Raw genomic sequence first — 144,179 nt, 5'->3', positions numbered from 1 at the left:
GCAGGGGTTAGTTCACCTGATTATGGAGGTTGAGAAGTCCACAGTGTGCCATCTGAAAGCTGGAGGCCAGTGCTGTGGTTGCAGTCCAAGCCCAAAGACATGAGAATCATGGGAACCCCATGATGTAGTTCTGGTCTGAATCCAAAAGCCCGAGAACCTGAAGCCCTTATGTTCAAGTGCAGAAGTCGGATGTCCCAGCTCAGGCAGGGACAATGAATCCATCCTTTCCTGGACTTTTGGTTCTGTTCAGGCCCTCAAAGGATTGAGCGATGTTCACAGGCATTGGTGAGGGTGATCATCTTTATTCTGACTGCCCATTCAAATGCTGATCTGTTCTAGAAATACCTTCACAGACACATCTGGAAAGAGTATTTGATGAGTTATCTGGGCATCCCTTAGCTCACTCAAGCTGACACATGAAATGGACCATCACCAGTACATGTAACATAAAGTTTACCATTTTAACCATCCAAAAGTGTATAATTCGGTAGCATTAAGTGCATTTCCAGTATTGTCCAAGCATCACCACCATCAAATGGGTTTACAGTGGAGACTAAACTGATTTAAGGCGGTATCAGATAGCCTTTTCTTACAAGTCATTAGGCCACCCACCATGTTGCTGGAGGCCTCCATAAACCCGAAGACTCTCCCTTCCTCTCCTTTCCCTTGCCTTTTATGCCGAACTATTTAGCCCCCACCCCCCCTGTGCAGAACCAGGCCTGTCTTAGCCTATCAGATGACTCACCGATGCTCCGCAGAAATCATAGGTTGTCTATCCCTTGCTTCACTCATCAGTAGCTCAGAGCCCCTAATAGAGGTTGTTTCAGATCCCTGTCTGCCTACCCAGTCTCTCCAAGTGAAAAGAAGGTGAAAAGAGAATGATTTTCTCACGCTATAGAGAGTGCCCGTCCCTCACAAAGCAGAAGCATTCATCTTCGGTTTAGGTGGAAGACAAGTGCTGCTGCTGTTGCTAAACTCGAGAATTAAAACTGCCAGTTCTTTTACCAGCAAAAAAGTGAGTTTATTTGGAAATAGCAGAGAACAGCAAAACTCAAATGCCAAGCTAGCCATCACCAGAGGCAAATCCACAGCACAAATGGAGGGCCGCTCTTTTTAAAGGAAAGGGGGCAGCGGGGGAAGGTTGTTGTAAACAAAAGGGCCATTGGAGTAAACTGGGAGGTTGAAGTATGGTGGCTTTTCACTGGCTGAGTTAGAACACTCTCTCATTGGCTGGGCTGTTGCTGGGGCAGAAGGAAAGCCTTTCTTCCTCCAGCTGGGATAGATAGTAAAGCAGTATCCACCCCCAAGGTCCATCTCTTCTCTTCCTGTTGGGTCTGCCATGAGTGTTAGGTGGGAGAGCTCCCCCTGCAGGCCTCCCGGTCCCATTCTAAATGTGGTTTCCTTTTTCCTTTTATTAATTTTCACATAGTCAATTTCTAAAATACAAAAGCTGGAATACCTACTCTCAACGAAGGAGCTAGAAACCAAGCCAGCTCTCATCATGAGCTCAGACTGACCTAATGGGTCCATCTGTAAAGGTCAATCCAATAACTGGCATGAGGCTGAGCTCACAGGAAGCAAACTACCCCCAAACCCTCCAGACTGGGTCAATGAACTTTTTCTGTGCTCTTCAGACATCCAGTATTTTGTTCTGTCACGGGACATAGGAAATTAAACCAAAAACTAAAATAATGTGGTCTAGCTTCCCTGCTGGATTTTAAGCCTCTTAGGTTTAGGAGTTATGTTAATTCTATCTTAACTGGTGGTTCTTAGCTAGAGGCATTCCCTATACCCAAGGGAAATTTGGCAATGTCTGGAGACATTTTGGTTGTCATAAGTGGGATAGGGGTTGCTACCAGCACTTAGTGTATGGAAGCCAAGGATGTTGCTCAACATCGAACAGAACCCCCACAACACAGAGTTATCCTGTCCAAAATGTCAATGGGGCTGAGGTTGAGAAACCTTATCTTAAAGGACATTTCATTTAACAAATTTTAAGCGCTGTCTATATATCACCCCATGTGCCAAGGGTTAGAATCACCATGTTCCTGCTTCTTTACCATAACTATTTTTGAATTAATAATAGTTAGCCCCCAGTAAGCATTAAAGGGTGTAGGGTCCCTTTCCACATATTCTTTCCACATATAATTCTTTCCACCTATAATATGATCTTCTATAATCGCCACAATAGCTCTGTAATGTCACCATCTCAAATGACAGAATGGAAGCCCAGAGAGTAAAGTTCCTAAGGCAATGCAGCATCTGACTTAGGCTTCCTGATTCATAACAATCTCACACAATGGCTTACCAGATTAAAAAAAAAAACAATTGGGAATCATAGTACATACATCATAGGACTGTTAGGTTATTTCACTCTTTGTATTTTATGACTCCACAAATAGAGCCAGTTTTCAGGCTGGAAACTTAAGGATGGCCTTTGCTATGGTGGGTGGTTTTCAGAGATGCTAGGTTGTCATTTGAGGTAGGAGAGAGGATGAGAAGTCTAAAAAGGGTTATGAATGGAGAGGATCTTGAATGTCAAATTATTCTCCAGGGATGACCTTTGTTGAAGACCCTCTGTAGGAGATTGAGAGTGTGTGTGTGTGTGTGTGTGTGTGTGTGTGTTTGTGTTGGGAGAGGGGAACATAACAGAGGGCAGAAAACAGGGAGAATCCGAGAAGATGATGTGGATAATCATGGACTGGACCAAGGGACAAAAGAAACATCTCTATTTCTTAGAACCTCAAGCCGGCCATTTCAGTAGAAGTCCCTGCTTCCTCACCCAGGTGAAGAATAAATACTCTGTGCCCTCCCATGCAACCAGGATCCTCTGCGAAGAAGAAACTGACGGAATCTTAGGGGTATCCTTGGTGAGAAGAAAGGGGAGGAGCCAGGAAGTCTGGCAAACCCATCAGCCCGCGACGTGGGTCTGACCCCAAGTGAATGCCAGAGGGTGACTGGGTGGAAGCAACTGACATTTCTGTGCTATGTTAGGAAGGTTCTAGAAGCCCGCTGAAGTGACCTCAAGCCAGAGCCAGCAGAGGAGTCCTGTGTTTCCTAGCAGTGTGTGTGTGTCGTTGGGGGGGGTGGGGTGGATCGGTCTGCCTTAGCAGGGGTGCTGCTCTCACTCACTCGTGGGCTAGGAGCAGTCCACAGAAAGCGTGGCCAGGGCACAAATGCAGCCACGGAATTTGGGGCCCAGCAGCTGGGCCCTTGGTCCATTATCCTGCCTCAAGGTGAGTGTGTGTGAGGCATTCCCATGACTGTCATGCTAGGCATTTTCCAATGTTTACTAAAGCAAGCGCAAATCCTCCGCCTTCAGTTCAACTAGACGCTCAGTACTCAGACTCATGCCCTCGGGGCACACCATGCCTGCCCTCGGCATTGCGCTTGAGCACTGCTCTGTGCCGCCCCTGAGCTCATTGGCTTGCAGGACACGTTATAAATGTCCTTCTCTAGATACACTTGATCTTCGCCACTCCACCCTGCCTCCCCACCAGAATGTCCTCATCTTTTGCTTTGTTTCTTAGGAAAACTTGTATCTCAGCTTTGATGGTCTGGCCCTCCTGTCTCTTTCTGCAGCCACCAGACAGACCCAGGATATAATGAGCCATAAACACTCTAATCAGGTGTAAACAATACCTCTCTGAGGTGAGCTCCAAGCAAAGAAGGTGGCCCAATTGTCATTCCTCTCCCAAAGGTCCTGCCAGTCCTCCCCACGGTGGTGCAGATGATGGGATGGGCGAGCCTGAGCAGCTGGGCCCCAGCCAGCCAGCTGGAAGTCCTTTGGGGGGACCTGAAATAGTAATCAAGCAGGGCAGACGGAGGTGAGGGGCTTTCAGGATCCTACCTGAGTGCTCTGTAGGTGGCCGCAGGGCACTTGACTCCGATCCAAGAGAGGCACCTGGCTCCAAGCTGGCGTGGGGCCAGTTTCGGAGGGTAAGCTTGTTCTGAATGACGGTGTCTGGGCTCAGTTCATGCTTTATTGTTGTGTGTCTCTTTATAACTAATTCCTCAGTGAAAGATGTTTGAAACCTAAGCCTCCCTGCCTGCCCTCCCCATTTTCATTTCAGTTGCAGGCACTTGTCCCTGTTGAGAATCATGAGAGTCCTGCTAGTGAGTAAATCCCTGCTGGAAACTGAACCCTTGAACGATGCCAGGCATGGCTGTCCAAACACAGCAGCTTCTTGGAAGGGCTAGAAAATGCCTAAGGAAGAGCAAACCTGTCCGATTCCTGCAGCGTCCGAGGCTGGGCCTAATGCAGTTGATGAAGAAGGCATGATTTCTCAAAAAAGTAAGAATTGTATTCTAAAATGTGTATGGGCCAGTACAATGCTTCTCCAAGTCTGGTCCCCAGGCCAGCAGAAACGGTCTCACCAGAAAATGCAAAGTTCAGACACAGCCATACCTACTGAATCAGAACTGCTTGGGGAGGGAGCCAGGATGCTCAATGAGGTTTCCAGGTGTTTCGATCATCACTAATATTTGCGAATCCCTACTCTAGAGACAGAGATGGTTTTTTCATCAATGATTAGGAAACAAGGTAGTTTAATCATGTAATAATCCTATTCTGCTCCATTACGGTGTACTCAAATACGTACTCAACTGTTAGTATGTTCTAGGCTCTACACTAAGCATAGACATGCATAATGGTAAACGTGGGGACATGGTCCTTGTTCTTGTGAGCTTATCTTCTGGCAAAGAGAACCGATGATATTAATCAAAGAAATACACAGCTAAGCGTATAGGCGCTTATTTAAAGTGTTTTGAATAAAATGTACAGACCTGATCCAGTATGGGAAATTAAGAAAAGCTTCCGCGAGGAAGTAGTACTCGAGCAGGGAAATAAAGGCAACATGGACATTACGGTGGCAAACTTTGGAATGGAGGTGGTTTTTCAGGCCATCGGCAACATGTCAAAGCCTTGCATGTGGCTGAAGCTGGCTCATTTAAGCACCTGATAGAGAATCAGGGTGGCCCAAGTACAGAGATCAAAGGGCAAAGATTAATGATACAGGATGTGTTGAAGAGACTTGGAACCGTGTTAGAATATTGGTCTGTTACCAGATCCATGGTATTCCATGGAAAAGTGAGAAGACAGGGGTAGGGCAACCAGCAGATCGACATTTGGAGAAATCCCACTCTGGCTGATGTGTGGAGAATGGATTGGAAAGGGACCAAGGAAGAGGACCGATTTAGAGGACAGTGCAGTCTTCCGGGCCAGAGATGAGGGAGGGGATCATCAGGGTGGTGGATGTGGAGATCCACGCCAATCTATCACAAGTTCCAAGAGGAGGGACACAAAGGTATCAAGAATGAGTGTGGTTTCCAGTTTGTACAGCTGGAGCGATGGAGAGCCATTCAGTGAAACAGCATCTCTGAAAAGCATCCGGTTTGGGACAGGGGTTGGGGTGGGGGGGGACACAAAGAAGTAAGCTTTCCAAATGTCAAGTCTTAGCTATTCTTTTTTTTTTTTTTAAGATTTTATTTATTTATTTGACAGACAGAGATCACAAGTAGGTAGAGAGGCAGGCAGAGAGAGAGGGGGAAGCCGGCTTCCCACGGAGCCAAGAGCCCAATGTGGGACTCGATCCCAGGACCCCAGGATCACGACCGAAGCCAAAGGCAGAGGCTTTAACCCACTGAGCCACCCAGGCACCCTACATCTTAGCTATTCTTTTTTTTTAAGGTTTTATTTATTTGACACAGAGAGAGAGAGAGACCACAAGTAGGCAGAGAGGCAGGCAGAGAGAGAGGGAAGCAGACTCCCCACTGAGCAGAGGGCCTGATACGGGACACGATCCCAGGATCCTGAGATCATGACCTGAGCTGAAGGCAGACGCTTAACCCACTGAGCCACCTGGGTGCCCCACGTCTTAGCTATTCTTGAGAATTATAGGTAGGGTGTGGGGTTTGGAGGGAGGTGGTCAGCCTGGAGTAGGATCTGAGAGAGAAGATTTAGGCTGGAAGTAACAAAAGTGCGAGACAACACCCACATTGGTGTCTCAGGGTTGAAGCGCGCCAATGGCAGAGCGAGAAGACCGTAGGTCTCAAGATCCATCCTACAGGGACGCTAGTATGTGGGACTCAACAGGGAGCGCTCCATGACTGTTCGTCTAATAACATGAAGAAGAGAGGAGGAAAAAGGTAGAAAAAATAAGAATAGCGTAGAGCGCACTGGAATAAAACTCTGGTGCTGCCATTCAGACAAGTCACTCATTCCTTGCAAGCTGGTTCCAGTGCGAAGAGAAGAGTGTTCCTCCGGCTCTGAAATGGAGGGAACGTGGTCTGTATCTCACCTATGTATTTCCAGGATTCTCTGATGCAACATTTCAAACACCGCAAACCTGAGTGATTGTTGCCCTGCGCAAGGCACAGGAAAGACTCTTCATGTTATTGATGGGATCATTACGTGAATGAATCCTTGGCTGAATAATGTTCTCAATCTCCTTCTTATAGAATTATCTGTTTTTGAGATCCAAGGTGTAGTAATGGAGTGGGGGGTGGGCAGGGAAGGGAGTGTGTTTGAGCTTTGCATTCCATCCAGTAAACCTGCGCAATCACTCTGAGCCTCTATCCTTATTAGAGAAGCTAGAAAAGACTGAGGCATGATTTCATTCTAGCAAAATTAAAAAAAAAAAAAAAAAGAGGGGTGCCTGGGTGGCTCAGTGGTTTAAAGCCTCTGCCTTCAGCTCAGGTCATGATCTCAGGGTCCTGGGATAGAGCCCCGCATCGGGCTCTCTGCTCAGCAGGGAGCCTGCTTCCCACTCTCTCTCTACCTACTTGTGATCTCTCTCTCTGTGTCAAATAAATAAATAAAATCTTAAAAAAAGAAGAAAAAGAAAAAAAGAAAAGAAAGAAAAAGACAGATTAAGCTCTCTTTATCATGTTGCTTTCTCTAAGGAAGTGTCTCCTTGTGTTATGTGTATCAGGATGGATTAGGCCAGTTGCTTTATCTGACCTTTCTCACTCATCCTACACTCATCACTTTGAAAAATGTGTACTATAGGGGCATCTGGGTGGCTCAGTCAGTTAAGCATCTGACTCTCGATTTCAGCTCAGGTCATGGTCTCAGGGTCGAGAGATGGGAGCTGGGCTCCACACTCAGCATGGGTGTCTGCTTGAGCTTGTCTCCATCTCCCTCTGCCCCTGCCCTCTGGCCCCCAGCACACAGGCGCTCACTCTCTCTGTCAGAAAAGAAAAAAAAATGTATTACTTTGGAAGATCTCATCTCTTTCAGAACCATCACCTGCAATGCACTTTTTAAAAAGATTTAATTATCATATGGTTTCACTTATTTGTGGAGCATAATAAATAGCATGGAGGACATGGGGAGTTAGGAGAAGGCAGTTGGGGGAAATTGGAAGGGGGAAAAAAAAAGATTTTATTTATTTATTGGTCAGAGAGAGAGAGCACAAACAGAGGGAGAAGCAGGCTCCCCACTGAGCAGGGAGTCCAACCCAGGACCCTGGGATCATGACCTGAACCAAAGGCAAACGGTTAACAGACTGAACCACCCAGGCATCCTTTTAATGCACTTTTACAATAAGATCAGAGGCAGTTATCAAGAGTTATAAGAGACTCAAAAAAAAAAAAGGGGGGGTGCCTGGGTTAAGTGTCTGCCTTCTGCTCAGGCCATCATCCCAGGGTCCTGGGATTGAGCCCTGTGTCAGGCTCCCTGCTCAAGGGGGAGTCTGCTTCTCCCTCTCTCTCTGCCCCTCCACCCCACTTGTGTGCTCTCTCTCTCTCTCTCTCTCCACCTCTTGCAAATAAATAAAATCTTAGAGAGAGAGAGAGAGAGAGAGATACCAAAATGGCTGGACAAATGGGTACGTTTCTAAGCAGTGATCTGGGATCTGCTTTTTAAAAACAAAAAAAAAAAAAAAACAGGATTGATACAAGAAGGCAAACTTTTAAAAGGGTTAAAGGCATTATTATGTCTTTGGTTAGAAATAAGTTTATTACTGGGATCAACTGAAGCAATTTCACTTTCTCTTTGCTTAGCCCTCAGAGAACATGGGAGCAGTACACCACGAATGCCATGTCCTAAGATGTGGTGGGAGGATGGTTAACTCCAAATGTCTCCAGGCAATGGCCATGAGTGGGAGGAAGTCTCGGAATCAGGGATAGCTCTGGAACTCTCCCCGGTGACAAGGGGCTAATCCTAATGAGTGATGCAACCTGGAAAGGTGTTTGTAAGGACTCCAAAAGCTTCATGGAGGCAATTTCACAGATCATCCTTCTGAAACACACCTCTCTTCACCTTGGAACCATTGTGAAATAAGGTGTTATGGAATTAACAGCATCTTAGAAACATGATAATGACAAGAATACATGATAACTAGAATTTAGCAGATACTTCCTGTGTGCTGAGAACCCTGCTAAGCATTTGTATGCCTTCGCCATTGAATCCTCTCAATAATCCTACAAGGAAGGTACTACTGCTTCCAGCCCCCTCACACACTCCCACCACCCCCATCCCTCTCCACCCCCATATTACAGAGAAAGAAACTGAGGTCCAGAGCCATCAAAGAACTTCCCCAAGGCCACCTGACTAGTGAAACAATGAAGTTGGGCTTAAGATAAAGGCTTATCTGACTCCAGACTAAACTCTCTTAACATAAACCAGGAAGTAGTCTTGTGTGTTTCTCTCTCTCCCACCCTCCAGCCAACAAATAGTAACTTCCTCCTTATTCAAACAAACAAACAAACAAACAAACAACAACAACAACAAAAATTAAAGGAAGATCATATGGTTATATAGACACAAAAGTTGTGTGAATTTGAAGGAAAATAAAGTATTAGGTATCATTATCACCGTTGCTGTTAAGAAATAAGAAAAACGCTATAAACAGAAAAACTAGAGATGGTAGAAATTTTGGAAACTGCCCAATGGTTTCTTTGCCACCTCGTATTTTTTTCCTCTTTCTTATTAGCCAAAACTGTGTGCCACCTAAACTATTTACTTACATATATGTAACCTGATTCACTTTACAAACTTCGCCTTGATTTTATCAAACGAGAATATATTCATTGTTTAAAACATAAAGATGTAAAATAATTTTAAAATTCTGTGTGTCTCCCCTGCCCCCTCCTCCCCACCCAGAGAAGCTTCTGGATTGGCCAGCAGAGGAATGCATGTCCCACATTGGAGACTGGAGACTCTCAGGCTAGAGTCAAGGGGAAGGCAGGAGAGCAGACAAAGAAAGCAAAACAATGGCCTGGAGACATGGTGGCTCCAGACCTCTCATCTCCATCCTCTTTTTTCAACTTCCCAAGGAATCCCCATAGGGCATGACTGACTCGGTTGCCTGGGAAACTCTGGTCTGCAGAACCTGACCACATGTCATCCTGTGACATATGGGAGGCCCTGCTGGCCACACCAAGGACCTGTCACAGACATGTTACCCAAAGTCTGAACATTTCACGTACCATGAGCTCTGAATTTAAACTTCAGAAAGTTACCCGGCAGGAAGAGAAGGGATCGCTGGAGAAAATGCAAAATGTTCTAAATGCAACAGTGGATTTAAGAATCTATAACACTGTGGTCTCATGTATACAGGCAAAAAAACACAGCAAAGTCCAAATATTTAGTTATAAATAAAGGAAACATCCAGTCAGTTCTTCAGTTCTGCTCTAGTGTCTTCTCTGTGGTCCAGTTAATCAACTCAGAATGGATCCAAAACAGGTAGCCACTTGCCAAGCTTGTTTAAAAAAAAAAAAAAAAAAAAAAAGAAAGAAAGTAAAAAGAAAAGAAAAGAAAAAGAAAAGCCTGATTCTGATTATTAAATAAACAACTCCCAAAAAAGGAAGCGTTATGAAGAAAGACAAACATTTTCTTCCCCTGAATTGCAGCGTTTTGAATTCCTCCCACGAGTTGGTGGTAGGAAAAGACAAACTAGTTAGAAACTGAGGTTGTATCACATCATATTTGATTCCAAATAAAAGATATCAAAATATCTAAATTGCCTCTTAAAAATGTAAGTGTAATCGCTTTGTCTTACACTTTAAAGAAAAGAATTATGACACATTCTTGGATGATACAGGTTTGGTTATATATTTCTTTACAGAGTCCTATAAATCAGTTTTCTCTTAAATGTGAAAGCTTCAAGCAAATACTAGTGAATTCGATTTTGATTTCATAATCTTTTTCATGATTCTTTGTGCCAGAAGCCAGAAGTCTGGTTTAAGCCACCTCAAGGCAACCTTTGTTGGGATAAAAGTCAACAGAGTAGAACACTTCCAACTCTAATGGCTACTCACTACCTGTAGAACGTTCCACTCTGCCTCTCTGATCTTTACAGTCACCATATGTAAAGTGGTCACACCTCCCGTGATTGCTGAGGCTGTTGATGAAATAGTGAAGGGGGAACTCTTTATGGTTGGACAGAAATAGAAAATCTGGAACTCTTTATGGTTGGACGGAAAAAGAAAATTAGAAAATAGAACATCAAGTTCTCAAGCAAGCTCTTCTTTAGGGAATGTGTATGTGTGGAGGTGTGGGGCTGGGTGTGATGGAGGACTCCTCGTCTGTATTTCACATACTTCCAAACCATTTGAATGTGTTAAAAATGAACGAGCTTCATGTATACATGTCAATGATAAAAAAGGACATTTAAGAATGAAAATAGCAAGAAGATAAAAGGCGCCCAGAGAAGGGATTCTTGGTCCTTGATTTGTATCCTGAATCAAGTGATACCAAGCAGAATTCAGTATCTGTGTCCTTCCCTAGGACAGCTGGCACCATGTCAGGGGCTGAGTTGGTCCTGAAGAAAGTGTGCAGCGAGTAAAAGGAAAGATAAGCACCTCAGATGTTCTGGCCCATCCAAGCCTCAAGTTGCTACATTGAGCAGTGTGATATCCCCCTCTTGAAGAATTTAAGAATACAAGAGAAAAAGGACCTGTAAGTCACTCTGCTTATCCTCAGGATCATCACAGTGCTGTTAACGTCAATCACTAATATTTATTAAGAGTTCACAGTGATCTAGGAATGGTGCTTAGTATTTTTTCTTAAGTGAATGTCCCATTTTTGGTTTGGACAACTTTTGAAGAAGGCCTTACTATGACCTCCACTTGCAGGGTGGGGAAAGATGATAGTGGAAAGGTAAGGTCTGTGGTCACAGGGCTAGCAAGTTGCAGAGGTGGAAGCTAATGCCCAGCCATGCAGCCATGTGGAATGCAACATGGGATCAAAACACGGGAACTCAAAAGTACTGAAGCACAGAAGCACAGAAATTGATCCTTTCCGAATATATTTGAAGTTCTTGTGGGCTTGACTTAGAGGCTCAGGGTTTTTAGCATTGGAAGGGATCGTGCAGGTCTTTGAGCTCACCCTCTTTCTCAGAAACAGATTAAAGAACTTTTTCCATATATCCAGGATAGATGACCTTCTATCCTTTGCTTCAATGGCGCCAGTAAAAGGAAATTCAAGATTCGCATGGACACATGTTCACACTGTTGGATAATTCTATGCGTTAAAAATTCTTCCTTAAGGGGTTCCTGGGTGGCTCAGTGGGTTAAAGCCTCTGCCTTCGGCTCAGGTCATGATCCCAGGGTCCTGGGATAGAGCCCCGCATCAGGCTCTCTGCTCAGCAGGAAGCCTGCTTCCTCTTCTCTCCCTGCCTCTCTGACTAGTTGTAATCTCTGTCTGAGATTACAGACAGAAATCTTTAAAAAAAAAAATCTTAAAAAAAAAACAAAAAACTTCTTCCTTAAATTGAGCAAAGTTGGTTGCTCTAAGAAACTATACCAAATGCCTTAGTTCTTGTATGTGGAAACCCATATAATTATTTCTGTTTCCTCTTCTCTATACTAATGCTTGAAATGTACAAAAACAATGCTTGTGTTCTCAATAAATCTGGATGTTTTTCCTGGAGGAGAAAGTAGTTTAGGTTTAGGCAACTTATAGTCTTGGACTCAAATTTCAGTTTGGCCCTTCGCTGGTTATTAGTCTTTGGGCAACTTCCTTGTATTCTGGGCCCTCATCTCATCTATAAATTGATGAACACAGCGTCCATGCCATAGGACTTTTGGGGAATAAAATACAGAGTTCCCAGCACAGAACTGTGCCAGGCAGAGAACAAGAATCTAGTACCTCTTGGCTTTTTTCCCCCTTTCATTCTTCCGTTGACCTTCCTCTGATTTCTCTATTTTTTTTTAAATTTTATTTTTTATAAACATATATTTTTTTCCCCAGGGGTACAGGTCTGTGAATCGCCAGGTTTACACACGTCACAGCACTCACCATTGATTTCTCTATTTTTAAATGAACCTCTTCAATTGTGGGGCTCCCATCTAGACATAATACTGTAGATGTACCTGACTCAAAGGAAGGTAGAATTGTCAGACCCCAGAGCATAAACACTGACTTTTTATTTAAATGTCCTTATCATTCCAAAGACCCTTGTTTGCCTTAGAAATGGATAAAACAAACAAACAAAAAAAAAACACACACCTCTCTTCTTTGATCTCCAACCAAGACTCATGTCTCCTATGGTAAACTTGCTAATTGTACTATTAGTCCAAAGAGTAAGACTTCCTTTTCTCCCTGTCACATTCCACTGGTGAACCCTGTTCCCCTGTTGATTTCATTGTGTACTTGGTTCTGTCGTCTACACAATTAACCATTCCTCCCCACATTGTGGCAGCTGAAGATGTGATAAGCATACTTTCAACCCAAGTGGCTGATAAAAAATAGACGAACAGGACAGACCTGGGGAGTGATCTCCGTGTCGCTCTGCTGCAGACCTCCCACCAAGTTGACAAGAAATCATTAATCAACCTCCTCGGTCATGTAGGATTGTGTTCAGAAGCCTTACAATCTAGTTCCCATGTCATAATCCTTGCACATACTACTATCAGAGAAATGTCATCAAACACTTCTCTGAAACCAGGATGCAAGTCTTCCCTGCTCCTCCAGCCTCAAGGTAAAGGCATCAACAGAGTATGTGTAGTTATTTTGGCACAAAAATAAAAACCATGTTAATTTCAACACACATTTGTAAATGCTCATCAATTTCACAATTGGAACCGGGCTCTTTAGACAAAATTACATCTCTTTAAAAAGATTCAGTCACTTCTTGAGTTTTCAGTGACTTAAATAATCTCTGTTTTAGAACATTTCGGTATTTCTAGTTTAATGGCATTCTTCCCATTCCCTAATAAAATGCAAAATTTATAGAAAATGACGCTAATGAGTCTTCAGACCCTAGAATTGTTTTCACAAGCCTGAAGGAAGTATCTGCTTTTATGCGTGTGATTACTATCTTCTTTCCTATCTAGGGAAGTTTCCGCTTTTCAAAAATTTATTTGATCTTTGCTTTGTTGTTAGAAGACAAAGCGATAGAGCTTCATTTCAGACCAGCAAGGGAGGAATGGACGTAAATATAAAATAAGTACCTTATTTAAAATAAATATCTTACAAAAGTAAATACCTTTTTTTTTTAAAAATCAAACCAATCTTAGTTCTTCTTCCTTATGTCAATTCTAGTTTATTTATCTAGCTATCTACGAAGCTTTAGGAAAAAAACCTTTACACTTCCACAAGCTTCTTGAGTCAGTTACTTCAGCCCAGTAACTACAAGAAATCAGGTTTTGTCTACGTGCATACATATTTTACGTATCTGCAATCACTGATACGTTTTTACATTCCCATTTTAAAACTAGTATCAAAGCATATCCTAGTCTGTGCTGTTATCCATTCTAGCAGCAACATTTAAGCAAAGTGTCACATACTGGCTGCCTAGACGCTAAGGTAGATCTTAAAACACTCAAAGTCTAACAACCATGTAATTTTTAAATTTAATTTCTGGGTAAATAGGAAAAAGATCTTGTCTATACAGATGGTCCCTGACTTATAATGACGCAGCTTGGGATCTTTGGACTTTACGATGATGTGAATGGCATAGGCACTCAGCAGGAATGGTACTTTGAATTTTGGACAGGATCTGTCCCCGGGCTAGTGACCTGTGGTCTGACACTGCTCCTGATGCTCATTCAAAGTGAATGAGTGTTTTCACGATGCTCTTGGTGCCGAGCGGTGGCCGCTGCAGATCCCGATCAGCCGCACAGCCGCGAGCGGGAACAACCGGTACGTGGACAGCCATCTGTACCCAGACAGCCTGTCTGTTTCTCACTTTCACTACAGTATTCAATAAACTCCAGGAGCCAGTCAACACTTTATAATAAAATAGGCTCTGTGTGAGATGATCTTGCCTAACCATTGGCTAACGGAAGGGTTCTGAGCCCATTTAAGGTCAGTGAGGCTGAGCTGTGACATTCAGTAGGTTACGTTTGCTAGACGCATTTTTGACTTAACGGTACTTTCAACTTATGATGGCTTTAGCAGGATATCACCCCGTCATATGTTGAGGACGATCTGTACTAGTAAAGAATTGCTTTTTATCAATTGGGATTGTTTCCTTGATATCAATTCCTATGAGACAGAGAATTGAGTTCAAGTGAATGAGTATTTTCATTCCTTTTAATGGATATTACTGTTTAGCTTAAAATAATTAGGGGCACTTGAGTGGCTGAGTTGGTTGGGTATTTGCCTTTGGCTCACGTAGTGATCTCAGTGTCCTGGGATCGAGCCCCGTGTTGGGCTCCCTGTTTGGCGGGGAGTCTGCTTCTCCCTTCCCCTGCTCTCGTGTTCTCACTCATGCTCTCTCTCTCTCTCTCTTCCCCCTCTCAAATAAATAAAATCTTAAAAAATAATAATAATAATAAAATAATTTACAGTGCTCCCACTCGTGTACCAGATACATTGTTGAAAACTACAACTGCATTATAGGTACTGTTAACTTTACGAGTGTTCTGTTCTTCTAGGGAGTCTTTTCTTTTTAAGATTTTATTTATTTACTTGACAGACAGAGATCACAAGTAGGCAGAGAGGCAGGCAGAGAGAGAGGGAGGAAGCAGGCTCCCCGCTGAGCAGAGAGCCCAACGTGGGGCTCGATCCCAGGACCCTGAGATCATGACCTGAGCTGAAGGCAGAGGCTTTAACCCACTGAGCACCCAAGCACCCCAGGAGTCTTTTCTTTTATATTGTCCCATCAAGCCTTACATTTGTGGCTGTAGTATCTGGACAGTCTACAAATTGTGACCCTTGTTATATTAACTAACCCACGGTCAACTAAAAAAGGAACTTGTTCTGTTTAGTTTTATTGCTTTCCTTTTGAAATACTGCAATTAGATTTTGTGACATGGTCACCTTATGTCATTTTTTCTCCAATATCCATCTGGTACATTTATCAGAGTTGGCTTTCATGCTAGCCTTATTACAGTGCTGCATAAGCCAACAAGGGCAGCTCTCGACTTTGTAAAAATACCTGCAAAATAGGAAACAGTTTTCAAAACTAACATGATCTTCCTAAAAAGAAAAAAGTATTCAGAATATATTTATTCCAAGCATGGTAGGTGCTGTGCTACTACAGGCAGAGATGAGTAAAACCTGAAGCTTATGTTCAGAAACATGTAACTGAGAAAAGGTAATAAAGAAAGCATGGACACTAGGGGCAGAATACGGAAAATGCCCGAGTGTATGAGATGCTATGGACAGAGACTGGAGAAATGAATTGGGGATTTCAAGTTCCTTGTGTGGGGGCAGGAAGGGGAGGTGGGCCTCCTGGTGATAAAGAGTTATTAGAACCCAAAAGAGTTGTTTTCCCTGCTGCTCAACTTAGAAAAGAGTGCCAAATAAGGCCAAGTCCTAGGGACTCAGAAATAGACTCTTCTCCCTAGAGAAGGGTCTTCTCCTATGGTGTTTTTTAAAGGCTGAGATTGTGCTGAGCAAAGCAACTCTTGGAGAGCTGTGCTGTGGGAGAATGCAGTGTGTCTGGGGCATGTTTGCACTTGGGTGGGGCTTTCCCAAGGAGGAGAGCTTGGTCTGGGGTCCAGAAGGACCTCGAGAACTGGGCTGGGTTTGTTGCAAGCCTAGAAGAGTGGAATGTGCCTTGTACTCTGACCCACCACCGTGTTTTGTCATCCCACTCTAGGGACTGTGAAAGACAATTTGTCATTTCGATGTTCATCAGGCAAGTCCACCCAAAACCAAGCATCTGTAACTTCTCGTTCTCCTTGGCAGCTCAGAGATCCCACTGTGGCCAGCCATGGGTCTGGAGAATGGAATGTATGCATCGCATTCCTTTCCAGGATAGTGTGACCGGGGTGCCTGCCACCGTACCCAGCAAGAAATGTTGTTTATTAATCTTACATAATTCTGGGGACCGACATTCCAGGGCAGCTTGTCAAAATACTGGTCAAATTAATATGTCATTTGATTACCCTCCTCACGGTTGCAAAAAAATCCATACATCTGATAAATCAATCAGTTACGTCCCCCCCTTTTATTTACCCTTTACCTTTTCTCTCACTAGTGACAAGATATTGATTGAGTCACTCTATTTGGCTTATTAATCTTGAAATGCATAATATAGTTTGTTTCAGAAGTTAGTTGAGAGATCTGGATGCAAATCTTGGCTGTGCCACTGTGAGCAAAGGTACTGACTTCAAGTGTGTGGTATCCTGGGTGATGAAACCGAATTATCTCCCAGATCTTTAAAAAACTGGTCCAGGTGCCAAGGAAATAGCAAGTCCTCAGAGAGGACTTCTTGGATCACTGAAGTACAGTCTCTCTGCCCAACTCACTCTCTATTCTCTTCTGGCATTTCATTTTTTAAATTTTATGTGATTTGGGGGGGCTTGGGTGGCTCAGATGGTTAAACGTCTGCTTTTGGCTCAGGGCATGATCCCAGGGTCCTGAGATCAAGGCCTGCATCAGGCTCTTTGCTCATTGGGGAGCCTGCATCTCCCTCTTTCTCGGTCCCTCCCCCTCATTCATGCTCACTTATGCTCTCTCTCCCAAATAAATCAATAAAATTTTTAAAAAGAAGAAGAGGAAATTGGGACACATGAAGAGACACAAGGGAGGAGAAAAGACCGTATATAGAGATGATAAGATGAAGTCATTTGCCAACCAAAGAATGAGGCCTCAGAGGAAATCAAAGGTATTCTTGACATGGGGAAAATTAAAAAACCAGAGTGTTTTGTGATGGGAACACTCTCAAGCTAGTACAGACTCCGAAAGTACCTACAATGACCCAAGAAATAGATAAACTGGACTTCAGCAAACTTGAAAATTTTGTGCATCAAGGGACATTAGTGAAAATGAAAAAAAAAAAACCCAACTGAAAAAATAGGGAGAAACATTTACAAGTCATGTGACAAAGGTTTAATATTCAGAATACATATATATGTGTGTGTGTATATATATATATATATATAAAATACACACACACACACACACACACACACACACACACACACACACATATACCTCCTAAAACTTGGCACCAAAAAAGACTAACAGCCCAATTTTAAAAATGGGCAAAATACTTAGATGTCTCTCTGAAAACAGATGGCCAAGAAGCATATAAGACGATGATTAACATAGTCGTCAGGAAAATACGAATGACAAGCACAACAAGATAGCACCTCATACCCATTATGATGGCTATAATCAAAAACCAGAAAATGTTAAGTGTTGGTGAGGGTGTTGGGAAACCTGAAGCTGCATACACTGGGGATAGGAACGTAAAATGACGCAGGTGCCATGGGAAATGGTGCCGACATTCCTCAAAAAGTTAAATATAGAACTGAGGTCCAGCAATTCCACCACTAGGTATCTACTCAAAAGAACGGAAAAGAGATTCAGATCCTTGTTCACTGCAGCATTATTTACAATAGCCAAAGCTGAAATCAACCCAAGATCTACAAACAGAATCAGCGATAGTGGAAGGCGGTCTATCCACATGGTAGAATATCACGCAGCCATCAACAGGAGTGGGGTTCTGACATGTACTACAATGTGGATAAGCCTGGAAATGTCACACCAAGGGAAATCAGGCAGACACAAAAAGGACAGATATTGTATTATCCACGTGCATGAAATATCCAGGATAGGCCCATTTTCGAAGAGATAGAAAGCAGACCTAAAGGTCTCCAGTAGACAGGGGGAAGGAAAAGGGGGAGTTATCACTGAAGGGTTACAGAGTTCCTGCTTGGGGTGATGACAAAGCCTTAGAAATAGATCATGGTCATGGTAGGTCAGCACTGTGACTGTAGTAATGCCACTGAATTGTACATTTAAAAATGGTTAAATGGCAAGGGTTACTTACATTTGCCATGAAAAGGAAAAAAATGAATAAATGATTTCTAACACCACTATTTATATTCTTCCAGACTGGATGTCTACTACCAATAATTGATGTAACTGATACTATATTTAAGAAGTTTTGGAGGGGAGGGGCACCTGGATGGCTCAGCTGGTAGAGCACGTGATTCTTGATCTCAGGGTTGTGAGTGCAAGCCCCATGTTAGGTGTCAGGATTACTTTAAAAATTTGAGTTGGGGGAAATTAGAGGGGGAGACAAACCATGAGAGACTGTGGACTCTGAGAAACAAACTGAGGGTTTTGAGGGGGTGAGGGGTGGGGTGAGCCTGGTGATGGGTATTATGGAGGGCATGTATTGCATGGAGCACTGGGTGTGGTGCATAAAGAATGAATTTTGGAACACTGAAAATAAAACAAAATAAAAATTTTTTAAAAATCTTAAAAAAAAGAAGCCTTTTTTTTTTTCTACTTGGATTTTATTTTTAATATGACTTTCGAGGTATGTCATTATGATTTTGTAAACTGGGGACTTCTGACCCTGCATATATTCTTCCTTTGAAGCAAGCTTCAAAATTGTCCTTGAGGAACCTTCTCTAAAGCCACAGACAAGGTTCAGCTCCTGTGTAAGGCTCCATTACGGCCTGCTTTTTCTTCATAATGCCCATTCTCGCTGGTACCCCATCACAGTGAGTGGCAGGTAGTAGGTGCTCAATAAAAACCCCTTAATGGGGAGCCAGAGTATCCTAACTCTTCTAGAGCATGATGATAAGTTAGAGCAATTTAACTTCATACAGAACATCAAACCTCCATGTTAAATTGTCAACTTAGAGTAAGCTTTTTTTCAATCTTCGGTAGGCATTCTCCATCAAAGATATATTTTAAGCTCCAAATCCTCAAAATAGCATGTATTTCTTCTACTATGGGTAGGAAAATGCCCAGTATTATTTATTCAAAGTTCCTTTAAGGAACCCTAGTAAACCCTGCCCCCCTACCATTCATGTCTAGTCTCGGGATTATGCATGTGTGTTTAAGGAGGATATAAATGTCTTGGAAACATTGCCTTTCTGTGTTGAAAATGCTCTAGTTGGAGCTTCCCTGGGGCAGGAGCACATGGGGCAGGGATGAGGGTCTTTCGGAGGGATGGGGAAGCAGACTCACCCCAAGAGCAAATTGGTGCTGAAGATTTCTGGGAACACAATGGCACAAGCCTGATTTGGAAGATTGAGCTCCCTCCAAACTGACTCCAAAGCTGTAGACATCTTGACTTCTTTGCACCTGAGTCTTTATTGTAAAATGGAATCATTAGATCCAGACCACTTGATCATGGCAGGGGTTAAAGGAGAAGATGAGTAAAATAGCTCCTGGTTCAGGCAGTTCATTAAATTACACTCACCACTACCACCACTGCCTCCCTGATCAAGTCAAGAGAACACAGAAGACTATTGGCTCTGTAACCAAGACCCTTGTGCCTCAGCATGGAACCTAAGCTCTTCCACCTGCTGGATGGCCCCTGATCTGGGAGAAACCACTGTCCTAAAGATCCAGGTTCCTGAGTCACTCTTTATAAGAAGTTCATTAACCATCAAGAGTGTTTCAGGGCACGTGGGTGACTCAGTCGTCAAGTGTCCACCTTCTGCTCTCGTTGGGATCCCAGGGTCCTAGAATAGAGCCCCACACTGGGCTCCCTGCTCAGTGGGCAGTCTGCCCTGCCCCTCCCCTCTGCTTCTGATCTCTCTCAAATAAATAAATAAAATATTAAAAAAAAGAGTGTTTCCTGCGTAGCAACACAGTGAACACTATCATCTTTCTCAAGTGCCCACCAACATACTCTGATATTAAAATGTACTGTTCATGAGGAGAACACAGGCAGCAACCTCTTCGACCTCAGCTGTAGCAACATCTTCCTAGGAACATCGCCAAAGGCAAGGGAAGCAAGGGCAAAAATGAACTATGGGGATTTTATCAAGATCAAAAGCTTTTGCACAGCAAAGGAAACAGTTAACAAAACCAAAAGACAACTGACAGAATGGGAGAAGATATTTGCAAATGACATATCAGATAAAGGGCTAGTGTCCAGAATCTATAAAGAACTTAGCAAACTCAACAGCCAAAGAACAAATAATCCAATCAAGAAATGGGCAGAAGACATGAACAGACATTTCTGCAAAGAAAACATCCAGATGGCCAACAGACACATGAAAAAGTGCTCCATATCACTCGGCATCAGGGACATACGAATCAAAACCACAATGAGATATCACCTCACACCAGTCAGAATGGCTAAAATTAACAAGTCAGGAAATGACAGATGCTGGCGAGGATGCGGAGAAAGGGGAACCCTCCTACACTGTTGGTGGGAATGCAAGCTGGTGCAACCACTCTGGAAAACAGCATGGAGGTTCCTCAAAATGTTGAAAATAGAACTACCCTATGACCCAGCGATTGCACTACTGGGTATTTACCCTAAAGATACAAACGTAGTGATCTGAAGGTGCACATGCACCCGATTGTTTATAGCAGCAATGTCTACAATAGCCAAACTATGGAAAGAACCTAGATGTCCATCAACAGACGAATGGATAAAGAAGATGTGGTATATATACACAATGGAATACTATGCAGCCATCAAAAGAAATGAAATCTTGCCATTTGCGATGACGTGGATGGAACTAGAGGGTATCATGCTTAGTGAAATAAGTCAATCAGAGAAAGAAAACTATCATATGATCTCGCTGATATGAGGGAGTGGAGATGCAACATGGGGGGGTTAAGGGGGTAGGAGAAGAGTAAATGAAACAAGATGGGATTGGGAGGGGACAAACCATAAGTGACTCTTAATCTCACAAAACAAACTGAGGGTTGCTGGGGGGAGGGGGGTTGGGAGAGGGAAGGTGGGGTTATGGACATTGGGGAGGGTATGTGCTATGGTGAGTGCTGTGAAGTGTGTAAACCTGGTGATTCACAGACCTGTACCCCTGGGGATAAAAATATATTACATGTTTATAAAAAAAAAATGTACTGTTCATTTTATTTATTTATTTATTTATTTAGAAAGTAGGAGCAGAGTGTGAGAGATTTTGAGAGAGAAAGAGAGAGAGAGACTCTTAAGCAGGCTCCAAGCTTGGTGCAGAGACTGATGTGAGGCTCAATTCCATGACCCTGAGATTATCACTTGAGTTGAGTAGTCAGACACTTAACCAACAGGGCCACCCAGGCATCCCTAAAATTTACTGTTTATAAAAGAAAACAACAGAAGATTACTCAGCCATCAGAAAGGATGAATACCCACCATTTGCCATGACATGGATGGAACTAGAGGGGATTATGCTAAGTGGAGTAAGTCAAGCAGAGAAAGACAACTATTATATGGTTTCACTCATATGTGGAACATAAGGAATAGCATGGAGGACCATAGGGGAAGGGAGGGAAAGCTGAAGGGGGAGAAATCACAGGGGGAGATGAACCATGAGAGACTATGGACCCCGAGAAACAATCTGGGGGTTTCAGAGGGGAGTGGGTGGGGGAATGGGTTGGCTGGGTGATGGGTATTGAGTAGGGCATGTGTGGTGACAAGCACTGGATGTTATATGCAACTAATGAATCACTGAACACTATATCCAAAACTAATTATGTAACATACAGTAGTCAACTGAACATAATTAAAAAAAAAAAAAAAAAGAAAAGCAGGGACTTTTTCTACCAAACCTATCCGCCTTACATTTTATGGCTGTGCTAAGTATTTTGACCCACGCGGACTTGCTCATGGACATTCTGTGTGGACAGGCACAGCCTGACTTCCACAGCCATGTCTGAGTATAAACTTCCCAAGAAGCTTGACTTTTCAAAGCGGGTAGAGGGGCGGCCGGTACAATGCCTGGTCCTAGATGCTGAGGCTTCTGTTCTTCCTCTAGGAAGGACTGGACAGGGCCAGTGTTGTTTGAAAATAGTTTATTTTTCGGAAGACCTGTATAAAGCTTGCACCAAAGCACACAGTGATAAAGGCACAGGGTTCTGCCCTTTGCAAGGAAATCTCTTTAAATCGCTGCAACTGATTTCAGCCTACCCAGGATTAGACTATTTAATTGGACTCCTGGTTAGGCATGAGAGAGCCTACATTCCGTATTCCCGGGTGCAGAAAATGCAAACCAGGTAGTTTTGGAGACGGTTTTCGGAAGCACATGAACAAAACGACAATGAAATCTCAGGGGCTGAACATTACTCAAAAGGGACTCACTTTCTCACTTGCTGATTACATCAAGAGGAAGTGTTTTGGCTCAGAATAAGTAGGTCTTTAATACTTCTCTATTAAAAAGAGAGATTAGCAAGCATTAAAGAAAGAACAAGCCTGGGGGCTAGAACCCTTGGCAGGCAACAGTATCTAATTAGAAGGTAATTGGAAAAAAATACAATGAAAATAATACAATGTTTTAAAATTCTTATTATGGCAAGTGATATAAAGATTCCTTTTTAAGTATTTCTATTTGGGAAAAAAATGGGAGTTGGCTTCAAGACAAATATTAAGGAAATATTAGTACACAGGGTCCCCTGAATTTGTGCTGAGGGATTCTGACGTTTCTCTAGAATCTACTTTTTTGCCCCTTTACTTGCAACCTGATGGTAGAGAATAAGAAAGAGGAATTTGGAATCTCCTGAAAATTCTACATGCAATGGAACAATGGTCTCTTCGATATTCTCTTCATTTTTAGAACCATAGCTTGTTTTAATTAGATAATCTCTAAGGCTTCTTCAGGCTTAGATGAGACTAAGGGGGTGCAGAGAGGTAACGGAATTTGCCCAAATTCACAGGGCTACTAAGCAGCAGAGCCAATGCAGGGACTCATGGCTCCCTGTTTGGCATCTGCTGAGTGAAGCTGCCCAAGAAGTTTTGGGGCAAGAGTCCCCTCTTCACGGTTCCAAATGTACTTTCTTCCTACAAACTCTAGCCTGTAGGTATTGGCCAACTGGGACAGGAGGCGCCTCAGCTTGCCAACTCCAAGGCAGAGACCATCTGGTGTGTGAGAAAGACATGTGTGATGATGACCTCAGGGATGGGATGACACCAGCCCCAAAGCCACTGGAGACCCCGCAGTTCCGTTCTTCCAAAGACCTTAATGATGGTCTCTTCCTTCCTATGACATGGGAGTCTCCCCTGTGTTTATTGTTCCCACAGCCCAGACCCAGGGTGGGCCTTCTGTGATTGCTTCCCAGCCCCACCCTGTCTAAACATGCAGCCCCTACCGAGAGCTCTCTTCTGTCTGCCCAGCAAAACTTCCCCAAACTCTACTGCTGATAAAAGCCAAAAGCCATTCCAGAAAATGCCGAGGTGTCTGTGTCATTCTCTTTAGTAGACTGGGTCTCACTGATAGTTGAAAACCTACTTACTTTTTAACAAAAAGAATTTCAAAGGAAAAATCGCCATAAGGCAAATCACTTCCTGGCCTTGCTTGTCCAAACAGGCATCTGTCCACTTACAGTGACATCCGTACTCTTGAATCACAGATGGATTCTGTATTCAGAGACTGAAAATTGCAAGGTCTGCGCTGGCCCCCATTTGTTCCCCTTGGGCTTTTCTTTTCTCGTTTATTTTGTAATCAGGGCCACTGGGAATTCTCTAAAATCAAGCGCTTTGGTGTCATTGAAGGAAAAACACACTGATTTAGTGGCTCAGCCAGAACTGTATCTGAATTTCTGCTAGAATGACACCTGAGATGGGATAGTGACTGTTTCCGGAAACTTAGGTTAAGTATAGTCCCTTGTGCACCAGGATTCACGCTCCGCTATCTTGACCAGCACTCTCTGAAATGCAGCAAACTTCAAATGAGGAATCATTGGGATAAAGTGTGAGAAGACAGCTTTACAAGTGGGGAGCAACCCTGTTCCCCTCTTCCTCCGCTCCAAAATGTGGCCACCACCAGCTCTTTCATCCTTCAGGGAGAAATCTGGATGCAACTGCCTTATGCAAAATGGAAATTCAGACGATACTGTCTGAGACCAGTCAAAGATCATTTCCTGACATCACCTGGTACTCAGGAAGAAGGTTGTTAATGCACCAGTGCAAGGGCAAGACAGCACAGCGGTCACGTATATGGCTGAAAAGTCAGGCTGCCTGCAACACTAGCCAGTTCTGGACTCGAGGTGCTGACATTCTTCAAGCCGCCATTCCCTCACCTTCCAAAGCGAGACTATAATAAGATCTTCCTCCCTGGTTGTGGAAGGATCACATAAAAGCCTTAGAATGTGCCCAGAACTAAGTTTTTATGGCTTCAATGGGTACCAATGACAAGAAAAACTGTTCGTAGTGATTGTGCATGGCGCAGGCTTTGCAGGTCAAGGTGAAGAACGGGGTCCTAAATTTTCTCTCCTGCCCGATATGTTTGGTATAGAATGAGTAGAAGTCTCATCCCTGCCTCCATACAATTCTGGACCTTGTATTGGGTACATTACTTCCTTTCTGTATTTACTGGGACTCTTCTGGTTGCAAGTGACAGAAATCCAACTCAAATCAATTTAATATAAAATAGGATTTACTGGGTTGTGCATCTGGGAAGTCCAAGCACTGGTTTCAGATCCAGTGAGATCTGCAGATTATGAATGACTAAACCCTGATAATCTCCTTTTTTCTGACGTATCACCACCCTGCCCCAAAACCAGCCCCACCGTACTCCAATTCTTGCCTGTGTTTGCCTTATGTGTTGTCTTATTCTCTCCTACCGCACACAAGGTCTTTGTAGGGTTTGGTAGATGGCTCCCAGATAGCTCTGACTCATGCCTTCCTATTCTGCAGCCCAAAAGACAAAACTCCTTTTCTTTTGGCCCCAGATAATAAAGTCTTAGGGAAGAACTGGGAGTGACCCGGCTTGGGGCATGGAGCTAAAGGTTGGCCCAGTTGTCAAGGTGGGAGACACGTGGTTCTGATGATTGGCTGGGTCTGCGGTCTGAGCCACACTGAATGCAGTGGTGCCTATCCACAGAAGAAAGGGGGTGTTGAGAGAGAGCAATAATTGGACACTGTCACTCAGATCACCAAATTCTCTGTGTCGAAGAACTTTCTCTCCCCAGTTCTCACTGGGGGCATAAGCCAGAACCTCAGGAAAGAAACTAAGTATATGAACTTTTCATCTTTATTTTCTCCCATTTGTTGTTGTTAATAACCCAAGGTGGTGTATATTCTCCCCAACCTTGAGTACATGTGTTTGTTTGTTTTCCACATTGAGACCCGCAGACCTAGAGGCTCCTTTGCTATGAGACAGAAGTGTGGTGACCGATACTGGTGTGGCTCCTGGGTCTGAACCACACGTTCCGATTTCTACCTCAACTTACCTCACACCCTAAAGGAGTCAGGAAGTGGTCTGCAGTGCTCCAATGGTGTTCTAGCATCCTATTTTCAAGCCTTCTCCTCCCACTCTCCCCTCCCACCCGAGAGCATTTCCAGTGAAAGGAATGCAGAGCACAGAAAAGAGTATAAACAACTGTTTTCAAGACACAAGCTTGGGATGGCATCTGGGGTCTACCACTCACAAGCGGTGTGAGCATGCACGAGTTATGTACCTGCTGGAGCACCCCCTTCCTCCCCTGGGAATGAGGATAGGTCAGCTATTTCAAAGCCTCATTGATAAGGTTAAGTAAGATATTGGGAAGCATATCTTCTGCTTGCAGCCAAGACAAATGAACAAGATTTACCCTCCCACCTGAAACATACCAACAAATGAAGAGAGGGAAAAACTATTTTCAACTATTTTCAACTTTTTCTTTTCTAATAGTGTTTCTCTACTTTTTTAAACTATTGACTGTACATCAAGCCACAAAGGACTATGATCCCTGAGAGATGGAGAAACATGAGGTGGCACTATGATTCCCCCGATCGCTTCCTTGAAAAGGCTTGCAGTCTGTGGCATGATGAAGGGACCCCAGGGGAAACCTGGGAGACTCTGTGCATTGAATCATTGAGCTGAGTATCCAGGGAGACTGACAGGACTAGTGTGCAGACTGCTGTGACTCGAGTATGCAGGGCAGGATTTTAGAGAGGAAAGAGCTACCGGTGGAGCAAACCCCAAGGATCAGCAAGACAGTTGTCCCTGAATAGTCAGCAGGGTCGTGATCAGCACATGCATGGGAGGAAACTGCTCAAAAGGAGGGGAAAAAGTCATCTGAAAGGATTAAAGGGAACGTTGTCTGGGACTCCCACCGGACCAGGGATAATGCCATTTACCCCAGCGAGACCTCTCATTTCATGGGCACTGGGGAGACTACTCAGGGAGGTCTTGCTTCAGTAGCAGGGAATGATTAGCTCTAGACTGAGCAGTGCTTCAAACCCGCCTAGCAAATCATCATGCCAAGATCCAAAATGATAGAGCTGTTGCCAAGAAAGTTTGCTGCATCTCAGGAAAACCTCAAAAACATTTATCAAGGTGAAATGCACCACAGCTAGCATCCCAATATCACCAGGCCTGCAGTGAAACCAGAAAACACAACCCAAATGGCAAATAACAAATGAGTGAAAACTGACCCAGAACTGACACAGATGTTAAAATTAGCAGACAAGGACATTAGAACAATTATAACTGTATTCCAGATGTTCAAAACTTGAGCTCTCATTGAAGATGGCTTTGACTTAAAAAGACATAAAAGATATTTCTTTCTTTAAAAAAGATGCACATTGAGCTTCTAGAGATGAAATGTGTGGTGTGTTAACATGAAAAATACTGCACGAGGCTGATTCCAGATTAGACGTTGCGGAAGAAAAGATTAATGAACTTGGAGCTATTGCAATAAGAACTATTGAAATAAAACTCAGAGAGGAAAAAAAGAAAAAAGAAAGGAAAAGAGAAGAGAACCAGTGAACAAAAGAACAACTGTGAACAGGCTAATATATGTGTAATTACATTCCATGAAAAAGAGAGTAGGTGTGGGCAGGAAGACTATTTGCAGAAATAGTGGCCAATCCCCCCTCAATTTTAATAAAGGCTATACACCTATAGGTCCAAGAAAATCAATGTCTTCCTAGCACAAGAGACATGAAGAACCTATGTCACAAAACCTGCTCAAAATAATCAAAATCATAATTGAAATATGCTTAAAACCAGTGATAAACAGCAACTCTTAAAACCAGCCAGAGAACAAGACACATGTTATGTACAGAAAAGCTAAGATAAAAATGAAAGCAGCTTCTTATTGGGAACAAGGCAAGGAAGGAGACAGAAGGGCAGTCCAGAGCAAGATGTCGGCCATGCCTTCTGCCTTCTTCTGTACCATCTGCAAAGGGCTGACCTGTTCACACAGGGGTGATGCTGGTTTCTCAGTCCATGGGAGAGCAGAAAAGGAAAGAGAGCTTGTTCTAAGGAAGGAACCTACCTGACTTGGAAAACGCACATCCCACCAGCCACACACTTAATGCCCCTAGGGCCACACCTGGCTGTGAGGATGCTGTAAGCATAGTCTCCAACCTCCAGCAGCAGGAAAACAGAAGAACATGCATGCATATTGCGAGGTGATGGCCAGTGTCGGCCACACTGCCCTATTCTCATTTAACCTTTATCCAAAGGCTTCTTTATTTGGCCAATTAGCAAATCTGTCGCTATCTCACAAAACATCAGGCTCCATGAGGCTAGAAACCAAGTCAATTTGGTATATTCTTGCTCAAGACCTGTTTTCATTGTTGTGATCACCTTGGTTTTGTTGCTTTTTCTTTTCTAATAGTGTTTCTCTACTTTTTTAAAAAATATTTTACTTATTTATATGTCAGAGAGAGAGAGAGAGCACAAGCAGGCAGAGCGGCGGGCAGAGGCAGAGAGAGAAGCAGGCTCCCCATTGAGCAGGCAGCCTGATGCGGGACTCGATCCCAGGACTCTGGGATCATGACCTGAGCCGAAAGCAGCAGCCCAACCAACTGAGCCACCCAGGCGCCCATCTCTCCATTTTTTAAAAAGCAGGCTTATGGAGCTATAATTCACATACCATACAATTCACCCACTTAAATGGGCAAGTCAATGTATTTAGTTGTATTTTCAGGACTTTGCAACCATTACCATGACCTAATTTTAGAGTTTTGGACCACCCAAAAGAAACCTCATATCCATTAGCGGTCATTCACTTTTCTCTTCCCCTGCTTCAACCCTAAACAACAAGCAATCTACTTCCTATGTTTCAAATCACGAAATAGCAACAGATCTCCACTTCTAGTGCCTCACATGTAGTGGGCACTCTAAAAACATACACTGGACCTAGGTAAAGTCTTCCTGCTGTCAGCATACATTCTCAGGTTGAAGGTTCCCTGTCAAGGGTTTTTCCAACTACATATTGCTACTTTGGTGAACTTTATCACTTCCTCTGGGTGCTCAGGATAAACAAATAAAATCACACTATCTGGCAGCTGGCAATGAACTCATTTTCCCTCCACCACACCTCTGGGACCGGAATGCTCGCAGCTCCCATTTGACAGATGAGAACACCAGAGTCCATCTCTGCTTCACCCGCTGGCGGATTTTGAGAACTGTTGACCCATTTGCTCAACACAGATGTGAGACCTCAGCTTTAGCCAAGCCAAAAGACGCAAAATCCCCAAGTCTGAGAAAATGTTGTGTTAGCCGGCCTTATTTCGGCCTGCGTGTACGGCCCATTACATAAACAATATTTGTTTTTCAGCTGAACCCTTACAACCTGCTCTGTGATCTGCCCGCCAACCACCCTCCTATCAGGCATCCTGCCTGTGCCATCATTTTCCCCAAAGTGACATAAATATCCACACCAACACTCAGGAAAACTGGACATCTTCACAGACAAGAATCTTTCTGTTCCTTAAACTGTTTCCCAGCTTGCTCTCAAGCTGGCAAGATGCCTCTGTTCGATCACTTGATATTCTGACTTTTCTTAGAGTAAACTCTGCAATCAAGCCAGGAGTGCAGGCACCCTCTCGGACTGTGTGGCTTCTGGGTACGTGGAAACAGGAGGGCATTCGGGGCCCTGGTTTCTCGCAGAAGGACCTCACAGTTTGGATCTGTTGGCTTTATTTTAATTCAGATACCAAAATGAAAATAAAAATTGTTTGAGGTATCTATTTCATAGCTCCTGGTCCTTGCCCCCAGCCACCAAGTTGCCAGATGGTGCTGTCTGCACCATCTCTCCTTTCCAACTGATCCCTTTTCAAGGAAACAGTGGTCTTTCTTTCCAGACACCTTGTGGAAAGGATGGAGGAAACAAAGCGAGGCTGGTGAGGGCGGGCACTGCCTCGGGCTGGGGCTGAGTGGCAGGCTGGTGCGAGAGTCTGGGAGGAGGGCCCTGCAGCTCCAAGCCTGTAGACTTTGATGTTGAGAAGGCCTGTGGACCAGAGTCAGGGAAACTGAGATACACTGACCCAGTAACTGATTATTCAGCTGCATCTCAGAAAGACTGAGGTTGGCGGGGATTGACAGCTATGGCTTCCTTTTGCTGCCTTCGGGGGTAGAAGCCAAGGAAGTGTGGGGCAAAGATGCAGCCTTCAGGGGCAGGAACAGAGATAGGAAGTCACCCAGCCCGGAAGCCCCATTGTTCAGGTATGGGGGGGGGTGCTTTTTTTCTAATCCAGGCTGAGATGGGCAGCGGCCTGAGGTAGAACCTGATAAGGCAAAGACAGGGACATGGATGCATGGGTGGGGAAGAAGGAAAATGAGTGCAGGCACTATGGACACATGGAATTTCTGTGGGCTTAATGATTTTTCAGTTCTGTGTGGGATGGATAATATGCATGTACCAGAGTCCAGGGTGTGCAAGAGTGTTTTTTTTAAAGATATTAATCCTTATCCACCATGTTTTTGTTCCACAACATGCTGACTTTCACTTATTTTAAAATATACTACTGAAAGAGCTCATGAAATTTCATACCACTGTTCCCCTCTATGCAATTTTCTTGTTACTTTTTGACAGATGAACAAATGTCTATGATAATTTTGAGTAATAACTTCCATCGGTTGTTTTTCATGAGCATAATACGCAAACATTTGTAGGCTGGATGGGAACAGTTAGAGGCTGTCTAGGGCAGGGATTTTAACTTGATGTGGATGAGTCTTATGCGGAGGGGAGAAAAATGGCAAAGTACACATCAGATTTTCCCAGGAGAAAATTCATGCACACACTTAAAAATATTTTAAAATCATCTTGCTGCTTAGATTGAATGTTGTTCAAACAGTTTAACCCATTTTGGAATTTCAAGGGATTGAACTGTTGCTTACTGAAAAGGGAGCTATGCTGACTTAGTAACAACCTCTCATTTAGAGACTGGGAAACGGGGGGTGCCTGGGTGGCTCAGTGGGTTAAAGCCTCTGCTTTCGGCTCAGGTCATGATCCCAGGGTCCTGGGATCGAGCCCCACATCGGGCTCTCTGCTCCGCAGGGAGCCTGCTTCCTCCTCTCTCTCTGCCTGCCTCTCTGCCTAGTTTCTCTCTATCAAATAAATAAAATATTAAAAAAAAATAGAGACTGGGAAACTGATCCCAGAGTGACTTGCAAAAAGCAATCCAGCCAGTGGAGCGGGCAGAACGGAGACTCAGAATCCCTTACTGTGATTCCAAACTCGACCCCTTTCTTGTGATGTTCTTGGATTTGGTGGCCAGAAGTATTCTGTTTTGGTATTTGTCCCAATTAGCTCTCTGCTAAAGAGAAGAAAAAGGGGATCCTCTGAGTGACAGTTGATATGCTACTAGATAGAGTAAGTATTCACAGGTGTCAATAGAGCTAATCATTGTGCTAAGCATTTTATATGATCATCTCCCTCAAAACTCATTAACAATACTGTAAGTTGGGTACTGCAAATACCCCCATTTTGCAGGTGAGAGAGAGAGGCTCAGTATTTTGCACAAAGTCACACAGTTAACAAATGGCTAACTCTGCCTGATACTCATGACAACTGAATGTGGAAGCCATACTCCTAATTGCTGGAACACAGGAATATTTAAGATCATAGTTGTTGGGTTCTGAATGTGGGCTCCAGCTTGAGTAGAGTTTGGGTAGAATTTGACCTTTATTCCTTCTCAGTGTCTGATGCCAGCATGGCTGCCTCATCATGCAGTGAGCTGCACGTCACAGAAGGGAATCAAGTAGGTATAGAATGCCCCTGAGAGGAGCACCTGGGGGGCTTAGTCAGTTAAGCAGCTGACCCTTGGTTTCAGCTCAGGTCATGATCTCAGAGTCCCGGGTCAATCCCGACTTTGGGCTCTACACTCAGTGGAGAGTCTGCTTGAGGATTCTCTCTCTCCTTCTCCCTCTGCCCCTGCCCTGCTCTCTCTCTCCCTCTCTAATAAATAAACAAATCTTAAATTAAAAAAAAAATGTCCACTGAGAAAAGATGTCTCTGATCCAGGTTGAAACCACTGACCTGTGTTTTCCAGTACTGGGTGTCTATGATGCTCATGACTTGCTTCTTAGCTTCTAACCCATCAGTCTTGGCTCTCCCACTCACACCTCTCTGATCATGGTGCCTGTCTGGCATCTTTCCACAAGCATTTCTGTTGCGTAACTAATTGGCTATAAGGCACTTTTACCATAAAAGATAAAAATCATGAAAAGTAAAAGAAGGACATTGATTTAAAAGGGCATCATTAAACATGAAAAATGAAGAACAAAATGAAAGACTATTGCAAAATGCAAAATACCTGAATACATTCCAAATGTATTCCAAATGAATACATGTATAGTGTATATTCATGGCCACGCTGCAAGTAACTGATTTTATTTTGGGGACCGTACCTAAGCATTTGTCTTCAAAGTCTTTCATTCATGGTCTACATTTGGTGGGGGGCTGCTTGTGGATTCACCTTCTCCGTCGGCATTCAGTCTTTTTTTTTTCCCCCAGAGGGAGAGCACAAGTAGGGGGAGCAGCAGGCTCCCTGCAGAGCAAGGAGCCCGATGTGGAACTCCATCCCATGACTCCGGGATCATGACCTGAGTCGAAGGCAGACGTCCTACCGACTGAGCCACCCAGTCAGTGGCTAGGTGGTAGGATACCACTTTTTCTTTTTTTGCTAAAATTTCTTCCTTCATTAAGCGAGGTATCAGTTCCCAGATACTATGCTGTACATTTGTAACTGAGCTTTGTGTTGTGCTGTGGAAACCTCTACACTGTCATCTGTTCTTGGCATCCCGTCCACCAAGAGATCTTTGGAAGTTCTACAAGAGATGTGGATTCAACACTGCACCACTGTGTGGACCATTATGAGGGCTGAGATTTATAATAATATAAAATGAAAAAATACTGCCAAAGGAGAAATGAAACTAAACTGTCAACCAGTTTTTTAAAAAAATTTTATAGCAAAATTGCCTTATGGCCAAGTTGTTATGGGGCAAAAGTACTATGGCAAAGATGGTTATGGCAAAGCTCTCCAGAACCATTTTGGTGTCACCGAGGTGTTTATGTCTTAACCATATTGCTAAGTTGCCTTCATAGGGTATGTGAATTCTGGAGAGGAAGATTTCTGAGAGGGCAGCGATGCCTTTTCTCAGCCCAGTGAATCAGGCAATAAACAGCATTGAAAGTGTAAGACTTTTGCCTGGGTCCTAGCTGGTATGACAATATGATGCAAGTTTGCTGTAGAATGCTAAAACCATACAAAAGTGATGACTCTTGGCGTGGAAGCTGCTGGCCACACAAACACCTAACAGCATGTTGGGCACACAGATTATTTGAACAGGAAAGGACTCAGCTATCAAATAAAAGTCACCTTCCTTTGACCTATAAGAAAAAACCAGAGAGCAAGTAAATTGCTTCCATGTCTCACAGCATGTTGGTGGTAAACTCAGCACCGAAATTTCAACTGGGATGTTTCTGAGATCTTCCTGAAGGCTCCTTCTATCCATCTAACCAACCATCCGGCAAACTTATATTAAAGGTCTTCTTTGCTGTTGTCTACACAAGATGGAGGAGTTTGAAAGATGAGGACTCCCCATTCCCTGTGTTGGGAGCTCACGGCGCATCAGGGAAGGAAATGTGTATCCAACAGTTACATAATTTGAAAAGAACTGCAGTAAGACGTATAGATTCTATAGAAACAGAAGAAGATGAACGTTCTAGGGAAAGCCATCCCAGGAGTTCTGTCTGAAGTCAACTTTGTGGGATGAGTAACAGTGCATTAGACAAGATGGCACAGATATGTGAGAGGCTATGTGGAGATGAGACCTAGAGCCCTTACCTCCCATGGGTGCTAAAAACAGAAGTGGAAACAGCTTTAAAAAGTAGAAACAATGGCTACCTCAAAAAATATTTGGGATGTGGGAAACCTCCTACCAGAGGGATCCATGGAAAGGGGGTCGGCCTGGAATAACTGTCTTTAAAACAACCTCAAATATCTAAGGACCCATCTATTGAACTTTCCCTAACTCACTTCACATTAATGTGATCTTCAAAGATGGCTGTTGGCATCGAGAAGAAAGAAGGGCCCCTCCCTCTTGATCGTGCTCACTCTCCCTCCCGCCACCTCTCGAAATAAATAATATCTTGAAAAAAAGAAGAAAGTGGGGGAAGACCAGGGAAGCAGAGCATTTTTTTTTCAACCATATTCTTCTGTGGAGGCAGCTCATGGTTATGGTTAAAGCCATATATAATTTAGTGACACCAAGAGACACCATAATCTGAGAGAGACAGTGGGGAAGCCAAGACTTGCCTCAAAAGCCAAGAGGCAAGCAAGCTATGGAAAGCAAATCTCATGAACCGTTGTTGTTGCTTCCATAGGTGGGCAATATTAGTAACTTCCCCTGACCATCTAAGCGTTCTTTTGGCTGGGCCCACCCTTCTATATGCAAAGGGCTCATTTCAAGGGGGTCCAAGGATTGCCATGAGTGAAAAATATGTTCCATGTGGTTAGGGTGGTAACAGGATGGATATCTCACTGCCCACTCCGAGAAGGCCCATATCCCTCAAGGAACTGACAAAGCTAAATGGTTTCACCATCAAAGCTGTGGCATGGTGCCAAGGAAGCCAAAATGAGGAGTTTACAGTTCCAAAAGGGGTCACATGTCTCTCTGAGGAGAGAGTGACTGGATTTTCTTTCTCTTTAGCATGTCTCTGCCTAGACATGCTTCATTTTTTTTTTTCCAAAAGATTTGCTTCAGGTCAGCCAGAGAGAGGAGTTTTGCTTAACTCAAGATTTGGCACAGACAGCTGGAGTGGAATAAATTTTGAAAGATCCAAAATGTGGGGTCTGGAATGACTAGCCAAAGTTATTCAACCTTTTTTTTTCCACATAAAGTCAGTGACTACTGAAAAGGTATTAGTAAGTCTACACTGCCTATAATTATTCGACACATATGAGGAGCCACACAGCTCCCATTTTGTATACATATACACTGTGATGGTTAACTTCGTGTGTCAAAGTCGACCAGGCCATGGTGACTAGATATTTGGTCCAACATTATTCTGGATGTTTCTGTGAAGGAGTCTGTTGGATAAATTGGCAGTTTATGTTGGTAGACTTTGAGTAAGGCAGATTACTGCCATGATGCCGGTGGGCCTCATCCAATCAGGTAAAAGCTTCAATAGTACAGAGACTAACCTCCCCCACACAAGAAGGAATCCCACCAGCTGGCTGCCTTTGAATTGGAAGTGCAGCTCTTTCTGGGTCTTCAGCTGGCCAGCCTACTCTAGATTTTGGATGCACCAAGCATCTACAATTGCATGAGCCAATTCCTTCAAATAAATTTCCCTTTGAACAATCAATCGATCAATAGATGATAGATAGATAGACAGACAGACACACATCCTGTTGGTTCTGTCCTCTGGAGAACTCACACACACACACACACACACACACACACACACACAAGCATACTCACACCAAGGACCTACTGTATACATCAGGCTGTATGCCAGTTTATTTATATTCATTTAATCCTCCTAAGTACTTTATGTCGTAGCTATTATTACCTCCACTTTGCAGATGAGAGAACTGAGGCTCAGAAAGATCAGATAACTTGATCAAAGTCCGCAACTCATACGAGACAGAGCTGGAACTTGAACTCAAATCTATCTGACCGCGAGACTGTGCTCAGTTCCCAAAGTGATGACAAGTAACCGGGCAAAACACAACAAATTAAGTGGCAGAACATGTGAAGGGAGAAGACCCACAAGTGTGGAATCACCTCCCAATAACCATCACCAGTGAAATCATCCGCAATTGGAAGAGACAGGCTGCTGGAAGAGGCAGGGCCGCCCTGGCAATGGGAAGCACACTCCAGATCCCTCTCGCTCTGTGTCTCTGCCCGTTCCCCACACCACTGTGATGTGATGGGTTTTTGCTGATTCTGGACGTGCCCTGGACATTCGTGGTGGCCCAAAAGAATGACAATTAGGTTTCACATTAGCTTCCCTCACGACTTCATCACTATTTTTCTCCGTTGAAGTATTTTAGAAAATTGCCCCAGACAGATTTCTGGAATACATAGGACCTGGACATATTTTTAAATGAAGGACATTCCACTGAGAGCAAGCCTAAATATTGCTCTCATCCGAGGAAGTATGTTCTTGGGGTAATACGGATGGGTACTGGAAGCTGAAGCCCAGCTCTGTGATTATAATCTGGGTGGACATGGATAGAGGGCAGGTCCCCAAGTTTCTCCCTGGATTCCCAATGTCTGGCTTAGTTAATCATCCTGGAAGAGGATGATTAGACAGTCCCACTTCCTCTCCTCTTTCTCTCCCTGGCCACATGCTTAACTTTCCCTCGACACACAGTGCTACCAGCATGTCTGGGAAGCCTTTACCCATCTTCAACTGGAAGTGAAGCTTGACCATTCCTCGGCTTAGAAATAACCAACTCAGAGTGCCCAAGGATGAAGCCCCTGGGGACACCTTTGTACCTAGAGACAAAAATTTGATTATTTCGGCATTCACATGACCCCTCCCCTGTTCTCCATGAGTTTAGATAATCCTGTGTTGACCAAATGACCGTCCCTCTTGCTCCTCAGAGTGTGAACATTTATTTCCAGCATCCCCCAGATTTCCCACTGATGTGTTTGCATCCTATACGTGTCTCAGTGCTCTCCAGCTTTGATTCTGTTTTGTTTTTATTTCTCCCTTTGTATAGTCTTTAAGTAGTCCCTGATGGTGTGTATGTGTGATTTCATATCACGAGAATGGTGTGGCCATGGCAATGAGGCATTAGGGTGTTTCATAAATCAACCACAGTTTAGGGAAACGATGACAAGGCTGATTTATAGGCTATTTCAGCTCTGATTTCCATATAGCTTTTCTCTGATTCACGATTATTCCTTGGAGGAGTAGAAAGTAAAAGAAAGTACAGTGTGGGTGGTAGGTTCCCTCCCCAGAAATTCACGATAGTCATCATCTCCATATAGGAAAGCAGATATTTATTCTTTCCAATGGATGAATGTTGTCCATGGCAACTGGGAAACTCTCAGAGCTGGAAGAAGTGAGCCAACGAAAATTCATTTTCTCTTAACCTGGGTAAAGCAAGACTAATTTTACATATTGGTCAAGAGAATTAGAAAATTACCAATAATTTATGACATAACAAACCCCAAGAATGTAACTTAAGTATCAATATATAACTTGAATACATAAATGTCAATGATCAACTTTTGTTTAAGTGTAAGCAGAAAATGTGATTGATTTTACCAAAATGCACTTTTTTTTTTTTTACACACATATGACTTTTGTCCTAAGCTAGAGTGAACTATTGAACTTATTTTTCAAATTAGGGCTTTTTTCAAGTGAAGAGGGGGTGTTTCTACTTATTCTAGTCAACAGAGGCCGTCTCTGCCAAACTGGAGCCTGCGGTGAGCCTTATCACAGATCATGGTCATCATTGTGTCCTCTGCCTCGTCCCTACGCCCTTAAAGAGCATGGATCAAGATGTCTGGGTTGTCTTGATTGACAGCATGTTTTGTTCTCTGCTAGCGACAAAAAATATGTTTGCAGTGAATGACTGACACCCTGAGGTTGGAAATAAATTCACCCAGGTGCCTGGCATGGGTAAACACTGAACAAATTAGACTAATAACTGTTTTTTAAATAAAAATGTGAATATCCTCTACCATGGTGGAGATGGCCAGCATCTTTTGCAGATGCTCAAAAATCAGTGGTTTTGGGGGGCACTTTAAGATTATTTTATTATTTTTTTCCTCACTGTGCCTCTTTTTGTATTTTCCACATGTAATATTATGGAGAGCCCCAATATATAAAAGAGATAAAAGCAAGTACGTGTGGTTTGGAGAAATGCGCCTCGGCATTTGCATACTCCTCGAGTCCAGCTTCAGATCCAGAGACTCTGCTTGAGCCAAGTCAAGCTCTGCAAGTCTAAATAAACCCTGATTAAAATGTTAAAAAACCAACTAAACACGATTTGCAGAAAGAATCCCAGTATCTGAGGCAAGTTCAGAGGGGCATTAAAGGAGAACCAAGAAGAAATAACTGGCATTTGTTGGGCTTTTGGTTTTCTTTAAAGTCCAATGCATATGACACAGCAAGTTAAATAGGGACAGAATAGAATTGAAAACAAAAATGACCACAGCCATGTGCCACATTTGTCTTCAGGTTCTTTCAGATCTAAAAACATTCAGCAGAAAACAGACTTCTTGAATGAGCTCCATTATACTTTTCTGAGACTTGTCCTTCTGTCTGTCCTGCCAAGTCCTTGCTTTGACTCTGTAGGCCATGTTGAGAGTTCTCTGCAGTAGTGGCTTCTACTTCAGAGTGATCCTGGAAGATTCCTCCGGATACTCTGTCAGGCACTGTGAAAGCTGGAGATCAGACAGGGACTCACTGACTCAATCTAGGAGAAGCCTCCTGTCCACATTTCACAGAGCCAGAGTTGTCTGCAGCGGGACTACAACAGGGCCGCACCCAGAAACGGGCCAGGCCCAGGGCTCTGGGAAGTGGTTGGCCAACAGCTAGGCCATGTGGGGGCTTCTGACCCATCCCACATACTCCCTTCTGTCTTGATGGATCTTAGAACATCACTATTACTACGAAACAAATCACCACAAACTTAGAGCCTTAAAGCAACGTGTATTTATTATCTCATAGTTTCTACATAGTTTTTATCAGGAGTCTAGGTACAGCTGAGCTGGGCTCTCTACGTCAAGATCTCTCACAAGGCACCTGCAATCAAGTTGCCAGCCAGGGCTAGGATCTCATCTCAAAGTTCAACTGGAAAAGCATTGGCTTTTAAATTCATGTGGTTGTTGGCAGAATTTAGTTTTGAAAGATTGTTAGACTGATGCCTTTAGTTTTATCTGGCTGTTGGCAAGAGGTCATCCTGAGGGTCTTGCCATATGGCCTCACTGTTAGGGTTACTCACAACATGGCATCTTGCTTCATTGGAGTGAGAAAGAAAGTCAGAGAAAGAAAATGCAAGACAGAAATTGCAATCTTTTATAATAGAACCTGAACTTGAAAGTGAATATCACCACCTTAGCCATATTGTGTTGGTTGGAAGCAAGTGCCGGGTCCTGCCCACATTCAATAGGAGAGTATTACACAAGGATGTGAGTACCAGGAGGTGGGGATCATTGGGGCCATCTATGAGTCCACTTACCACAATCATAGTTTGCTGTTAGGGATGTGTTGCAAGCAGAGGGAAAACTAGAGGGCAAAGAATTCCCAACCAAGGCATTCAATCCCATATCTCTAAACTACTCTCTAGTATCCTCATACACCATTTTTCTTGCATAAGCCTTTTCCGTCATCTGAAAACACACCAAGCCTACAAAGCCTTAGGTCTTTTGTGCCTGCCCTTCTCACTACCTAAAAAGCTCTTCTCTGAGCTCTAGCTAGACCCCTGTTCAAATATCACCTCGTCTCAAAGACTTAATTTTAATACCTTTGAATACTTATTTATTGAGCTCCTACTATGTGTTAGGCATTATATGGGACTCCCTCCACCGAAAGAAAGAAAAAGAAAACAGAAAACCAGCATCTGTGACCTCAAGGAATTCCCTATTCAGTGAAAGAGACAAGTAAGAATAACTAGCTCTCGGCACACCCCGTTGTAGTTTGCTGTGGTGAAGTTAGGGAGAGGCGCAGAAGTAGTAAACCAGGGAGTGCGACTTGGTTGGCAGAAACCCGCTAATCTGTCCAGTCGTTGAAACCAAACTCAGCTTGGCACAAAAACCTTTCACAGCTGATACCTTTTCATCCCTCTTTCTTCTCAATATAATGCAGTCACAAAGAGAAGAAAGAGACAGGTATGGTGCCCATGCTGTGTGTCCCTCCTTCCTTCCATGTGCTGTTCCGTCTCTGGAAAACATTCCTTCTTGCTGTTGAACTTATAGGCATCCTTAAAAGAGTCAAATCCAGTGCTACCCAGGTCCTGGTCTGTTTAGGCTACTAAAGCAAAATGCCAGCGAATGGGTGGCCTACACGACAAACATTTATTTTTCATTCCTCTAGAGGCTGAAAGTCTGAGGTCAAGGTGGCAGCAGATTTGGTTCTTGGTGAAGGTCCTCTTCCTGGCTTGCAGATGGCTACCTTCTCACCCCGTATGTCCTCATATGATGACAAGAGAAAGCTCCCTCTTCTTAGAAGGGCACTAATCCTATCACAAGAGTCCTAGCCTCATGAGCTCATCTGTACCTAATTATCTCCAAAGGCTTCACCTCCCAATACCATCCCATTGGGGTAGGGATCCAATATATGAAGTTGGGGGAGGGGGTACAGACATTCAGCCTATAAAATTCAGTCTATAACAACATCTTTTAAGAAGCCTTCCCCAAATGCCTAGAAACTCAAGCAGATCCACGTGCCATGTGTCTGACCTTTTGTTACCTAACTTGGATGCCATGCGTAGCACATATTATCATGGTGAATGTGACTCTCTTATCAAACTGTGAGCACCCTGGTGTCACACTGTACACCTTTACTGCTGTCTCCTCAGTGGGTAGGGGACAAGGTGGTCATGCAGTGGTGGTCAGTTAACATTCGGAAGAGCACAGAAGGCAGGAGGGTGGCTCTCGTCTAACTTGGGCTAGTCCTCGCTCAGCTCCATCTTTCCTTTCTTTCTTTTTTTAAGATTTTATTTATTTATTTATTTGACAGACAGAGGGAGATCACAAGTAGGCGGAGTGGCAGGCAGAAGAAGAGGGAGAAGCAGGCTCCCCGCTGAGCAGAGAGCCCAATGTGGGGCTCAATCCCAGGACCCTGGCATCGTGACCTCAGCCAAAGACAGAGGCTTAACCCACTGAGCCACCCAGGCGCCCCTCCATCTTCCCTTTCAGCTCACGTGAACGCCAGCTTGACTTCAGGCTGCCTGAGTCCCAGCAGGAATGTTTGCAGTAACTGGACATCCCGTCGTTGGTGAGGTGTTCCAACATGTCCACCCAGAAATTAGAAACCTGAACACCCCTCACGTGTCACAGCATTTAGTATGTTATGGTTTTTGAACCACAGCCTGAATTGGATACATCTGTCTTCAAAAGAACTTGAATTCCAACATGAAAGTCCAGGAGGAAAAGAGTGTCCTCACATTTACAAGGCAGGTTCCCAAAGTGTGAATTTTTCTGTTTGGTTAAGATTGTTTCCTTACGGTTAGAACACCCAGGCTGATGCCCTCCTACTCTGTCATCGGTGTTTTAGGTTTTTTTTTTTTTTAAGATTTTATTTATTTATTTGACATAGAGAGACATAGTGAGAGAGGGAACATAAGCTGAGGACTGTTAGAGGGAGAAACAGGTTTCCCGCTGCCCAAGGAGCCTGATGCGGGGCTGGAGCCTGATGCGGGGCTCGATCCTAGGACACCGGGATCATGACCTGAGCCAAAGACAGACGCCCATCCGACTGAGCCACCCAGGTGCCCCCATCATCAGTGTTCTTAAAGGAAGTACTCCACTGCCCAGGTTCTCCATGAGCTTTAAAGTAAAAACTTGCATTATGATCATTTTTTATAGGCAATCTCCAAGGTGTTTCAGTGTAGGGAAGACTTGCCTTTTCGAAAGCTTTGAAATAACATGTAGTATGTTTTAGAAAGTCTCCATTATTCCTGTGTTTTGAACCTGGGCCCTAATATTGATAGTGATAATAAAGACAGGGATAATAATTGTTACCATTCGGAGCACAGACCACTTGCCAAGAACTGTACGGTAGGTGTTTTGTATACAGATGTTTATGCGGTCTTTTTGCAATTGTAGTTTCTGAAACTATCTGAGGTTGATACAACTAACATACTTGACAAATGAGAACATTTAGGCTCAAAGAAGTGTCTGGGGCCGACAGAGAAGATGTCAATTTTAGGGGAGCCCAGGTCCCAGCTGTTGGTTGCAAGCCACCTTCCAATTTCCTACCCCACTCCATCTTCTGACACATAATCCTTGGGGATAAAGTCTCTTGTTTCCGATGAGAAATGAAGTAAGCGCACGTGAAGCTAAAGAAGCAATGACTTACAATCACACTAAGATACAGGTGACCAAGAATTATGTCATTTTTGAAGATAGACTGCAGTAAAACGAGGTGGGAAGAAGGACAGATGTTGAAGCAGGGACCCTGGATGACTGAAGGGGAAGGTAGGCACCATCTCTTCCCCATTGAGCGGATGGCCCCCATGGTTCAGGTGTGTTGCCCTCGAGATTAGGGTGGATTGGTAATTGTTACCCTGTTAGAGCCTGGTCCTGTTACTCATTCCTTCATTCCTGCAGCAAGTATTGTGTCGGTCCATTGTCTAGGATTAGATAAAATGCCTAATTTAAACAAATACCCCTCAACATCTCATAGGGCAGTTCTTAAGAAAAGGAATGCTTCAGGAAGTCACCAACAACCCATTCTATTTCCATACACGTGTCTTAAAAATCTGTTCAAGAAAAAGAATGAACTCGAAAATCGGCATTTCACGATTTTGCAGGGCCTTGGGGGAAGCCCCTGTAGGCGTCTCAAACCCTCAGACCTCTTCTTCTTATGTCAGAGACCACGCGAGCCTGCCCCAGGCTCTCAGACCCCTCCAAAGCCATTGATAAAAGAATTGAAGGAGGCTTCAGTTCAACACTTGATGATTTGATTCTACTGACAGATCCCGCTCTGAAAATGAGGTTTCTGCACTGCCCTCTGCTATGAACCAGCACCCGTGGTCCAGCACTGTTCTGATAAAGACATGAGCCTCCCACCCCCAGGACTATTGCCATGTCTTTTCTTTTTCCATTTCTCCCTTTTGGCAGTGGCTCCTCCTACTTGTCATGCCTCTAGCAGGCTCAGTGCCTGCTGGGGTTTCTGGGAATTACCTCTTCTTGTGAGAACACACAGGGATATGGGATCCATCATCACATCCCATGCTTTCATTGAAAAAAAAAAAGAAAAAAGAGTGGACTTGTACTCTGGGCTCAGAGCTGCTTTGCATTTTTTCCTTGGAGCAAAAATTAAACTTTCTTCTTGAAGGGGTAAAGAAAAGCTTCCACTTAAATAAAAGGTTCTGAATGAGACTTCTAATAATAGCAAAATCCCAACGGCCAATGGATATTTGTTAGTACTGATCCAAAACCCACAGAACAAATACTCCATGACCATAAAACTTTAGACCATATAGATTCTCCTCATTAGGAAAGAAATTTGAAAAAAACAAATAAACCCAGACTATACAGACACTCATCCTCAATGCCACAGTTTCAATCAGTAATGTGGTCACCTGGAATAGAATGTCCAATATACAGATAGAAAGATAGAAAGATAGACAGATAGATAGATGAAGGAAGGAAGGCAGGAAGGAAGGAAATAAATAAATAAATAAATAAATAAATAAATAAATAAATAAATGGTGGTGGGTGGACAGATGGTTGGATGGATGGATGGATGGATTGGAGGATGGACGGATGGATGGGTGGCAGGTGGGTGGATGGATGGACGGATAGATAATTAGTGATTACTTTTGTCTGAATGAGCTGACATTTTCCCTCTCCATCACTACCAGTATTCTGAAGTCATCTTAAAAGGGGATCTGACATGACACATCGGCTAAATATCAGAAAAGAGATTTCAGTATGAGGAACTGTGTCATTCTCTCCAGGTGTAGTCACCAACCAGGACAGTAATATGGGAACCCGCAGAAAGATGCTACTCCCGTGGGACCGGTGCAGTCCTCACTAGGATGAGGGTGGACTCAGAACCCTGGTTGTCAGCAGTCTTCTCACTCCTCTTGACGCCTCCTGATCCTTCGAAGGGCTGAGGGTTCAGTTGGCTTTCCCTGCCTGAGAAATCCAAACCACGGGAAACTCGCAGAGCAGCAGTGAGGCCACCGGGGGGAATCCAGCTACCTGTGTCCTGAACGCTGAGCATGTCTGACTCCCTCCTGCCTAGCCCGCCAAACTCTCCAGAGGCTGGCCAAGGCCCATTTGGAGTGAAGAGAGACAGAGTCACTGGGAGGGGGGAGGAGGTGCTGACAGTGAGTTATAGCTTGCCGACACAGTCAAAGCGGCAGCTAAGGAAAAAAACCTGAGAGGCAGGCCTTAGGGAGGTGAGGATGATGCAGAAATAGGCCAGGGAGGGCAGGGCGGGAATGCGGAGGGTGTTTTGCGTTAGATTAATAGAGGTGAAATGGAAAACATAAAGCGATACACGCGGGTCACGGTTGCAAAAAGGTTGGCCCACTCATAAGCCTCCCACCAAGATGACATGTGAGCTTTCTTTGTAAGGAACTCAGGGGGCAGCTTGGGCCAAGCGGGCTCCCATTTGTGCAACTTTGCTCAAAATATGTCAGTCATGCCCAGGCCGGCCTCCACCCTGGTACCATTCTTGCAGAGACACGAGCACCCAGAGTTCATCTTCCTCTTTCAGATGATCCATGACAAGAATGCAATCACATGCCACTTCAAATTATAAACAAAGACAAGACTTTTTAAGCACCTATCACGTGCCAAACATTTTCACCGTGTGAGGCAGACAATCCTATCCCCATTTCACATATGGGAAGATTAAGGCTCACAGGTAAGTCACTTGCTCTAGGTTTCATAATGAAGCAGAAGCAGATCAAGATTTTAACAGCAGCAGCCCCAGCCATACCAAGTTCCAAAGACTGTGTTCTTTCCATCCTAGTCTCTCCCTGAATTAAAAGCAGGAAGGGGCTGAGAATAAGGGAGGAGAAGAAAGTGCCATGTGGTGGTTTCTAAACTCCTAGTGCTTCATAGTTTTTGACACAAAATAACAATGGGTCATACTATTTGAAGACAATTTTGTGGGGCCTCTGGGGGGCTCAGTTGGTCTGGCTCTTGATTTTGGCTCAGGTCATGATCTCAGCGTCCTAGGACTGAGCCCCACATCGAGCTCCGTGTTCAATAGAGAGTCTGCTGGAGGATTCTCTCCCTCTTCTTCTGCCCCTCTCCCCACTTGTACTCTCTCTCTCTCTCAAATAAATAAATCTTAAAAAAAGAAGAAGAAGAAAAAGAAGACTATTTCGCACGAGTCTTACACATTCCCGCACATCTTGTAAACAGACACTGACTGCCTTTGTTAGGTACCATCTTTTGAAGGATATGTAGCAAACAGCCTTGGAAAACAGATAGTGTCTTCTTCTGGAGCAGTGGGCAGGCATGCTTACCGGCCAACTTGCAGACTCACGTTCCCTAAGCTGATGGTTCCTCTTCTGTGACACACCCTAGAGCTTGTGATGTCGCCCCTGGCCCTCTTGGCATTGCCTTGTGGGAGCTGGCACAAAGGAAGCTGATAGAAACACGAGGTTTATGCTGTCGCTGTGCCTGGGGTAATAGAGTTCTTTATTGCTGACCCCTGGGTCTCCTGTCTCCAGCCAACATCCATGAATCCTTGGCAGACTCACTTGTTAGCTTGCACGTAGGGTAACAGCTCAGACCCTACAGCACTGGATACTTCCCCGGGGAAGCAGGGAGGGGACAGAGAAATCCAGACACAGATCCTGTCTACTGGCACCAAAACAAGGTCCAGATGCCGTTGTGTGGCATATCAGAAAGGGTTCGGCTATCTAGTACACCCTGAGGTGATGCAACCTTGCAAGACTCTTGGATGGGGACAAGCCACTGCACCAGGCCCCAGAGCCTGAACGAACACTCTTCTCCCCTGGGCTGCCGTCCGTCTACAGCACACTATGGGCACTGGAGGAACGGCTTAAGAATGGCCCACACTTCTGAGAGCTTGAGGTATATGATTTCATCTCATTTCACAGTAACTCCAGAGTAGGAATTATAGCTCTCAGGAAGGTCACTGACTCGTGTGGTTCCCAAAGCTCCTGCCCAAACCTCTCCAAACCCAGACATGCCATTAGTATGCTAGAAGACTCTTTCTCTGCCACCAGCGAATTCATTATTCTTGAAACACATCCCTTTCCATTCCTTAAAAAAAAATTCTTTAGACAAAGAACAACATGCTAGTAAGAAGAGGCAATTGCCATTTGGGGTGGGAAAAAAAAAACCCCTGTTTAGTTAATGAAGAACACTTGTTCAAGCAAAGCAGCTCTCTGGGGCAAATGAAACTATTTTTTTTTTCCTTAATTATCTGAAGTCCATGTTAGGGTAATCCAAACCTCCCCACAGAGAGGATGCAGTCTGTATAACCCCATTCCATATTTTTCCCTTTTTCCAACTGCAGGACATATGAGGACCTGGGAGTGACCCTTCTGGAGCAAAGGAAGACAGGACTCCAATAAGCAGAAACCGAGTGCCTTGTATGGGGCCAAGAGATATAAGTGAGCCCTCAGTTCACGCTATAGTCAGGACTGAGGTCAAGGGGCAATTGTAGGCCTGCCCCCAGTGTGCCAACTGTCCTCAAGGTGTCCTGCCTTCTGACAAAGCCCACTTTGAGAAGCACGATGCAGCCCTTTTGGAAGAGTGGAGGGAGCACTCGGGCACTGTGGTCAACAAGGTGGGCTCCCTCTGGGATGGTCACCAGCTGAGGGACGCAAGAGAAGCCCTTCAACCCCCCTCGGAGACGCTCAAGTCCCAAGCAGGGGCTCTCTGCCTGAACGCACTGGGATCAGTTGGGAGAACCGCTGCAAATAACAAGCTACTGTATTCGTCTCCTAGGGCCGTCCTGACAAACAGTGACAAAATGGCAGGGGAGAAACCACAGACATTGGTTCTCATGGTTCCAGGGGCTGGGAACCCAAAATCGAGGAGCCAGCAGGCTTCAGGTGATGGCTGGCCATCTTGGGCCTTCCTTGACCAGCTGCTCCATAACCCTGACCCGTCTCTACCATCACACGTTTGTCTTCTGTCTGTGTGTGTGTCTACACATGGCCTTCTCCTCCCTGCATGTCTGTGTGCCTTCTCCTCTTCTCAGGACGTAGATGCTATTGGATCAGCCACCCCTCCCCACTCCACTGGGACCTCATCGTAACTCACGTCCTAATTGCACCTGCAAAGACTGTATTTCCAAATCAGGTTACGTTCACAGGTACTAGGGGTGACGGCTGCCATGTATGCTTTTCGGAGACACAGTTCAGTGCGCCTAGTTCTGAATGATAAAGTGCCTGTTTGAGAGCTACAGAGTTACCCTGCATCTATTACAGTAGGACAAAAAGAGAATAATGTCATTTTCATGCATTTATACTCTCTTGTTTTCTCCTAACAGGCATGCTGGCCTCTTTTGACTTTTCTCAACATGCCAAGTCTTTCAGCTTAAGGTCTTTGCTCCTTCAGCCTGAAACATGCTTCCCAGGGCCTGTGTGCGTGTGTGCGCGGCTTCTTCAGGATCTCTGCTCACATACCACCAGCTCCGTCAGGCTTTCCCGCAGACCTCCTTCATTGTCTCCCTGGCCAGTCCTTTCATCTCCTTGGTGACACTCAGCCTGTGTGCATCACACATACATCTTTCTGTTCAAGGACCGCCACCTCCCACTCACAGGTGTGTCCAGTGTACATGGCAGGAGGTATCGTCTGTTTTCTTATCCCGTACACACCAGCTCTGTTCGTGGAATGCAGCACAAAGTCAATAAACACCTGTGAGTCATTGAATGTATGAGGGAGAGGGTCAGAGAGAGTGGGGTGCGCTCACAGCCAGCGCCAGGAACGACTCCTGTCGGCCCCAGTTGGCGTGTGCCATCTCCTACCCATTATGCATCAGTATTTGGTCCTGGTTACGGAAGTGGTCTTTGGTGTTGGACAGCTGGGGTCGTGGCACTGCTCCTTCCCCGCAGCTCCTGTGGGACCCCTCCCCGTGTTCCTGAGCCTCTTTGAGTCTCTGTATAACATGGACTTGTGGTTTGGCTTCATGAGATTATCGTCTAAATTATTCCTTCAACGAATATTTCTTGACTATCTTGTTGGGGCACCAAGGGAAAACAGGATAAGGCCATTCAGACACAAGGTTTCTGGCAATGCTGACAGTGTTGGGCAAGCGGCATTTTGCTCAACTGAACACCTTAGAGGAAATGACAGAGAAAAGGAGGAGATTTGCCAGGTACAGAAGGACCAAATACCCCAGAATCCCTTCTCAGAAGACCAAAGGTGCCCCTCTCCATGGGCGCATAACCACAGCAGTCTCCCTCAGCAGCTGAAGGACAGTGAGAGTGCTAAGTGGGAAAGAGAATGTGAGGGACTATTAGCCTAGGAAAGCATTCTTGGTCATCATTCTGCCGGGGGCTCCTGGGGGTAGGAGGGCTGGCACTGCCATTCCAGAGGTGACAATCCTACCAGACAAGGGTAAGCGCCAGGAAGGTGACAGGGACAGGGACGTGCAGGAGAACATAGACTGCAGAATCAACATTGGATTCGAATCTAGTTTCCCCCCTGAACTATAGAGGATGGGACCAAGAACCATATTCATAGCACAGGTTCATTTGGGGGTGCCACAGAACACCCCCCCGTGTGCCACGGAACACTCCCCGTGTGCCACGGAACATTCCCCATGTACCAGAGCCTATACCGAACACCCGACATTATTTAGCATAATCTTCACACGGACTCCTTGAATCCGGCATTAATGTTCCCATTTTGCAGATGTAGAAAACGAACCCTGCCAGAAGAGTTAAATTTCCCAAGGACACAGCATTCCTCTGCCTGCATTCCTTCCCCTCCTGACACTCCATCCCCCTCTGTATCCAAGATTCCTGGGTGTGGTGTTTCTGAACCTTAAACAGGCCAGAGTTCTAATTGGGTTTTCAGGGTGTCAGTGTCTCCTCGGCCACATTCATTTCATCACTTTTTGTAGGGCACAGAGCCATCTGAGTTTCCTGGCACAGAGCGCCTCCTGCAACGACACTGCCCTCTGATAGGACTCCATTCTGTCCAAACCACATGCTGGAAATCGCATTTTGTCTTTGGGAATGAAAGAAGGGAGACCTCAAAGTCATGAAACTAGACCAGGGTTTCTCAAGGTCAGAGCTACAGACTCCTGGGGCTGGGTAATTCCTTCTGGTAGCTGCCATCCTGTGCATTGCAGGACACCGAACGCCTCTATCCACATGCCAGCAGCACCTCCTCCCCCAATTTGTGACAATGAGAAATGTCTGCAGATATTGCCACAGGTCCTCTGGGAGGGGGCTGGTAAAAATCACCCGATTGCAAAACAGCAAACTAGACAAATACGGCTTTGGGTTCTTAGTCTACAACTGTTGTGCCTTTGGGAAAAGTTGCACATTCTCCTTGAGCCTCCGCCTTCTCACAAAGAACGGAGACATTAATTCCTATCTTGCGGGTCACTGTCGGAACAGACGAGATCATGCGTGCAAAACACACTGTATGGGGGCCCTTGGCTGGTGAGTATGCAGCTTAGAGAGGACTTCTAAAAATAAGCACTTCTTTTTGCAAGATGTTTGATTAGCTCTCATAATGCCCACATTTGAGAATCTTGTTTCCCTTATCCCAGGCAAGATATTCTCTTTCAAACTCTTGCTGCCCATCCCATGCAATTTGCTTTAATATTTATGAATAATATCTATAAGGTATATTGTGCTCATGGTCTTTTTAAGTTTATTTTAAACCACGTTATTGATTGACATACAGAAAGCTGTACACATTTAATGCAGACAATTTGATGGGTTTGGAGATGCATGTATGCTCGTGAAACCATCAGGATCGTCTATACCATAAACACGCCCATCATCTCCTAAAAGTCTCCTTTTGATCTTTATGACAGTCATACAAGGAGGCGGGGTGGGGGGGCGCACCATTTTAAAAGGAAAGAATCAGATTTAGAGACATTAGGTAACTTACCCAGGATCCCACAGCTAAAAAGTAGGGTTCAGACTCTTCATCCTACACCCCAAGATATTTCCTAGTATCTTATCCTCCTCCTGCACATGTCCAACAGGCACTTCCTGAGCTCTGTACTGAGGACAGGGTCTCTTTCATTCAGAGTTTGCAAGGAAAAATAAGCAAGAAAAAATAAGAGTTTGCAATGAAAAATTAAGTGGGATGAATGAAGTTTACATTGGGGGAAGAACAAAGGGTTACGAGAGTACAGAGCAGGTGTATTTATCTCATCTGGAAGGTTCTAGAAAGCTTGCTAACAGAGAAGATACAAAGAGAATGATGAAGAATAATGTGGAGTTAACCCGATTGGAAGAGGGAAACAGTCCAGATAAAGCGAACATGGGTGCAATTTCCTAGCATCAAAGAGAACAGGAAGGAAGTAGTTCAAAGTGGGTGAAGTTTGGAGGGCAAAGGAAGGAGAAGTAAAGGATGAGAAGGGAGGTAGCGTGTGCCTTGTTGTGGTGTTCTGAGCTCTTCCTTTGGGTCAGGGGGCATCTTGGAATTTTGAACTCTCTTACGTCCTACCCTTCACATCGATCCCCTAAAATCTCTCTCCAGCAAAAAGACCTAAGGAAGAAAAATGAACAAGACTGTCACCCTTTATATGGGACCTGTGGCAAGCCATACACTGGCAGGTTCTTTCCAGAAGCCCATCTGGAAACAGACACACCAGCTTAGGAAACTAAGAAGAGGCAGGGTCACCAGTAGGCTGGTGGGAGGAAGATGGGCATGCCCATTTGGGAGGCTGGGCGACCCCAGTAGGGGGACTCTTGGCCCAGTTTTGTGAGTCTGGATCTCTGCTGACCTTGGGGGCCATCACTTCCTGAGAGGAAGTTTCTTCAATGGCACCCTCCAGCACTTGAGAGTTTCTCATCATGACCCGCAGCTCTTTCCCCCACATTTTAAAACATTTAAGATCTGTCAACACCATTTCAGTCTTGGGAAACCTAAGCTATCCGACTGGCTCTTATACAAAGTGCATTCCTATAACATGGCCCCTGAGTGGAAGGTAGGCCTGGGGGTTCTACCTCCTATCCTGCCCATCAAACATTGTGGGTGCTTGGCCAATGGCAGGGGACAGGAAAAGGAACTGTAATTCCTACAGTGGCATAAAAATGTCTAGTCTGCTCTCATTTTTCACAGATGATAAAAATACACAGGGTCCAAAATACCTGGGGATTAGTTTTTCCCACAGTATATTATGTTGCATTTGTTCTCACTTTGAAAAGAGCAGGGCAGGTTGGGAAAAGATTGCTCTAGGGAAGGAGACAGTGACATATCTGGAAGTGAGAGAGTGCCACGAAGTCACACATTATTCAAGTATAAGGTTTTAAAGTCATGACCTAAAAAACAAAATCCTAGGTAATAGAAAAGCACCCTTGAAAAATTCCCAAAAGACAAAGAAAATAGATGGGAGAGAAGAAGTAATGTTTTGTTACCAAGGAAGCTGAGGGCTTGGGGTTAATATGTTGCTGACTATTAGGGACAAGCGTGCTAGGGTGAAGGTGGGGGCAGGGAGAGAAAGTCAGAAGATTCTTCTAGATTGTTCTATGCTGCCCAACCAACCAAGCTTCAGGAAAGAAGACAGGAGTTTCCACTGCGTGTCTCCCAGTCTCCACTGATGAACACATAAAGTGTAAGCCTGTCTTAAAGAAAACAAAACAAAACAAAACAAAAGCCCAGAACTTTCTCCAACTAAAAACCCTAGAGAGTCAAGAAATGATTCCTTTGTTATCATGTAGAACAGGCTTTGAAGGGAGGTTGTGTCAGCTGACTCTGGGGTCTTGAAAATCGTCCTGACCCTCTCATCAGGAAACATACAGGAAGTTTTGCATTTAATTTTAAGTATTCGGGGCTCCCTTCAAGACCACCCACGGACCTTCCTCAAGAAAGAAAAGGTTTGTTCGGTAAATTAATTATGCATGGAAATTGTTCTTTGAAATAAGTAAAATTCCTGCCTCTAAACTTGTTTGAAATGGTTTTGTTTCTTATGGAAAAGTTCCCATTTTGATAGAATCACTAAGAAGGCTTACTGAATGATGCCAAAGAAGAGTCCCTTCTGGGATTTTCACTCTTTGTCAAGGTGTCACAATGAGTAAGTCCCCAGGAGAAGTTTCAGAGGAGCTGAAACACTTCTCCCTGGGTGAATCTGAGCGAGATATTTCCCCATCTCGAGTTGCAGTGTCTTCATCAGTAAAGCAAAAGGACCGTGCCCTCTAATTTCTAAAGCTCCTTCCAGCACATAAGAGAGCGAATGCTTACATCCCAGACCCTCCAGAAGTTCTGATAAGCCTTCCCCGGAGAGAAATCAATAGTTCAATGTTGACGTGTGCGTGTGAACGGAAGAGCAAGCTCTTTCTGCAGACAAAGCAAGAAGGAACAGAGGCTACGTTTCAATCAAGAGCTGAAAACAAAGCAGTGGTCTCATTTTCCCTTCAGCCTCTGCTGTGAGCCTTAAAAACTATTCTAAAGTTTAAAACATTCCTCAACAGCATCAACAGTGGTAGAAGATTAACCGTAATGAACTGCAAACGATCTCTTGCAAAGCACGCGAAGAGAAGGCAGGGGTGCGTCTCTGTTTTCCTCCTGGTTCCTCTGGTGACTTGACCACCCCTCCTATTGACTATGACTTTCCTTGTGGGATCAAACCAGGCCAAAACTGCAGAGGAAGGGAAGAGGAAAAGGCGAATCATCATCTGATGGTAATTATTACTAGCCAGGAACCGGGCAGACGTCATTTCATTCCTCACAGGAATTTATTTGAATGATGAGGAAACAGAAACCCAGCAGTGGTAAGAAATGTGCATCCCGTGACCCAAAGAGAGAGAACACCAGACACCAGAGCAGAGACGTGGGGCCCAGTTCTCCCCATTCCCAACCCTATGTATCTTTCACTCAACCGGGCTGCCTCCCTGGGAATCTGATGTGTGACCTCCACAAACACCTTTCAGAATGCAAAGGCAAAGAAGACCTAATGTTTAACCCAGGACCCAGATCTGCCAATGTCCAACACGACCCAAGAGCCATCGATGATGACCACAAGGATCACAGCAAGGGATGAGACCGCAGACTGTATTCCGGAGGGCATGGACGTCTCCTCCCAATGACAAAGCCCCACAGGGAAGATGAGGACTCTGGGCCAGAGTTTTCCATCAACCAGCTGTGCACCTTGAACAACCACTTACCATATCCAGACTCCTATGCCTTTGCCTGTAAAACACAGATGGATGGTACCTTTAGACCCCTTCTGCCTTGGGCCTTTGTGACAATCAAATAGAATAAGATAGGAAAAGACACCTTTGAAAGAACAAAGCAGGAGCTTTATGAATGCAATGTTTGGGAAATTTTAACATATATGCTGCATCTTTAGGATTAGCCCCCAGTTCAGGTAGCTGGAGCCCCAAGCAACTAACCAGACAGGTACTTAACCCACCTATAATCTGCTCTTGGTCAACTGCATTCACATACCCTCTAAAGAATATGAGTATAAAAGCAGATTCTAGGCCCTGTTCCATTAGAATAGCCATATGTCCCCTGATTAGCTAAAGCCGTAAACATGAGTTTACCATTTCCCCCGGGGGTGGGGGGGGACTGAGCCGTCTCTGTTTATGTCAGTGAGAACCTTAGCTGCGTTCATTTCTCTTTTTTCATGCCTGGTTTCCAAACACCGAATTGTAGTCAGAATTTAAAGTTTGGAGCTCCCTGTCCCAGAGCTAACAAGTGGTGTTATTATTCAAACTGGGGTCCCCTTGACTTAAAAGGTGATGCTCTTTCCATAAATGTTACTCTGCCTCCTCTAGCAACAAAGACTACACATGAGAAATAAAGCTGGAAATTCCACTTGTCTGATTAATACAGAGTGCCTATCTGGAGATTTATGTTTGTTTTTCTACTAAATAAATGGTTACATTTCCCCAGCCAAGAATACATTGAGCTAATTAATAACAGCTTTCTTTCAAAGTCTACTCCACAGAAAAAATTCTGTCCCCAGGGACCGATCCCTCACAAAGGCCACGGACAGACCATCTCAAGAGTTCCTCATTAAAACACCCCTGAGAGCGACCACGCGTTGACACACCATTGGCCATTCACACCTTAGCAAAGACTAGCACTGGTGAATTGTCAAGCAGAAAAAATAATGCGGAATGAACAGAGAAAGAAAGGAAGAAGGGAGGAGGAAAGGGAGGAAGGAGGGAAGAAAGGTAGGAGGGAGGAAGGCGGGCATGAGTAAGAAGGAAAGAAATGTTGTGAGCCCACTGGTTTCCAGGGTCCTGCTACATTATTTCATTTAACAAGATACAGTATTAATTCTTTTGTGCATTATTTACTATGCATTTAAATATTTGATGAGCTTGGTGAGCTATAATTTTTGTATAATAAAATGCAGAGTTTGATGAATGTATTCATGTAGGTAAGAAATCATCATTATAATCATGATAGAACACCTCTATTACCCTAAAAGCTTCCCTCTTTTCTCTTTATAGTCAACTCTTGACCCCAGACATTGGCAACCACCAATTTGATTTTCTCTCTACAAATTTGCCTTTTCTGGCTATGTCACGTAAATAAATGAAACCATACAACACGTAACCACCTGCATTAAGCTTTTCTCACTTAGGACCCTGGTTTGGAGCTTCCCTCTTGCTGGAGATAGCTCAGTAATTCCTTCCTTTTGTTTTTCTGGATGGCATTCCATCACAGGTATATTCCACTTGTGGTTCACTCATTCATCTCCTGATGAATTGTTTCCAGTTTTGAGCTATTATTCATTAAGCTGCTACAACCATTTGTGTACACGCTTTTGCGTGAACCTAGGCTTCCATTTCTCTTGGGTATATATCTAGGAGTGGAATCACTGGGCTGTAGAGTAAGTCCGTGTTTAACTTTTCAAGAAACTGCCAAAGGTGTTCTCAGAAGTGACCGGACCCTTCTACACTCCCACCAGCAATGTATGGGAATTCCAGTAACTTCACATCTTTGCCAACACTTGTTGTTGTCTTTCCAATCTCTGACATCCAGCAGGTGGAGAGCTGTGTCTCATTTGGGTTTCAATTTGCATTTTCCTGAGGACTGGTGATGCTGAGCACCTTCCCAAATGTTTATTTACTATTCACATGTCTTCTTTCATGAAGTGTCAGTTCAATTATTTCGCCCACTTTTTCTTAGTTTATTCATCTTCTTATATTGTTAAGAGTTCCTAAATATTCTGGTCACTGGTTCTTTGTCAGGTATATGTCTTTTATTCAAGTCTGTGGCTTAACGTTTTTATTTTTTGTTTTTTTCTTATTTGGACAATGCCTTTCAAAGAGCAAATATTTTCAATTTTATTAAAGGTCCCTTGAGTTTTTAAAAAAATTATAGTTTATGATTTTTATTGCTTATTTAATAAAACTTTATTTAGCCACAGTCACAAAGATTGTATTCTATGCATTATGTCCTAAGCTTTAGGTCTTGTACTTAATTAATTTTTGTATATGGTGGAAGGTAAGGGTCACGGTGGTTTTCTCTCCATTTGGAGATTCAACAAGTGGTGTCCCCTCGTCACTTTTTTTATAAAAAGTTATCTTTTTTCCCATCGAATTACCCTAGTACCTTTAATTGCGTGGATCTATTTCTGGATTTAGGAATATATTTGACTGATGTATATTTATCTCTATGCTAATATCACAATATCTTGATGACACGATCCCTAGAGCACGTGAGTAGCAGTATTCTCATGACTGGTTTCTCTGTGGATATGGCCGATAGGCGGTAGGCACTGGTATGTCTCTCTTGGTTATATATGGATTGAAATATTTCTACACATGATAGAAACCAAGTGGCTTGATAAACAGTCATTTATTCCAAGGCTTCTCCCCACCATATAGGGTCTCCAGCTGTCCCAGCAGCCCCCAAACAACACCTCCACATAGCTCAGAAACCAGAGGGTTAAGGCTTAGCACAAACAGCCCCTCATTCCCAACCCCAGGGATGTGACCTTCATCCGTTCTGACTGGTGCCCACATCACACCAGCTGTTCAATATTATAAGTGTCACCACTTTCTACAGAAATGTTCTAGAAGACATTTAATTTCAAAATATCCACTTCCTTAATATTTCTGGCCTACATATTCCTTTCTATTCTCATAGACCCTAACAAACAAGTGAGCTCCTCAACGGTTCTAAAAAACGTAATGGCCACTATCATTATTTAAGTGCCTACTATATTCTGATCTTTATGGAAACAATCTCATTTAATCCCCAAATGAACCTCCAGAGTAGGCACTTTTGGCCTCATTTCATAAGAGCCTGAAGCTTGGGGTGGTTAAGTAACTTGCTCCAAGCCAACATCTGGGCCTCTTTCAGCTTGAGTCTTTCCTGAGTTCAGTAATAAAAGCTATTTAAAAATAAATTCTCAATTAAGAATATGAAGATCATTCTCAACAGTTCCAATTCACTTAAAAATGCTGACCCCATCTCATCTTCCGATGTCATTTTTAATGTGTTTACCAACTCGCGATAAACACAGGAAAGTGTCCCGACTCCACTCAGGCCGCGGCCTGACCGCTTCTCACTACAGCGGGGACTGGCACGCACGTGCTGGGAATGTGAAGTCACCTCCTTCGGACCCGGTTCTCATAACACCAGCCACTTCTGTCCTCCCGCTCCTCCATTTGTGTTTTTTATTTATATTCTCAGCCATCACTTCTCCATTCTTTTACACTCTCTTGTTATAAAATAAAACATAGATTTAATAGAGACAGGCTTTGTCGCAGTGAGAGGGCTAGATTTAGTGGTTTCTAGGGGGGAATTATTTGGGATAACTGATTGAAACCAAAGTGCATTACCATTCCTTGCCTGCAACAATAAACACTGGGTCTTCAAAGGCTGACCAAGTTTCCAGTGATCCCCAGCAATAGCAGTTGTCATTTTCAAATGATGGTCCTTTTGAAACGCCAAGTGGAGTGAAGAAAAAGTGTGTGCTATTGCTGATTAGACAGGAATATGACTTGCAGAGCCTATGTTACTCTCTTGTCTGCAAATTTTCTGCCCTGATTAATTACAAAGAGTGCCAGAGTGTGTTGACGTTAGTTAAAAGCATTTGCTCTTTCCAGCCTGTCCTTATACCCGAATTAAGGATTTCTGTGTCGAGGTGAGGTCAGGAGGGTTCAGATCTGTTTTCCACTGATAAATCTTTCTGTCCCATAAGGATTAAAGGAACTAATACATGATCGCCTGTGTGTATTTGTCCCCATGATCAAAGAGCTCTTGGCCAAGTGAGAATGCCTCAAAGAGATAATAAGTAATTTGTTCACTACAAACATTACAATTATCTATCCCTCTACAAAGTACTGTGAATAAATTCTCTAATCAGAGTTAATTAGCATCCTTGCTGGTTTGGGTTTCACTGGCTAGTTCTCTTAAAGGCACATGCACGTGAAAAATGACATGCCTTTCCTGAGCCAACTTCTTTAAACTCTTGCGAGTTAGTTGGAGTACCTGCCCACCGATTAGCTTCAACCCATTTACTTCAATTCGCTGAAATCAATTGCACAAAATTAACTGAGATCCTCCTCTATATTCATTTACTCTTCTGTGCTTTTATTTGTAGACTCCCTAGTCGGTGCCAAGGGCCTTTTTTAAAAGCTTAATGCCCTCAGATTCACAAACAACATGGGGTGCCCCAAAGAGGAAAGAGTGTAGGGATGCTGGGAGCTGAGAAAGAAGAGAGGGGATGGAAATGGCCTCCCTCGGGAGATGACATCCAAGGCTGGTCTCGAAGAGTGAGCAGGACTTTGGTAAGTTTATACGAGGAAGAAGGGCATTTCAGGAAACACGAACAACCAAGTCACATGAAATAAGAATCACAATCACAATCATAGCAATACATAGTCACGAAGAGCTGTGTGCTTTGTATATTCTAACTCACTTCATCTTCGCCTGAAACGCTATCAAGCACATTCTGTCATCATTCCTTCGCACAGACACCGAAGTAGAAGGTAGAGCACATGAAGTAACTAGACAAGACACGGAGCTTAAGGAAAGGCAAGGTCTGAACCCAGGCCATCTGACTTCAGGGTCTACATGTTATACCAAGTGTGCGCATGCGTGCACGCACACACATGAAAAATACTGAGGTCTTTTCTTCGAAGGGGTTATGGTCTGTTGGGGTAGATGGGGCAGACACATTCTGCACTTACCACATTGTCTGCGTCAAAGAGTTCTACAAAGAAAATGCCACAAACCACTGAGAAGATGAAAAGGTCTATTCCAGAGGAAAGTCAGGGAAAGCCCTTTATGGGGCAGAAGCCCAATTCTGAAGAACGTCAGCTGACCATGCAACGCCTCACTTTGTTTCACAAACAAGAAGCAACACAAGGACGGGCAGGCTTCACACAGTCCCCAAGGCATGAAGGTGTCTGACTTAGGTGTGGTGGCTCTTTTGCCCCTCCATTCCAGCCCACTCCACCAGATCTCCCAAAGCCCTCCCATTTGAGATGGTCCGTCCTTTGTGCTACCACAGGACATGGAGAAATAAAGGAGGAGCCTCATGATTATTTTTTCATATAATTGCACTATTAACAATGACCTACCGGAGTAGAGTTTGTGGTCTCTCTGTTCAGCTCTCTCACTCATAGGAAGAAACCTTAGGATGAAAAAAAAAAAAAAAGTTTACTCAGATTTGCCTTTATGATAGTGTCTTGTTTGGAACCATGTTCTAGCATCAATGGTCCAGTCCCTGAGGAGTAGCTATTGTTGTATTAGTCATCTGTCTTTCATGTTATTTTCTCCCTTTATCCTTAAAATGACCCTCCAAAATATGCAGTGTCATCTCCATTTAGTGGATGAGATAAGTGATGCCTTAGCACTAAAAGATGAGATTTGAAACCAGATATATATTTTTTTAAACTGTGGATTCAATGTTAACCATTCCCTTTCAGTAAGTTCTCCAACAATTTTAAATGAATTGGGCAATGGCAAGATCCAGGCCAGTTCCCCTTTATCTTAGGAGAACAGGAGCAGAGACTAAGTCTGGAGTAAAAAGTGCAAGTTCTGCCTGTGCACACCAAACTCAAGTTGCTGGACATTTGGTTTCCCCAAGCATCAGTTTCCCCACCCAGAATATGGAAATAATATCTTGTACACAAATAGAGGTGAAAATTAAGGGCGATGTGTATGTAAATATACTTTTAAAATCACCCAAGTGGTTTCATTATCCTTGTAGAAAGAGGAAAAAAAAAAAAAAGAAGACAGCCAACAAAAATTCTGGAGCCTGCTTGGGAGGAAGTAGCCATACTTGTTCCTTGGCTTCCTCATATGCAAAGTTAATGGTTTGGGCTAAGTGATTTTCAAAGCTCTCATCCTGTAGGGGAAGTCCTTTTGCAAGTAAGAGTACCAACATGTGGTATAGACAATCCATGTACCCATGCCTGATCCTGAAGCTTCTCTGATTCCATGACTCTGAGGATCAGGGCTGGAAAATCTTTGAATTCAACAATCAGGGGCATTCTAGGCTCCAGTGACCCTGTATCTGAGGCCATCCAGGTAGACCAACAACAGTCAATCCAGAAGGGACACCATGCTCTTGACACCTGAGCTTTACAAAAGCTGATCATGGTGATGAAAAATAATCCAGATCAAACCACTGAAAGACCATGTGTTCTATAAGTAATTCGCAGGTCCCACTCTTTCAGACCTTGAAAGCCCAATGACAGTTTCATATTGTTGGTCCACTGATCTTCCTGTGTGGCCATCCTTGACTCTTGCATTTCTCTTGTCCTCTAGTTTAATCAATCCATCATAAATCTGGCTTTTAATCTCCAACATAGATCTAGAATCCTTCCACGTCTTTCCATCTCGACTGCCACGTTCCAAAGCCGAGGCAGGTTTGTTCAGGCAACAGAGAAGAATGGCTGGCTTTCTCCCATCTACTCTCCATATAGCATTCAACAAGCTCTTGATTCCCCCAACAGCTCTTAGATAAAATTGAAATTCCTAACTATAGCCCTTCAAGGCTCTCCTGAGTGGACATGATGCCCTCTTCACCCGTGGCTCCAACCACACTGACTGACCCTGACTCCTGGGCCAACCTCCTTTCTCTCTTCAGCCTTTGCATTCATCCTTCCCTCTATCTGCAGTATTTCCCCTCACCTCTTTTCTTTTCCTTTTTTTTTTTTTAAGGATTCACTCCTCCCCTTCAGCCCCGTGTCAAATCAACGTTCTTCCTCCCAGGAATCCTCACTGCACATCAGCACAGTCTCTTCCCATCCATCGTGTGACCTCCAAATCCGCCCCCTTCCTCCCGCTATAAGTTTAATCACACTCTGTGTGGATGGGTCCGCTTGCCTGGTCTTAACCCACTTGACTATAAGCCCCAGGACAGCAGAAGGGTCTTATTTTTTTCATTCACCATTATAATCTCGGGGCTTAGGACAGCACCCAGGACACAGGAGAGGCTTGCTAAATCGGTCCTGAAGGAATGAACAAATGAGTGCTCAGTACCGTTTGAACCGATGAGATTCTAAGTTTACCCCCCTAAAGAAGCTCTGTCTTCATAAAGCTCCTTTACCTTATTCTATTCTCCTGGCCATCCGAGTTATATATTGCTCGGGTTGTATGCACGCACGTGTACCTGTTTCTGAGCTACAGCAAACAGTATGCAACTGCGGGATGAGAACAATTTCTACATAGCTTTGCCGGAATAGATGAGCTGGTATATTTGGCCTCATGAACGGATCATCACTATCTCTTTTGCTTAAGCAACCTAACATTACTGAACCCATTCACTGGGGCAACCCTTCAGAGTCTGCAAAGATCTTTCATAAGCATTCCTTTATTTCATATTCACAGTGGACTCTGAGCCAGGCATACCAATACAGTGATTATTATCTCCAGGCTATAGAAAAGGAAAGTGACCGGGGCGCCTGGGTGGCCCAGTGGGTTAAAGCCTCTGCCTTCGGCTCAGGTCATGATCCCAGGATCCTGGGATGGAGCCCCGTATTGGGCTGTCTGCTCAGCAGGGAGCCTGCTTCCCTTCCTCTCTCTCTCTCTGCCTGCCTCCCTGCCTACTTGTGATCTCTGTCTGTCAAATAAATAAATAAAATCTTAAAAAAAAAAAAAAAAGAAAAGGAAATTGAGTCTCGGAAAGGTCAGGAAAACCACTAGAGACTCAGCAGTTAAAAGGTGATGGTGCCCACTCTAAAGACGGTACCACTTGGCCTTCCCCAATCAACCATTGCTCTAACCATGGAAGTCCAGGTTACCAGCAATCCCAAGAGCTCTTAATGCCACCCCTATAGACTGAAAATGGTAGAGGATACAAGAGCTTAGACCACTGGTTCTCAACCAAGGGTGATTTTGCATTCCTGGGACATTGTTGTGGACACAACTGGAGAGGACAGTGGGTAGAGGCCAGGAACGCTGCTCAGTGTCCTACAACACATAGGACAGTACCGCGCCCCCACTACAAAGAATCATTTAGTTGAAACTGTCAACAGTGCTGAGTCTGAAAAAATGCTGGCTTAGAATAATTGCTATTAGGATGATAAGAAAAAGGAAGGAACATTTTTATTCCTTATTGGCTCAGTGGCTTATTTTCCACAAGGACCCAAGTTATTTGAGCATTACATGGGATGAGGTCTTTCCAACTTCATGAGGCGCTCTGCTTACAGGGATTGGGCAGTGGGTGGTGGAGAAGGGTCTCCTAATATTTTGCTAGGAGATATTCCCTGTTTCGTGCATAGAACAAACAGAAAAAATAAACTTCAATGTACAGATTTTTTTTTTCAGACTGCATTTAGTCTTACTGTCTTTTCAATGTCACATGATAAAGGTATCCGGTAAATAAATGTAAGCACCATGATATACTAATGAACATATGAACTGTTCTCCTGATCTCAGGAAGAATCCTGGAAAATAAACATAAATCGACTAATGACAGGGAACATCAAAGGAGAAAATCATCTAAAGTGTTATCCACACTAGATTTTTAAGCTTTAAGATCAAAGGACATTCTCGGGATTTTTTTTTTTATTACCATGTCCTATGAAAAGGGAATCTCCAGTAAACCCCCATGTCTTAACAATCCTTCTTTCTCTCTTTTTAAAAAGATTTTATTTATTTATTTGACAGAGAGAGAGCGCACAAGCAGGGCAAGCAGCAGAGGGAGAGGGAGAATCAAATGGGCCTGGGCCCCAGGACGCTGACGCTATGGCCTGAGCTGAAGGCAGATGCTTAACCGACTGAGTCACCCAAGCAACCCAGTGAATAGTCTCTCTTCAACACCGTAAAAGAACTAGCAAAATATTTAAACTAGTGATAGTTTATCGACACAATATTATAATTATAATATAAACAATTTGTGAGTCCTGAAACTTGAAGGTGGGTTACATATAACCTTAAAATAATTTTAAATGCATGTCTTTTTCCCAAAGCACGGCCGCCAAACAAATGGTAGCTGGGATAAAGGCTCTACTTCACCACAGAACCGTAAATCCATCATCTGTGAGAGGACTGTAAATTATTCATTCAGGGGAAATTCCTCTTGCCTAGCCTACTGGAGGAATCCAAGAAAAGCAGTAGGAAAATGACTTACTGCCTCTAACCGCTGACTTGAAACCTGTAGTGGATACTTCATTGCTAGAGAAAGAAGCGGGCAGACTGTGGGGGATTCAACACCAAAGTCCAGAATGATGTTCTAGAGTGAACAGGAAGAGATAGACAAGATTCCACTGTTTCATTTCTTCCCCAGAACACTTCTAGAAAACCAGAACACTTCTAGAAATCTTAATCTGTCCTCTTCAAAACACAACCATCTGACACATCAGAATCTCGATAAGCCATAGCACAGAAAGGAGTCAACTCTTGCCTATGTCTTCCACATATGTGGAAGCCATATGTGTGTATACTAAGTGCCAAGAGAATAATGTACAACGTGCACAAAAAAATTAACCAACCCTGAGATGATTAGCCAACGCTTTATCATATGTTGTCCAGACAATAAATAAAATGCTCAACAAAGGAGGATAGGGGAATGGATGCTTTCGGATGTGCCAAGGCTATTCCTTCCCTTAGATGAACGAAAGCTTGCGTCAAAAGGGCTGTTGGTCATCTCTGAACAGAGCTGAGATCACAGAAAGGATTGGAAGTTATTCTTCAACAACATGAAAGTAGTAACATGTATTTCGTAGGAGAAGCCTACCCGTTAACATAGACCCAGTGCGCAAACGGGGCTGGAGAACAGATGGGTTCTCTACATGTTTTCAGAACGAATGCAAGTAGGAAAAGAGGGAGATGTGCGTGCTCTGTGTGGCCCTAGAGCAGAGACGCAGACCTGATGCTACAGTGTGACCAGCAGGAGGCGCTGGCTTGGCTTGGAAGAACGAGTAGGAATTCGTGTAACGTGTGCAACAGTTTAGGGACTAGGCTCAGAAATCTAAACTTATGTGACCTTGGGTAAATAACTTGACATCTGTGAGCTCCAGTTTCCTTGTCTATAATCTAGAAATAACATCAGTACCTTGCTCAGGGTGTAAATCACTTAATAAAAGCAAAATGTTTAGGACAGTCATGACACGTAAGAAGGCATGCAATAAGTGGTAGTTATTGTGGTCTTACCACCATAATCACTATTAGCAAGGACTAATAGTCCAGGATGTCTGGGGAGACAGTGAGTTCTCACCAGCGTCCATATTTAACCAGAACCTGGAAAATACATGCCACAAAACTTAATGGTGAAAAATCTGGGCCTATGTTCCTACCACAAAGGAAAAACATCTGAGAGGGATCTCGGGGCTAGGCATAATAGATACCTTGGTCCACTGTGTCTGGGTCAGGTTGTTGTCAATTCACTCTGGGACAAAGTTCAGTCTCTGAGCTCTATAAAATGCATTTGATGGTGGCCAAACTATGCCCAATAACAAGGCACTTTCTTTAGATGAAAAATCAGGGAACTGAATTGAAATCTCAAAATATGCTCTATGACCTTACACCATCCATGTCTATCAGAAATTACACCGTCCTGGAAAGAGTGACGTGTCCAATCATTCTAAGAAAGTTTAAGTCACTTCTTCATTTTGTTCAATCACGACTTGAATTCATCAAAATAGGAAATCACTCAAATATTATTGAAATAACAGGCTGATGAAGAAAGACCCTCCCAGGGGATAGAAAGCTTCCTTCTCTTCATGGAAATGACTGAAGTTCTGAGTCTCCACTACTCAGATGTCATCTACACTTATTATAAAAATAATAATAAGCAAATCATTTTCTTCAAGCAAATAATTTTCTAATACTTACTATGCCCTCATCGCTACACGTCTTCAAGCTTCCATATGCATCTTTCACTAGATGAAATCTAGGCTCTAGGAGTAGTGGAGGAGAAGGCAGTGCAAATAAGTGAGACAGAAGTAAATAAATGATTCTTTAGGTCCAAAAAGGGAAAAGAGGCGTGTTTAATGGAGGTCAGTCTAAGCAATCTGTTTGGAGCCTGTGTGTGACGAAGAGGATGTATAGGCCTCATCTTCCACCCCAGCCCAGCTCTGTCCAAACTGGAACAGAATGATGGACAACCCACCTAGAAGAGAGACTCTGGTAACAGGGAAAAAAAGGGGCTAAATGATCTAAGTGGTCAGGGAGGTAAAAGAGAGAGAGAGAAGTTGGAACTTTCCAGAAAAAGAGCTCCTCCACTGACCATGGGAAAAGAGTTCCCAGGTGAAGAGAGTCCGTGTCATCTAACCCACAGCCATTAAAGGTGCATTTGAGCTGAGACAAGTTGAAGAACACCCAGGGGGCGTTCCTATCATAGATTCTGTACAGACTAGAAGATGGGATCTGAACTAGAAATAAATGATTACATTATGTATTCTTCGGATACCACATGTGTATTTAATCGGCTAATATAAGATTGCTTAATATTGGAAGGGAGGGATAATTACATCTCTTCTTAAAGAAAAAAGCCACGAGCCATTCATTCATTCATTCATTCTACAAATAAGGATTAATTTGTGAGAAGTGCCAGAAACACTAGGAGCTCTCTCACTCCACCCTATCTTTCTGAAGCTCCAAAATTCTTCAACACAGGAGGTCTGGGAAAGGAAAGAGTCAGAAGCCTTGCCCCTGAGCCTCCTTCTCTCCCACTGGGCAAAAGAAGCCAGCAGGATGGTGTTGGATGAAACTAGGCAACCCAACTCCTCAGGCACTGCTGTGGGTAAGATGAGGCAGGAGAGAGGCCAGGAATTAGAAAGGAAGATGGGCATATTTTCTGCCCCACTCAGCCATCCCCACACTGCCCAGGACCACCAGCAACATCAAATGACTGTTTCCCTACATATTTTTCATGTGATGACTGCCCTTTGTACAAGAAGCAAAGTAGAAAAATAAAGAAATTTGTTTTAAACTACTGCTTAATTGCCTTTATTTATGAGCTTTGTTTAACATTTTTTGTCTAATCATCACGCAGCCTCAAAATTTATTAGAATGACTGCTGATGGTTGAATATGTTTATAATTTACAAAAGGCTTTCACAAAGAGATCATCCTTCCGGTCCTCAGAGCTACTGTGGAAGTTAGGTGTTATACCCCAAACATTCAGCATGACAGATCTGGAAAGCTGAGGCTCAGAGAGGTTCTTTGTTGAAGAGAATACAGAGTGTGGCACGCTCCCATACTCATCAGTCATGTGATCCTTCCATCCCAGTTACCACTTTCCTCCATTAATGGGGCTGAATTGCGTAGAATCACCCCCACGGTCACCCGTCTCGGCAGACCCCGCCCTCCTGCCTTGCACGCATGCAGCCTGACCTTCTGCAAAGAGCAGGAAATACGAGAGCGCGTGTTCAAAGACGGAGAGCGAAGCATGGTATTGAGCAGATCAAAAATCAAATTCTGATGCTTCTGGAATTTACCCGTTCTTGCTGGTGGACAAGTTAGTTCCCTTCTCTCGGTCTTAAGATCTTCATCTGGAAAATGGGGCAAAAACAGGGGGCCTGCCTCACGATGTTGTGAGGATCAACATTGTAAGCAGGCAAACAATGTGTATGTGTTATCTAGAATGTATGTCTCCTGCCAGCCACTGTGCCGGCCGCACTGAAGGACAACAGCAATTAGAGGTGGTCTGGAAGCAGGGGCACTAGTAGGACTTAATAGTAACAGCGACAGCAGCAGCATTAAAATAGCAATAGTATGAATCCTGGAACACGGAAAAGAAATAAAATAAAATAAAATGGAAAAAATAGCAACAGTATGATAGTAACAGCAGTAGCAGTAGCAATAATAGTCACCATCATGACAGTCACAGTCACACTGGAGGTGGTGGTGGGAGCAGCAGTCAGAGAACACGTCCATGGCTCTAAGACTCTATCTCTCAACCGAGTTACAGGGAAAGGAAAGGGGGGGACCACCCACCAGTAAACACGAGCAAAGACCAAGAGAGGTCAAAGTTTTTCTAGGTTCGGTGTGTTTGAAAGGACTGAGGCCACCTGATCAGAGCAGTCAGTGGGTCCAAGAATATCTCTTAATTCAAGAATCAGAAGCCATGAGAGAACAGGGAAAGTCCTACACAATGACTAGATTCTACCCATGGCAGCTGGCAACAGGGGCTCCCCAAAACAACTCCCGTGACCCAGAGGTCTTCTCCGCAGCACCCGGGGAGCAGCCAGCTACTGAACAATCACAGCCAATGAAGGTGAAACTGTTGTCTCAAACTTCTCTTTTGATTTTCTCCTGACCCACTTCTGAAAGCAAGTGGGGCCGAATGAACTTCCTTTACGGAGAAGATAGCAAAAGATAAGTGACAGTTCCTTGAATGTCTCCCAAGTATCTTACTCCATCCCAGGGGTGGCAGGTACCTGCACTTGACATTGGCTATGACCTCCAAAGGGAACCAGAACCCAAAGAAGTCAAGCAATGTAGCCTCCAACAAGCCTGGCTGACTTCACATCCTAGCTCTTGCTCGCTAACCTCATTGACCTTTCTCACTCTGAAAATGTGCCTTCCAAAGCTATTTGCCTTTAAAAATAGGACATTTCTGTTAAGTTGTATCGAACTCAAATTTCAATTTGTGTTCAGCATTGTAGCAATTAGTACCCAACCCTATGTCCTCACTCTGACCACTTCAGTACTCGCTGGCTTCTGCCTGAGAACCTGTTCTGGCTGCTGGAGCCCATGGCCCCGGCCCACCTGGAAATGCCCTCCGGTAAGTGCTGGGAAATGAGTTCCCTCAGGGACATCCCTAGACCAAGGACCTGGGGGAGTTAGTGAATGGATGCCCTCCTGTCTGACTGGGTCTTGGGAGAGCCACACAGAGGCGTGTGTTCTCCACTGCGTCCAGCAAGACTAAAAGTCAGTGGTCAGAGGCTTGATAATGCTGGCTTTATTAACAATCTTCTTTTTCCTGTCTCAACTGTCCATTCCCTACTGGTATTTCTCTCTTCCTCCATATAAAGTGCTTACAAATCCTTGCCCAGGGTCCACTTCTAGTGCAGGGGAAAAGCGTCAGAGCAAATTTGGTGACTGTGTGAACTTTGCTCATAAATTCCATCACCCAACTGCAGGACCACACCCATTTTTCTAAACTCTTCTGTATTTCTTTAATTACTGAAAACTATGCCAAAGAAGTTGATGCTTAAAGTTAAATATAACACATTATGGTCACGAGGACAGTATTTTGAGAGAACACCTCAGATTGTGTTTGGGTTCTTGTGGCTTCTAAAATGTCTACCAAGTTTTCCATTGTTGCAAGTACAACAGGATTAATTATTACCAGCTTTCTAAAGAAAAGGGGGGGAAAGATCCAAAACATTTCATATGTAATACAAATCTCAGTTAGGAGAAAAAAAACAAGATCTCCGCTTTCCAACTATGTGTCAGAGTGAAAACTAGCCACATGAGCATGACCTAGAGGAAGATGAGGAAAAGTGGTGGAGAAGGTGGGCAGGAAAGTGTATTTATTTGAGGTTTTTTTGTTTGTTTGTTTGTTTGTTTTTGAGAGGGATGTATTCATAGCCATTCAGGGGCAGGGAGATCCTTTAAGGACAATGATTTCTCAGGAGAATGTTCTTACCAAAACTGGGAGAGGAAAGGTTGGGAAGACAAGTCCACTGTGGGTGTGCCTATTGGGGTCAGCTAGTCGTACAGGTGCTTATTCTACCAATTACTTCCTTGTACAAGATTCTCTGAGGATCACTATCACCCTGCCCGTGTGACAGAATGGGCTAAGAGAGCTTAATATCATTAAGAAACTACATTAGCAAGTGGCAGAACTGGAGTTCAAAACCTGTTCATATCAGTCATATACAATGGCCCCAACAAACTTGCATGGAAATTATGTCACATCATTACTTGACAAAGAACTTTCACAAAGGCTGAGAAAGAGAAAAGCAGCTCCTGACTGCTGGGGAGGGAGCTGGCACTATCAGGCACACCTTACTGTCAGTAAGAACTTTCTGGCACTTGAAGGCAGATTGTCATGAATCCCTGTTGAGCACAGATAATTTCACAGGGCACCGGTACTGGGGAAAATACCATGATGGAGCAAGACGGAGACAAGTGCACTCAATAATCAAGACTGAGCCAGTGCAAAAGCAAAAACAAAAACAAAAACAAAAACAAAACAAAACAAAACAAAAAACACATTGTTCAAACAAAAAAATGATAATAATAATAATAATAATATTCATTCATTCACTAAAGACCAAGTCAAATCTGAACCACTGCTACTTCTTTACCAATTACAGCATGAGCTATGTTTTATTCCACCTGCCTTCTAGACAGAAATTATTATGATATCTAATCATAGAATTACCTTTTACATCCTGACAGCATTCAGTCTAGAGCAAAACTCCACTTCCTAGGGCCCTCCCTACGATCACCTAACACAAGCCTGTAATGAGTCCTTCTGAACACCCTCTTCTTGAGAAAACCCACCATTTCCAATGATACATGTTTTTTTCCCTATTAGCCAGTTAATAAATCCTATTTTGTTCAACTGCAGATGAATCTCTAGTAGTCTTCGGCTGACGGGCATTGTATGTTTATTTATTCAACAAACTTTCTGAATCAGGCACAGTAAATTATATATTTGCTTTCTCTATAGAAACTGACATAAATTCCACCCTCAAAAAGTATACAGCAATGCATACCCTAAACTCAAGAGCAATTTTTAAAATGCAGGGAGAGAGGTCAATAGATTCGATAACACAAAACTCCTTACTGAGTTCATATCAGAATGAAAGCGCATGTGCTCACTAAATGTAATCCCCCCATCCTGGAGAGAATGGGAGCGGGTCCTCAGCAAACACACAAAAACCAAGAAAGAAGATAGAAGGGTCATTATTGAGGAATCTTGGGTTCTCCTGAAAGTCAAACTGAAAGAGGACTTGAGGTAGATTGACATCCAGGGAACAGTAGTGAGGAACCAAAGAGAGACAGAGAGAGAAAGAGGAAAAGCCAACAGAAGAATGTATTAGTGACATTACCAAGGCCACTGCTATGGGAAGCTGAAGCTCAGTCTCACCCAGATCTTCTGAGGCTGGTACCAAACGACCTGTGCACCCAAGGACTAACTGAGAGTAGTACCAGCCCATTCACTTCCATTGCCCTGCTGCTGGAGGCTGTCGTGGAGACATAAATGTCCATAAACTCATACGCTTCTCATGCTTGATTCACGAGGGGCACGTTTTAACACCTGCCCAGAAAGAGAAACTCTGGGACAAAATGTGGGATTCATGCTCTCTATGCTTGATGCAAGTTACTATCAGTGTGAAGTGAGTCCAAACCCACGTGAACCAGCAGCTGCAGCCAGAGTGGATACTAGCGGAGGCTGAATGCTGTGAGTCCAGGCTCCAGGAACACTTGCCACACAGCGTGCGAGAAGTCCCAGCCCAGGTGTGTGAATGAGGCTTCCGTGGAGGAGGGAGTTTGTTGGTCAAATGGAGCCCTGTGGAGTCTGGGGGACTTGTAAATACGGGTACTACTGAGAACTGGAGTAAGATAAGATACGGGATAAAAATGGAGGAGCAGCTGGGATAGGAAGGAATGTTTGTTTAAATTCTATCTGCAGACGTCATCCACCTCACCTTACCTTTGTTCACTTCATAGCATATTGTACTCCCAGTGTGACGGCCACTCACTGTCTTCTGGTTCCCCAAATGCAAAGCCCACCTTCCACAAACCCTACCCTGATACACAGAATCCTAGTTCAATATTAAATATCAATCATTACACAGTGGAGGAGATTGTCTAGTATTGAAAACTAGAGAAGATATGATAAATAAAAAAGAAATGACCCTGGAGAAAAGAGAGATAATGCAGGGCACAGAAGACCATTTTAAAGGCAAATTTTTATTAATGTCTTAAAGAGATCTGAAAACCTATAATATCCATAAGACAGACCAAAAAAGAAAAAAAAAAAAGGAGCACCCTAGAAAAGTCTGCAGAAACATTAAGAAAATCTCAAGAAAACCAACTGAAAAGACACAGAGACAATATGAGATATATTTTCTGAGACATATGGGAGTATCTGCATAGAAGGTACCATATCCAACTTACAGTATTTTCAAAAAGACAACAAAAAAATTACCTGTTTCTAGATTTCACCAAGATGTGCTTAGGCCTAAGTAATTTTGAATTCACTATGAGACCATTGGCAGTCCTTCCTATCAAGAAACATGTGTGCTAAAAATTAGTAAGTAAAAAAAAAATTAGTAAGTAAAACTTAAAAATAAGTAAGTGAAATATTTTCATAAAAATTTATAAGAAAAGCCTCAAAATCCCAAGGGGAAAAATTCCAATGGAAAAATTTGATAAAAAAAAAGTGTACATTTCAAATTAGACATACAAGTGTCCAATAAAAACAATAACAACAATAAAAACCCTTTAAATAACACCTTAAGATAAAAATAAAAAGTGACTAATGATATGAATAAATGGCTAGCCTTACCAGGAATTTTTAGAAAATGAAAACTGAAATGAGATTTTCTTTTTTCCTTATCAAATAAACTAAGCTTTTAAAAGTCAAACATTTTTGGCAAAGGAGAAATGGAACAGATACTCTAATTCTCTTCTCATGGGAATGAAAATTGGTACAAATTATCTGGAAAATAATTTTATAATATGCATGAAATCCTTCAGAAAAAAAACACAAAAACACATGTCCCTTGCTTTCCCCAGTGATTTTTCCCAAATCTATCCTAAGAAAATTAAACTTACATCTTTCTCTGTACTAGTAAAAATATTCACACAGACAAAGAAAGAGGAAAAAACTCAGACAGAGACATATATAGAAAAATGTTTATTATTTTGGCATAAACATTGGAAATAAGCTAGACATCGAACGAGGAGAACAATAGGTTAAAAACTATGGCTCATCCGATCAGGTAGTCATCTGAGGCTGCTTTAAGAGACTATTTAATGAAACGGGAACAGTGTTATTGATTAAAAGTTGGATTAAAAAAAGCAGGATTCAAACTAAATTATACACTGGGATAGCAATCAAATTGTGTAAGTGCACAACACACATGTATGGCGAGAGGAAGAGGGAGATCAATCCTGGGGAGAAAAAGATTCCCAAATGTTAACAGTGAATAATACTTCTGATTGGTCATAGTCCGTTTTCATTCTCCTCTTAGGACTCTTTTTTATCCTCCCAACCACTTAAAAGGAGCATATATCTTTTAAAGTAAAAATCAACATTTTATAATTTCATTTTTAAATAGATAACCATTCAATTATTATAGAATTTATTCAGGAGTTATTTGGAGATCTTGTTAAAGAACCAACCAGCAAAATCAGCAGACAAAATCCTGGACCTGTTTTGCCAGGATGGTGCAGGTAGAACAGAGGAGGAAGAGTACGGGAATAAATGGGGAGAGTAGGGGCTGTTTTTTAATGCGTACGTTTGGGGGAGATGTGGAGACAGGACCAGGAGTCCTCAGCTTCCATTCCAAGCTCCATGAAAAGGGAAACAACTCAATGAGCCCATTAGGAGGAGCTGCCTTAATTTCCTCCCCCAGACGCACAGAGCTAAAGGGACCTTCAAGGGTGGTCTTGCAAATTCTAACTGTTCCCCTGGTACAAGTTCTCAGAGCTGGGGCAGACCCCTCAAGAAGTACACTTTTTTTTTTTTTTTTAAGAAATAGGATAATACGGGCCAGGCCTCGGTTTCATGCAATTTTATCCTTTTTAATAAGCAGTGAAGTCATATTTTATGCCTGGTAATAAATTAATGGATTTTATGCCAATGAAAGACTTTCCTTAGAGCTATCTTCCCAAGGATCAAACACGCACAGTGGTTAAGATCACAGACTTGGATGTCACTTCCTAGTGGTGTGGCCTCAGACAAGTTATTTTACCTCTTACACCTGTTTCCTCATCTACGTAACTGAGATCTTAAAAGAACCTGCCTCCTTGCCTTTCTTCAATAAATGATGCTGGGAAAATTGGACAGCTATGTATAGAAGAACTGGAGAATTACATGAGTTAAAGTAGGTCGGGCGCTTTGAACAGTGCCTGGAGAAACAATGCGCCCCCGTGGAAGTCTTTTCTGTATTAAATCAAAGTAAGTTGGAAGTGTTTCATGGTGATATCCTACCTACAACATGTTTGCATTAGAAGACATAATTTCTCCTCTTTTGTCTGCAGTGACTATCACTAAACAAAACAACAACAATAAAAGGAAGGTTTGTTCATTCAAATATGTATAAATACAAGAAAAAGAAAAACAAGCAGTGGTCAGTACTTCTTTGCCTATCCCAAGTCCCAAGAAGGAGAAAACAATATGGTGGTCATGGGAGCCCACCAAGCAGAGAGATGAGACTGTTCCAGATGGGAAGCAAAGGGAAGGAGAGCGTGCCAAGAAGCCTGGCTGAGTGGCTGACCTGGGGGGAGTGAGGGTCCCCCAGACTTGGAAATGGACAAAGTGTGGAAGGTCCGGTGTGTCACAGGAAAAGAGCCCTGCTTCATGGAATCATCCCCAGGAATTGGCAGGACCCCAGATTGTGGTGCTAATGCAAGGAAGAAGGGATGCATCGTCCCTGCCTTCAAGGCCAAGGTCCAAGCACAGGTCCAAGCACAGGCGTGGAGAAGCAGGTGGAGAAGCCCATGTCAGGGCCCGAGAACAACAACAAGGTAAAGCAGAAGAAGACAGGAACCAGTTATGGACCATCTCGTTTGTTCCGGCTCCTCTCCCACCCTGTGAATTGGGATCATTATTCCCCTTCCAAAAATGAAAAAACTAAGAGATAACTTGTTCAGAGCCACAAAGACTTGGATGTGAATCCCTGTCCCTTGATTTTCTGTCTGTCCCTGCACTTTCCCTGGCTGCTCCTTTATTAGTACCAATACTGATTTATTATCAGTTCGTCCTGGAGCTGAGGTATGAGCAGTCAGTCAAGATGAGGCAAGGTTTGACCCGCCTGCCTGGTCATCGGCAGGCCTCTTGTGATTTAGCCAAACTCCCTGCCTGGCCCTCCTGGACAGCGTCTACAGAGGCTGGTATTAATAGTCAAGGAAAATCCTAACACACTAGTCCCCCTCGCCGTAGAGGTCTTGTTCATTGCCTGGAAGGACACAGAGCTGCGGCAGCAGAGAGCCTGGGCCTGAATCCCAGCTGGGATTACAGACTGAGACAGGGGATCAGTGAGCCTCTGTCTGAGCCCCACTCTCATTCTCTACAGAGCAATTACTATCATTCCCATTTCATGAATGCGTTTGGGAGGGTTTGGTAAGACAATGGGGTGAGATACTTAGCCAGATGCTTAATTAATACCAAAGCCCTCCAACTCCTCCCCAAATGTAGATCATCCATGTTTTTTTCTTCCCACCAAGAGGCATATCCGGGACCCTGAAGGGCACAGCCCCGTCCCCCAGGGGCTAGACCGTATTCAATAGCCACACAGACCTGGCTTAAACTAGGAGAACTCTTTAAGACCTCCCCAGCCCCTCACTGAAATTCCTGTGATTATTTTAAATGATGGAGAGAGAAGAGCAGCAGGACATGAAGACAAAGAATGTTAGTTTTTCTAACAGCTGGAAAAGAAAACAAAATGAAGAAAAATATTCCCCACGAAATTCTTACAGTAAAAAACATAAACCATGCTGTCTTTAACTGGGGTCACAGAGTAAGTTCACACTGTACTCGGGACATGTACACCTTGCGATGGTCCGACGGCTTCGGGACAGACAGATGGTGTTAATGATTTTCTCATGGTTGCTCTGAGCTGTGGCTTTGGCGAGTGAGAAAAGACAGATTCCCAGAGCCGAAAACTGAAGAAGAAACACGGTACAATCATGGGTATTAAGGAAGGAAAAGACGGTCATAGGCGGGTTGTTATATATTCCCCGGGAAGACGTGTGAGGACTTCTCCGCCGTGAGCTGCCACCAACATCTGTGCCAGGACCCTCACAGGGGAGCACGAGCAGCTGCTGGGCCAGCGTGAGGTCTGTTCCCCTGAAGGACACTCAGCAACATCTGGAGACGTTTTGATGGGCAAGAGTTTGGGGGCAGGGACCGTGGGCATCAGAAAGCTAGAAGCCAGTCACGGTGCTAAATATTGTACAATGCATGGGAGAACCCCCACCCTGACATCCACGTGGAGGAAAGGAATTTATCCAGCCCCAGATATCAACAGCGCTGAGGCCGACAGACAGAGCAAAACTGACGGAGAAGTGTAAGTTCATCACTGTGGGCAACCGGCAACACTGGACCCCCAGCTCCAGCACATGATCCTGACTCCTCCTTTCTTCCCTCTTCAGGGCCATGTGTCCCCTCAGCCCCCATCTGTGTGTCTTTTCCTCTCTCTCCCTTGACACTGAAAACACATCACTTGGCAAGTCCTAAACACACCTGACACTTTCACCGCACTGTCTGGTGGCTCTGGTTGAGATTTCATGATAACTCTGTGTGGGATGTATAGTTATAATCCCCACTTTACACACCAGGAAACTGAGGCTCGGTGCCGTTAGGTAAATTGCCCAGCTGCGAAGTGGCTGAGCGTAATTGTACTGACTGGGCACCCCCAGCAGGTCACTGAATGTCCCTGAGCTCTGTCTTCCCAGGAGAAGAAGACCATCATAGCTTAGTCGGTGGAGTTGAGGATAAGAGAAGGCAAGAAAGACTTCCGTGGGAGCTCAAGCAGATAATCCCTGGGGCGATGAAGCCCAGGAACTTCCCGTGGTTGTGTAGACGAAACTAGAGTTCTCACACTTTCTTCTAGTCCTAGGATTCTGGATTCTGGCCAAACCTTAGCAACTCTTCAGGGTTAGACTCCAATCCCCTCTCCTCTCTCAGTTCCCTTACTTTCCTTGGCCTTGAAACCAGAGGTGAGCTCTCCCTGTGAAGCCTGACTGTGTTCTTTTGTAGACCAAGCCACAGTCATCTTTCCTTCTTGTCCGACTACAGAATTCTTCCTGTGAGCAGGTCACCGTAAGTTTCCAGAAATAAGAGTTCTAGGGACAGATATTAGGGTCGCTCAGAACACATTATACAACAGTTGCAAATGCTTAACAAACACACATGGGATGAGCTTACTGAAGAGCTGACAGAAATAAGAAGCTTGATCGTGTGCTAAGGGATTCCATTCACTGATCTCATTTGATCCTCCTGAAAACCCATGAGGTGTCAGGACGTTATCTGACCTTCCTGGTTCTCTCCTCCTATCACTGTGCATTATTTTGAAGTTGCTTCAGTGGCCTTGTACCCCCTTCTTCCACTGGATGAATGGGGATTAATCTTTCTAGGATTCATTTTCTGCCTCTGATAAATATGGAGGTTGAATTCAATGGTTGAATTCAGGGTCCCAAGAGGTTGAATTTGGGGCCTGATTTTGACCTATTATAAGGGTTTCCATTACTGCCATTGCTGCTTTGGCTAGGTCACCCAGGACACCATTGAATACTGGTCCCTAAGTAGCCCAGAATGGTGGTACCAACAGAAAAAGACTTTCTTCTCAGCAGATCCCTCCATTGACTGTACGTTTAAGCTTGGTAAATCCTTGTTTCTCTCAAGGTTCCACACTTACTGTTCAACCTCCACAGGTATCATTCAGTCATCATCTGGAGGTACAGCCTCTTCCAGAAAGCAGCCTTGAAGGGAGACACAAGTCAATCTTGATTGTTCATCTTCTCTTCCCTCTGCTTCATCCCACCCTTCTCTTTCCCCAGTGCCATTCCTATCACCTTCTTGAGGAATCCTCACATTCTTTCTTGTATATAGTTATCCCCCTGCTCCTCAACCCTTGGATAACCTCCCTCTCTTAGAAAATCCAACTCTGCAACATTTATAAGCACACACTTTCAAAAGAAAAGTCCTGTGAAGTCTCCCTATCAACTTCTCCAGATAGGACGGTAAGGTTCACGAGTACGAACAGAAACATTATTCCCTTTCCACCTTCCCTGAGTGTAGGAAGGAAAAGAAAAAAACCCACTCGTTTCATCAGTCTATCATTGCTTCAGTGATTAACCAGAAAACGTCCAATTTTCTTGAAAGGTTCATTTTTTATCTTACTGTTTTTTCCCCCCATTCGTCTCCCCCACTCCATATTTCCCAGCTATCCCAAGAAAACAAGGAAAAAACACATAGGATACACAAAGGCAACTGCATCCCATCCATTCTCCCCAAAGTGCATGATCAGGTCACGTGGAGGGAGATTAATGTGATTCTGAGCTTGGAAATGTGCTCCTTTATGATTATTAACGAGGGTGCCTTGGAAAGAAAGGACTTTGCAAACACAGCAGTTTAAAAAATGTATTTTCCTCCTTGTTTATGAGACACAAGTATATATAATTCAGTTCAAGGATTGAGCTTTTCTGTTATGATGTGCCAGGGATTATTTATCACAATTGCAAATAATTTCCCCGTACAAATTATCCTCATCTTATCAACCAAACGTACTTCCCTTCCACATCACTCATGTCATGTTGAAATCTCAGGCCGTAAAGTTGAGACCATGAAATAAGTCTTCCTTCGGATGGCAGCATATGGCATGTGCTGCTGGTGGTTTTTTAAAGCACAATCAAATTTACCACTGTCAAAGGCTGCCCTCCCAACTTTTTCTCAGCTGGTGACTCTGGTGTCTGAAGCTGATAGGAAATTATGCACTTGATAAAATATGAGATTGCAAGAGAGACGAAGCCAAAATAAGCAGCCGTCTACCAGAAGAGAACCCACTTTCAACAGCCAGTGCTCTGTGTCTATCACACTGATTGAAGCCATCCAGAGGTAAAAACATAACCTTTGAGATACGTGGGCCTTCAGGATGACAGCTAAGGCATCCTACTCAAAATATAAGACGAATGACCACAAATGTGTGCTGGATCGCTCTAACAACTTCGAAAACCTGGCAGGTCGGAATATTTGTGTGAAAAGAATATGAACTCTGATTAGTGAACTTCTGCGAGAGGCAAAAGCACATTTTCCTTTATCACATAGGGAACTTTTTATTAATATCCATGAAGAAGCAAAAGATATATAAGAAGAGAAAATCGAAATATGGAGTATTGTGCTTTTATTGAGAAAATAAAACCAGATTTCAGGAGACCTCAATTTTCAAAAAAAATATTGCTCTTCAACAAAGCCAACATGGAAATGGGTCCAAGTTGAGTCCCATGACACAATGCAACTTTAGAAAATAGTAAGAAAATCAAACAATACAAAAGCAAATAAAAATCATCTCAATTCCTTAAAAAGGGGAGTCAAAAGAATGCTCTGCATTTATCTTTAATAAAAAGTCTATTTAGATGTGCTCTGTCAAATATTTTGAGGTATGTGTCCGTTGTTTTTGTAGAAGAAAGTGTGGAATGTTCATTTTTCCTTCAATGGAACATATTTTTATGATCCCTCAAACTTGTTTTTTTGTTCTTTATCCACAAACAGGCTTTGGTTGCTAGGATGCACTGTCAAACTCCAGCGGGGGTATAACCACAAGCTCCAATATCAAGGACTATATTCCTGCTCAGAGAAGTGGAATGACTTGCTTAAGGTCACACAGCAGATGATTAAAGCAGAACACACCGGTCTAGAAGTTTAGAGCCTTGGGTTCTGGCCCTGGAGCTGACAGACTCAAGCTCTGCCCCTTAAAGTAAAATCTCCTGAGATTCATACATTTTCTCTCTTTAGAAGCAAACTTCTCGAATCTCTCCTTGCCCTTTTATGTGTCTTCTGAGCCCAGGGAATCCTGTAGCCAGTTTTCCCGTAACTTGGACCACTCCTGTAGTGTACTTACATCTGGAACCTTTTTGCTCCCATCAACCACCAAGCCCCTTGCATCTTTAAAGACCCCTGCAAAAATCTCTTCTCCTCCATTAAGCCCTTTGTGATGAGGTGCGAGCCAGAATTCCGCCTTCCCATTGCAAGAATTAGCGCGTGGGGTGCTGAGCAGAAGAACATAGAGAATCAGTTCATCTGGGACCTGACTGGATATGCTAGAGAGAGTTCCAGCTGCTTAACATCTGCTCAGCACTATCATATTCTGCACATGTCCTCAAAGTCATTGCCTCAGTCTTTGGAACGCATTTGAATCTCCCTACATAGCCATCAGCAGCTCATGTGGGAGGCGGTGTAAGGAGGAGAGCTCGCCATTATGAAGACCTTTCTACTGTCTTTCAACTGGAAATGGGGAACAGCCAAGCAGGTGGCCACCAACATGTGGGCTTTGGGGCATATCCAAAAGCTTCCATAATCTGAGATTACACTCTCAGCAGTCACCTAAGTTTGCCACCCCTCCCACCATTCCTTATGGGCTTCTGGGAGGTGTGCACATTTAAAGAGTATTCTGTCACCTGCTGAGGATCATATGGTGGCATGAGAGAGTTCTAGGCTAAGAACCCCTGGGTTCCAATCTCTGCTATAACCCATGGGACAGGTGCGAGCATCATGTAAGTGTCTACTCTCCAGGTGTCATTCTCCTCTTCTCCAAAATGGAATTAAAAAATACTTGCCCCGGGGGCACCTGGGTGGCTCAGTGGGTTAAGCCGCTGCCTTCAGCTCAGGTCATGATCTCGGGGTCCTGGGATCGAGCCCCGCGTCGGGCTCTCTGCTCGGCGGGGAGCCTGCTTCCTCCTCTCTCTCTGCCTGCCTCTCTGCCTGCTTGTGATCTCTCTCTGTCAAATAAATAAATAAAATCTTTAAAAAAAAAAAAAAACTTGCCCCGTTGAGCTCACAGAGTTGGGACAAAAATGGGATTAAATCATGTATGGAACAGCAATTCAGAACTCCCTATGGTGATAAAGTACACACAGAGAAGAATGTGCCTTCAGAATCACACATTTGTGAATTTCCCCACACTGAGTACACCTGCGTGACCAGCACCCAGCTCAAGAAACAGGGCATGACCCGGAAGCTCCATTTGCCTTCTCCCAATACCTTCTCCCATCAAGGGTAACCACAGTCCTGATGCTAGTACCAAGAAATAATTATGCCTTTCATACTGTACACAAATGGGATTATGTAATACATATCTTTTTGCATCCTCTCTTTCACTCAATGTGATGTTTACTGGATTCGACCGTGTTCGTGAGTAGCTTTCATCACTTGTTCTCCTTGTTGTATGATACTCTATTATATGAATACATTTTTTTAATCCATAACTATTAAGTGGAATGTATGAATAGTGCTGCTAAGCAATTTATAAACTTACAAGAAATGAGCAAATGCAAGTTATTGTCATTACTGTAAGTCTGTTCTTCACAAGACATGGAGGCCTTGGGAAAAAGTATCGAGTGGTGAAGGTGCAGTGGGAAAAGGGAAAGAAAGATCCAGATGAGATGTTTTTCGGGGTGAAGAGAAAATATATGATGTAAGGTACATCACAAACGTGAGATGCTGCTAAATGTTTTCAAATGCAGCCATTTATTTTAGCAAATATTGGAGTTTCTACAGTGTGCTGAAGGCTTTGCAGTATTTCATATGATTCTCTCTCTCTTTTTTTTTTTTAGATTTTATTTATTTGAGAGAGAGAGCATGAGCACCAGTGAGAGAGAGTGGGGGAGAGGCAGAAGGAGAGCGAGAATCTCCAGCAGACACCCCGCTGAGCGGGGAGCCCCACAAGGGCCTTGATCTCTAGACCCTGAAATCATGACTGGAGCTGAAACCAAGAGCCAGACACTTAACCGACTGAGCCACCCAGGAACCCTCCGTACTTCCTACGATTCTAACAAAAACGCTACAAGGAAGGAAGTATATGTATTCTGATCCAGATGGTCATGAAACAAAACCGAAGTCCAGAGAGGTGTGCATCAACCAACTGAGGGCACTGAGTGGGGGAAATTTCTTCATTTGTATACTGATACAGTTAACAAAGGTTTATTGAGTTTCCAGAATACATTAAAAATCATGAAATGTGTTAGAGATAAAACATGCAAAAAGCCAGAAGCCCTCATGTCAACTACAGCTAAACTGAAGTGATGGTCACTGATCAGTAACCACCCAGGCCAATGACAAACTGAAACTCTGTGCTTTAAAACGGAGAGACCCATGGTGTCCCTAGAGCATTATGTGTGGATGTGGTGGGGAGGGGAGAGAGCTGATGGCAGTGCTGAGGTCTGAGGAATGTGCCAGATTTGGCCGGATGAAGAGGAAGACCCTCCCAGGAAGGTCATGAACGCCATGAAATTCACCCAGGAAATGTGACCGAACACATCTTGCTGCATACCAGCTACAGGAAGGATACTGAAATCTACACCCCTAGAGTTTTAAAATAAGAGATACTTCAAATACGCTTAATGGATCCCACTTAGGACAAACGAGAGGAGACGTGCTCACTTGGCAAAACCATTCATCACTCTGCAAAGGGAATGGACAGGAGGATTCTCTGTCTGCTGGGTTTCCATAAAGGTCTTCTGATCAGAAGGCATGGGTTTGGCTGTTCATTCCAAACACAGTGCCCTGGCTGGGGCCGCAGACGAGGAAGGCTTAGAAGAGGCTCCTTGCCCAGAGCCCGACCCTGGTCCTCGTGACTGCTTTTCTCAGGCCACCTGCATGACCACGGCATCGCCTTGGGGACGGCGACGTGAGGTTTTGGTTTTTCAGATGGATTTGAGGTTTCTGTGGCTGCCAAAGGCTACTAAACTTGAGAGGCACAGCCTTGCATGGAGCTCCCCAGAGAAAAGGGCCATGCCTGGATTATACCTCGATCGTTGCCATGATGTGAAGGGTCTTCTCATTTGATAACAATGATATTTTTTAAGTCATTGCTAAGTATCGTGAGGGCCTTTCTCCAAGAGTATGAAACAACCCTTATGTTTCCTATCAAAAGGAGAACAAAAACAAGGCTCTACAATTTCTCACATTAGAGTTGGTGTCATATACTTCTCTTTTGCAGTGTTTGGCAACCTTGATGTATTTGCCTTTTTATTAGTTACATTCTCAAACCCAGCAAAGGTTTGGCTTCTCAATGTGTTTTGAATTAGATTCATGAAAGCTATTTAAAAAAAAATAAAATAACTGGCCGGAATTAAGCTAACAAATTCCTAAAAGACTAAAGAACTGGGCTGTTGTGAGAGTCAAGTTCTTTTTTTTTTTTTTTCCTGAGAATTCTGGTACCCAGATTAAATATTTATTTATATAGGATCACAGACCCTTAGGAGCAGAGGGCAGATCAGAAGCCCAACTATTCCAAAATCCCATAGGAGGTTCCGTTCCCTTCTGCCACGCTCTAGCCAAGTGCTTTCTCCCTCGGCTGACCACACACCTCCAGTTATCTATGGTCCATCAACTTGATTTTGGCTATCAACACTGGGGCTCAATGTATAAATCTCCCCAGGTTTTTCTGATTTCCTCAATGACTATCATACGCCTTGCTGAAAACCAGCTATCTGAGAGCTGTAGCATTTCTAACAGCCATATCCTGAGACAAGGAAGGCAGGATTAATTTAACACGGCCAATTCTGGTGACTCTTGGTTATTTTTGTGTTTTCTGAATTTCTTTTAAATAATTTATTTACAAATCTCTACACATTAAGACAGCTGAATTTAAACTGCTCCATAAATGATGGGTTAAAATCTTCAGGTTCCCCTCCCCCCCTTTTTTCTTGAATATTTTTATTTACTTGAGAGAGAGAGAGAGCGAGAGAGAATGAGTGAGCACAGGGGGAGAAGGAGAAGGAAACTCCCTGCTGGGCAGAGAGCCTGAGGTGGGGACCCTCAGGACCACAGGACCCCGGGGATCACGACCTGAGCCAAAAGCAGATGCTTAACCAACTGAGCCACCCAGGTGCCCCTAGATTTATTTTTTAGAGCAGTTTTGAGTTCACAGAAATCCTGAGCAGGAAGTACAGAAAGTTCCCACATACCACCCCGTCTCCCCACACGCACAGCCCCCCACCTACCAACATCCCCCACCAGCACGGCACAGAGTAATGATCAATGAACCCACACAGACACATCATGAGCACCTAAAGTCATAGTTTACACTAGGGCTCACCCTTGGTGTCGTCCCTTCTTTGGGTCTGGACCAATGTATAATGACCTGTATCTACCATTCTAGAATCACGCGGAGTAAATTTCACTGTTCTAAAACTTCTCTGTGCTCTGCCTGTTCCTCCCTCCTTCTTCCGATCCTTAAAAACCACTGATCTTTCCTGTCTCCATGATTCTGCCTTTTCCAGAATGTCCTGGAGTTGGAATCCTATCGTATGTAGCCTTTCCAGATTGGCTTATCTCGCTCTGTACTATGCATTTGCGTCTTACTACGGTCTGACTGTCCATTTCTCTTTAGCACTGAATAATATTCCCTGATCTGGATGTAACTCAATTTCCTCACCCATTCCCCTTCTGAAAGACATTATGGCTGGTTATTAATTTTGGCAATTATGCACAAAGCTGCTATACACACCCCTGTTCAAGTTTTATGTGAACACGAGATTTCAATACACTTGGGTTAACGCCAAGGAGCGTGACTGCTGGATCCAATGGTAAGGCTAAGTTTACCTCGGTAACAAACTGCCAAGCCACGCTTCAAAGTGGCTGTACCATTTTACATTCCCACCAGGGCCGATCTTTTATTCGTTTTATTCATTTATTCCAAAAATAGTCACTGAGCCTCTAGAGCAGGACCAGCACAGGGAATACCACATGTGGTTTGCACTCATGCAGAGAACTTGCTAGAGTTATCAGAGAGGTTATCCTGAAAGAGGAGCTGCTTCTTGGCACTGTCTCAGGAAATGTCTGAAGAGGAGAGGAAATTGCTGCTTCCATTATCCTCTCAGGGAGGGCATCCTGGTAGAGCAAAAGGTTCTCCCCACACCCTGAAGGGTTGGCTGATTGGAGAAGAGAAGATCCCAAGGCACAGCTCGCTTGACCATGGAGAAGGAGGTGACAAATCATTTTTACCACTGAAGAACAGTGTCCCCATGTAGACTTCAAGAATTCACGTCTTTGTCCCCAGAGTTGGCACTCGACAGCTAAGGACACAGTGGTTTCAAGCTGAGATGAACTTCAGGGGGGTTCAGCTGTCCCATGACTTTCAAACATTTCAACCACTGAGATTCCCACCTCAGAGAAAATCCTTGGTGAAATCCCAATGTGTAAGTCAATAACTTGGGTGCATTTGTTTCCTATTGCTTCTACAATAAGTTATTCAAACATTGTAGCTGAAAACAATACAAATTTGTTATCTAGCGATCACACATCCTTAAGCCAAGGAGTCAGCAGGAGTCATTCCTCTCAAAATGCTCTAGGACAGAATCTATTCCTTTGCTTGTTTCCAGCTTCTGGTGGCCACCCAAATCCTTGGCATGGCCCCTTCCTCTGTCTTCAAAGCCAGCAGCATAGCATCTCCTCCTCCCCGCCTCTCCTCCTCCTCCCTACTTCTCCCCCCACCCATCCCTGCCTCCCCTGACTCCCCAGCCTCCTTCTTACAAGGGGCCTTGTGATTACACTGAATGCACCAGGATAATCCAGGATAACCCCCATCTCAAGACCCTTAACTTCATCACACCTGCAAAGTCCCTTTTGCCATGTAAGGAAACAAATTCATAGGTCCCAGGCGTTGGATGTGGCCATCCCCGGGGGCTGTTAATCAGGCTACCACAGTGAGTTTGCTCTGGTGAGAAAACGGTACAAGTGTAATTACCTTCACAACTCCCCAAACAGCACAGACCACAGTTTTAAAACAACCGACCTAAAGCCTTCCTTAGCTCATGGATGAGGAAGAAGGGTCCCAAGATAGGAAGTGAAAAACTTATAAAAGTTTTATGGAAGATCAAGACCAGGATCAGCTCCTGGTCCTAGGCCCTTTCCTGTAACCTCATTACTTCAAAAGGTCTTCCTGCGAACAACATCAACACCAATAAAAAGGGGCAGAGCTTCAGTAGCATACAAGCCGTGGTCAAAATTGCCATGTAGTTTGCAAAATGAGGACACAGATGAGGTTTGCCTGGGCCATGGAAAGCTGACATCCCACGAACTGGAAGGTCTTCCTTCCACTCTGGAAACATCCACTTCCACTCTGGAAACATCTTCGTGAAGCAAATCCTTGTTGCTCAGCAGCTAGCTGCTCATCGTAAACCAGAAGTCCGGGATATCCTAATTGGAATTTAAGACCCCTGCCAAGGTCCACAGAGACCAGAAGGCCTGTACATGGTCTAGCTGCATGGCGAGATTGGCCCCAAACCACTTGTCCTCGCATTCCTGGCCTAGTGAGTAACCCATCTGCTCCCACAACCCCATGTCATTTACCACTTTTTTCCTGAGTCTCAAATATGAGCCACAAGTTAAAGGCTTCGCAAAAGACTAGACTCTCTGACATTTGGGGAATCTGGTGTTTATTAAATTGGGAGATTGAAACTGACTGTGATTTGTTCTCAATTTAGGGCAGTGACAGACAAATGCCTGAAGAGTGGGGTGTGTGTGTGTGCTCATGTGCACGCGTAAGTGCGTGCGTGCGTGAGTGCTCTGTTTGTATAGCATCCAGGACCTGGGCATATTTGGGGGAATAAATGGTTTAAAAGTCCAGGCAGGCGTAAGTTGGAGAGAAAGGGAAAAAAACGTACATTTGAAATCTATTATACTATAGGGCACCTGGGTGGCTCAGTGGGTTAAGCCTCTGCCTTCAGCTCGGGGTCCTGGGATCGAGCCCCACATTGGGCTCTCTGCTCAGCAGGGAGTCTGCTCCGCCCCCCGCCCGCCTGCCTCTCTGCCTACTTGTGATCTCTGTCAAATAAATAAATAAAATCTTTTTAAAAAAATCAATTATACTATAAATTAAGTGGGACCATTGGCCAGAGAGCACTGAGGTCCAGATGCTACCCCATCGGAAGATTCCTGCTCTGTTAAAATGGCTTTAAAGAAGGAGTACACAGGGGGCGCCTGGGTGGCTCAGTGGGTTAAGCCTCGGCCTTCGGCTCAGGTCATGATCTCAGGGTCCTGGGATCGAGCCCCGCATCGGGCTCTCTGCTCGGCAGGGAGCCTGCTTTCCCCCCTCTCTCTACCTGCCTCTCTGCCTGCTTGTGATCTCTGTCTGTCAAATAAATAAATAAAATCTTTAAAAAAAAAAAAAAGAAGGAGTACACAGGTCATCTTGGTCTGTTCATCTCTGGCAGCTGGACATGCCACCCCCTCAGCGCCCATGGGTGCCTATCCTAGCCACCCTGGTGATAACCATCAGGCCTTCTCTATGCCATTCAAATTCTATTTACTAAACACCTACTGTGTCCCAGGCACTGCTAAGCACTTTAGGAAAATCTTCTTCCATCTTTACAACAACATGTGATCTAGGTACTGTCCTGGAATCAAACTATTTCACTAATTGGAGCAATTGGAGCAATTACAGCTCAGGAACATGAACTGCCTAAGACCCTTGCAAGGGGGAAAGGTGGGATCTTTGTTTTTAAAGATTTTATTTATTTATTTGACAGACAGAGATCACAAGTAGGCAGAGAGGCAGGCAGAGAGAGAGGGGGAAACAGACTCCCCGCTGAGCAGAGAGCCCCATGCGGGGCTCCATCCCAGAACCCTGGGATCATGACCTGAGCTGAAGGCAGAGGCTTTAACCCACTGAGCCACCCAGGTGCCCCGAAAGGTGGGATTTTTAACACAGATTTCTCTCACTCCTCAATCTGTGTTCTTCCCACCGGACCCAGTTTTGGCCCCCAAGCTAATGCTAGGGCTGATATATGACTATAGACAGAAACTCTGTCCCTCCAGGAGATCTGCTGGCTCCAGCAGTAAACCCTTGAATTCACTGATTCAACTTGCGATTCGGCTCATACTCAAGGAGAACAGGAGAGGATCCAAGCACGCACTCGATCAGAAAGTTCCCCGTCCTCGTCGAGCCTGCATCTACTGGGGGCAGGGACCCAGGCAGGCAGTGAATGAACAGACAAATGTATTACTAGCTGTAGATGTTGATGAGTGTTAGGAAGGGCATAACCAGGCCACTTTCGTGGAGAACAGGAACTGACAATGGCCCACAAGGGAACACATCATTTTGTAAGGTAATGAGCTCCATGTCTCTGGAGGTATTTAATCAAAGGGTGGGCAACCCAGAGATGTTCCTGCCACCACGGGAAACCAGTGTCATTGAGGGAAGTAGATGTCCATCTGCTTGGGCCCCGTGATGTTTACTTCACCTGTAGCAGGACAGGGCATTCCCTAGAGATACAGGAGGGGTTCCCGAGGAAAGGACATGGGTTATGGATAGTATTCATGAAAACTGGGCCCGTGCCAGGCATGTATCGAGCTGTATATTATGGTTATTGTTGAGGGAGAAGCAACAGAAGAGAAGGTATTCAAATGACTGGAGGTGGGACAGTGGCGGGGGGCGGGGGGTGCACACCAAAGTCGTCCGCAGCCACGGTAGGCAAGGCGGGAAGCCCCGGGTTCAGGCCAAGTTCAGGCTCCACCGACATTGTTTGGGGGCCTAATCACTCAACTCTGCAGAGTCAGGCCCACGGGAGAACCGCGTCTGATTATCTGCTCACACATCGGGGTCCAGTGTCCCTTCCAGCGCAGACAGGGTGCAGTGTCTGGTCTGTGCTGGAAACTGCACAGGCACTTAAGGAGCACTTCATCTTAAAGGGGGGGACTGTTTTGCTTTTGTCAAACAGGTTAATTTGTCCCAAATGTTAAAAACCCCTCGTCCTCTTGAAAGATCAGCCGTCGGCAGACTCCGTGTTCAAACAGCCAGAGCAGGGGAGAGCTAACCCAAATACGTCCTCGGGCTCAGCTTGGCCTGTGCGTCCAGTGACCAAGTTCACATTGAGAAGAGATGAATGATTTTCACTTGCAGCCTGAAGAAAAATGTTGGCGGCCGCTAGGTCCAAAATGGCAACGTTCTGGAGAACATGGGGTGTCAGTGCGCCGACAGCGGTCGGATTCTGGGGGCAAAAGAACGTCTCTGATTCAGCTCAAACGACTGTCACTGTCCCCGCCCCAGTGACAACGTTCTCAGCTCATGACTTTGAAACTCAAGAATTCTCAACATTTTGAAAACCCCTTTCTGCACAAAGGAGGGAAAAGAGGAGTATGCACTTCAAATTTTGAAAGTCTGGCAAAATTCCAGGATTTATTAAAACACACATACACACACACATCATAGAGCCAAGGATTTTGCTACACTCTCTTTTTATGCTTTTTTTTTTAAGATTTTATTTTAATCCCAGTGAGTTAACATACAGTGTTCCACTCTTGAGATAGTTTCTCGTGCCATTCTTTATTTTTTAAAACATTTTATTTATTTATTTATTTATTTGACAGACAGAGATCACAAGTAGGCAGAGAGGCAGGCAGAGAGAGAGGAGGAAGCAGGCTCCCCGCTGAGCAGAGAATCCGATGCGGGACTCGATTCCAGGACCCCGAGACCATGACCTGAGCCGAAGGCAGCGGCTTAACCCACTGAGCCACCCAGGTGCCCCTTCTCGCGCCATTCTTACAACAATCCCGTGGAGTGCAGACTTGGAGTATGACTCCCTTCCCTGCATTTTATAGCTCAGAAAACCAGGGCTCCGGGAGATGCATTGCGCTGCCCGAGATCATACACATGGTGAACTGGGAGAGCCAGGATTTGAACCAGTTCCACCTCCCTCCTGAGGAGCCGTGCTCCAACACAGGCAGTTCTGCCCTCCAGGGGACACTTGGCAATGTCTGCAGACATTTTTGGTTGTCACGACCAGGGGGGTGGATGCTGCTGGCATCTGGACGGGGGAAGCCACGGATGCAGCGGAACTTCCCAACGTGCTCAGGGCAGCTCCCCGACCACAGAGACCACCCAGTCCCGAGACTCAGAAATCCTGCTCCAGAGGTTGTGCTGGACACTATTGCCCTCCCCAGCCCCGAGTTCTTCGGTCCTCCCATCAATGCTCTCCTGCAGCACACATCCCTCCACTGATTTCAATCCCCTTGCGCTCTGCGTGGGTGTGCTAAGCTGCACATGCCTTCTGGTGTCAGCGGAGAAACACAGCATGCCGGCATCGTGCTGTCCTCACCTGGACTTCCCTCTCTTGCATTTTAACTTCGAGATGCTTCCTTCCCGGGGACAGCGGGCTCACACCCATGTTTTTGTTTCTAATCCTAACAGCAACTGTGCGAAGTGAGAAAGCACCCCTATTTTTTTTTTCCCTTTTGCAGTGGAGGCTCTGGTTTGTCCAAGGTTAACTGAATTAAAAGCTACCCATGTCAGCCCCGGTTCCTAGCCCCACGCACTCCCCCCACGGCAGAACTTTGCCAGCTTCGGAATGAATCTATGTCAACTGTAGGTCTGTTTTGAGCCTGCCAGCCGCGCCCCAGAGCTCTGGTTCCAGAGGTCTGACTGCTGCACTGGGCTCCAGGAATGGGCCTTTCTGAGACGCCCCCCACGGGGTTTTAACACAGTTGTCTCACGGAACGAAATCTGGAAGAAGGCTGTACCATAGAAGGCTGAGTCTGAAGTGTATTGAATTGTCGGAAATAACTGCAAAGATACTGATTTTGTTTATTTAATAGTGAAATAACCAGAAATAGTGAATGCACGTGTGCACGGATAGCTGGAGAAGAAGGCAGGTGGTTTCTGGGGTCCGTGAAAAGCCACACAAGAGGGGACTTGTACCGCAGAGATTTGAGTTCCCCTGCCAGCTCTGCCTGGTCTGGAGAGTTCTCCCTGGCCTCTGGAGGCTTTATTCTGTCCCCGTTTGCTCCTCACTGGTAGGAGAGAGCTAACATCATCTGCTTTTCAGAAGAGCCTCTGCATGAGACCTTGACGTCTGGGGTGCACTTAACAGAGTACGAAGATGCACTCAGCCAGGCTCGACAAGTGCTTTTGTCATTGTTTTCAGTGTTGGCATTGAGTCTGATCAGCTGGACGGGGCGACACAGCGGTGGCAGCCCACCCCCCCCCCCACCGCCGCCTTTGGCAGCACACGGCGCACCCATAATCCAACAGCGGCTCGGCGAGATGAAGCTCCGTCCCCCTCGTGCATTCCCCCTGCCCACTGAACCAGAAGGAGCAGGGGCGCAAAAGCATCTGAAATATTTGGAAATTTATAAACATGCCCAGAGCAACAGCCTATCTTCCCGGCTCTGACGAGAGAGCCCCAGAGTCCCCTTTCCCTCCTTTCTGTTTGTGGATTTGAGCTGCCGGGTGGCGCCTTTGTGAATAAAGTCTGAGATGTCCAACATGGTCAGGTGATGGCAATTAGAGGTCTCCTTTGTAATTACGGGACTCTTTCTGTTCGAAAACCCAACTGGAGTCCAACGCATTCAACTCTGCAGGATGGTGGGCACTTCTCCAAGGGACAGCACGTGGATCACAGGGACAGGCGAGGCCTGGTGTCCAACACAGGGGGCACAGGCCACAGTGCTCAGGACATCCGTGGTGACCACAGAGCTCTTGCCCAGGCCAGGCATACACTCGACTCACAACACCTCCCAGTGACAGGGTAGACATGCACCGTGTCGCCAAGATGCCCCGAGTCCAATGTGGCTTCAAAATCACTGGGAGAGACGGGGGACTCCGGCCCGTGTGACTCAACATTGCCAAGGTCACGGACAACAGGGAAGGGCTAAGGAAGTGTCACAGGCCAAAGGAGACCAGGGGACACGGCAACTAAATGCAATCTGGTAGCCTGGACTGCATCCCGGAAAAGAAAGAGGGCAGAAGCGGAAAAACCAGTGAAATCCCCAGTCCGGAACTGAGTTAACAGTAAGGTACCCACATCGGGTTCTTGGTTTTGATAAATGAACCACAGCTGCAGGAAGTATTGGAGAAGCAGAATGTTACCAATGGGGTTGATGGTGTGGAGTATAAGGAACCCTCCACAACCTTCACAACTTTTCTATCCACCTAAACTACTCCAAAACATTAAGTTTATTTAAAAGAAAGAATTGGATGTTCTGAAAAAAAAAATGCATATCTTTTGGTTCTTACACACTGGTTCAGTGATTCTACCTCTTACTTCTTAAGTTGGAAGCAACCAAACCTGACTACAGTCGCAGGCCTTTCTGAGGGCCAGATGTTTAGCTTTTCTTCCATTAGATGCGATGCTATAGGTCTCCATGACATCACGTATCACAGATTCCCCCAACACTTTCCTTTGTAAGTTTAATTTGGCCAGAAAAGCAGTGGGTGTTTTAGATTGGGGAAACTCATGCATAAGTCTTCAGGGAACAATTTTCTGTCCTTTTGGTCCTCCAAATTCAGAATGCCAGGGAGAGGGAGAGCAGAGAAGGAGTCACCTGCTTATCCTTCAGTGAGAGAGGGCAAAGCACCTTCCACAATTATCCCATCGAGACTGATACAAATGGGAAGGGAGGGGAGAAATTCTCTCACAGGGAAGTTAGGATGCTGTTTCTGGAAAGAACAGGAGTAAATTAAGTGCCAGGCACCACGAGGTGTAGCGCTGAGGAATTTTCATGTGATGGAAGGATCCCGCTTGAGAGTCGCTGGTCTAGCGCAGCAGACAGATGCCAGCCATGGTACAATGCGGCTGCTGTTTGTCTTCTACGGGTAGCAGAATGTAATAGGAGCCCAGAGAGAGAGAGACCCACTCTGACCACAGAGATGAGGGAAGGCCCTATGGAAAACGTGGCAGTGAGCTGGGTCCTGAAATATGGGTAAGATTTCAGAGGGCAGGGAATGGCAGTATGAGAAGTTCTTTATTCATATTTTCCCTTTGAAATAAAAAAAATCAGAGCAAAGGAGAAGAGGAACTACTGTGGCCCAGTGTGGCTAGACCGTGGGGTGCAGGGAGACACGTGACAAGCAGTTGGCTCCAGCAGAAGAAGGGCCTCCGAATGTCCTACCGGGGCTACTTGAGGGACCTTCTACACCCAGAGCAATCAGTCTGAGGCTCCCTGCTCAAAGACCTCTAGTCCTCCCTGTGCCTGGGTGCAGGGAGCTGAGGAAGGATGAAGGCGGAGTGGGTCAGATGACACATAATGGAGACCTGAACCGTAGCTGCCCTGGGACTGGAAAGATGGTGAGATCTGGCAGGATGAAGATGGCAGAACTTGGGTCTTGAGAGGACGTGAGTGGGATATTTCTGACTTCTACTCAGAGGATCAGGTAAATGGGGGTGTACTTGTAGTATGGGGCTGCACACGACTTTGGGGTCCTGGAGGCCTGTTGACTGAGGAGGGGGCCCTCGCCTTCACACTCCACCGGTGAGGTCACCCAGCACGGGAGGCCAGAATGGCCATCCACATGAAGCGGAAGAACCAAGGTCCCTGGTGGGACGATGGTGCCGAGTTTTAAGTCTGAAGAGTGAAGCAAATACAGACTTCGAAGACTGATCAGTGAGGTCTATTGCCAGGACCATCACACTCCGCCATAGGAGAAAGGGTAAGGAAAAGAGGTTGAGAAATGAGACTGTGAGTAGTGTGTCCCGTTAGCTCCATTTTATGCAATTGATGACCCCCTCAGATGGCCACAGGCATGGACATTTGGCTTAAAGAATAGACAGAGGGGGGGCGCCTGGGTGGCTCAGTGGGTTAAGCCGTTGCCTTCGGCTCAGGTCGTGATCTCAGGGTCCTGGGATCGAGTCCTGCATCAGGCTCTCTGCTCAGCGGGGAGCCTGCTTCCCTCTCTCTCTCTCTGCCTGCCTCTCCGTCTACTTGTGATCTCTCTCTGTCAAATAAATAAATAAAATCTTAAAAAAAAATTTGAAAAAAAAAAAAAAAAAGAATAGACAGAGAGGCACCTGGGTGGCTCAGTGGGTTAAAGCCTCTGCCTTCGGCTCAGGTCGTGATCCCCAGGGTCCTGGAATCGAGCCCCATATAGGGCTCTCTGCTCAGTGGGGAGCCTGCTTCCTCCTCTCTCTCTGCTTGCCTCTCTGCCTACTTGTGATCTCTCTCTCTCTCTGTCAAATAAAAAAATAAAATCTTAAAAAAAATAAAATAAAATAAAAAAATAAAGAACAGACAGAAACTCCAAGGACACCCGGCAAGACTGAGGTCCGATTGATCGCGAGGATGGAGAACCGACTGGAAATAGGGAAGTAGGAGGAAGAGCCGGACTGCGGGACAGACTTCAAATTAGTTACCGCACAAGGGGAGGAGCTAAATTCGCTCCCTGGCCTGCACCTACCAGGTGCATTCACTCCTTCAAGATCTCTTTATCAAGTGTCTCTGTTAGAAACTGCAGGTGCAGGGCGCCTGGGTGACACAGCTGATCAGGCATCTGACTCTTGCTTCCAGCTCAGGTCGCAATCTTGGCATCATCAGACTGAGCCCTGTGTCCGGTTCCAAGCTCAGCACAGAGTCGGCTTGAGTTTGTCTCTCCTTCCCCCTCTGCCCTTCTGCCCGATTCTCTCTCAAAAATAAATAAATAAATAAATCTTAAAAAACAAAAAACAAAAAACTGTGGCTGCAAAGCCCCTGCTCTTGTAGGACATCGATTCAAGGAGGGAATCGGACACAATGCAAATAAATGGATGTACAGTGATGCTGGGCCATTTCTAGAATGAAAGGGATTAAGGGCTAGGCACAGCAAAGGGAGGAGTTTGGTGGGCAGGCATAGAGACTTGCAGTCATATTGAATTTCTTGCTTCTGAGAACGATCATCAGGTTTCGTAGAATACAAACTGTGAATTAACCAAAGAGAGTTCGGATCATTTTCTGATGAATGAGAACCATGGAGAGCAGCCCAGGATTGCCAGCTGGAATCAGAAAGACCTGGGTTTCAGTTGCAGGAGCTCTCCTATGTGACCCTGTGCAAGTTACTTAACCTCTCTGAACCTTAGAGGGCTTTGCAGAAAATATACATGAATGAATCTTTGAAAGTCAGTGCTAAAGATTAGGAATAATTTACATAAAGTGGTAGTGCAGATCCTCTGGGAGGGGGTCACACAAGCTGTCAGAAGACGTAGAAATCTGTGTTTCCTCTCCTGCACAATCACTCTGAAAACCCAGGTAGCACTGTCTACTTTCCCTCCTGACAACTTAAACTGAATGCACGGAGATGATTCATATTAATCATATTATCCCAAAGAAGCTGTTGATTACTTCCTGCTATCTCATCCTATAAAAAGTCCCAGTCCCTGTGCTTACAGAATTGATTGTCCAATTCCTCCTTCAGTCCTATGAGTCAGCCCACATATTTCTGTTGGCTGCCCACGGAAGTTTCAGTGACTTGCTTCTAAAATGCCTTATTGAGGGGCACCTGTGTGGCTCAGTGGGTTAAAGCCTCTCTGCCTTAGGCTTGGGTCATGATCCCAGGAGCCCTGCATCGGACTTTCTGCTCAGAGGGGAGCCTGCTTCCGCCTCTCTCTCTGCCAGTCTCTCTGCCTACTTGTGATCTCTGTCTGTCAAATAAATAATTAAAATCTAAAAATAAATAAATTAATTAAATAAAATGCCTTACTGAGTCACCTAACATTAGCGGTAGTACTTATATTTCTAATATGGAATATGGTACTTATTACATATTATTAGTATTAGCACTAACAGCTTTCTTACCAATAAAAATCTTAACTGGGCCCTTGGTTTGAGGATGACGGAAATAGGGTTGGGGCTGTACATGGTAATAGATTCTAGATTCCCCCCTACTCTACCCCCAGATCCTGGATAGTTGGGGAAACACCACTTGCTTTGTCTAAAATGCACAGGATGTTTTACTGAGATCCTGGTCTAGAGAAGAAAGACAGCTATGTGGACTGTTTTCCTGCTTGCCACAATGGCTGCAAAAACAAAAACAAAAACAAAACAAAACCCTAAAAAACAAAAAACAAAACTTTGGATCTGGATGCCTGTCTCCAAAGTGCAGAGCTCAGAGGGCACTAAGTGAGACATTAAACCCCAGAGGTGCAGGCGTGCTGGACAGAAAGGTCCCTTGTAGATCAGTGGACTACCCTGTGTTTCTCCAACAGGACTAGACACAGGGCGAAATTTGATTATATTGCATCCCACTGCTGTGCAAATTCTCCTTGGTGGTTGTTATGTTAGATTAGGATAAACATAAACATACATGGATTTTTGTGGTCTCGTATTCATCCTTGAGAAATTTCACTCTTAAGTGAAGCTGGCTCGGGCCCCATGGCCGGCTGTCGGCAGTTGACTCCAGCACATTTTATAGATGGGAACACCAAGGAGACCCTTGGCCAGGGTCATTCAGTGAGCAAATAAGGGAGTCAGTCCCAGAATGAGGTGTCCTACTCTTCCCACCCCATTAAGGAGGAAAAAGGTAAGTAGCAGGAGAAAATGTGGCTTTGGTTTCCCTTTGTCTTAAATCAAGGGTGATTTTTTTCCAGATATATCCTTGGGTTTGCGAGCTGTAGTTGTGGGGAGGCAAACTCATCCTGTGAGCTGTGTTTTTCTCCACAGGCGGCTTTCATCATTCAAATCCCTGTCCCGGGCCCAGGGAGGGCAGCACAAGGTGGGTCTTGTTTTCTGTACCTAAAACCACCATTTATTTATCAAGGCGTGCCATGCCAGTTTGCTGGGCTCAGCTGAAGCTTCTGTCACTTTTGCTACAAAAAAAATCTTGAAATGGGCTTTGGTGGTAGAAATCTGAGTTATCAAAAATCATTCTAAATAAGATCTGTATCTATTGGGCGGCCCGAGATGAGAGCTCCCTGAATTTCCTTTCACACAGCTTCCTCTCTGCCCCTGAAACACCACCCCATCCAACTCCCAACCATGCTGCGTCAATATTAAACACTGAGGATAATAACCCTTGGAGGCACGCTGGTGTATTTCCTTCATGCTTTATTGTGCGCATCTTTGCACAACAGTTTGGATCATACATATGTAAAAACATTTTCTCCTAAGTTGTCCACGTAGCATTTCCCAAGAATTTTGCTATATTATTATGAACTCTTCACAGGTGTCACTTAGGAGAGCTACACAGTCACCAAATCATCCCTTGGTCGTGGGTAACTGAGATCATTTTCCATTTTCTTTGTTGGTAATTAATAATTTAATTAATAAATATGGTCATCTTTTTTTTTTTCCTAACCTTTCAGATAGATTGCTGAAAACGGAAGGGCTGACATAGCAGATGCTCTCCAACATCCAAATGTGGTCATATTATTTCATTCTAGCCAGCCCTGGGAAACTGCATTGAAGAAAAAAGACTCTTTGCCAGTTGATATATAAAATGTAACAGTTTATGTATATTATCTTCCCTTTACTCCTGAAGTAGAACTTCTACCCAGGTTCTCCAACTAGTCGCATCTCTTCTTTGGTGAAATACCTTTACATTTCTTGTGTCACTGTGTTATGCAAGGTCCTTCCTAAAGCCTACTTCTCCCATTAGGGGTTTTCGAATCCCTTCAGCATAAAATAATCCCTCTCCCATTCTGCAGGGCTGGATTCCAAGAGGCCCACAATCAAATTGTGATAATTATGCATGGTTCCAAGAGAAGAGAAGCACTAGGACATAAGGATCATCTCTGCACCTGGAGACACTAAGTTTTGCTCCCCATAGTCAATGTCAGAAGGGAGGGAGGAAGAACAGGAGGTTAGGAGGGCAGGACCAGCTCCTTAGGTCATGTCACCATCAGGTGGGTGGGGATCACAGCAGAAGACAGTGATTGGGAGACCCTGGTCTGTAAGTACTTCCACTTAACCCAACCTCTCAGGCCACCCTGGCATCAACACTGCCTGTCAATGAACTGTAGATAGGACAAAGTGAGCCTCTGCGTAGTACCTGGAAGGCTTTGCAGCAGGTGGGCTAACTCACGGATAAAAATCTGGAAGGTACTCTCAAAGGCATGCATGAGGCTCGTCAATGTTTAAATAATGCCAGATTTCCAACATAAAGGCTCATACCATTGAAATCCACAGTTAAGAAATGTCACACTTGGGGTCACCTGGGTGACTCAGTTGGTTAAGCGACTGCCTTCAGCTCAGGTCATGATCCTGGAGTCCCAGGATCGAGTCCCATATCGGGCTCCCTGCTTGGCAGGGAGTCTGCCTTTCCCACTGACCTCTTTCCTCTCATGCTCTCTCTCTCTCAAATAAATAAATAAAATCTTAAAAAAAAAAAAAAGAAAGAAAGAAATGTCACACTTGCAACCATACTGGAAGCTTGTAAACAGACGAATCTGATTATTCTTTCCGAGGACCCTTGTTCCCAGCAACATAAGAAATCCATGGCCCTGCAGTTCTCCTCCACCTTCTCTGTGGTACCCCACCTATAAGGAGAGGGTGATTGTGTTTCCAAATTACGTGAATGAGCACAGACCGAAGACCGATGTGCAAAGCTGCTCCTACAGCTAATGTGGGAAGAGGAATTGCTCTAGCCCTTTGTTTTTAATTACTCTCTTGTGCTCTGGCCTTATCTAGTCTCGGAAAATGAAAACCATATATTCTACACACATGTGTGCCAAATTGCATGTGTAATTTAATGGAAAACCCCTAACAATAAAGGAAGAAGTGCTAAAATTATCAGCAGTTCCCTGGGTCCCGGGGAAGCTTGGATAACATTTTGCAAACGTCAGAATGCCTTACCCTTCTTGTATCTCAAACCTCAGAGTGTGTTTCATTGCTGCCTGAAATTATGCCACAGATCCAGTGTTGTTGATTATCAAAAGACCAGGGATAAAGACCATGATGAGCTTCTATTTGCTCTCAGAACAGTGGTATACATTAAGGAATCCGAAACTTATATGTATATTTTAAGGAATATGGACCATTACTCCAAATACAAATGGATCAAGAAGTCTGATATGTGGGAGGGGGCACAGGTGTGTGCATTCATTGCAAGTGAGGGAAAATGACCTGAGGTCAGGGCTTGGACTTAGCTGATCTAACGCCAAACACGATAGGAGAGACGATCATTATCTCACTGCCTAGTTTAACATTAAAGACATAATTTGCCACTATCTGCCCAGTCCTACGCGAGATATTCTTTGTTTTGTTTTTTAAGATGCTGACATGGGTTTTGTCCTGAGGTGAGGGAAGTAAGTGGGAGCATAGATGTGGGTGCATGTGTGTGCGTCAAGGTTACCGTTCATTAAACACTACTGTGCGTCCTAAAATCACACGCTGTAAACATTCCATTAGAACCTTCTGTATTAGGTGTTACCCTCATCTGTGCAGTGGAAGTAGTGATTTCAGCATCTGAGAGTTAAGCAGCTTTCCCAAGTAGTGGGAATGCTAGGACGTGGACTCATCTTTTTCCAGCAGAGCAAAACACACGAGGCCACCGCCTCCATCCAAAATTAATAATTATCCCCTCATGGGTAGACAGCTTTAAAGGTTCACAATATGCTTTCCCACACATTATTTCCTGTAGTTTTCTCAGCAAAACTGTGAACTTATTACCTTATTTTCGAGAGGGAGAGATTAAGACTCAGATATATGATGTTTTATTTAGGGAGATGACTATGGGTAACAGAAGCAAATGTAGCAACATAGCACGGAAATCAAATAAAGTCATTCTTCTGCTCAATGCCCACGGCCCTCAGGATAACGTCTCAGCTTTGTAACACCCAGCCTCAGCCTAGTCTCCTTCATCTTCTCAGCCTCAAGACTGTATTTCAGCCACAGTGAACTCTTCTCAGCACCTCCATACTGTCACGATACTTCCAAGCACCAGGCCTCCCCTACCTGCTTGTTTCTTTCTCTAGAACAATCCAATTCCTACCATCCCTCTTCCATGTCCATCTGTATAATGTCCGCACTCTTCAGTTCTCGCCATTCCTAGGTCACTTTCTCCGAATGCCTTCCCTGAGGTCCACAGGTGTGGCACCAGGTCTGATTGAGTATGACGTTTACATGGAATGGGAAGAACTCGGGCAGGTTCAAGAGGAGGATGCACGTTGGTGAAGAAGGACAATAAACACCTAACATTTACTGAGCGCTTACTGTGTACCGGTCACTGTTCTTAGACCCGTCAATTCATTAACACGATAACCCCGCAGCAACCCTATGGGAAATAAGTTTCCCAAGGCCACGTTGTTGGAAGGTGGTGGAGTTGGAATTCAAAGTTCTTCCTTGTGTTAGAGCCCACGCTCTTTCCATATAGAGCCCTGCAACCACTGGGTGCTGGGTCTGTCCAGGGGAAAGAGTGGAGCAGATTTAAAATCCCACTTCTGGGGCACCTGGGTGGCTTGGTTAGCATCTAACTCTTGATTTCGGCTCAGGTCATGATCTCCAAGTCATAAGATGGAGCCCCACATTGGGCTCTGGACTGGGTGTCGAGCCTGCTTGAGATTCTCTCTCTCCCTCCACCCTTCCCTGCCACTAGCTCTCTCTGTCTCTGTCTCTCAAAAAAATAGGAAAAGAAAAGAAAAGAAAAGAAAAGAAAAGAAAAGAAAAGAAAAGAAAAGAAAAGAAAATCCTGCTCTGGGAAATTGAGCACATGCCATCAGCACAGCACAGATGTTACAGAAGGACCGTGAGCAGGCCTCTCTGGGCGTGATGAAATCAGTGCTTTTGGAAAACTCTTCTGACATGGGGAAGGAAAGAAATGGAGGGAAAGAGAGTGGCCATCTGGAAAAAATAGCTATTGGAGTGGCTCAGAGGAGAGAACAAAAGAGAAGAGAAGGTTAAAGAGGCATTTAGAAAGTTTTGGGGGCGGGGGTAGCAAAGCAGACCAGTAATTCAGATTATCGCATTAAGACACAGCCCTGGGAAGACATGGGCTGGTAAATCTTTAGTAAGTGGCTCTTTAGTAAGGGAGGAGCTCTGCCCTGTAGGGCACTGGTCTATATCCATGTCGGCATGGCTAATTTCAGGCGATCGAAATGCCAGCTCTGCTCTCAGAGTTGGGATGAGTCAGGGATGAGGCCAACAACCCTCAGCCCTTGTGAGCCAGCGGGAGCCAAGGCCAAGATGAGGCACAGAGGGCCCAGCTGAGAGCGAAGTGAAAATGCTCCAAGGGCGTCAGGGAGCCCTGCTCTATCCTGATGTGCAGACATTGTGATCTGGGCCACCAGAAGTGGCTGAGAAAGCTGGTATGGGCGATGGAGACTAAATCCAGCAACTTCTACTCCTCAAGCGTGGTCCCTAACCAGGCAATGCACCAAGCATGGCTAACACGGGTGGAACCACATTCAACCCTCCAAACCACTCTGGGAGGTGAAGCTCAGAGAGGTTCACTTACTTGCCCAAGATCACACAGCAGGTACATGAAAGGATTTAAGCCTAGGTGTGCCTAACCCCAAAGCCCTGTGTTCTATAACTCAACAACTTTCCCTGTCAAATCAGAAAGAAGGGGCTGGAAGAGACTGACCTTGAGGGGAGGCAGGGAGGAAATTAAGGATGGATGCCCCCAGTATCAACCAAACCCACACAGACTGCATGTGCTGAAAACTCAGAATTCTCACCAAACTGCAATGCTAGAGACCCCATCTCCACCCCCACAGATTTCTAATAGGATTTTTCTTGCAACCTTTTCCCTAGATTCCTGTAAGAGAAGAAAATGATAAGGCGATAGGAAAATGAGTTATATCTATTTCACAATAAATTAACAGCATTCCTCTGTATCTGTGTGTTGGATGCATATCTAAAACAGAAATACAGCTCCTGGCCCAAGCTTCCCACTTCTCAGTCCGGCATGACTTATCTCTCAGTCACTTAATATCGCCTAAACTGAATGTTCCCGAGCGGAGCAGCCTGAGGGGAAAATAAGGTTTCACAGTTAGTGTGGGCAGCACTATGAACCCCAATAAAAGGTGTTTAGAGTGAGGACACATTTGCAGAGCCTCCGAAACACAACGTCCGGTTCATGCCGTTGCTTCTTTCACAGTCAAGATGGAGACGTCAGGTGAGCCTGCTGGTTGAGACCAACAGTTTCAGAGTCTCCCAGACTAGGACTTAAGATGTCCATTTTGTAGCAGGGAGAAGAGAAAAGCTTACTGTCAGAAAATATATAGGAAGCCAGAAGGAGGGACGCACAGCTCAAGACCATGAGGATTCCGTCTCCCAATGCAGAGCCAGGCTCCAAGATGGCTTCCAAGGAGCTTCACTTCCCCGTTGGTGTTTGTGGCTTTGAGTAGCTCCCTCCGATCACGAATAGGGCTGACTTGCATCATCAAGATGCTATTGCCAAAATGCCTGTGTCTGCCTCCGTCAGTGAAGGCAGAACCAACATGGCAGTGTCCCCCTTACATCACGCCATCCACAGGGAGCCAACCACCACCTCATGGGGAACATGCACAGGGCCCATGGTGAAGTCCAAGGGCAAGGAGTGAAACTTCTTGTCCACAGCCAGCACGAACGAGCCGGTCACGAGCCAACAGCCCTCCAAAGGGCCCCCCAGCCTGTGTCCTGCTTTCAGATCCCCAGCGCTCGGGCCAATGTCTCGAATGCACCCTCATGAGAGATCCTACATCCAGAGCAATACGGCTAATACAGATGACCACTGAGGTTGGGTCCCCTATAAGCAGATCCCAAGACAGATCTGAGTACGTGTCGTTTACTGAGGGAATGCTCCTCAGGAGAAACTGCAAGGATAGAGGGAGGCAGGAAAGGAAGAAAAGGAATGAATAAGCACACGGTCTCAGGTGAGTTCCAGCCACAGCCTGGCCCAGGGAGGCTCTGGGGCACGAATGACACCACCGGCCGTCTTTCTTGAAGCAAGGGGAGCGGGCTGTGGTGCTCCTGTATCTGTCAGCCATCAGCTGTGGGCTCTTGCCCTGTGAGGGTCGCTTCCCGGGTGAGGCGGTTCTTACCAGTGGAAGGAAATTCTCCAGAGAAGGGGGCAGATGAGAGCCATGAGCTGGGGGAAGGGTCCACTTATCGGCTAAAGGGGCTCTGGGTGGAGCTCACAGCACTACTGCGAATGGGAATCCCAAGTGACCCCTCTGTTCCATGGGGCTGCCCTCTGTCTCCCCACAGGCGGGCAGTGCCCAACGTCACCTCCCAGCCAGCAGCCCCTCTTCAGTGTTCATTCTGCTCTAGCAGGTCCTTTTACCCCCTCGGAACCGGAGACAAGTCGGGATTTCTGTGGGCTCGGAGGAGCGGGCGTATGTTTACGTCCCGGAAGAAAACAGAAGATGGGAAAGGAAAGGCAAGGTCAATCCAGAGAAGCTTTGCACAGCTTCACGCTTGTAAAACTAGGCTTCTGTCCTAGGGGTCCAGAAACTTCCCAGATGAACTTAAACACACACACACACAAACACATACTCTCTTTCAAATTCATGCCTCTAGTTAATTAGCTTTAAAAATTTTTTTAAAGATTTTATTTATTTATTTATTTGACAGACAGAGATCACAAGCAGGCAGAGAGGCAGGCAGAGAGGAGGAAGCAGGCTCCCCGCTGAGCAGAGAGCCCGATGTGGGGCTCGATCCCAGGACCCCGGGACCATGACCTAAGCTGAAGGCAGAGGCTTTAACCCACTGAGCCAGGCGCCCCTAGTTAATTAGCTTTTACTATTTATATTTATCCGTACTTTGTAACTCCCTCTCGGCAATGCCCTTAACACTGTTAGCGGCAGGAGATGGTGCGGTTCGTTGAGAGGAGAAAGGGAAACAGACGAAGTCACCGTGGCGGCCCATCCATCTCACACAGTGAGCCCAGAAGCAGCTGCAGAAAGTTCAGTGGCTTGGGGCTGGTCACAATCCACAAGGAGCTCCCCCTTCCGTGGAAAACTGCATTTGGGGTCTTGATCCCCCAGAACTCAACTCACAGGCCAACACAGCATGGGATCCATGCTTGGGAGCTGGGTGCCAGATGCAGCCCTAACTTGCCTCAGGGGAAAAGTCTACAAAACCGTCAGACGTTTCTCAGTGAGTGGATCTTAGCATAACGCTAAGCCCAGCTAAGCTCAAGGCATCCACCTCCCAGGTCTGCTGTGGGCTGCACTAGAAAAGCTCCTTTTTGGTTCCCTGTTTGTGTCTTTGCCAGCCCCTGGAGGCCAGGAAGACGTCTGGGGGCAGAAGGAAGACGGAGACATCCGGCCACACTTTATTTACAGGTTGCTGGCTCCTGCTGCCGGGTTCTATCTGCGCACGTCCCGGGGCCCTAATTCCGCCACAGCTTCTTTAAGAGTAAGCATGCTGGGCTCTTGCTTCTTCTCCATCTTGGGCCCTAGAAATCAAGATTTGCCACCGACTTGTAGCACGGATATCTGCATGTCCTGACACGGAATCCGCTGGGGCAGCATCTACTTACTGACTCTGCTTATTCTCGGTACCTACTGGTTAAATAATTCAGAATCCCTCCAGTCTGATGTTTTTTCCCCAGTTGTACTGTCCCATGTAAGATTCTTAACAGCCTCCGTCCACAACAGCAAGCACAGCGTAGGTGGTTAAAATCTTTTGTTGAGTAAATGGACAACATGCCAACGGTTTTGAATGGGGCATTTTAGGAAGAGACACAATCTGGGCCCACAGGCCTCCTCAAGCCCAGGCACGCTCCCCCTCAGGACTTGTGCACAGGGGCTCCCTCCACCAGACCTGCCCTCCCCCCCCCCCACCCCCCCCCCCCCCACAGCCACCCTCCGCTCACCTACTCCAAGTCTTTATATCCTGTTGCAGAGCCCACCCGGTCTAAAATTCCAGCTCCCTCTCTGCTCAAGTGAGTTTTTTTTTTTCCTTAAGACTTAAAAACATCAAATGTATGAAATGCTGTAAGTATAGTTTGTCTCCCCACTTAGCAGGGCAAAGGTGGGGGTGTTTTGGTTGTTGTCCGCTGTTCCAGCCCTAGCCCCTAAAATACACCAGCACACAGGATGCACTCACTAAATATTTACTGAATTAACAAATGAGTCAATGACTGATTCAGATTTGCATCCAAATCCAGGTTCTGCGACGTGCTGGCAGGCAGAGTCCCAAATCTGAGGCGACTTCTACCAGGGGCTCGGGCTGCCGGGTGACCTTCACAAGCCTCCGTGAATTCCAGTGTTAACAGCGCTACCTTTCTATTTTCTGACCTTGTTGCTTTGCAGAAACAACATCTCATCCTTTCTCGAGAAAGGACAAGCACCTCTGTTCAAAAGAGGGCTTTCAAGCAGGGAGCCTGAACAAACAGCCTTTGGAGGCTTTTCTGTGGGAACCGAGCTGACGTTGAAATGCCCCCAGTTGCCTGAGCCATCCAGAGCCTGCCTGTGCAAAGCGCTAATGAATCATTTCCATCTTTACCATAAACCGGGGTCACGAGCAAGAGTATTGTTCTTGGACAAGAACACCGTCCTCGAGAAACTCATACTTGGGGTGACCTCCCCAGCAGGTCAGACTGTCTGTGTCTCTCTGGGGCAGACAGCATGAGCGTTTGAATTACAGCTTCAGGAAGTTCCCTCCTCCGCGAGCTTGGAGTTAGACTTCCCCGCAGCGCCAGAAGGAAAAGTGGGCAACTTAAGGTGTCAGTGAAATAACTCAGGTACAGTGAGTGTACGGGATTCAACATTTACCAGGGCTTAAATTTAAAATGTGTGGATAAGTGTGTGGGGGGGTGTGCATGCGTATGTGTGTGTTTTGGGAGAGAAGGTGGCAGAAAACACAGGGGAAAGAGGCAATAAAATTCTTTGAATAGGATTTGGAGCCCTGCTTTCAAAGGTCTACTGAGCTTGTCTATAGAGGAAGAGAAGGGCTCGTCATTACCACTGTCCCCGCACGGTGACAGGACATGCTCCCGGCAACACCCAGTCTCCTTGCGAACACTGTGGTCAAGTCCCCATTTTCCAGATTTTTCCAAAAGGCAATAAAAATAGTTTCTGCTTGCTGTGGCCCATTTTGTGTTAGGAACTGAGCTTTGCTCTTGACATCTCTCTCCTCCTACCCATGCTGTGATGGCGCATTCCCTCTTCCTCCTTTATTCAAGATGGAGCCACCCGGAGTCAGAGGACTCAGGAGCCGTCTACAGAAATGGCAAGGCCAGGATTCAGACGAAGTCCGCTAACACTCTGGCTTCAGAGTTTGCTTCTGTTCTGCTGAGGGATGAGGGGAAAGCTTCGTTGTTCTTGCTTGCTTGGTGATTTGCCTCATCTCTTCTCTCCATGCCCCACTGTCTCCTACTTGCCTCTGTATTTTAGGAAAACACACTTCCTTGTCCCACTACCTGGCTCCTGGATGGGTTTAGCCAATTCGAGGCACGGGAGGAAGAGGTGATCACAGCAGAGAAGACAGAAATCTGGGTCCATCTTCACCGCACCGCCGGTTCCCGTCAATCTCTGCTACAGCGCCCGCTCCTGCTGGACAGCCCTGGGTCTCAGCTCTGGGGACGGCACCTGTGTCTGTCACTCCTCCAGGCCTGGGGAACCCAGAGCTGCTGCTCATCAGCTGTGGAAGCGTTCCCTCTACTGTCTCACCTCCGTTCAAAAGTCCTGGACTATTTCCGTTTTCCTGGCTACCTGCTGGCTGATACACACACCTGCTTTCAGAAAACGATCAAGCAGAGCAGGTGCACCAGATGTGAAGACTGGAGTCACGGTCAGAGCACCGAGTGGGGGGAAATCTGGTGGTCACCAGCATGACTTCAATCTCCTGAATTTGGTATGATGCGAAGAGCCAGCATGGGCAACCCACAAGGCTCTGTCGTCAGACCTACGACCTGCCTCTTGAATTTACTGGCTGGGTGACGTCAGGTGAGTTCTTTCGGCCTGAGTCTCACTCTCACCAGGACGAAAGGTCTGGGCTACAGGGTAGTTGCTCGCATCGGAAATTGGGCATTAGAAGATCTAGGCATAATCCCTGACACGCAGAAGGCAGCCAATAAAGGCTACTTATTTTCCTTGCATCTTAATGAGCCTCGGGAAGCTGAAAGATTTCAAAAAGACTGAAAATAAACATTTTTCAGGAGTGGTGAGAGACGTGTCTTGCTTTCATTGCAGGAGAAAACGGGAAAATGACGTTTCAGATGATGACCTACGTACTGGAGAACGTGACCCACGAGAAATGCTAACACTTGCAGGACTCAGGGTGGGGGTGGGGCCAGAAGAAGACAAATATGACAAAAATGTTTTTGTGTAAGGCCTTTTCTTTTTTTTTCTTTTGTATTACTCAGCCAGGAAATGTTTCTTTAGCATCTTTTCTATCTGCAGCTAGGGCAGAGACCTAGGATCAAGAAGCCTCGAGCTGCACACTGAGACCTGAAGTGGCCATCAGGAAACCTGAGGGCTGGTCTCAGCTCATTTCCCCTCTCTGGGCCTCAGTTTCCCTTTCTGCTAACAGATCGTTAGGTTGGCGGCAGGCACCCTTCAAGACCAGCACTTATCCCTTGTTAAGAGTCTGACTCAGTACATTCCTAGGAGAGGCCCCGAGATAATTTATCCCCCCAAAGCTCTGGACTCTGACAGGCGCTCCTGCAGAATCTCCTGGCCTAGGACTTCAAAGGTCGCCTCTGGATTTAAAATGCTCGCAGACCGAGCACAGACACCTACTGGAGAGGGGCAGGGCAAAGGGGGCCGGTGAAGATCACAGGAGATAGGGAAGGCTCCTGCAGGAGAGAACGAGCTGCCACTCTGAAGCGTGGTCCCAATGAGAGAGAAGTAAGACAGAAGTCCTTTTTCCAGGTTGGAAATTTCAGTTTGGGGTAGAACCCAGAGAAGGTGGAGGAGGGGTGGTGCAGAGGGAGGGCGGACCACCAAGGCGACCACCACAAAGGCCCAGGACTAAACGTGGATCCAAATCCAGCTCCAAGTGCGATGACCTTGAGCAAGAGTCTATTTTCTGTGTGTTCTATTTTCCTCACCTGTAAAAAGGAGACCATGACGTACTTCCGTCAGAGATCTCTTTCGAGGGTTAACTAGAACGATACACTGGGCGCTCATTAATGCTCCTGACAAAAGAGAGCAAATCCCATGTCCGCTTTCATTGCTTCTGTTTTTCTCTACGTACCCCTCAGAGGGACGCAGGCTCACTGTCCCTTAAACTCAACATGCCCACGCTTTGAGCCATGGTGCCAAACGCAATGAGGCAACAGGAACAATGTGGGATCTGGGTCTGGAAGAGGAGTGAGATATTTGATATTTGGGGCCAGATAATTCTTTGGTGGGGGTGGGGGCTGGCCTGCACCTTGCAAGACATCTAGCAGTACGGCTGGTCCCCACCGACTAGATGCCAACAGCACCTCTCAGTTGTGACAACCCCAAATGAATCCGGACACTGCCCAATGTCCCCTGGAGGGGCAAGCTTGCCCCATTAGTTAAGAACCAGTGATTTAGAGAATAAAAACAGAGATTTCTCAGGAGAAAGAGGTAGACCTAGTGAATGGGAGGACTGACAGGGGAGGGGGTAAGGGGGGGAGCTGATTTTAGCGAAATAGCAAATACTTGTTTTTTGGTTTGGTTTGTGCCTATTTTAAAACCTTAGACCAGTCTACCACAAGGTGCTCCATAAGTGAGTTGAAGAACCAGTGGTTTCTTCACAGTCATCTGTCCCCCGCCTCCCCAAATGGAAAGAGTGTCTAAGTCCCGATGACTGACCGCAAGCGCCGGGCTTGGCCGAGCACCAGAGGGCTTTCTCTCTTCCTTCAGAGATAGGGTTGCCTTGGAGAGCCCAGTCCCCAGCCAGCCCACGCCTGACCTCTCCTCTCCCCCGATGCTCACATGGCCCAGGGAAATCCTGGACGGGACCTGCCAGGAGCCGTGGCCAAGGTAATAGATCGGCCTCCTTATCTCTAAGTCCGTCAACTTCCCCCAATTCTTTCCAAGAGGAAAACGAACCGGGCGGCCGGGCTCGTCAGAACGGCCTGACGGAGGCCGACTGGTGAGGAGGACGGGGGCCGGCCAGCGTGGCCGAGCTGGCCGCCTGCTCCCTGCCTCAGCGGCACGGCCTCCAGGCCAGGCCCGGGGAGAGGCAGGGCAAGCCTAGCCCTCATTTTCCTCGAAGGCCGCCTGCCTTTCCAGCGCCACACCAGCCAAGTCGCCTCTCCTTCCTCCCACCTCAGACTCTCAAGTGCCCTCTGTCATCGTCCCGGTTCCGCTTCGCCCCGGCCTTCAAAGACCGGCGGGAGAGACGGAGAGGGTTTCCTTGAGCTGAACATTAACTCAAATACTCCAGGTGAGCAATTCAAACAGCTGTTATAGTGAAGTACATCCAGAAAGTTCCTTATCGTCCCTACTTCACCACCGGCCACTTTGTTCTTCATCGGAGGCTTGGACCGTGACGTTTCCTGTGTGGAAGATGTCACCTATATACACTTTAAATGGCCACTTGAAGACATAAAGCGGATTGCACACCTTTTTTTCCCTCCATCCCCAACACAGAACTCTGTGTCCAACACCCAGCAGGTGCTTGGTGGGGGCTTGGCTCGGATTGTTAAATTAGGCAACTGTATCTAATCATTAACACTACGTCTTAGCTCGGGCTCCATTCGGAAGTTCCCTCACTCACTCGGCTCATTTCCTCGCTCAGTCGCGAATGTAGCCACACTGCAGTGGTTTCCAAAAGGCCTAGTGGACGCCAGGCGCTGCACCAGGCCCCAGAGCGGTAGAAACAAACTTATTTATCAAACTTCTCAGGCCACGCTTGGTATTCCAAAATCCAGACTTCCCGCTAGTTCAAAGTGCCCCTCCAAGTTGAGAGTGAGTCACAGCATCTGAAAAGTCCTGTAACTCATCTAACCCCTGAGATAGAAATGTAAAGGTCTATGTTCAACCCCACTGCTCACTTGAGCCCACTCTCTCCTCCTTGGTCCATGACAGAGCCTCTGTCCTTTTAGTTTTCTTCCATTTACCCCTGATTTCTACTCCCAATCTCTCCCCCACAAACCATACTATATTTAATATGTAGCCTTCAATATGCTCATGACCTTGTAAATTATGTTTTATGTATATGTATATGCCTGTGTGCTTAATTCCCACTGAGGGTTTTGTGTTCAAAATCATATCCTGTTTCCTACTTTCCTCGATCAGAATTTTTATAAAATCCATACATTATACATCCAATGACTTCATTTAGAATGCTGCACAGTGACTTGACTACTACAGGAGATTGTCACAAACGTAGGGGCTTAATACCCATTTATTATCTTACAGTTGTGGAGGTCAGAGGTCGGGAATGGGTCTGACCAGGCTAAAGGCAAGATACTGGGCATGAATCTGTTCTCTAGCCTCCATAGCTCTAGAGGACAATCTGTCTTTTCCAGCTCTAGAGGACACCTCCTTGTCCCTTAGCTTGTGGCCCATCTTCAAGGCAATGACAGCTCAAATCTCGAATCATATCAACCTGACATGGATTCTCCCATCTCCTCCCTCCGCACCTAAAGACTTTTGGGGATTACACTGTGCCCACCTGGATAATCCAAAATAAGCTACTTTAACATCAGATGATTAGCAAACTCGCTCTATGCAACCTAAATCCCCCTTTGCCATGTAATGTGTTCAGAGCTTCCAGGGATTAGAATGTGGACTGGGTGGGTGGGGGCGGTGGGAGAGGCAGTGGTAGGGAAGAGCATTTTCCTGCCCACCACAGTACTCCATCATGCATACCCGCCGTGTTTTAATTAATCCAGGCTCTATCTCCAGGAAAATGAAAGATCTCCCAGTTCCTTACTGAATCAAAGAGTGCCTTGGTGTTCATTCTAGAAAATCTAGGGAAGAACTTCTTGGGGATATATACACATACACACACACCTAGGAATGGTGTTACTGAGCCTTAAGTAATATTTATAGCTATGTTACTAAATGATTTCAGAAAACAACCCAGCAAAATTCACTTTCTGACTCAAGCAGGCTAGCAGTATTTCTACAGAAGATATCTAAAGACTTTAGAGGTCTTCCCAAATTTCTCGTCTCTCTCCATGTTCTAGGCACATGGTGGGATCACCCTCCTTGGACTCCTTTGAAATTAGGCATGGTCATGTGACTTGCTTTGGCCAACGAAGAAAGTATGAGTAGAAGTGAGTGTGTTCTACAGACTGAAGCTTCAAGAGTCCGCACACAGCCCTATCTCCTGCCATGGAGAACAGATCCCACGGAGCCTTCATCGGGTTGGTCTCTGAAGAACTCCAGTGGACAAAGCCATCACTCCCACTAATTGGATGGGAGTGTCAGGGAAAAAAAATAAATCAAACTTTTATTATGTAAAGCCACTGAATTGTTTTTATTACTGCATCATAAAGCAGCCTATCCTGACCAATAAAACCACAAAGTGTCCAAGTTTCAGCTCGAGATAGATACTGAGGGTCTTTATAAAGCACTTTTTATCACTTTATTCTTCCTTCAGCCTTTAGGCTAAAGTGCTAGCTGCCTCTCCCTTCCCTCCCATGCACACTGCTGAGAGATACTGAAATCACCTCTTTACTTGTGATTCTTGCTCACTGATCTGGGATACACAGCAGTCCTTCTACTGGACAATGTGGTCCTTGAATTCAATCTTATCATCATGCCCAGGTACAAAAGGCAGTATCTGGCACATCATCCCAACTCAAGAGACTATTCTCCTCATGTTACCAAGGCTGAGGGGGATGGGAGAATGGCCAAAGTCACACTGCCAGAAAAAAGAGGCATTAGGATGAGAATCCAGCTCCCAGGGCAGTGTACTTCCCCCCCTGGCCAGCTCAGAAGGAAGCATCCCATGATTCTGCCCAGGACCTAAGCCCTCTCTGCCCTGCCCACCCTCTACAGATGCAGACAGTATGAGGAACTGCATGGATTCCCTTCCCTGTTTACAAAGACTATGGAAATGATGGGTTTGCTGTCTATCTCCAGTGAAATTAGCATTCAGGCTAACTCCTTCTTTCAGCATCTCTGTTACACATTTGCTAATACTTCCTCTTCCGTCAGTTGCAAAAGGGGCCTAACAAGCCTTCTCCATCGGATGGGACATCATACACCATGATGTAAGTCCAACATCCCAAGAGACATAAACAGCTCAGATCGGCAAGTGTTCCTGGAAGTAAATATAAACGGGAAGGTCCAGGGACATATAAGGAGACTCCAGGCAGAAAAAAAGGGGGCCCACATTTGGTTTAAAATATAAATTAGAGCTTGAATGGCGAAGAAACCAAAATGATCTGTTTCCTCTCATATTATCATAAATGCGGTTAACAGTGATCCTACAAGTACTGAGGCTTGGCTGTCGGCAGATGGCGTGGCTTTCCTTATCAGTCCATCATCTGGTAATTTCTAAGATTGAGCTGCTTTTCTGTAAAGTGATTTAAGTGATGTAAACTTAATTCACAAATTATGGCTCACCTCCAGGTGGACCTAAGACATCAATTTGCTAATTCCTCTGATTTTCCCTTTTCCTCTTACTCTTGACCCTGACAGATTGTCACCTTGAAAGTGAACAAATCGTCCTAAACCAGAGGGTCCCATTTGTTTCTAAGACTCAAACTGCTACTTTTTTGAAAGGGAAGGAGGGCTGTGACCCCAGACGGCAAGGAGGTGTTCAACATGTTCTCACGACGGTGCTGAGAACCCAGAGATCTGGAATATGAAGGGTAGAGGATTTGACTGGTGTGGAGCGAGGCATGGCCCTGGGGGATGCTAAATGTTTGTGCAGGAAGTAAGAAAGCCCGAGCCTCGGCATCGATCTCTAGATGAGATGATACAACAGAGTGGCCAAGAGCTTAGGATCTGAACGTGGGTTTGAATTCTGCTCTGCCATGAAGTGGCCCCTTGCCCTGGAGTGATCTACTCACATTTTCCCAGCCTGAGTTCACTTGGAAAAGGAGGATAACAGATGGGGTCAGCGTGAGAACTAAGTGAAATAATTCATGTAAATGCTTAACTGTCCTTGTATGAACTACTACATGAGTAGGAAGACTAGGAGTCACAGATTTTCCACTGAGGAATGGTTCCATATTCCTGCTGGAAGGATACCCAGCCTGGGATAAGACTCCAAGAACTAAAAGGTAGCCTAGGACACACACAGTTCTGGAGTCTGGGGGAGCAGGCAAGCCTAGAGCACAGAGTCATCCTGATGGACCAGAGGCGCCATCTTGGCATGTGCCGACAACGGGAAGGCTGCAGTTATCATGGGCAAGGGGGCTGTTCCTTCACGGAGGAGATGCTACAAGGGAAGCCCCTTCCTCTGGAGCAGGTAAGAGTCAGAAGCCAGTAAGCCGTAGCCACAGAAAGGCACCAGTCTCAAAGCAGACTCCAAAGACGTGGTCAGAGAGGGGCTTCTGCCATCCCAGGGCAATACCACCCAAGATGAGGGAAGGGCTGTATGTTATCCTCTTGCTTAAAACTCTTCAGTGGCTTCCTGGGACCACAGGGAGAAAATAAAATTCCTTTCTGTGAGCAGCAAGGTCATCCCTTCCTGACTTCCCAGCAATAGCTCCCCACGTGCCCCCCTAAGCATTACCCTCTAGCCACACTGGGCTCCTCTCCACTCCCCAAACATCTCAGGCTGGGGCCAGGCTCACTGCCTTGGTCATGTCCGTCTCCTGTTAGACCTGCCCACCTTCTCTGCAACCAGTTACCTCCAGTTCTCAACATCCCTGGGCCCCAGCATCACTTCTCCACAGGAGCCATTCCGGGATGCTTACAGCAAGGGTCCTCAGTGCTCCGGCCCCACCCTTCAATTCTCCTGCAAGTGTAGGAGTTTGCCCCTGTGACTGGTCCCAAAGAGCCTCAAATCCTTCAATACTCTCCGCGTTTTAGTACCGCCACCTTAAAAGACTCCAAAATCCCAAACTGTGCTGGATTCTTGAATGCATCCCCTTCCCAAACTGGGAAAGAGCAGGGTCAGGGCCCCAAGTCCACAAGCCGCACTTGACTCTCTAATCACTCGACGAAGCCTAGGGCCGCCTCCTGTTACTGCAACATCGGCTGATCAAGCGCAGGCAATCAGCACTTGTTTTCAAGACAGCCGAGTGCAAACTGCCGTCAGTCAGTCAAGGAAAACAGGCCAGGAAACGCAGCCCTCGATCCTCCCGCCCACCATGCTCCCTGGACTGTCCACACCTGGAAGGAGCTTTCATCAGGCAGCGGGAGGCTGCTTCAGCTTTAAGCAATTCAGGCTGAATGCAAGCCTTCATCTGGGGATGTCAAAACAAGAACAGGGAGTTCTAATTATCGCCTCTAAAGTGCTTGTCCCGAGGACATCAGCACCTTTCTGGTGTCCTACGGCCTGTGAGTGTTTCCCATCGCGGTGACCTTGAGAATGCAGAGCGGCCCAGGACATTAGAAGAACAGCTCCTCCCGGATGCTGGGGCATCCCAGCATGATGGGCAGCAGCTGCCTTAGGACGTTTCACTGATTTCCTCAAATGTAATTTGCAGCCTCCCCCAACGCAGCCCAGCACTGCATTACCTAGGATTTTCTGAACGGCGGTGGCTCATGGTTTTCAGCAGGATTCTGGTCTGGCCCCCAGACACCTGCTGCCCAACCTCAGCTATGGCCAAGTCTGGAAGCCCCTGTAGGAATGATGGAAAGATGGAGATCTGAAGCTGCAAATCCTAGAGGCTACGGGTGACCCGGAAAGCTGACATCCAACTGCAGCATCTGAGATCCAAGTCCCCGGCCCACGCACCAGCCCGTGACGGGGTCTGCCTTGGCACAGAGTGGGCCAGAGAGCCCCACCTGCTTCTTACCTATGAGCTTTGGGGGGTGTTTGTCATTAATGTTTGTCATTAATGTCACCATCCCCCCCTACGCCTCTGGGGCATGGTGGTTCTCTCCCCGTGGCGGGCGTGGTCTGGCGGCTAATCAGAGGACTCTGATCCTAGCAGGGCCGCTGACAGATGGCTCCTCTTGCCATCCAGAGACAGATGGAGAGGGAGAAAGGGTGTTCATGTCAGCAATGGAGTTTGACTCTTAAACTGACTGCAGGTCAGGAAAGAAGGGGTTCGCATTCATCAGTTTCAGGAGTGAGCTAGTGCCTCGCCAACTCACCACGCTAGTGGCTGGAGTCCAGCTGTGTGACACTACAGCAAAATCACGGGCCTCTGTGACAATGGGAGACCATCCACAGAAACACCTCGGTGCTAAGAGCCTACCAGCACAGATCACAGTGCTGACAGCCCTCCTCGTGTCTTTGGGCTTCAGGTGTGCACCCTGACTTCTGTGTACTTAGGACACCGCCAACCACAGGAGATCCTAAGAGGCTGACTGTAGCTTCCAGTGGAGCTGACTTTGCTCACAGACACGGGGAGCCACAGGTTCCCCGGAATTTATGCCCACCTCCCATCCTCCCGCGGATGGCTTTTAACACGTTTACAGCTGACAGGTGCAGCGGTAGGAAATCCGCACCTCCCTTGCCCCCGTCTCTCAGACTCAGCTACTTTCCAGGTTCGCTGATGCGATCAGGCTGATGCTCCCCTCTGTGGGACTCTGCTGGAACTTGCGGTCTTCTCTGGCACCATCCTCTGCCCTGTCCTGCTCTTCATGACCTCCCTGAGAGCCTTGCCTCGACCAGGAGTCCTCACCCCAGGGTCTGCTCTGGGGGCATCTCAGCTTCACCGGCTCAGATGATCCATTCCATTTCCCCGCAGTGGCATTTTCAGACGTTGAGGGCAAGAAATGGTTGATTTATTCTGGAGACAATCCCTGATCAGATATATGCTTTGCAATTGTTTTCTCCCATTCCATAGGTTGCCTTCTCACTCTCTGGACTGTGTCCTCTCTGGGAAGAAGCTTTTCAGTCTGATGCAGCCCCACTGTCAAATAGCCCCTTGTCTATTCTCGTTCCTTGTTGCCTGTGCCCTTGGTGTCCTATCCATGAACTCACTGCCAGGATCAATGCCATCCATCTTTCCCCATGTATTCCTGTAAGAGCTTTACCGGGAGTCAACAACAATGTATCCTACACTTATGACTTGTATTCTTACCACAATAAGATTTTTTGAAAAGGGGGAGGGGGAAGGGAAATAGATTTGCATAAGAAACAATTCAAAGAATTACCATTGGCATATAAAGGCCCAAATGGACGTGTGGGAATATCAAACGCATTCAGGACCCCACCCTCGGTTAGCTTGCAGTCGGGGAGGGATGTGATCTAGATCCACGTCCATATACATCCCACTAGCTTCAGACTACATTATGTGCACATGGACACATAAAACAGAATAAAGTTAGATGAAACTGGGGCGCCTGGCTGGCTCAGTCATCAGATGTCTGCCTTCAGCTCAGGTCATGATCCCAGAGTCCTGGGATCGAGTCCCCAGTTGGGTTCTCTGCTTCCTTTCCTTCTGCCCCTCCCCCCTGCCCATGCTTAGTACGCTCTCTCTCTCACTTTCAAATAAATAACTAAAATAAAATCTTTTACAAAATAGATAAAATGAACGAGGAAGGATGAAATACATAAACGCTACACTTGGAGCCAACCTACTGCCGAAGCATAAAAGAGTATCATAGGATCCCTTTGCTCAAAGGAAAGTATGTGGGACACAGTCTGGCATCACCTTTGGCATCACCTCCCTTGGCTCCCTTGGCATCACCCTTCCAGGGTCGAGGCCTGCCTCTAAAAACTCAGTCTTCCTTCACAACTACCTCCCAAGGATGTGACATCCATGAAAATATCAAAAGGCTTTTGTGGCCATTTCTATTTGGGGACCACTTCTCGGGAATAATGTGTTCCCTGAGTCTCCCTTGGTGAGACAGGATGAGGAGTGGAAAGGCTACGGCAACAGATGCCACCTCTACTCCTTACTAGCTCCGCGGTATTGGGAGTTCCACACACTAAAACGTTCGTCCGGCTTCCCTTTCGGTCCAGTGTGGCAGTCACCACTGTCCTCGCAGGTTCACGCGAGAATTATGTGTGTGAAGCACCTGGCTCGGTCCCTGGCATGTGGCAGGACTCAAGGACATTTCTTTTCTGTCTGTCCTACATGGTACTCTTCCTTTCAAGGACTCGGACAAAAGGAACATAAAGACTGACTTGATCCGAGAGGCTGAGAAATAGTCTAATTCAAGGGACTTCTGAAGGCAGTTATTGGGTAAGCTCCCTGAAGGCAGAGGTGAAACCTTTCCGGGGTTCAGTACAGGGCCAAGCCTGTGGGAACCGCCCAATAAACATTTAGAGAACAATCGTTGCTTACCAACCGCATTTTGGTCTCAGTTCCCTTGGAGAGGTCGCCACCTGGTGGCCAACCATCATACAGCAACCTCCGGAACATGCATGCTATCCTAGGGCCATTTAAACCTGACGGTTCTAATCAGCTTACCACTTAGAGCTCCTGGGAGCCTGCAGGGGTAACAAGGAGTTTCCAAAAAGGCCGAAAGGGCAATTTAGAAGGAAAATAGCCATTTCTTGGCGTTCTAAAGAGATCAATGCGTTTTCTTGCCTCTAATCCTCTTGTCCCATTTCCTACCCTTAAGAATTTCGGCTGAGAATTAGCGCCTGAAATCCTCAAACTTCAAAGTATGTTAACTTACATCAAGGAAAGCAACCCTAAACTAAGCCAAATGACAGGGAAAAGCCAAAGGCCACACTGAGTTGCTCTCAGTCTATTTGCAGCAGGAAACCATGTAGAAATATCCGGTCTCTGGGCCTCGGAACCACTAACTCCCCTTGACCATTCTGAGATCTAAGATACAAAATCACCTTTCATGGAAACAGGCTTGGAACATACAGCAGATTCTCTGAAGCGAAGACTATATTGATGAAACAAGGCAGAAAGGAAATCCTAAATGGGGGGAGGGGAGAAAGAAACTCTGGGCTCCCGTTCAGTGAATCTATGATAAGATGCAAAGAACATGGCTTTAGAGGCCAGAAGACTCCAGTCACAAATCCCAACTGTGCGACCCTGGGCAAAGTATCCAGCCTTTTGGAAAAGCAAAGTGAGTTGGTAAACTTTCCTCTGTGTCACCAGCCAATGACCACTTCTAGTTATGGTCCCCACGTCCACACCACCGTGACGACTGGGGATAGAGTCTTCAGCAGTTCTGAAGTTCGAAGGAAACCCGCCCATGCCTTTGTGCAAGTGTTTGGGTTTTATTTATGACCACGCATCATGTTACACTGTATTGCTCAGATAATCACCCCATTTCACCAGTTGGGTGTTTTCACAATGAGTGCAAGGAAGTCTAGGGTCAAAGAAACATTTATAAAATAATGCCCATAAATTTCCTGAACAGACTTTTCCAGCAAAGCCAGTAACTTAAGGAAAGTGCTGCCCACTTCCATCAATTCATTTCAGCCTCTGCTTCCTGCAGCATCTCCATTAGTGACTGGGATCAGCTCCCCTTGGGGAAACCTGCAAACCCTTTCAGCTAATTGGCCCAGGAAGGCGAGAGGTACTTGAGCGCAGTTCAGGCGACACAAGCTGACCTTTGCCTTCGCCCTCCCTAGCAGCTATTTCCTGCATGGAAGGTGGGGGGGGGGGCGCACGGAAAAGATATTTACATTGGTGGCAAACGCTCCCACCTTGGTGTTAGCCAAAAGAAAACTGGGTTGGGGGTAAAGGATATCAAGACGGTTACCATACAGTGGAGCTGGACCCCCACCCCCCGACACACAATGAAGATCCCTTCACTTCATGATCACTCTAAGTGTCTTTGTTTCTAGAGGTGGCAAAGGAGTCCAGACTCATTTCCGGCCCGCCGTGTTGGAAAGTTGGCACCGGTTTCACAGCTGAGATCGTCCTGTTGTAATCTGATTAGATTCTTCTCTGTGTTATCCTTGAATGGAATCCTGGACATTAATACTGAATAAGGTCTGGTGGGGGGAATGAGGCACAGCGGTCTCCTGAGAAGATCAGCAGGCAAAATCCTCCACATGCCGCCAAACGCCGGACATGACCCCAAGAGCTAGCAGCTAGGGGTCTGCGTCACCCGTGAAGAAGTGATTCCACAAGCCTCTGTTTCTTAGTCTACAAAATGGGCTTAATATTCCTCATGGCAGAACCCTGTGACGAGCAGCGAAATGATTCCCTCCTTTGGAAGTTTATAGAAATGCGCACTGAGATCACCAATGAGAAGCGCTTACCCAAGTGCCTGACACTTAGTGGGTGCTCCGAAAAAAATTGTATTTTGTCCTTATGATTTTCCAGGGAGGCCAGAGGCAGCTCAGCCTAACTTCTTCTTCATCACACACCTAGCAAGCTTTGGGGCTGGGGTTGGAGGGGCCACAAACTCAGCTATGAACCCGAAGCGTATACCCTCCCCAATGGGGCAGGGACCCTAAAGCTTTGGAGGGTGGGAGCATCACAATCTCTTGGGAGGCTGGTTACAAATGAACATTCCCAGGCCTCATCCCAGTTTCTGATCCAATGGTTCTGGGGGAGGGGGGCAGATTCTAATGGAAGTCGTCTTCTGCCACTACCCCAGAATTCCTCTCAGTGGAAAGCACTAGTCACATATCCAGTAGTATTATTGCAAGTAGTAGCAGCATCCATGTTACTATTAGTTTCTAGTTTTATAACTGCAGTGGAAGTTCACAGCTTGTTCAGGGATTAAAAGAAAAAACAATCAAAAACGTGAGCATGCGCACACACACATACACACACACACACATATACATGTAAAAAGAACAGATGTGCTTCTACTCACTCCTAATGCTGGTAGAGAGTAACTAGACCTCCCCAGACCAAGTTAATGTATGTTTTTATAAATCTGGTAAGCTGAAACATGTTTGATGAGGTTATAATTTTGACCATAAAAATGGCTAAATTGCTCAAATTCTCTGAGTTTCAGGAGGTTATTTTGATAACACTGTGAGATTAGGGGAGTGAAACTCATTCATTCATCCAGCAAACATGGGTCATTTAACTATTTCGTGATAGGCACTGGGGTAAGTGTGAAGGCTTCAGAAATCAATGAAACTGGGAGCTTCATGAAGCCCCAGAACTTGTCTGTCCTGTGAAAGAAAGAGAAACTTAGGCAAACCAAATAATTCCAACACGTAAGTGCTATAAAAGAAAAAAACACAGGGAGCTATGCCTACTGGGGATAAGGGAGTTTGGGATAGAATATTCTTCCTGAAGAACAGACATTTAAGCTGAGAGCTGAGTGTAGGAAGGGCTCATGTGTGAAAAAAAAAAAAAAATCCAGACAGAGGGGACAGTGAGTGCAAAGTCCCTGAGGCAGAAAGGAGCTTGGCGGATCACGGGAGAGAAAGGAGCCCTATCATCTGGCTGTGGAAACCCAGGGCAGAGCATGAAGGAGGCAAAGCTGGAGAGGGAGCAGAGATCACACGAGGCCTCAAGGGCCTGAGCAGAATTTTGAATTTTATTTCTAGCCAGGTAGCCCTTGGAAGCTTTTGAAGGACAAACATAATCAGACCCGCCTCCTACAATCATCACTAAGGCTGCTGTGTGGAGAATGGATTGGTGGGGACAAAAGCACAAGCAGGACACCAGTGAGGTGTACCGGAGGGGCAGTAATGCCCAGTCACTGCTCCTAGGCTCCTGGTTAGGTAGGTGGTAACTGCCCTCAGGAGGACCAGAAACATAGCACCTGTTGGCTGTGTAGACCTGAGTCTGAAGATCCTGTTTCTCTCTGCCCCTCTGCTCCCTTTAGCACTTGGATCCCACAGAGAACATCTCCCTTGAGAAGGAGCAAGGAGGTCACTTTCTAAGAGCGCCCCTCCCTTTCCAGGCTCCTCTGTCCCCTATACTGGCTAGGGACCTTTGGTTCATTAGTCCAGTAGTTCTCAAAGGGGGACAGCTCTACCCTCAGGGAACACCTGACAATGTCTACTCAAGATTTTGTTGTTAGCAGTGGAGGCAGGGGGTTGGGGGCAGATGCTACAGCCATCAGCTGGGTCAGGCCAGGGGAGCTGCCAAATATCCTGCAACATACAGGGCAGCCCCCACAATAAAGAATGAACTGGATCCAATGTGGACAGTGCCAAGGTTGCCAGCCCTGGACTGAAGGCTCATCCAACTTTTATTTCTTCTCCTATAAAGCCAGTGTCTCCCAAAGCATGTCCCCAGGGGCAGGATTAGGAGGAATCCAAAACCCTAGTGAATAAGACAAAGAAAAAGGAAAAATGGCTGCATTTATTGATCTCCTAGTGTATGCCAGCCACTGCACTTTACGTGTGGTAACCCACTTCTATTTGTGTGCTTTTTTGGCTGGTGGGCTGTTTCCTCAACAACAGACCTATATAACACAGGTATTTTTATTCCTCCCATATCACAGAAGGGGAGACTGAGATCCCAGACGATAAAGTAATCGTACAAAACCACAAAACTGGGGTTCAAACACAAGGCTCACTGATTGCAAGCATGATGCCCTTTTCTGAAATCCATAAAAGCCCTCAGGTCAGCCGGAGGGGAAACAGAGCAGTCAAGTCTGATTGTAGAAGTCTGGTGTCCTGCCTGGGGAATGTAAATAATTTAGACTGCACTGGTGGGAGGGACCGTCAGCCCGTCTGGCTTCATGGGCCACCCAGAGGGAACTCTGGACTCCTTGCCACCATCCATACCCTCCACGCACCCCACCCCCCAGAGTCCTGCCATCGCAGGATAGAGCGTCCTTCTGAACCAGAAGTCCAGCCCTTCCATCAGCATCACAGTGAAAGGTAAAGATCTCAATTGGCAACCAGGTTCTGTAAGCAAAGAAACGTTACTACAGACTGAGTAAATGAGATGGAGGTAGAACTTGACCACCGTGTGTTAATTTGATGCCTACTGTATGCAAGGCAGCGAGACAAAAGCAGTGAGGACTGGAAAGTCGCATAAGAAAAAGGATTTAAATGCCTTCCTCTCGTTATAAAACACATTGTCGAGGATGTGTTTCATGCCAAGCCAAATGCCAGGCTCTGGGGTACCAGGACAGACCGACCTCAAAGGGCCTTTGGTCTTTAAGATGCTAATTAAGATGCGTGGGGACAGTACCTTGAGTTGGATGGAAATGGACGGTTTACATCCTGCGTCTCATGACTGAACAGCTCAGCAGGAACAAAGAATGGGGCCATTCAGAAGCACGTATCCAGGGCTGGGAAAGGGAAGACACAGACGTGAGTGCATAACAACCTGCAGGAAAGAAATCAGGGAAAAGCGTAGGGACCGGCTGGCCTTTACTCTTAGTAAGACTCCCATGTGTAGGAGTGAGAAGACTTGCATCCGGAAGAGGAGAATGAGTCAAAGCTCTAGCAACTGGAAGAAGTAATGCACCCAGAGGCCAGAGCCCCCCAGAAAGAGAGAGATGGGACGCAGCAAAGGGAAGACTGGATCTGGATGGAGCCCTTCTTACTCTGTTCTGCGGAGACCCGTAAGAACCACATGGGAGCGCTCTTACTGACGCCACTGAACCCATGCGAAAGTTGGAACAGGCACCTACCATCCCAGCAGGAAGCCTGGGGGGATCCCAGGCTCTTTGGCTCAGGGGAGGTGACAGCCAACAGGCACACAGGCTCAATCTGGCACGTTGCCCAGTTTTTTTAATAAGTGAAGTTTACTGGAACACAAAGTAAACTGCCCATTCGCTTGCATACCCTCTCTGGCTGCCTCCATGCTAGGACAGCAGAGCTCAGTAGTAGGATAGGATAGCGACCATAAAGTCCATAATGTGTCAAGTAGTTACTGTCTGGCTCTTTACAGAAAACGTCTCCTGCCTGCTGTTCCAGAGCTCACGGTCTCAGCCTGGGCAGCCCCGGCACTCTGGGCTGGCGGCACTGGACGGAGCCCTCCCCCTGGGGGGACACTCCCAGCCCGGGGACACTGCCAGCCGCTCCCTCCTCTGAGGCGGCAGCGCCCGTGCTGAGGCGAGACTCCAGGGTCTTCTCAGGACGTACGAAGCCTGTAAGAAAGCACATCCCTTGAGTGCTCAAATTCCTGTGGCATCTCCACTATTTATATTGAAAACACCACAAGAACTCATTTTTCATGCTATTTCAGCTGAAAACAGCCATGGCAGGCCCTCAATCTGGAGATCAGGACAGTGGGGGAGGGCACGTTTGCGCGGCCGGGCTCAGCCCTGCTGCCCCAGGTTGCCTGTCCCAGGTGCGCTGGGCCCAGGCCAGGCTTTCTTCTGGGATAGCAGGCTCGAGGAATGAGGGGGAGTTGAGAGGGCCAAAGGTGCCTCACTGGAAACGCTGCCTCCTGTAATCTCGGAAAGCATGAAGACACGGGTTGGCGCTCGCACATCTACCTTGTTCGACAACCTAACATGGGTCATTAATTGAAATAAAATGAAACAAAATGGAATCCAGATGTTGGTATATGTTCCCTCACACAAAATGTAAGACAGATCACCAAATGGAAGTGCAACAACGTACTAGCAGCAGTTACTTGAGGGTGTGGGGGGGGACGTCGTGGTCTATCTCGACCACTTGTTTTTGTTCTGTTTTTCTTTGGTGGCCCTTGGGCTAAGACAAGGGGACAAAAAGATAAAATTTTTACTTAGGATTATTTTGTGTTTCTCCCCAGAAGGATATAAACACCACAAGAGATTGTGTTTATTGTTCAGTGTTAGATCCCTGGTGCCCGGCACACAGGTTGGAAAGTAGTAAGTGTTCAACTCATAGCTGTTGATTGAGTAAGTGATTACATTCTTATATATGCCTGATGATCCACGAGGAACATACATTGTTGTCACAACTTTTATAAAGCATATTATTTTAAAATGTCTATCAATCAAAGAACAGAAACTAAAGACTTAATTTAACACATTTTTATTGACCACCTACGATGTGCCCACATCACCATTTTTGCCCTGCCTCCAGGAAGCCTTGCATGGTACAAAACTCATGGCAAATAGTCAATTAATGCCTCACAGATATCCTGACCACAGAACCGGCACAAACCACCACCACCACCATTACCACCTACCTTGAGAAGGACTATATAAAACAAAAGAACAACTACTCATCTTTAAGAGACTAAATGTTCCAGCGAGCCCATCATCACAGTCCCTGAGAGTCTGCAATATGTTTTCCTGGGAGATAAAAAAAACGGACTAGCAACTGAAGCACAGAGGAGAACCCAAAGTTGTTTTGGAGAAGTTATCAGGAGCCATTATAAGCAAGGAACTATGCAACTTGCATGAATCAAGTCATCATTTGCAAGCGTTCCCAACACAAAGCCTGGCACCCCATAGGCCTCATCCCAGTGGCCTCCATTGGGCCTCAAACTCCAAAGATCAAAGTCAAAAGTGCACGAAGAACTTGAGAGCACTGGAAAGGTTAATAACAGGCATCAGACCGTTACAGAAGTTGACACATGCGTAGTGTGAGAAGCACGAACCACTGAGGCAGACCTTAACTCACTCTTCTCCCTTTCACTAACATGGTAACGAAACCTTTATTTCAAAGGCCACTTATTAATGTCAAGTAAGAAAAGATACCCCAAGAAAAGCCAAGAGGGCAACGGGTGGCCTGGACATGTTGCTCGAGTCCAGCTCCCCAGCACTAAAGAAGACTGGTGCTTGGATTTAATAATAAACCCCGTGACTCTGTGGTTGACCTGCCCACTCGGGACCTCCATCACTAGAGATGCCTGTGACAGCTACCGCGTCACCTAGAGCACCACTGCCTGCTGGGAAGTTATCCCTAAGGTGTAGGGGGAGGTGAAGGCCAGCTGGGAATACGAGAAGGACCTTCATCCAGGGAAAGAAACATTCTTGAGAAGAAACTACCCTCCATTAACCATCTCCCAGAACCATAAAAAGGGAAATAAAGTAGACCTATACCACATGGCACATCAGACCAATCCTTTCATCCCAGGGAGAAAAAAGGAGTCAAACCAAAATGGCAGGCTGGTGTAGCTGCGGCCACGCTCTTTAGGATTGCCAAATGACCGATTCCTAGACATTTTCTATTCATCACACCGATCAGTATTCCTTGTTGGCCATGAGGCAGACTGAGGTACTAGGAAGAAAGAGACCAGTCTTTGCCTTTCTTGGCAAGCATGATTCATTCCTTAGGAACAGGTTAACATTCGCTAATGGCCTTCTGCGAGCCAAGTCTGGTGCTAGGTGCTTCGTAGGTGGCATTTACCCATTCAGTGAGCATTCCTTAAGCCCCAGGCAGAGACAGCTGACACACTGTTGTAGCAGAAGGCTGCCCAGAACAGACACAAATGTGTCCTCACACACTGCACTGCGGGTCTCTACACACCCCTCTGCAGACATCATTCCAGTTTCCTGGAGAGGAAGAGTCGATCAGACACAACCGACTCAAGGTCACACCCCAGTAACCTGGCCAGGCCAGGAGCCGAGCCCGGCCCACCCGCAGGCCTTTCCTGCTCCCCCACAAGAGCCTTCCAGGGCCGGCTGGCAGAGAGCGGAGTGAGACAGCTTTGTTCCCTGACAGCGACTTGGTTTGTTTTGTTTCTGTTTCTACATAAATACCCTTTGTCTGTGAAACCCACAGTCCTATTTTGCACTCTGCCAAAATAATAATGACGGTAATAATAATATTGCTCCCTCTCATTTTTCTTCAAACACACAGCCCTTTCAGGCTTTTTCTTCCCCTTTAGACAGAGTCAGAGTTAACAAGAAATACTTCACCTTCATTTTAACAGTGTAAGAAGTCATCAGGACGCCCAGTCGGCGAATGTCAAACTCATGTTCATCAACCTCCATATCCAGGAGGTGATGGACAGGCCATAGTGGGGGCTGCAGGAGAATGGTGAGTATGAGGCTCATGGCTCGGGGGCCCTCGCTTCTCAACCTCAGCTGATGGTCATGACCCAAAAAATAAGCCCAGTGTTGTCAGAACTTCTGATTTTTCAAGTGAAGCCAGAGGTCCAGTCTGCTGTGTCACATCTCCCAATATTTAGATATTGGCAATTGAGGTTTTAAAATTCTTTCATGCATGCAGCAACATTTTTCTGGCTAAACAATACATATTTTGGTGTTAAATCTGGCACAGGTCTCTGCATTATTCCAAGTGTTCCTTCCAGCAAATACTGTACATGTTGAATAAAATTTTAATGTATTTATTTACAGTACCTATCAAGGGTCTTTGCCTTCCCTTATCATAGCTCTGCCGTGAAACCAACTGCAGAGACGGGAGGAGAAGCGTGTTAGCATCCAACAGCCCCATCCTCCAAGTACCAAACAGAAGATGGCGGCAACACGGACAATGTGGTGAAGAACGGGACAAGGTCATCTGGTTCGCGAGGAAGTGCCATCGTGGAGAGGAGATGGGACCTTGGATTTGAGGAAATATAGAAGGGGCAGCAAAGTAGATCAAGACGAGATGGAACATCAGCCAAAGTTTGGAGAAAAAAAATGAGCAAGTCGTGTTTCAGGGCCTGTCACCTTGAGCACCTTGACAGAGGAGAAGAGAGGACATGGAGGTCATGAAGGATGGGGACAGCACGTTATGCAGAGGCACAGAATTGCGTGTAAAATGGAGACAGTATTTGGTCTACTGCAGAAAATCAAGTTAGGGGAGACAACTGTTTTGATATTCCCTGCACTCAACATGGTGCTTAATGTGTAGACAGCTTCCCATAAAAATTTCAGGGTGGAATTAGCTCATACGCACAAAGGCGTGCTGACCAACACAAATGAGCACGGCATCAAGGGATTATTAATATTGATGAGGAGACGCTTTTCAAAGGGAACTTACATAGGACTCCTGAGAGAGGAATAATAAATTGAGGGTCTCTGGCAACCGTGAACACTGCTGTCAAAGTTCAGCAGGCATTTCCTTCTCAAAAACAATGAAGGGAAACTCATTCAATGGATTTCTGATCCAACTGGGGGTACTAAGCCAAAAGCAGAAGGGAAATAGAGGTTAATATGTGGCCCTTTTCGGATTTCAGAGTCAAGAGACACACCCTGTCCTACTCCAATGGCCTCCCCCACCCCCTCAAAAAAGGCAATAGTCCTATATGAGAAAGCAGTAAGCTTTATATTCATCTGAAGCCAGGACTCACTTTCAGCTACATGACAATGCAAGCTTTGGAATCAGGCAGAACTTAGTTCAAGTCCCAGCTCAGCCACTCGACCTGCTCTGCTGCCCTGGACAAACCACTGGGCTTCTCCGAGCCTCTTCGTCAAGGGAGAAGGCAGCAAAAGGGCCCACCTCAGATGACTTATGACGATGACAGGAATAATGTACAGTGAAACTTCACACCCCTCACGTAAGTATCAGACCAGACACAGAATGATCTCACTTCGAGCAGACATCAAAAGCCAAGGAGCTGATTCCATCAAGTCGAAAATCCCACAAAGACTTCACCCAGGACGTACACTGGTTCTCGACGTTTCTCTCTTTTCTGACTGCCCCCTCCGAACGTGGTGCTGCCTGCACACATCGACGTTTCCCTCCGCTGGGTAATCCGTACGCGCAGATTGCCCGCAGCTGCCCGACCACATGAAAGCCCCCGCCAATCCCCGGTGACCTCCTGGCACGAGGTAGTCATCCATCAAACGCTGGGAGCTCAGCACCAGACACGCCATGAAAGGTTAGCCCTTGGTTTTTACCGCGTTGGTATTAGCTTTCCCTGTCTGTGGCCATTTGCGCAGTACAAAGCCTTATACTGTTTACAAATGTTTCAGAGTCCTGGCCTTTTCTTCTCATTGACTTTAAGACACTGGCATCATTAATCTTTAATGTTCACTAAAAACTTCAGTCAGCAATGAAAATGAAATGCTGCCTTCTGCCACGAGTTCCAAGTGCGGCTGAACTATGTGCTTCTAGAAGAGGTCGCAGCGTGATGGCACTGGGGAAGGAGTTGCCATTCTCCGTTCTACGTAACAATTGGAACGGTTTACTCCATGACACTGTGTCCACACTTGATACCAGCCATACCTACCAAAGGGCATTTAGTGCAGTGTTTACTATACAAAGAGCAGTGGCTGTTTGTTAATTATTAATGTTGTTGTTGTTATTATTGACTATGTTCAGTTATGGCTATTATTATTATCATCATCATCATTATTATTGACTATGTTCAGTTATGGCTATTTCCCTAGCCTGGACTCCTGAGAAAAAAGGAAAAATGTGTCAAAGATAGGAAATATGTTCCGAAGTAAGACTTTCATCCATAGTTAAGTGTTAAACAAATAGCAGAGCAGTCAAAGAAAGAGCCAAGATCACAGTCAAGTCCAAGCTTTGGAATGCTGCACGATGGGCATGGGGCAAATTTATTTTCCTTACTGATGTCATATATGAGTGGGGAAAAATTAGTGGCAGACTTTTTGTGAAAACAGAATTGTTTTCTTCTAGATTGCTTTTTAACAGTTCTTCGAGGTCAGCACCATCAAACACTACATTCTGTGGTGATGGAAAAGGAAGGCTGTGTGACCTAGGAGAAGAACTGACAGGTCGATCCGTGTTCTCAAAAACTCAATGGGAGTCGATGATTTTAATTAAGAGTTCATAATATCACATTCTATGAGTGTATATACCAAACTTGATATAGTTACTCCCTGATCATTTTTTATTACGGTTGATTTCCATTTAGTATTAGTAATTCAAAGGATACTTTGGAGATATTCCCAATAATATACATTGAAAATTAGGAAAGCTAGTCATGTTCTTAATAATCCTAAGCTCTTAGAGGTTTGTATATCATCTAAGACTAATCAGTGCTGATCCACTCAGAAGTATGCCACTTGGATACAATTACCACACCCTCATTATATTATACTCTCCCCCATCTCTGAATTCTGGTCTATTTTGATCACCAGCAGTGCTGTTTATGCTGCCCAGAAATCTGAGCGAGAACAGAAATTCAAATCCTGGGAATGATGTTACAGAGAGTACATGAGTGGAAGACAGTGTCCTAGGGAGGCAGGTCAATAGAACAGACCCACTGCTGGGGCCCCCCATCTCTGCAGAGGTGCCAGCTTCCGCCCTGGTCCAAGAATACTGCCCTCGTCCCTTTCCGTGGGTCACAGGAGGAAACTCCATTCTCTCTGCTACCACTTTGTACTTCCAAGTATGATCACCTCCATTCTCTTATCTGACCATCACAATGACCCTGGCTGGGGGCGCAAGTTGGGAAGAGAACAGTACAACGTTCATAGTCAACATAATGATCCAGAGATGGCCACTTGTCTAGGATTACATGACCGGCCCACAACAGCTCTGGGGTTAGAACTTAGGTCTCACGCTTCCAAGTACAACAGGTCTTCTGGTGTACTCTCTTTCCTCCTGCTCCCCAAGGACAAAATCGGGCTGTTGTTTGGATTGATGAGTAGTAATAATACCAGGTTATGTATGGTGCCTAAATTAACTATTAAGGAGTTCTGGTTCCAGGTAGTGGGGAAGAAATACCCTCCCCACCCTATCTCTCCCACTTCATATAGCTATGAAACACAGACAGAATTCAAGAAGCAGCAATTTGAGGACTCAGAAAAGTAAACAGTGGCACGCAGACTGGGGAAGAAGATCCGACTCTGAAATGTCACGGAACCAGGGCTGCGTTTTCCATGTTTTCTTCCTCCAGCATACCTTGGCTTGAACTCAACGCTCTAGACCCAGCAGTCAATGTCAGGACTGAACAGAAGAACCTTCAAGAGAAGCCACCTCCTTCCAGCCCGAGGGCCTCAACACGCAACTTGTAACTCCAAAAGAGAGTACAGGAATGTGCCGTTTTGTTTCCTCCTTCATTTCTCTGTTTTCTCACACCCACCCCCCATCAGTTTTGTAAGGGCGGAGGAAGGGGGCAATCACAGCAGCCCATGGAGTCAAGACTGGGGGAAAGCCATGTCTCTGTCAATTTGGTGGAGATGCAATCCCAAGAGGGTGGGGGGCGAACTTCATTTTTCTCTCTCTGTCCTCCCACATGGTCCAGACACAGCCGACTGAAGTCACTAATCCCCTTTTCTACTCAGAGGACCAAAGGGAGGTGCCCTCAGGGAACCCAAAACCACTGTACAGAACATAAGGGGGGGGGAACTCCAGAAAACAGACCCATAAATGTGTTTATGAACACTGGGCTCACCCCTGTTACAGTGCATGCTTGGATCTGATCCCATTCACCACAGCAAACACATCCATCCACGAACAAACCACCTTCCAGGACCAGACCCGCCACTAGGTGGAACACATGCAGGACAGATCCACGTAACACTGGAGAGCTTTGGACACTGGAGAAACTTAGAATCACAGCCCACAGCACTGGGGGTTTGACCACAAACAGGTCAGTGGCTAAAAACATAATAAAACATCCACATTCTCCAAGGACTTTAGAAATACTCAGAGTCTCTTAATATAACACTAAAAAGGTTCGGATACAATTCAAAATTACACAGCATATGGAGATGAGGGAAAAAATAAACTCAAATGAGCAAAGACAATTAACTGCCAGACCCCAATACAGTGGTGATACAAATGTCAAGATTATCTAGAAAAGACCTTTTAAAAGCTGGTATAAAATACTTGAGCAAATACCTTTAAATACTTTGGAGTCCAAGGAATACAGGAATTCTCAGCAAAGAAGTAGAAAATATAAAGAATCAAATAATTTTAGAACTGAAAAACACAACCAAAATAAAAACTTACTGTGTGAACTTAGTGGCAGAATGAAGACGACAGAAAAGAGTCCATGAACTTGAAGGTGGATTGATGGAAATTATCCCATCTGAACTTGGAGATAAAGATGGAACAGAGCCTCAGGGACCTATGTGATAAGGACAAAAATTTTCATATTCATTTGACCAGAGTTGCAGAAAGACGAGAAAGAGTATAGTACTGAAATTTTTTTTAAACACTTTTTTTTTTAAGATTTTATTTATTTATTTGACAGAGAGAGATCACAAGCAGACAGAGAGGCAGGCAGAGAGAGAGGAGGAAGCAGGCTCCCTGCAGAGCAGAGAGCCCGATGCGGGGCTCGATCCCAGGACCCTGAGATCATGACCCGAGCCGAAGGCAGCGGCTTAACCCACTGAGCCACCCAGGCGCCCCGTACTGAAATTTTTTGAAAGAATAATGGTTGAAAACTTCCCAAATTTGGTGAAAGACATACCTGAGGAAACTCCAAAATGTTAACAAGTAGAGACAAAGAATAAAATCATTACCTAAAAAAGGCCGACAACTGAAATGACTACAGATTTCTCATTAGAGACTATGGGACCATAAGGAAGTGGCACAATATTTTTAAGGTTTTGAAATAAATTAACCATCAATGCAAATTCTCTATTAAGCAAAAATACTTTTCAGAAATGAAAGTGATATAAAGACATTCTCAGACTAGGAAAAGCAAAACTAAACGAAACCATTTAGAACAGACCTGCTCTAACAAAATTGCTAGAAGAAATTCTTCTGGGGGTGCCGGGGTGGCTCAATTGGTTAAGCTACTGCCTTCAGCGCAGGTCATGATCCTGGAGTCTCAGGATCAAGTCCCACATCAGGCTCCCTGCTCTGCCCCTGTTCCATCCCTCTGCCCCATGCACCCCGCCCTCAAATAAAAAATAAAATGTTTTTTAAAAAATGTTATTTGAAAAAAGGAAAGAAGGAAGGAAGGAAGGAAGGAAGGAGGGAATTCTTCTGGAAGAGAAACAATACCAGATAGAAATCTGGAATAACAATAATGAGGAACAAGCAAAGCAAAGAAAAACTTAATAGACCCTCTTGAATCCCTTAAAATACACTTGAAAATTAAAGAAAAGATTAATTAATCTTTTAATTAATTAGTTAATTAAAGAAAATTAAAACATTGTCTACTGGTGTTTTCAATACACAGAGGTGTGCCATAGGAGACAATTATGACATAAACTGGGGGGAGCACAGAGCTGCATACAGTATAATGTCCACATGAATATGATACAAATGGTGGAAAGATGTTTACGTTCCACTGGAAATGGTAAGCTGCTGATTTTCAGTAGATAGTGGAAAGCTATATTAGCTAGCTAGATATCCCCTAAAGCAACAACTTAAAAACCTTACAAAGATAGGATAGATAAAAGATTTAAAAAGAGAGTTAAAAAAAATCGACAATTTTTTAAATGTTCAAATAACCCAAAGGTGAGCAGGAAAGAGAACAGAGGATGTAACCAAGACTGGTGAGATCCTTACTTTGAACAACTAAAGAAGCAGATGAGTATGTGCACGTTCTGATAAAACTCCTGAAGGACAATATGAAGTAGAGCGCTCTTCCATGAATTAACAGTGATGTCAGGAAAGGCTTCTGTGAGGGAATGAGCTAACGAGAGAGAGAGCATGTGTGGGGGCAGGGCACCCCAGGAGGGTGGGACACCATGAGCAAAGACCCCACACGGGAGACCGACAGGGTGTTAATGGAACGAAGACCACTGTGGCTGGAGCCGTGAACAAGGAGACTGAGAGATGAGAGGATGGGGAGATGAGGTGGTAGGATGGTACTGACCATGGCTATTAGTTTGGATTCCAATCCGAATGCAGTGAGAAGTTGCTCAAATGTTGCATTTGAAAAGCAAAGTCCTCTAAGATTTTGCGAGGAAGCGCCATGCCATTTTCCGTGACCTGGCACCATCTTGTGCTCCCATCAACAGTGCACGCAGGCTCCGATATCTCCACACCCTCACCAGCACAGCTTTTGTTTGTTTTTATAATATTTTTGAGTCCACTTACATGAGGTCTCTGAAAATAGCCGAACTCACAGAAGCAAAGAGCACAATGGTGTTCAGACTATCAGCAATGCGAGATGCACGAGTTCTAGAGACCTACTGCCCAACATTGCATCTGTAGTTACAAACCCTGTTTTGTTTGGTCAGTGATAAAAAAAAATCTGCCCAGATCTTATGTGTGAAGTGTTCTTACCATACTATATTGTTTTTTCATTAAAAACCATTAAAATGATGGGGCTCCCAAGTGGGTCAGTCAGTTCAATAGCTCCCTTTGGCTCAGGTCATGATCTCCTCAGCCTGGGGTCGAGCCCTGTGTGCGAGGGCTCCCTGCTCAGAGGGGAGTCCGCTTCTCCCTCTCCCTCTGCCCCTCCCCCGGCTTGTGCACTCCCTCTCTCTCAGATAAATGAATGAAATCTTTTAGAAAAAATGAAAATCAGAATTTATCTGAAAACAGAAAGGAAAGGGTTACTCAGGAGAACCCTACCTACCCCCACCCAAGGTGGGAGATTCCTGGGCAAAATAAACAAGGAGGTCCTAGGCAAGAGCCAGCTTTCTCATTCCTTTAACAGCTGAATGGTTAGCTTCCCTGGGCAGAAATGTGTACGAATCTGGATTACATCGAACAGTCAGATGCCTTATCTAAAAGACGACAGCCAAAGCTTGATCTTTGGCCTAAGGGGAGAATTAAAAGGTGTTTATGTTTCAGAAATAATCAGAGTCAGACATCTCAAAATTAAAATTCTTTGTCAGCCTATCAATATTTATGAATGTGTAAAATTTCCGACAGCCCCATTCCACAATTTCCATGTGTTGCGGGTTGAGAGATGTTTGACCCCGAAGAGATAGCATCTCCGTGCCACACATTTCCCACCTCACTCTACACAGCAAAGCCTGTTGAAAACTGCGACCCGGCTTCTAGTTAAGTTACCCATATTCCCCTTCCTCGTTGAAATCAACTGGGATGAGATTACTTAGAACAGACCTTGCAGGATCGACAAAAGGAAATTACAGGTTCCTCCATATATAATCAATTCCCCAAAAACTCATGAATTAATGAAGGATTATAATATGCTACAGCCAATCTAGTTTGGAACAAAGGCAAGATCTGCATTCCGGATAAAAGGTTTCTAGTCATTGCTTTGACATTAATGCATTTCATGTGAACTTGGCCAAGGCTTTTCTTTTCTTTTTTAACTTCAGCAGCCTCAGTTTTGTTATCTGCAAAATAAAGATGTTGTATATGCATATGCACGTATGTATGTGGGCATGTGCGTGTGTGTGTATGTGTGTACAGATCAGGTTCTCTGGAAGCAGAGCCTGAGACAGGGATTCAGAAGCATGTGACTGAGGGAGTGCTTTCTGAGACAAACCTCTAGGGCCCAGCAAAACAAGATGGAAAGGGAGAAAGTGTTGAACAAGGGTATGATCTCAGATAAAGTCTAGCCTTCGTCTGACTCATCAGAGAAGAATAAACAGATAGGAGCGTAACAGATGTTTTATCTGAGAGTAGTCTCCACCTTGAGACAAAGTCAGTCTTGTTCTTCCTTTTCCCCTCATTTTTGGCACTGAGCTGTCCCCAGGACGGAGGGAATGATTTCTCCTGGTGCTGAGAAGGAGATCAGCCATGAACCGTTAGCAGCCAACATTTACAGCAGTCGGGGAATGTGTACACTGGTCTCATAAAGGAGAGCTGGACAAGGCACTAACATGTATGTTGTATACGTGAAGAAGAGTGTATCACATATATGCGGATAAAGGTAATGAGGGTGCACACGCATGCAATGGGGGGAGGGGAGAGGAGAGAAAAAGACAGAGATTCACTTCTATTTCCTCTGTTGGCTTGCAAAGTTATTCTCATAGGAGGACATGAGAAGATAATACTTGAGGAAATACTTGAACTACCCTCATGCATTGTCAAAGCCATCACGGGCTATCTGGACTCCATTTTGCTCCCCCCTCTGCCTTCGACGCCCTCTGCTACAACCAAGCTCACCTGTGACCTTAAAGTGGTTATTAGGTGCTTCTTCTTCAGGAGGTTCCTAGATCTACCTCCTCCTCTGCCCACCGTACCCACTGCACCCAGATAAAAAGTAAGACACCATTAATAAGGACCCTAACACAACACTCCATGTGCAGCACCCTTCTTAGGAACGAGTAATTAGTGGACTCAAACCCCAGCTCCCCAGTTAATACTAATTATGTGACCTCTGGCCAAGTCAAAACCTCTCTACACCTCTTCTTTGATTCTATCAACCTCAAAATCTTTATCTTACATGTTTTAGCTTTTTCAGCCTATGCTAATGTGTTATTGGATGGTTACTTTCTCTGTACGAAGGGGCGTATTTCTAGCATCTCCCAGTTAAATAGATGCCCCAACAGCCTTCAAGAAAGGAATGATTCTACATGGATTTCAAGGAAGCCAAAAGAATGCACTGTTCTTGTGCTAAAGGAATCGAAAGGAGGAAACGCATGAAAATGAAGGTGGGGCAGGGGGTGGGGGGAGCCCAAGGCTGGGAGCCAAATGCCCTGGTAGCAGCTGGGCTCAGCAAAGAATGCACAACTATTTTTAGCCTCTACTTGGGTATACTGACTTCTGGAACAACATCCTCTAATTATGGTGTCTAGGACTGTATCCTGCCCTCCCACCCTCATCCCCCCAGAAGAAGCAATTTCGCACTGCCCGGCAGGCAACTCTTTCCAGGTGCTCCTCAAACCAGACAGGGACTCTCAACCTTCTAGATGCGCCATCCTGTGACTGGCTTTCATTTCAACATCCACCCAAGCACTATGCCTGCAGCAAAGAGCAGTCTGGGTCCTCCCGTCGGCAGACAGCTCCATGGTCTTCTGGTACCAGTTGGCATCCAGCAAAAAGCACTGGCACCATTTTTGTTGTTGTTTTCAGAACAATACTGCAAAACACACTGCCATCTTCGTGGCTCATGTAGTGGAAAAATGAAGTTTATAGCCAGTTCTGGTTACCTAAGGCTGCATGTGTGACAAGCCACGCCCAAACTTAATGGCTTAACATGGTCATTGTCTTTCTCAAGGTTCTGTGGGTTAGCTCGGCTAGCTGGACAGTTCTGCTGCTCTTTCTTGGGGTTTTTCATGCCACTGAAGGTAGCATCTGGGGCTGGTGTCCTCCAGAAGCTCCACTGGGATGCTGGCTTAAGTCTTAGAGCATTGCCTGAGTAACAGTGTGCACGTGGGGAGGAAGACAACGCAGGACAAGAAGAGAAGAGTAAGAAGCAAGATAGGAAAACCTGCCTCTCATTTTTTTTTTAAACCATGAAAAACAAATGGTGAAATCCCAGGACAGCATCGGGTACCTGCATAACCGCCCTTTGCCTCCTCCTTTTCTACGACTCCTCTTCCTAAGACCTCATCAGCCAAGGGTGGAGGGTGAAGAATGCACCAGAAACGACAGGAGTCAGGCAGTCAACATTCAGGCGCAACCTTGGACACACACTCAATGTCCACGGGCACGCACATGCACAGGCACACACCACAGAGGGAGCTGAAGGGATGGCTGAAAGGATTCATGAGAATCATCCTTTTCTACCCGAAAACCCGAGCTCTCTGAGGTTTATGACATTTCTGATAAGAATCTCTGCTGCTCTGTAGAATGTCTCTTGTCATAGGTTTTCAGCCCTGAAAAGAGTCTTGGAATTCTCAAAGTCCAATTACCTTTCCCAGAGGGAGTACTAAAAGGGATAAAGTCATGAAAAACGATTATATATTTCTGAGTTTTCATTGCTAAGGAGGCGCAAAGGTGATAAGATGACCATAGATTTTCTTTCTGAAAATGGCATTTCTAGATGCAAAGCCCTTCCTGTCTGCCTTATTCAAAATAGCAAAGCTAATCACCCTTCACTCAAATTTATTATTTTTTCGGTGCATTCCTAACTGCCTGAAATTATATTAGTTTATTGTCCATCTTCCTATAAAATATAAACTCTATGAAGGCAAAGAATGTATCTACGTTCCACTGTATACCTCCTTAATTAGTACCTGGTACATATAGGTACTCATTATCTGTTGAATGAATTAATTAACATTCATTTAATTCCAATTACCTATAAGACACTGTACTATTTGCTTTGTGACATTGTGCTATGCAAGATGAGAAGTTATCCTCAACAAAACTGCAGTGTACATTAATAACTATATTGCTCAAGAAAACTACAAGGGCATTGAGAAATATAAACAAAGGACCATTAACCACAGGGAAAAAATCATCTAAGTCTATGAATTTGAGCACTACCCATTAAAGTCCACGGATGTTATTCAGACAAAACTCCATGGGGTTGCTGTTACTGGGGTACTGCCTGGAATATCCATTGTTTGAGAATCAGACCTTCTGACTCAATGACCTTGGATCATTAACCCATTCTGTGTGGAACTCAGCTTCATCCCCTAGAAAATAAACATTTTTGCCCGGATCCTCACTGAGGTTTCCCTTCCCTAACAACACAGCAGGAGCGAGGCAAGAAGGGGCAGGGTTTTGGTACCAGCCCCTCAGTAGGTCTGTGGCATGAATAAGGAAATGGTTTTAAAAGACAAAAAGACCCATAACCAAACCATCTGCTATCAAGATCTATCTACAAGGACATTCTAGTAGAGTTAATTTTAATGAAGAAAAAACTGCAAACCAAACTGGAAACTTTTTAGAATTATTTATTTGGAACTAATTTGGGCCTTAAAAATGGCAAACATTGCTGAGTTCTCTGATACCTCCCCCAAATTCTCATATGTTCACAGCCACTTTCTCCACAGTGTCCCCCAAAATGAGCCTTTCTCCTTTCATCCTGCTTCAGTCTAGTGTCTTTGCTCAACACTGGGAAGTTGTCTTCTACTATTTCTTTGATTATTTCCTTGATTCCGTTGTCTCTGTTCTCCCTCTGGGGAACTTCTAGTCATTGGGAGTTGGGCCCTCATATATTGATCATCTAAGTCAATGATTCTCCCATGTTTTCTCTGTTTCTTTTGTTTTACATCCTGAGAGATTCTAATAATATTTCTTTCAGGTGTTAAGGAGTATTTCTTTCTTAAGATTATTGTGGCAATAATGGCTTTAATTTCGAGCAAGGTTTTCTTACCCTAGTACTAGTGACATTTTAGGATGGATCATTGGTTGTTGTGGAGTATGCACGTGGAGGATGCACTGAAGTATTTTAGCAGCATGCTGGCCTCTCTGCCTGCTCAAGGCCAACATCCCAGTGCCTCCAGCCAACACAACGAGAAACATCTCCAGTTACTGCCAATCGCCCCAGGTTGAGACCACTGATTTAAAAGAACCCAGATTTCTCCATTTCTTCTTTATAATAGCCCACTCTTAAATGGCCACAGTCACTGATTAGGCTTTGTTAAATTTCTCTTCTGTTCCTTGCATTATTTCTGTCTTCCAGGGTCAAGTGTTCCACTTGTTCATCTTGGCCCTTGTCTATACTAGGGATTTCTGTCTGGTGGTCTTGACTCTTCCCATGTAGTCCTCAAACGAGGGCTTCATCAGGTAATAGAAGTCACTGAAGTGAATCTCCAGTTTGTTTTTTTTGTTTGTATGTAGGTTTTTTTCCCTGTTGGGACCTCTTGCCTGAGACCAGGAACTCAAGCTGGAAGCCTCTAAATAAGTAGGCTTCCCCGTGGGATGGACAGTCCGAAGCAGGCAGGCAGAGTGACGGACTCATTCACCAAATGTCAGGCCAGAGTGTGCTTTATTCTGGGGCGCTAACACCCACACGAAAGCTCTAGAGAGTCTTTCAATACTCACCAGGATTCCTGCCTCTCTTCTAACCCTCACCTCGGTAAACCTACCAAACCCAAGACAGGAAGGTCTCTGATATTCCAACAAAGAATAATTCACAAATTTAACTGAACTATTACTGCCTTGGACTGGGCATTCTGGGTCTCTTCCTACAAAAATCCTTCAGAAGGTAAATGAGTAAACAAATGGTCTTACAGCCATGCCATGGAATAATATATGGCAACAAAAAAGAGTAAACCACTGCTGCCTGCAACAACTTGGATGGATCTCAGAGGAATTACATGGAGTGGAAAAGCCAATTTCAGAAGGTTATGTATGGCATGCTTTTGACAAAATTATTGAGGTGGGGAGAAGATTAGCAGTTGCCAGCAGTTGGGGATGGAGGCCGTGGCACAGCATGGGTGTGATTATAACCAGTAGCATCAGGATAGACATTGTGATGGTGGAATACTTCTGGTTTTTGACTGTGGTGGTAGTTACATGGGTAAACATGTGCAATAAGATTGTACCCATCTACACACATATTCAGAGTACATGGAAAACTGTTGAAATCAGCCTAAACTCTGGATTGTACCAATATCAATCTCCTGGCTTTGATATTCTGCAAGTTATGCAAAGATGTTACCACTGGAGAACACTGGGCTGGGTGAAGGGTGACTCCCTTCACTGAACTTGTATGGAATCTCCTTGTACGTTGTTGTTGTTTTTAATTTCCAATGAATCTACTACAAAATGAAAGTATTTTTAATGGGGGTAAATGTGACCCCATCTTCATGACCACTTCTGGCTACTCATGACCTTCACTGACTCACTGAAAGCTCCCTCTGCCCTTCTTAGGCAGATAGGATTTCATTCCTTCTCCGATCATTTCAGTGGGATTTCTGGAAGGAGTGGGAGCAAACTCTTATGTTCATACGTGTAGAGACAACCATCCTGAATTAGAAAGCAATTGAGAGAAATAGGAGGCCTCAAAAAGTTGAGTCTCAGTCAAAAGCCAGCTTAAAAGGAACAAGATTTAGAGAAAGTAATCTACATCTAGAAGCCTATTATTCATTTACTTCCTTAGGGACTCTACACTCCATCCTTGGAAAAATGGACAGCAAATGGATGTCATTGGACCACATTAATTGTGCACGTTGTAAAATTCCCCTCCACACAGTTGTGCCCTTTGCTTCTGCTGAAGATGTTTCCCAGGAACACCTGTATCAGAATCGCTGTCGCATGTACCACAGAACTTCTTGTAAAGATATTTTCCCAGACTCGGTGTCTCTGCTCATGTATCTCTATCAATCTCCTTAAAATCAGTAGTTCTCAAAGTGTAGCTCCAGTCCAACAGTATCATATTCACCCGGAAACTTGTTAGAAATGCAAATTCCCAGGCCACAGTGACTCAGAAGCTCTGGGTATGGGAGCCAGATACCTGTTTTAAGAGGGTCTCCCCCCACCAGGAGCTTCCAGTACCTGCCAGAGTTTGAGAACTACCTTAGAACACACTGATGGGTTCTCTACTGTTGAACAAAGTGGTTGCAATGAGAAAATACTTTTTGGATTTAAAATTTAAAAAAATATGTAGTGATGGGGAAATCCCTTACAAAATTGTTTTTATTGCAACTTTCTGCTACTGGGCACTCTCTATATTTTAAATTCCTTTTTTTTTTAAATTTTGCTCTTGCTACTAGGAAACTCAGAGCCAAATTGGAAGGTCAATCATAGTAAATATATTAACCCACAGAGTTATTACATGGATTCCTTCCTCAGTCTCCTTGCCTTGTAGTGCCCAATTTCTTATTTTTGCTTTATTGGATTTTGTTCCTTTGGAGAGAACAGAAAAGTTATAAATATAGTCAATAAATATAAGACTCCTTAACAACAGGCGATGTGTTCTTATATGCTGCCATATGTTCTATTCTGAGTATGAAATACAGATCATGCAGACTGAGCAGATGTTACCAGATATTAAATTGCTTCAAAAATAGATGACAGAACAGGAAAATTCAAACACTGCCTAGAGGGAAAAAATATTTTCATGTGTAACTCCCAGGGATGCTCTTATGAAATAGAACTATTATTGCCCTTTTGTTTAAATGTAAGAGAAAGGACTTACTTAGGCTTAGATTTACTATATTAACCACTATTGTTCTTTTGGCTTCTTGCCTTTGGGTGATGTTTCCTTGTTCAGAATTATTTTCTGTTTCCATCATCTTGAAACAAACAATGTGCATTTCAATTGTCTATTTTCCCTGAGCCAGCAGACCAATACAATTCCCATTTGAAAAAGTTCTAAAACTTAATATGTAACCAATAAAACACCAGTACTACTGATAAGTTTAACAATTCCCATGAAGAGGTTATATCTTGGTTTGAACTGCAACACATTAAAAAATGCCATTGAAAAAGATAATATTAAATAAACACTCAATTAAAAATGAGATGAACCACCACAACAATAATTAATGTTTCTTGAGCAACACTTAAATTACCTCTATAAAGTCTGAATCTGGAGGATAAAGAGAAAGTATAAAACATTTTCTGAAGACAGAAAACATAACTGACTAACGTAACTAATTATGTTTCCACTGGACAGCCCTGCTCTAGATCCTAGTGTAACATATCCCATTACTCTATGTCCCTTTATTTTTATCTTTATTTTTAAAATTTTTAAAAGATTTTATTTATTTATTTGTCTGTGAGAGAGAGAGAGCACAAGCAGGGAGAGCTACAGGCAGAGCAGGCAGAGGGAGAAGCAGGCTCCTTGCTGAGCAAGAAGCCCGATGTGGAACTCAATCCCGGGACCCCGGACCTGAGCTGAAGACAGATGCTTAACCACCTGAGCCCCCCACACATCCCTCTATGTCCCTTTAAAATCTGCCTGACTCATTCTTGAAGAGACTGTTAATTATTTTCGAGGGGCTGGTCCCACCCAAGCCCCTGACAACTGAGTCCTGTTCAAAATCAGGCAACTACTCAGACCTTGACACTGTTGCCCACCTGCTCCAAATACTAGCACCTGTTCGACGCCCTGCTGCTCTGGCCCCGGACAGCACAGAGCCCCGTCAATACCGGAAAACTCCCGACTTCCAGAATTCGCAGAGCACACCCTCTGTATTAGTTTCCTATAGCTGCCACAGTAATGACCATAACTTAGTGGCATAAAAAGAACATGAAATGATTACCCTAGGGTTCTCGAAGTCAGAAGTCCGATGACAGATTCATGGGGCTAAAATCAAGACATCAGTAGAGCTGTGTTTCTTCCAGTAGGTTCTAGGAGAGAATCTGTTTCCCGATCGCTTCCAGCTTCTAGAGGTCACCTGCACCTTGGCCCTTGAGTCCTTATATCTGCAAGGACAACGATAGCGTGGCTGAGTCTGATGCTGATTCCTCTCCACCTGCTCCTACTTCTAAAGACTGTCGTGATTATACTGGGAGTATCTGAAGATCCTGGCCATGGCCTATAGAAAAGGTTGCTCATTAGCCACCTTCTTCCACCTGCGACTTTAACTGCCCTTTGCCACTTAACAAACGGAATGGGTTCTGAGGATGAAGACATGGACATCTGTGGTGGGGAGGGAGCATTATTCTGTCTTCCGTGACCAGTAAGCCAACAAGTGAGGAACCAGGTGACCAACAGAGGAGGCTGAGAGACTGACTGAGGGCGTGTCCAGCTCCAGGTGATGCTCCTGATGATGTTCCAGGACGCAGGCTGCTTCGCCTTCGTGGTAGGGCAGAGCGGAAGCTCTGCTCCCCACTTAACCCCTGCAGCCCTCGGAGCCTCACTTGCCTTGTCTCTAGTATGAGGATAACAATGACACCTATTTCATAGGGTGACTGTCAATGTTACACGTGAAACCATGTCAGTCAGTGTCTGGACTAGAGCAACAACATAATAGGCATGGAAAGAAAGAAAATGTAAAAATAATAATGATGCTAATGATGAACATATGTTTCATGGTACCAACCTACCAAGTCTAGAGATACAACACCATAGATCTGAGAGTGTCTTGGCAATGATCAGATGGAAGAGAAAACTGAGGTTCAGAGAGGAGAAAAGGTATCATTTAATTTATAGAAGATTAGAAACCAGGACTGGGTTGGGAGCCATGAGACTTGCTCGTCAGTACCTCTCAGCCATCTATCAGCACAGTCATGCTGAGCAAGGACGTTCTGCACCTAACACATGGGGACACTTATGCCCAGCCCACTGAGCACGTTTCCTTCGAGCGTCTGTGTGTGGCAGCTGACCTTTCTGACGAATGGGAGCCGCTCTCTGTAAACTGACCTCTAACTACCCCTTTAAAATCATTGTTTCAGCAAAGTTTTGGCGATATGGGGAAAATTTTCACCATGTATACAAAGGGGAACCCCTAACTGTATATTCACGAAAGCAGACATTATGTAGAGATAGACTTTTTTTAAGATTTTATTTGTTTATTTGACAGAAATCACAAGTAGGCAGAGAGGCAGGCAGAGAGAGAGGGGGACAAGCGGGCTCCCTGCTGAGCAGAGAGCCCAACGTGGGGCTCGATTCCAGGACCCTGGGATCATGACCTGAGCCAAAGGCAGAGGCTTTAACCCACTGAACCACCCAGGTGCCCTGAGATAGACATTTTTATTTGACTCGAAATTATTGCAAAAAACAATGCTGATGTTTTTCTCGATATTGCCTGTGGTAGTGCTTTTCATTTTCTTCTATCTTTCCTATGTTTTCCAGATATTCTAAGTTAGCTTGATTTTTACAGTAAGGGAAAGTAGAGGAATTTTTTTAATAACAATAATGAAAAAGATTGCTTTTTTTTGGCTAATGATTTTGTTCCCTTGTGATCCCAGGTTTCAAGAACCTTGATATGCAAAACAGGTATTTCCTTTGTATTCTCAGAAATATTTCTCCTAGCTATTCCTTCCTCTAATCGTAGGGAATCTCTGCTTCATCCCACATTGCTACAAAATAATAAAACTAAAAATAAAATGGCTTTAATACTGACTAGCTCAGTAAACAAGACTATGGACCATGGAAAACTGAAATGTTCCCATCACTGAAAATAATAAGCCCAAACCCGTGGCTATGCACACTTCCCACAGTCACCATCAGCCTCACTTAACCAAAGTTCTCTGGCTTCACAATGTTTTTTCCCCTCAGTTATCACTACATTTATTATTCAGGCTAACTCCTTTCTACTATAATTTCATATCAAATAGAGAAATGTGTTCAGAGACTAGAACTCTAAGTAGGAACACAAGTCGGTCTCTCCTAACCCACATTCCCCTGGATGCAATTAGTTTAATCTCTTTTCTGAACATGTTCTTAATATAGGCTTTTACCATGGACCATTTTTCATGTGTCTCAGTTTTTCATCACTCAATTCTTGAGTCAGACCACAGACATTAAAATGATAACATATCATGTTGAAATCACGGGCAAGTTCAAGGGGGAAATAACACACTCCGTCTACAGTAAGAATGAAGGGAAGTGACTACAGATCATGACTGCATCATTTTCGTAATAGTTTGGACTTGTTTCTTACTGTCACATTTGGGTTAATGGAGTTACCTTTTGAAAGCTGGTCTAAGGCATTCAGAGTCATTGGGCACACGGTGTGGGGTGGGGGCAAGTCTTCTCAGAGCCAGGGCCTTAACAATTAAATGGCAAATCGAATCTCTATTGCGGAAGGATCCCGAGGTCCCCAAATGGACAGATGTCGTCTTACTCAAAAGGGACTATGAATTTAAAAACTTATCTGAGAGAAAGAATTCAAGCCCTACCTGATATCCAAATTTCAAAGCTTATGATATTGATTATTAATAATATACGGCTCAGGGCACCTGCGTGGCTCAGTGGGTGCAGTGGCCAGCTCTTGATTTCCTCTTAGGTCACGATCTCGGGGTGATGAGATCAAGTCCTGTGTCAGGTTCCCATGGTCAGCGGGGAGTCTGCTTGAGAGTCTCTCCCTCTGCTTCCCGCCCACATGTATGCTCTCTCTCTCTCTCAAATAAATAAATAAATCTTAAAAAAAATAATATAGGGCTCTCGGAGTCCCATGACCAATCAGCCTACTCTTTTCCATGGAGATCCAGAAATTTCCCCAATATGGCCCCCACCAGCCAGCTTGTTTTCCTGCATTCTATATCCATTAACTCTCCCTCCATTTTACCCTACTGACTACTACACTTCTTTCTGTAGTTTCAGCCCCTGAAAACACTTGGACATATGGGAAGGTCATTAGATGTCAGGAGTAGAATTTGCTTGATCTCACCAGCCTGTTCATGTCTTTTAAAATCTTCTGCCTCGATTTTGATAATTATTATCATAATCATGTTAACAGCTAACACTCACCGTATGCTTCCATATGCCAGGCATTTTTGCTTGAATCATCTCATTTAACTCCTGTGACCACAGCAAGAGGTAAGTACCTGTTATTAAACTCTCTGAGCCTCAGTGTTCTCATCTGTAAAATGGGGGCATGCAAAATGACGATCACACGGTGGGTAAATACTAGTTCTGGGAATCACCCAGGATTTCTCAACCCCAGAATCCATGGTCTTTAACACTAAACTATGTTTGCCCCTTTGCCATCGAAATTCCCAAGGTCAACCTCATCCATTCAATCCATGGAACTTCTCTTCTAGAGTCACCTTATTCCAAATAAATAAATAAATAAATATATATATATATATATATATATATATATATAAAATTTTAGAATAACAGAAAAGTTGCAAAAATAGTACAAGATCGTTTCCAAACATTCTTCATCCAACTTCCCTCAAGCCATGTTTGTTTTTTGTTTTTGTTTTGTTTTTTTTCCCGCCCTGTCTTCAGTCTTTGGGTCATCATTGTCAAACTCAAATCAACTGAGCTGCAGCATGATAGGGAGACAGCCACATCTTCGACAGACAGCCGAATCATGTCACAGTGCCTCCCATGGATGACATGACTTCCCCTCGGTGGAGGCCCCCCGCTGGCCACCTCACACTTGATCTGTTATTTCTAATGGTTCCCTCTGCACATAGCACAGGGACTGTGACCTGACAGAGCTACACGTGTTTACATAACAAATAGATCAAGGACTCTTAACTTTGTGGGGTCCTTGATGAATTTAAAGAATTGTCCCTCTCCCTAGAAAATGCAGAAACAAACAGTCCTGTTTCAGGTAGTTTGTAGACTCAGGGTATATCTCTTGGAGTTCAGTGTGACCTCTCTTTGAGTTTAGTCTCTGAATTTTATTTTTCTGAAAGCTAAAACTTGCAGCCTGACCTGCTAACCCTGCTCCGCTATCTTTTCTTCAATCTTCACAGAGCTTCTCCACATCACTCACTCTGGGGAGGCTGCCAAAGAATTGTAGATCTGCTCCTCCCAAGACATGGCTTTCAACCACTGACGTGTTGTTGGTTTGGGGCTGCAGAAATGGCTGTTTGCCAAAGAACACATGTAACTGCCACCAGGACAATCTCGTCAGGCCATGAGGACAGTGGATTCACTTCTCCCACCGTGTCAAATCCATTACTTCAGGGATTTCCTGACAAAAGGGCAGCACAGTTGGCTTCTCAGCTATGTACTCGCTGAAGGTCAATCCATTTATCCATGGGGGCCCCAGTGACTTCTCAAAAATTAGTATTTATGAGTCTAATATTCTCTCCAATCTAAACACTCCAAGTTAAATGTAACTGGATTTTTTTCTTGATAAAATGAAAGTCTGAACCTTTCAGGCCACTAGTCTCCCAAAGGATCAGGTGGTTATTAATGAAATCACACCTAAGAAAGGTCTTACAAGAGAACTGGGGGACAGTTGGTCCTTGAGTTACTTGGAGCAAGAGAGTGAGCTTTCTTCAGGTAACATGAGACTAAAATGTTGATAGCATTTGCAAATATTAATAGGTTAAAGATATATAACAGTTTTTTTTTCCAACAGTACCCACATTTGAAAAATGCAAATTTAGTCTATCCTCAGCATGGTAGGATGAAAAGAACTCGGGTTCGGATTTAGACAAATCAACCTGATTTTGGATATTCCACTTAACTTAGCTATGTGACTTTGCTTAACCAAATTTTCCTCTTCTCTTAAATGAGGAAATAATGACCACAAAAAAAGGACCATGACGAAGACAAAGTGTGACAATGTTACACCAAGGACTGACTCAATAAATCTTAGCTCTTGTTCCATTAGAATGCTTTCCAGAACTTGCAGGTGTCCAGAGGAGCAAGAAAATAGAAAATTCTACAACTTGAGACATATTAAATTTTGAAACTCATCAAAATTCAGGGAATTTCAGTGATTAAGGGTGCAAATCTCTGTATGCTTGTCAAGTAGTCAGAAGCCAAGACAGAACATTTAAAATGGATTGGGATCCATTCTGGGCAAGAAGGGCTAAGCACACTCCACCCTGTCTCTCCAGGGAAAGCAAATACAGCCCTGGGTGGAAAAAAGGGGCAATTATCTCAGAAGGAAATGGTATCCATGGATAGGGAAAAGCAGAATGGGAAATATTACCAAGCTAGTGGAAAGATTCCCACTTCTTCCCCTCTGGTATCATGCAGTCTAGACATGTATGCAGCCCCAGACCCAGAAGTGTACATTGGTGTGGACAGA

General features: G+C 45.0%; 1 long non-coding RNA gene across 1 annotated transcript; it reads right to left on the bottom strand.

Annotated features, from left to right (window-relative positions):
• Positions 1–31,641: 31,641 nt before the first annotated feature.
• LOC116865961 lies at positions 31,642–138,904 on the bottom strand. Its single transcript, XR_004382282.1, has 3 exons — positions 138,771–138,904; positions 127,795–127,912; positions 31,642–31,675 (listed from the first exon to the last, which is right to left on the bottom strand). It is a non-coding gene; the product is annotated as an uncharacterized LOC116865961 (long non-coding RNA).
• Between the last annotated feature and the right edge of the window lie 5,275 nt (positions 138,905–144,179).

Source organism: Lontra canadensis, unplaced genomic scaffold (genome assembly GCF_010015895.1).
Source record: "Lontra canadensis isolate GAN:19392208 unplaced genomic scaffold, GSC_riverotter_1.0 scaffold8, whole genome shotgun sequence".
In the NCBI taxonomy this organism is placed as follows: Eukaryota; Metazoa; Chordata; class Mammalia; order Carnivora; family Mustelidae; genus Lontra; species Lontra canadensis.
This window is presented reverse-complemented; position numbering and strand designations above follow the sequence as displayed.